General features: G+C 45.0%; 5 protein-coding genes across 11 annotated transcripts; 2 read left to right on the forward strand and 3 right to left on the reverse strand.

Moving 5' to 3' along the window:
• Nucleotides 1–2,459: 2,459 nt before the first annotated feature.
• On the reverse strand, nt 2,460–28,941 carry TBC1D2 (TBC1 domain family member 2). Of its 4 annotated transcripts, none has more exons than XM_058424082.1 (15): nt 28,872–28,941; nt 26,015–26,178; nt 23,859–24,346; nt 23,098–23,230; nt 22,067–22,208; nt 19,700–19,836; nt 18,895–19,079; nt 17,441–17,827; nt 16,492–16,602; nt 13,584–13,771; nt 12,162–12,632; nt 10,899–11,019; nt 8,746–8,931; nt 8,016–8,137; nt 2,475–7,342 (listed from the first exon to the last, which is right to left on the reverse strand). In XM_058424082.1, exons 3-15 carry the CDS (start codon nt 24,264–24,266, stop codon nt 7,141–7,143), a joined length of 2,793 nt encoding a protein of 930 aa, XP_058280065.1. In that variant the 5' UTR covers nt 24,267–24,346; nt 26,015–26,178; nt 28,872–28,941; the 3' UTR covers nt 2,475–7,140. The 4 variants fall into 4 exon arrangements, with proteins under 4 accessions (XP_039946043.1, XP_058280065.1, XP_039946044.1 ...); XM_040090110.2 differs by lacking the exon at nt 28,872–28,941 and adding an exon at nt 26,530–26,578; XM_040090111.2 differs by lacking the exon at nt 28,872–28,941 and adding an exon at nt 26,316–26,394.
• A 128-nt stretch (nt 28,942–29,069) lies between these two features.
• Nucleotides 29,070–63,589, forward strand: ELP1 (elongator acetyltransferase complex subunit 1). The gene is made up of 36 exons (XM_040089375.2): nt 29,070–29,310; nt 30,383–30,535; nt 32,149–32,230; nt 34,094–34,174; nt 34,528–34,613; nt 35,178–35,277; nt 36,156–36,246; nt 36,729–36,852; nt 37,475–37,565; nt 38,606–38,836; nt 39,106–39,276; nt 39,875–39,974; nt 40,584–40,766; nt 41,567–41,673; nt 42,171–42,274; nt 43,102–43,155; nt 43,252–43,357; nt 44,053–44,168; nt 44,886–44,959; nt 45,555–45,633; nt 46,298–46,377; nt 47,290–47,430; nt 48,553–48,638; nt 49,713–49,861; nt 50,690–50,813; nt 51,207–51,304; nt 52,434–52,635; nt 53,561–53,622; nt 54,148–54,210; nt 54,324–54,384; nt 54,941–55,054; nt 55,704–55,815; nt 57,723–57,850; nt 58,251–58,405; nt 59,398–59,476; nt 60,490–63,589. The coding sequence occupies exons 1-36, from the start codon at nt 29,161–29,163 to the stop codon at nt 60,555–60,557; spliced, it is 4,005 nt and encodes a 1,334-aa protein (XP_039945309.1). The 5' UTR covers nt 29,070–29,160; the 3' UTR covers nt 60,558–63,589.
• A 4,142-nt stretch (nt 63,590–67,731) lies between these two features.
• APTX (aprataxin) lies at nt 67,732–77,638 on the reverse strand. 4 transcript variants are annotated; one of them, XM_040091110.1, is made up of 8 exons: nt 77,625–77,638; nt 76,448–76,584; nt 75,680–75,726; nt 73,704–74,015; nt 72,236–72,295; nt 69,317–69,543; nt 68,414–68,517; nt 67,732–68,111 (listed from the first exon to the last, which is right to left on the reverse strand). In XM_040091110.1, exons 2-8 carry the CDS (start codon nt 76,575–76,577, stop codon nt 67,957–67,959), a joined length of 1,035 nt encoding a protein of 344 aa, XP_039947044.1. In that variant the 5' UTR covers nt 76,578–76,584; nt 77,625–77,638; the 3' UTR covers nt 67,732–67,956. The 4 variants fall into 4 exon arrangements, with proteins under 4 accessions (XP_039947044.1, XP_039947042.1, XP_039947041.1 ...); XM_040091108.2 differs by lacking the exon at nt 77,625–77,638 and adding an exon at nt 77,367–77,508; XM_040091107.2 differs by lacking the exon at nt 77,625–77,638 and adding an exon at nt 77,347–77,468.
• Nucleotides 77,639–77,822: 184 nt separating this feature from the next.
• On the forward strand, nt 77,823–85,285 carry DNAJA1 (DnaJ heat shock protein family (Hsp40) member A1). Its single transcript, XM_040089712.2, has 8 exons — nt 77,823–78,135; nt 78,243–78,420; nt 79,470–79,574; nt 79,670–79,897; nt 81,278–81,392; nt 83,354–83,469; nt 84,039–84,139; nt 84,911–85,285. The coding sequence occupies exons 1-8, from the start codon at nt 78,004–78,006 to the stop codon at nt 85,127–85,129; spliced, it is 1,194 nt and encodes a 397-aa protein (XP_039945646.1). The 5' UTR covers nt 77,823–78,003; the 3' UTR covers nt 85,130–85,285.
• Nucleotides 85,286–92,995: 7,710 nt separating this feature from the next.
• On the reverse strand, nt 92,996–100,818 carry SMU1 (SMU1 DNA replication regulator and spliceosomal factor). Its single transcript, XM_040090859.2, has 12 exons — nt 100,679–100,818; nt 100,217–100,427; nt 99,957–100,109; nt 99,232–99,342; nt 98,745–98,873; nt 97,645–97,764; nt 97,148–97,264; nt 96,824–96,951; nt 95,972–96,098; nt 95,419–95,586; nt 94,987–95,139; nt 92,996–94,358 (listed from the first exon to the last, which is right to left on the reverse strand). The coding sequence occupies exons 1-12, from the start codon at nt 100,702–100,704 to the stop codon at nt 94,260–94,262; spliced, it is 1,542 nt and encodes a 513-aa protein (XP_039946793.1). The 5' UTR covers nt 100,705–100,818; the 3' UTR covers nt 92,996–94,259.
• Between the last annotated feature and the right edge of the window lie 32,310 nt (nt 100,819–133,128).

Consider the following 133,128-nt stretch of genomic DNA (forward strand, 5'->3'; position numbering starts at 1 on the left):
GGTAAGTAGACAGCAGCACCTAAGATGAAATAGCAGAGGAGGTTTCTTTGGCCAGGTCACCCCCTCAGCTAACACCGCTTTGGTCCTGTCTGATTAATCAGTCTGAGTCAGCTAGCTCATCTGCATACCTTAGTCCCACCACTCACTGGGTAGCAGAGGCAGCTCTGGGTTAGGCTAGCAGCTGTGACAAGACCGTGAGAGTCCTTCACAAGTGAGATGCCGCAGACCAGTGTAAGGGACCAAACAGAAAACCATGCCCAAACAATAGCTTGGATGCTGTTCCCAATTATTAACTCCTCAAGGCAAAGTACTATTTATCAAGAAGCTGTGTATCAGCCTTAGTAGACGTAGGCAAAGATGGAAGGGGTAGAGGCCCCATGAGCCCTTCCAAAAACTGTCTCAAACATTCTCAACCAAAGCAACAACAGGCAACATAGCAGGGATTGAAATCACTGGAACACTAAGAACTGCTGACAGTGCCAAGAGAGAGAGGCAAGAAAGTGTGTCCTTAGCTGAAAGGTAATTCCATCAATGGGAGATCGCAACCAACACAGTGACCACTTCCTCACTTACAGACCCCAACTCCAGTAAAAGAGGAGGCTGCACATCTGGTGTCATTAGCATGCCTGTCAGGACACCTCAAGTCCTTTTGGAGAAAAAAAAATTATGCCTGTAAAAAGACCAGATACACTGAATTCTTCAAGGGTGTTGAGCAGAATTTCAGAACCAACCAGTAACCCCTAAGAGTGATCTTCATCCTTCGCTACTAGGTGCCAGCCCAGGACACCCCAGGAGACTGAAGCACTTCAGCAGATACACCACCAGACAAGTGCTGAGAACCAGTGTCCATGGATGGAGCACAGGAATTCCTGTGGACACGAATTGTGGATGCTAGTGCAGTAGCTGTCCTGGGCCTGCCCTGCCTACAGGAATTGAGATGACTTCTAGTACCCCTCAGGATCCTCGCAGTGTGTGCTCACATGTTCCCTATGGAAAAGTAAAAGACAGGTCAGGTATTGATGATTTCCAGTGCTTCTTTTAACTCATGTTGTGCTCCAGCCCTGATTAAGCTGTAGACGATTGAATTCAGGACTGACAGGGAGATAAAGATGTCTTTGTTTAGGGTTACTGGGCAGAAGGATTTCTACCTACAGCCCTGTCCACTGTAGGCATGTGGCTGTGCTACTCATGTGCAAGTGCCATTCCTGAGAGCTGTTTTAGATGCCGACAAAGTGAATGGGTTTGCTCCCTGGTCCCCTTTGCGGTCTTAAACTGGGTGGCTGGGATTGGGGTGTCCTTGGTGATTGGAATGAATACTACTCTCTCTTCTTCCTTGAAATATCTCAACTGGTCATCCAGCAGCAAGAGCTTGGCTGAGCAACCACTGCTGACAGCCTGTGTCCACAGAAAGTGGCTCATGGGAAAGAACACTCCCACACAATACTTCTGCTATGTAAAGGGCCTCCAGTAGCTAACATGTTAGTGCTTTCTGAGATCCAGCAGCAGAAGTTGGACTGTAACTCTGCCATCCTACACCATTAGGTGCCAGAAATCACGCCAAGAGGCAGGCTGGTGTCCCACCCATCTCTTTCTGGCCTATACAAAATAATGAGAAGTGGAAAGCTACCACTCCAGCAGAGTTGGTTATGAACGGGAGCCTGACAGCAGTGCAAGAGAACAGCACTGTTAGCCAGAAACCATGTGCAGCATCTCAACCTGTGGCAAGCCACTGGAAGAGCAGAGCTGGTACCTGTTATGGCTGGTCTGCATTGCAAAATCTACATCAGCATGGGCACATTTGTGGTGTCTGCGCAACAATGATGAAGCACTTCATCTAGCTGGGCACAGCTCCCTGGAGCAGGATCCTGACTGGCATGGAGCATTTGCAGAAGCAGATGAGAGGAAACAGAAGAAAACCAGCTTTCTGCATGGTGATATGCCTTTCAACCCTAGGAAAGGCATGACCGGTTTGCAGACATGATATCCTCAGGTATATTTAATTCAAGGCTAAGTTATACCAGCACACAGCCCAGTACATCTGCACTGAAGGGGAGATGCTGCAGCAAGCACTTAACTCTGCTTTATCTCTGCCTGCAGAGGACAAGGGGCCTGACATGTCTCTGGTAGTTCTGGATGGAGACACAGGGAGGAAAATGCTAACTAGCTTCATAATTGGTTATGACCAATTAGCTTCATCTTTAACAAAAACTTCACTGGTTCCCATTTTTCCTACTGTAATTATTTCCAGCCCCACGCAGTTCAGTATCACTAACTGTGCCACATGTCTGGGGGCGGGTGGCATCGAGGGCACAACACCAACCAGCTTTGGGACTGATTTAAAGCACCATTGCAATGGTACTGTCAAAACTGGAAGCCTTTTCAGAGTTTGTGGCATTGACATTTCCCATCAATGTGCAATAGCTTTTATGGTGTTGAAAAACGTTCTTGGAAAATGCAGCAAAAAAACATCAATTGGTTTTAATTTTGCTTTGGAACTTTTCCCCCCTGCAAAATGATGCCCATAGACAGTACTCTTCTGCTAACAAAATGACATTGTAACAACAAAAAAAAAAGAAAATAGGCATTATTTTCAGCGTGGAATTGTGATGTTGGGCTGAGTACTTTTTTTTTCCCAAATGATAAGGACAATAGAACAGAACAAATTTTTTCTCTTATCAAATAAAGGGAACAATGTAGTTTTAGGGAAGTATACAAAACAAGTCATGCAAAATACAACAGGATGCCAGCTTAGCTTTGCAAGGTTGACAAAGCAGAAATTATGCAAAGCAATGATACTGCGCTTACTCAGAATGGGGGTTGAGGAACAGGCACCTAAAAAGGACACTGGACATTGAAGACAAACCCCAAAGAATTTTCAATAAAGTTTGCAATTATGTAAAATGAACTAATACACATATATCAAGTAAGCAGGGATAGCCAATGAGTATGTCATCAATGTGTATGATAAAAACTTGCAGTTTTGAGCATTTACCCAACACTCAGGGCACTCAGTTATAGGGAGGATTCTCCAAGTGACCAGCATACTGCAATAAAGAATGCTGCTTCCTAATACCCAAAACTGTGTTAGAAAGTTTTTATCTGGCCAATGTTGGTATTACAAGGGGGCTTGAAATTTAATTCTCTTTACCCTGGATATTGCTGCAAGTCTCCAAGCTTCCAACAGCTTGATCCCAGCATGTGCCAGAGGTTGAAAATTGAGCTCAAAACTTAATTAAGCACAAAACCAGAGCAAATACTGATCCAACAGCTGGAGTCTCAAAGGCACACTTTGCACTTCACAGGAAGTTGTCATTTAATAACAAGGAGAAATAGGGATTTTGTCTCAAAGGTAGTGGGACCATGTAACCAAAGCAAACATCTGGCTGCAGCAGAGCAGGGGACCTTTCACCCCAAATGTGTCATGGCCACTGACTAACCTGGTGTGCTCTTTTCCCCTCTGGAGAGCTCCTGAGGTTGCACAGAAAGCACTCATAATTTAGCATCTCTGTGCAGCCCACAGCCTCTCACTGAACTCTAGGAAAGAGGTTAAATTATCTCAGATGGTATTATACCAGCTCCAGCACCGTGGCTTGGTCATGGGAAAGTGGTTTGTCTTCTTGCACTTGGCATGCCCCTAGACCAAACAGAGCTAATGTTTCATTAAGGAGATCTTAGCACTGGGAGATGGCTGGAGAAGTCTCAGCATTTTCTCAGGCCACAGGTGAGCTCTTAAATGGGAAGAGAGCACGCCCCAGGCCTTGTGTCTGTGATGGGGACAGGAGGTCGCCCAGCCTGCAGACTGGAAGAGAAACGCAGCACTGTGCTATAGCTCCTGCTACAGGGTGTTGTTGCTATCCACCCACGGAAAATGCCTTGCCCCTTAGCTCTCACCTTCACCCTGGATGAGAAGCTCAAGCTTAAGCTAAACATTAACCCAGAAACAACTTTCCCAGTAGTGCCTCTTACCACAGCAGCATGCCAGAATTCCGACTTTAGCCACAGCATAGGAAGGTACAGATCCTGGCAGCTCAACACCACCCAGGCCAAAAAGGGGTAAAGAAGGGAAGGTTCACGACTTCCTCTTGTTGGCAGCTCAGGGACTTACTGAGCTAGCAGTGGCTTTGTTTGTGTTTGGCACCACTCCACCAATTTATCCTCTTAAACACTATGAACTTTTGGTAGCTACAAGATCCTTCAACAAATTGAACTACAAGTTAATGGCACATCATAGGGAGGAGGGTGGGTGTGGAAATCAAAACCATCCTTTTTAGGGTTGGAGCTGGTATCCAAGGTTTAGGTTAATGCAGAGACAGAAAGCTTAATTTCACAAGTGATGTTATGCATACAGCAAAGCTCAGCAAAGACTGGCTCTGGGTGGAAAGCACACGCAGAAGGAGCTGTTGGGCTGTATAACCAGGTCAAATTGTTTCCCAGCCACAACAGTTGGCAGTGGCAGCACAAATCACTCTTGAGCACTTCAGGCAGAGGTAACCAAGAGGTTCAAAACACCCATAGCACTTACTGATACTCAGTACAGGTCTTGCAAGGGCCTGAGGGATTTGCATCTGGCCCAACAGCCATTTTGTGACCTGAATTCGGTGCTTTTCAGTACCACTGAAGTTTGTGAAGCAGAAGGAAAGTAGATGAGGGCCCATGAGGACATGTGAGTTTTGCTCCAAGGTGCAGGTCTGTATAGGCCTTGCAGATATTCCTGCATCCACTACACCTTAATAAAGAATGAGCACATGTGATTGGTTATCAATATGACCAGAGGAACTGGTCCTCAGCAAATACATGTAGACCAAAACCAAGAGCTGAGGAAGACACAAAAGAAAAGAAAGCTATAACAATCCTCACATGTCCTTCCCTTCCAATTTCAATTTAAAATTATTTTCAGAATTACCCATCGGGATTAATACCTTGATCCTTACGCCTACTTCAGAGGAGTTTATGTATCATATAGACCAATGTTTATTATATACTGTAGACATGTCAGGCTGTGTTTTAGTCTACTAATACATGTTTCAAATGCCTTTATTAATAAACATAAGGGCAAGTCAGGAGGAAAGATTTTTAAGCTTTTGCAGAAAGCTCTAGGAAATAAAATGGTAAGTAAACATCTAATTTTCATGGTCTTGATTTAGAAGATAATATCTGTAACAACAGCAAAAGTCTGTGCACCCATGAACATAAAGAGTATAAATAAATTAGATTAGCAATATCATCTGTGAAGAAAAGCCGCCTGCCTTTTAGACTTCCCTATTTAGGTGACATAATTTGAAAATTAGTTAATTTTTTTGAGATAGTGTAGTGGGCTTCCAGTAACTTTTTCTTCTCATCTCACACTTTCTATGTGAGCAGCTCTCAGTGATATTCAGGGAATCTATCCACTCTTCCTAAAACTTCACTTCCATTTTGATTACTTCTCTGCTATGTGGTTGGCCTCCCCAGGTCTCTCCCACCTCAGTCCTCTATAATTCAAACTGTCTGACTGGTCCAGTGAAGCAGACCATATGTCTCAAGTGAATAGGCACTGTTTCCCCTAGAGCTTGTTATCATGGATACAGCCCACAGGGCTGAGAACACTGTGGGCTATGAATGCCTCCATTTCCTTCCTCTGCAAGCACTGACAACTTGAAGGGTTGGGTTATCAAGCAGAAGATATTTAAAGAAGGCATAATCCACTTGGGGTTCAAGGTCAGTCTAAAAACATAGAGCAGAGCCCCCGTTATAACAGGGTCTGCTGCATGCTGTCAGAGCCAGCACTGCAGGCACACCTGGAGTAATGCACCAGTCAGCAGGAAAGTGGAGCAGCGGGATCTGGCATCCTGTTAAGGAAAAGAAGCTGTATTTATCTAAATACTTGACTCATCCTGGGTCTGTGGAGGGCTGAGCTGCACAGGCAGGGTATCTGGCCCAGGGGATGGGCAAGCCAGGGAGTGAGGCAGAAGGCTATCAGACCCCATTTCCAGAGGCAGATAGGGCATCTCTGTGTGCTAGACCCATTGAGGCCAGCTCCTTGGTTCAGGGGACATGAATGTGTTTTTTTCTAAAGACTATCAAGTAATTTTTTGTGACTTTGTTCCCAGGGTTTTCATGTTCACTACCAGCCATATTCCCTGGATAAAACACCTTAAATATCATAAACTCCTAAAGAAAAGCCCTTGTCCCTCCCATAATGAATGGGAGTCAGAGACAGGGATACCAATTTAAAAACCCAGCACAGGAGGACTGTAACTGTGGGGCAGAGAGTAAGGCTATTAGAAAATCAAGTCATCCCCAGGAAAAGTCCACACAACAGCAGGCCCTGCCTGCACGCAGGCTGTGGTTGGTTTCATACAGAGATGAGAGTCCCTCTATGGAGCAAACTCACCAGCACAGAGTGATGCCAGGGCCTCAAGTTAAACAATGAGGAGAGAAAGCTCCCAACATTTCCCAGCCAAGCAGGAGACACACCTTGTGCTCCCATGAACTTCCTACAGGAATCAAACTGGAGAAGCAACTCTGCTCTCCCATGATATCTTTCCTTTTCCCAGCCTGAGTCCCATGGGATGATGTCCTCCAGTTTTCAGAATCTCCACAGACCTAACACTCATCTGCACAGAGCGTCTTGATCAGTAACAATGTTAAACACACAGTCTCCTGGCAGGCTAGACCCTGAAGGCACCATGCCCTCTATGAGAAGGTTTTTTCCTGACCAATTCAGAAGCTTTAGGTAACAATGAGGGAGTGTTCTTGGTTCATTATTTCTGGAGATTTTACTTGTAGATAAAGATCTCATTCAAGTCTCCATCAGAAAATGCATAAAAGAGCTGCTTGGCTGGGTCTTTTGCACCATGTCAGTCTCTGTCATGACACCACAACTGATATTTCCTCTGTGCCCTCAGCTGTAATCCTGAACTGCACAGGACAGGATGGGCTAAATGGGGAGAAGGACAGAAGAGGATAAAACTCCTCTGACACCTTCCAATCCATTATAAAGTCTGACTTGGTCTCCAAATGGTCCCATAACTACAGCCTTGTTTACTGGGGCAGATGACCTCCTGTGATCACACTTCCCCATCTGGTCCATTTCTTACTGACAGTTGCTACTGATGACCTTCTACAAGAAGGGAGGGAAGTGCTCACAAACTCTTTTTGTTAGCTCTCTTCTTCCTCTTCACTAACAACCTCCTTCAGATCCTGAGGTCCCTGCTCTGCTCTCTCTTTCACATAGGCTGCCTTGATCTGTTCAAGTTCACACAGCTCTGCCTCCAGCTCTTCCCTGTGCATTGACCGACGGTTCCTCAGCAGTTTCATGGGGAAGGGATTTAAGTCATTGAAGGCAATGTTCATCAGCTTCCTACAATAGAAAGGACAGCTCTGGTCAACTTATTTACTGGCTAGTAACACATAGTAACAGATACACCAAGAGCATTCTGGAGTGTTAAAGAGTAGGGCCTCAGACTTCAGCTCTCTGAGCTTAGAAGCCACCCAACAGCAGAGTCTTAAAGGAATTCTTTCCCACACAAACACCAACGCAAGCAGTACTTCAGATACACTTATACTATCCTACCTTTTAAGGTACCAGTGTACCGCCATCATTTAGGAGACAATGGATCAGATGCCAACTCTAATGGCCTGTCAGGAAGGAATATTCCTGATGCTGAGCTCTTCTGATCACAGAAATCTTCATCTCAGACACGTTGCCATTCAAGGTCATGGGTTGTGCTGTGTTGCCAAACACCCCAACTACAGCTGAGAGAAAACCAGCAATCTGTGGCACAAGTACCAGCTGCTACAAGGAGGCTGACTTTATGGCTTGCTCTGCTGTAGTGTGCCTTTGCCCAACCCAAGAAGATCTTACGTAATGCCATGAAGGGAATCAGAAAGAGACAAATGGATCCATGTCTCACAGACCTATCAATACATATGCATCTCTCTTAACAAACTAGTCACAACTGTTGTTGAGCTAATCTAACAGACAAGCAAGTACAAATACACAATGGAAGCTTGTCTACAACTCAGAATCCTACCTGCCGTCTGTGATCATCCTTGTGAAAAAGCGTAGGTACTGGTATATCTCCAAACTGTCACGAATTCTTAGGATTTCCTCCTCATTGTACTTAAAAATTGCAAGAGCATAGCGGAAAATGACCTGGAGGGTTAAAAGATATTTGAGTGGATAAAATGTTAAGGAACTGAAGGTCCAGGCCATCCTAGCATAAAAGATGGTAACAGGCACACAACACTGCAGGACAGACTAGATCCAGGGTTACTCCTGCTCTCAATAGTCTGTACTATGGCAGGCCTGAAGGAGTACAGAGTTAATCCCAAGGGAATGACTATCCATTAACTAATTTGCAATCCCAGAGAATACCAGGCTATACAAAAGGACCCCACAGGGATTTTACAAGGTTCTCCCTATGCACAGGGACAATGCAGGACTCACATTTTCAGATACTGCCTATCTTATGCTCCCTTTATCTGTAATACTCTCAGTTGTGTCACAGAGCAGTAGACACCATGGCCTATCTGAGAGATGTTTTATAGCACAGCTAACCACTAAAAAACTACCAAGTGCACAGAATCAGGGACTAGGTCGGCCTGCTAGCAGCAAATACATAGAAAATGGGCTTGGACACAGGCAGGATAGGACAAGCGGTTCAACCTCACATATCTTTGATAGATGTGTATGCCCAGCACCCTGTCACTATGCCACAGAGGTGGTACAGATGGGAGGAAGGCCTAGACTGAGAGCTGCACCTTAGTTCCCTCATACAAGAAGGCATCCCACACTCGCAGAAGGATGTCGCTGACCAGGCTGTCCACAAAGGCCACCAGAAACCAGTTGAAGGTGATGAGTGAGACATCAATCCGATACTGTTCAAAATGAGCCATAAGGCGAGGCAGCTTCTCGGACAGGAAGTCTTTGAAGACTCTCTGATCTACCTAAAATTGACAAAAAAGAAAACAATGAAGTCAAGAGCAGTTGTGCTGCTGGAGGAGAGGAGCAGTGCAACGGGACAATGGCCCTTGCATGTCAGGGTCGCCACTAGTGCTGTCTTCTGGTGAACCACACCCTAGGAAGAGCAGAGCATCCTTTGTCTCCCAAACCTTCAAACACACTGAGCAGTGTACTTGTACGTGGCATCCAGTGCAAGGCGTGGCGCTGAAACAAGGCCAAGATACAAGCAGGGAAACATACATTCTTCTTACTCAAAGAATCATATTCCTTCCCAATCTCAAAGTCAAGAGAGAAAATCTGACACATCTTCCTTCATTGGTCTTACCAGGATTTTCTATGATACTTGCCTAGGTCTGAATGACTCTACGTGGCCCAACAGACTGAACACCTCAAATACCTCTGATTTTGCAGGCGAAACCCGATCTTCTCACTTAAGCTTATCTTTGTGGTCTGAGCACTTCTGTGCTTTGCTTCTGGTTGTATGAGCCAAAACACAGAAATGCAATCAGTCAGATCCTTGATCCAGGTTTATAAAGGTTTCACCTCAGCAGACTTGTGCTTTCTGGAGGGTAAGTGCTAAAGAGCAGGATCATGTTTAGGGCTTCCCTCTGCCATATCATATTAATGCGCCAGCTGTGTCAGCCCATTTAGCTGTGGCACAGGGGTACAAACCATACGTGTAATATGCTTTGTCATTAAAATCTGCAATTTTTAGTTTTCCAGCCAACTCACTTTATCAAGCCAGCCCACAAAGCATCACTTTATATGTTCCTCTTTACATGGGTCTTGGCTAGACTTTCAGATACCAAACATGAGGTCAGAAATTCTTTCTAAAGAACATTTTCAGCTGACAGTGTTTTCTCACCAAATGTAGGCGAGCCCCTTCAGTCTGTCATATTTTCACTGTCAGTCTCTACTTGAGTATTGAGTGCTGTCTATTAAATCCCACAGCTAACACAACCTTCTCTGGAGGTTGCTATCTTCAAAGTGATTTGACTGTTTCCCCAGTCTGAGAGTTGGTCTCTCCACCACCATACCACTGTCCCAGTAAATGTTAGTCAACAAATTCAGTGGCATCATCAGTCACTCTCAGCTACTGACCCTTGAAGCCTCCTCTACTTTGAGCCCACAGATAAAACCAACCCTCTTCTCTCTGAAAGAGCCACACACAACAGAGACACTAAGGTCACAGCCAGGCTTACCACACTGAGCACTGATGGGTGTGGATGGTATGGGCACATAATTACAATTTCATTAAACTATATGGGAGTTGGCTTATATATTTGTCTGCCTGGGAGGACATAATGTATCTGACACAAGACATACTGAAAACCTTGAAATGCAATGATTTTGAATCAGGTGGGTAAATTATTTGCAGCGCAACATTTGACATCAAAAGGCCAGAATCTTTTCTGATGTGCAGAGAGTCCCAGAGTGAGAACTAACACCATGCTTTATCATTAACTGAGGCAAGTACAGTGAATATAAAAATTTCAGCATTTTCATCTATATGTACATGGCACTCCAAAGATAGAGTGCAGCTTCAAAAACATCATCTGAAGAGCTGAAGAATGGTGCCCTCCTCATAGTCAGTCTACACATACCAGAATTTGCTGCTTTCCCTCTATTAAGACTTCTTTATAAATAACTGTGCAATTAATGGGCACTTTCCTTCTGACTAACCTGACGTTCATGTTATTAATCGGGAGTAGTAACTGTACCACATTTCCTAGAGCTGGTGACCAGTTTTGCTGCTCTGTGTGCGCTGCTGCTGTGAGTGTAACAATTTTGTACTTTCAAGTCTCCAAAACCTCTGCAATGGAAGGGACTGCAAGATGGTATCATTATCCTGTGAGAAATCAAACACACTGCAGTTTGAGTACTCACTTTTAAATCTTTACTGTAAATCACTGTATGAGAATCCAAGCAGATGTGAGGGTGCTCAGCTCACCTGTGATGTTATTAGTGTTTCACTGTAGTAGTCTGCCGGCATTAGGTTCTCCACAATATAGACTAGACACCAGAAAGCACTTTCCTCATCTTCTAGGACCAGGAGAGCAACAGCTGCCAATCTGTGATTGACAAAACATGGTAAGGGAATTCAATACTGCAGGAGGAGTCATCAACACAGGAACTGAAGAATACAAGACTTCTTTTTGCATGTCTCCAGCTCCACTGGCATCCAAAATATCAAATATGGCAGGACAGACAGAGGCAAGTGATCTGTTTTTGAGGCAACCACAGGGATGTGATTTTCTTTCCCATGTGGCTCTGTCAGAACCTGTGGAACAGGTGTGACAAAGTCAGATTTCCCAGATAATGGAATGTTCTGTAGATCTGCTGAAGTTAGTAGTGTGCTGATTTGCACTATTTCAATATAGGAATGAGATCACACAGAGGTACTCCATATTATGTGATATTGTTCCTCTCTCCATACATTCTTTTACAGCCCCGACCTCCTTCAGCTCTGACTTACCGCCTTTTAGACAGACTAGAAAGAAGATACCTTATATTAAAAGGACTCTCTGGAGGAAAGCTTCTATCATCTTTCTGAAGACCATCCAAAGATCATTAGGAATAAATAGCTTACACAGACCTTCCTCATATCAAAAGGACCAGCTAGAAAGTCCCTTCTTATAGCAAATGCCTAGTGCCTTTTCCACTTGCCAGCACAATTCTAAGAAATTTAGGTCTTTCCTATAGCTTTCTTTGGGAAGTGAAAAGAAGTTTTTATATTCTCTGAATCTTCTCTTTTCCAGACGGAATAACCATGATTTCCTCAGTCTCTCTTTGTGTCATTTGCTGCAACTCCCTCCCATGTTAACACTTCCCAACATTTCCTCCAACTGTTCTCTGTGAAAAAGGGAATCACCAGGGTGCTCTGCTTTACTACTTTACATTACTGCGTAAAAATTCAGCCCTAGCCTTGTGATGTTACTCTGGGACTGCTTCACTCTTCATCCTACAGCTGCTCTTTCCTATTCTGTAACTATAGAGATGTCACACAAGTGCATCCTGCTGCTTGCTGGATCCCAGTAACAACACTGGATGAAAAATAAATCACCAAATGCAGAATTCTGCAAGTAAATAACCTACAGCTAGGACAGAACTGTAGAGAGGCAAGAGCCTGAGGCTGATTGAATTACAGCCTAGAGTATGTGTCTACACATTTTCAATGCCATCTCATGAAGAAGGAGCATACCTGACTCCTCACCTGTTCAATCCCTGGCAGTATCCAATGGCAGGATTGTGCCAGGAGAACGCCAATAGCACCCTCCGGAGCATGGGGATGTGCTGGGAGGTGGGAGAGGAAAAATGCTTGTTGCTGGTCAGTGTGCGGGGCAGGTCAAGCTCAATCTGCCGGCAGGCAGGGTGCTCGGTGCTCCGGCTCTGCTCCAGCAGTCGCTGGTAGTGGCCAGGCACAGGGCTGCAGTGCCGGCTGACCATCCACCTCCACACCCGCTGCCGGTGCTCCACTGGAATGCCACTTCGGATCAGACTCTTCAGCTCTGCAGAGGGGTTCAGCTCTCCAATACTGTTCCATCTGTCACGGAGGGGCTTCTCCACTATCTCCTGGCTCCGCAGTTTGTTGGACTTTATCTCAAGGGCTTGGATTTTGGCTAGGAGTTTCCAGTCCTCAATTTCATAGTCAGGTACAGTCATAAACCCATACTCATCATACTCACTGGAAGGACACAAGATAGTGTTTAGTTCAAAAGACAGTGCTGGTACCTGTGTCAAGGACACTCACTGCTTGGGGTCATGCCAGCTACAAGCCTGCCAGCCTCATGTCACCCATACCAGAGCACAAGTACTTGTGGGCATGCACAGCCCACTCCCCTCCCTTTCCAGGCTGCACTGAGACCTGAGAAATGCTCATTAGGCCTCAACTTCACTGTGTTGTGTCGTCACTTAATATTAAATCTGTGGTTTGCTGATACCCTTGCTAGTAGTTTTTTAAGCGATCTCCAACACTCATTTGTAACAGTACTCCTCCTTCACTTCTCTGGCACAGCCTACCTCAGAGCCCTGAAAACAAACAAGAGCCTGCAGCATTGACATACACACACCAGCTCAAGTGTAACTTTGCTCTGAGCTGCAGGCCAACCTCATCAGAGCCCCTCATCAACACTAAAGAAATACTGAGCTCACCCTCTGTACCTTCTCCCTACCCTGTCCCAGTGCAGAGAGTTTTGGGGGAGTGAACTGGAAAGGCTTTGGGGCATCAGATCAAAGAACAGGGATCCACACTCCCTTCTGATATCTACTTGTACACAATGCAAATCTCTTACTTATCAGAACACACCAAGAGTACAGACAGTACAGCTTGTCAAGGGTTTGTGCACCATCTGTCCATAGGGTGGAAAACTTGTAAGATATCAAGGTATTCTTGGCAAAAGAGACCAGGCCTGGCCTCGGGGGCCACATCTCCAAAGCTACCTGGAGAACCTGCAAGACTGACCAAACACATAAAATGGGAACTGCTACAGAACAGGGGCCTTGACTGTGCAGGAAGGCATAATCATAAATGTAGGCTCCTGCTATAAAACATTCTTAGATGTATCTCGCCTGCACACTTTCCTTTGCAGACAGGCTTCTACAAAGCTGTGAATATCCCCATGCTCTCAACTCTTACCTTACAGGGTTCAAGTTAAAGCCTTCTTCTGCTTCTTCCTTCACATTCCACTGGAGAGCTTCTTGAATGAGGTTCTTCACCAATTCACCATGTGAGCTGGGCAGGCCAGGCACAGCCTCCTGCAGCTTTCTCAAGACTGTCAGGTATTTGCTCTCCATCTGGCAGTTTCTTGCTTGCAGGCAGGCACACTGATGAGGAAACAAGAAGGAAAGAGCTCACAGAGTGGTAGTCCTGCATTGCCACTGCTCTCTACTGGTTGGTCTGCATATAAAGACTTCTGAAGAGCAAAGCCCCAGGAAACACATTTAGTAGTTTTCCGCAATCAGTGGAACTGCAGCCATGAAATGAATCACCACAGTTTATGAACAAGCATAAGCTGCAGTAGCTAGCATGCAACAGAAGTTGCTTATTGAGTGGGAAACCTACTACGTCATCACCTACTTTAACTACTGTATTGCATCAGTGGATGGCCACACTCCACTAGCTCAACTAAGGACACAGTCAAAGAGCCAGCACTGCATCTGAGTTCTCTGCAGTCTTTTCCCCTCATCCTCAGACAAGTTCTCTACACCACATTGTGCTGTATCCTGATAAAACACACCGCTCCAGAGACTGAGCTGTAAGTATACCATTTTCAGGATACATGGTAGCACCACAGACTAGGTCACCACATGCCCCTCAGCATCCCCAGTCCCATGGCACTGGTACACATAGTTTCTCATGCACAGGAAGCCCAACTGAGCTCAAAGAGCAGGACAGTACCTGCCACCACCTTAGTCCTGGGCAGAGACAGCAGAAAAAATGAGTGAGGATTATTAGTGCACTCCACAAGTGGGGAACTAAGGCCACACAGGTGGCAAGACTCACCCAGTCTCACAGAAAGCTCACAGTGAAGACTCCTGTTCAGTGGGAAACAGAAGTTGAAACAGAAACCACAGAGAGAATTAGGTTGCATATAGAGGGGACAGAAAGGAGTATGGTTTCTTTCATGTAACCACTTTAATCAGCATTTTGCCTCACACTGAGCATGCTGGGCTTGTGTGATTACTTCCTTTTTGAAGGTTATGGAAGTCTCAGGATGAGAGGGCAGTAAGTTAGGAGGAAGGCAGGGTTTCAAAGAACTAGAAAGTAAACAGATGTAAGAATGGTAATAACACTCCAGAAGCAGCTCTTTGCCCTGTCCCAGAATCCATGACTGTGAAGACATACCTGTGGGGGTACATTCCCCCACCTAAGGCAATCAGTTTCTCCCATCAGAAATGCTTGTTAGGCCTCAGTCTTGATGAACAGCACCTGAACTAACCGCTTGTGCTTATCCAGAAACACTGTCTGCTCCCAGGAATTGGTGCTAATTGGTTTAATGAGTTTCTGTTTTTAACAAACACCATTGGAAACCTATTTTTCTTGAAAACACAAGTGGAAAAACCTTTTTGTCATCAAATTTCAAAGAAAGTTACCAATTGAAGCCAGGATGTTAAATTACTATGACTAAAGCCAATTCTCTTGTGAACTTATAAACAGTGGTCCTATGTGAGACCCTTTGAGCTCTCCTGGACCACACTGGGCTGTAACCAGCAACCTCCCTTTGACAGGGGCCTCTCAGAGCCAGAGAACTCTCAGATTTGCCATACTTGAGGGACCACTGCCAAACAAGGACGACAAAGCCTGGGCCAACACCCCCACTCCTTGAGGCTCAAACCTTTGCCTGTTGAGAAGATGCAGACACCTGACATAAGTACTTCACTGAGCTCAAGGGAGAATTTTCACAGGTACCTTGTATGTACCCTAGATCTATGTGAATTTGCTACAGAAAATGTACCTGGAATGTTAGATTCTTAAGTATTTTATGCTGGTAAGTAAGTTGGGCCTATAAGTGAGTTACTGTTGTGAGTGCAGTAAATTCCATAGAATCTTTTGTAAATTGTTTAAGTTCAGTCATTGCTTAAGTGCTGTTAAGTTTAAGTGCTGTTAAAATCTTTGGGCCCAAACTATTGTTCAAGTCGAGAGCTAAGTTTTGCACATGAGTCCATACTGAACCCTGTGTCTCGATGGGAGGGCCTACCTTATTCCTTTTATGCTAAAGCTTTCCCATCCTTAACCTTTTCCATCCCCAGCTTCCACATAGATTTTTAATTAATTTTAGTTTTAGATGGACTGATTATAGGTTTTAGTACTAATTTATCTTTGTGTGCTTTAGCCATCTAGTAAGTAGTAGAGTGAACTTTGGCAATGAGCTTTGCCGTGCTTTCACTTCAGTATTGAACCTGCATTGCCTAACCTTTGCCAGTGGTTCCTAAAGCAGCCTAAGACACTCATTCACATCAATACCTTAAAACCCAGGGAAGGAAATCCTAGACAAAACCCACAGAACAAATGTCAGCACATACCTCCAGCCTTAAAAGTGGTTCAGAACCAGAAAACAGGATTAGACAAGTCTGAGAGTAACCAGGTTTTTCACACTTACACAGCTAGAGATAAAAATATAACTTAGGAAAACGTAAGAACTCTGATCTAACTGCAGGACCTCAAGTGTGCTGCCACCTGGCCGTGCCAAGTCCAGCAGAGAAACCATGACTAGATGGAGCCAGGACTCGGTCTGTCAGCTCTCAGGAAACTTTTCAGATTGCCTACACAGTGTTGCGCTTTTTTTTTGCATAGCTGAAATGCAAAAATCTGGGTTAAGTTTCAGCACCTTCAAGACTGATCTTCGTGAGTATTTTACTTTTGTCGAGGAATTAAAATGATCATGTCTAATCTGGGAACAACGCAAAGCAGTAAGAAGGTCATACTAAAAAAAAAAAAAAAACAAGACAGCTTATTCCTTGTAGATCAAAATCTATTCAGGTACCAATATTGAAAATAAAATAGTAATAGTTTGCACCAAAGAAAAAAGTTCATTTGGTCTTACCTTCATCAGAAGAGCTTTTTCATTCTCAGCAACACTTGTCCAGAGTCGAGTGACCTGGTGGATCTCTGAATTGAGAAACTGGTTCTGGGTTTTGTATGCATCAATATCATCCTGCAATGAAACAAAACAGTCATACAAGGAGAGTTCTTGAGGGGCTTGAAATCCCTCCCATTTCAGGGACATCAGATTATGTTAAGGACAATAAAATATCTGAAAAATTCTGTGTTCTGAGGAGCAGACAGGACTCCCCAGTACAAATATCGCCTACAAAGGAAATCAAGACACATTGTCATGCATCAACAAGACATTTGAAAATGTTAAATGCATATATATACTTAAACACATAGAGAGATATAGATCATACAAAGCCAGGGTTGCACTTAAATAAGTGTAAGACTATACACTTTTGGAGTGGGGTTTTTTGGTTAAATTTTGGTTGGTCTCTCTCTTTTTTTTTTTTTTTTTTTTTTTTAATGAAACAAATAATTCAAAAATGGCTGGCAGGAAAAATAAACACACTCCACAGAAAGTGGCTCTTTTGGCTATTCTCCATCTCACACTAACACATAATTACAGCTGTGCACATACAACAGCCCGCATCAGAAAGAACCAGGATATATTAGGAAACTGTTTGCAAGACAGAAACATAGAGCAACTTAGTAAGTGAAGGCAGCAAGTCAGACTGCAGCTGTGAAACAAAGAAAACAAAGTGGCAGACACTGAGAGATGACAGGAAGTCAAACAAAACAGGCTCTACACTGAAGCTGACCCAGATGCTCTTCAGTACTCCACTGGCATCAGGCGAGCTCCTTCTTAGCCTTCCTCTCACTGGGAGATGGATGGAGCAACCAACAGAAGTATATTCTGTGTTTACTGCAAAGAACACCCTCCCACTGAACCTGAGTGCATAAAAATGGGCCCAAAAGACCTATGCCATCTCACCACACACCTTCAGATGCTCAATCTCCTCCTGCTGCTTATATAATGTCTCTACAGTGATAGTGTTGGCTTCTTGCAGGGGATCAGAGAGCTCTCGGGCCATCTGCTCTGTCAAGGTCATGATGACTTCCTGTTTGGCATGGTTCTTCTCCATCAGAAGCTGCACGTGCTCTTTGAGCTCCTGGATATGGCTGTCTCTCAAAGTCAGTATCTGTTCCAGTTCCTTCTTTTCTTGTTCAAGAGCTTCCAGTCGACTTGTCAGATCTGCAATCTGTCTCACTTTGTGGCGCACCAGCTCCAGCCTGTCCTTATCTTCTGCTGCAGTGAGATACATGCTAGATACTCGCTTCTCCTGCTGGGCTGCCTCCAGAGCTTTGTGGAGAAGTTTGACCAGTTCCTGGAAAGGGAATACGAAACCATCATATCACTGTGCTGTCCGGGGCAATGGCTGTATGGACAGTACAGACACAACAGTGAAATATCTTGAAATTTACTCCTTTCAGAAGGAAAACAATGCAGAAATCTTGAAATCACAGTTGCATTACAGTGAGAAGTTCTGCTCTCAGAGCTGGGCCTGAAAGGTCTCTGCAGCAGTTAATAGATGACTTGACATGGATTGCTAGCAGAAAAGTTGCTGCCCACACTGTCTGAACTCTGGCTTTCCTACAGTCATTCTTGGGAAGCTGAGCAGAGAACATGGAGATCTGGTGTGGTAAAATGGGAGGGAAATAACGTAGTCTTCAACTACCTGTGTTACCAGAAGGAAACTACATATCCATTTTAACCTTCCTTCTGCCAGAGCCCTCCCCCACTCTGTCCTGCGTGAAGGCATGGAACCTTGCTCCACAACATGTTGCTGATTCAGGCTCTGGCATCTCAGACACTTAAGAAATCAAATTAAGGATGCAACTGACTGCCCAACATGGGACTTGGCTCTCCTGCCTCTTCTGCTGGAAGAGCTACGAGTATCATTAGCAGAGAACCTGGCATTGCTTCATGCTTTGAATAACAGAATCATTCATGAGAGACAGCCCTTGCAGTGACCCATGCCCTGACTTCCACAGTCAAATCACACCTTAAAGGTGGGTCATTGTTCAAAAGGAATGGCCTGCAGTTAACACCATGACTCCACCTGGTGGTTCTCACCAGGGTCACAGTACACATTCAGGACTGTACTTAGTGAGCAATAAAGGTGCACAAGCAAGACAACAGCAGAGTACACTTGGCTTTGTTTTACCTCTCTCTTACACCTAGCTGCACTTCCTAGAAAAGGCCGAAGGCCTTCTTTTGTGCTGGGCACACTAGGCACACACAAGGTCGTAACACCAGGAGCTTCAAGTGGTCTCCAGTTACTGCCTGCTGAGCACTTCTCAGTGCTTCTGTCATACTAGTGTGTAAGGGAGTCCCTGTGACCAGCCTCAGGACCCTGACCCTTAGAAACAGCAGTCTCTTCAACACACTCACCTTCTGTGACTTGACTTCCTCTGTGAGCGTCAGAATCTGTTGCTGAAGGACACTCACTTTATCCACTGAGTTCTTCTCCCTCGACCATTCTTCAGATCCTGGGAAGCCACTGTTCATCCATCTGGCTTTCCTAATCCAGTTCAGCTTGGGGCCCATCTTCCCATCTTCCAGGGTCCCCTCCTTAACTGAGGGGAGATAGATTTAATTTACACAGAATTGCTTTGCTACTATGGACTCCCAAGTCTTGCTGGGGGGACTCGCAACAGTTCCACAGAGAAGGCTGACATACAGGACTTGGAAAATTGACCCACAGAATTGGAGTAGGGACCCACAAGACAGAGGGATCAGACATTGATATGCCCACAATAAACAAAGTTGTGATGGTTTTTGGTATCTGTTAACCCACCTTGCACCCTGCTCATCAGTCTGGACCACAGCAAATGGAAGTTACCACCATGGAAAGGTATGCATTCAGTGGAGCTGCCATACTGAGCCTGTGACTGTGCAGCAATTACACTTTTACCTCAAAGAAATAAATCTGGCGGATATTTATTTATTTATTTGCCTCTGCAGAAGATTCCAGAGGTAGAAGATAGACACAGATGGAGCCGGAAGCAGAGCCAAAAAGTCAGGCTTGTGGCAACAATACAGAGAAGACGACTTACAGTCTTACAATACAGGATGAGATTTGCTACAATGTAACAATTTCCATATCCTTTCAAAACTTGCCACCATCTCCTTCCCATTCCAGCTAATCCCTGCTAGAAGGCATCCCACTCAGCTCACACAGGTCAGTAAAAATCACCTGCACATCCTGCCTCCACTTCTGTCTCTTGCTTCTCATCCACATTCTCAGGATGCTCTTGGAATTCTTCAAAGTTAAAGACATTCCCGTTGCTCCCCCAGAGTTGCTTGGAGCCACAAATATTGTAGACAGTGTTTCTGAAACAAGAAGAGATCAAGACAGCCTAGTGAACAGAAGTCATGATCACTGCAGCCAACCAGTGCATATTCAAACAATTCAACACCTTACCTCCCCTTACTTTCCACCCCTCCTCCCAAAACTTACCTCCTTCATGTGCTGAGAAAATGAACTCTTTACAGAATTAATAGATTTGAGGAGAGCAAGGTTGTACGTGGTGTAAACCAGGAAGATGCCACAAAATCAGTATAGCAATGTAAAATCAGATGATCTTTCTCCATGTGCTTGAGCCTTATACATAAACATATCAGATCAAAGAGAGGTATCAAAGGTAACAGTAGACCAACCACATCCTTCCCTCTCCCTCTCTCCTTCGCTTCCTTCATCCATCCCTATCCTTAGTTCACTGCAAAAATCCCCAGGTGCCAAGAAAAGCTGCCTAGAGAAGATTAGTTATCTACAACACAGCCAAAACTGGGACAAATGATCACATTTGAAGCAGCCACAGATCCTATGCTCTGAAACATTTAATAAATAACCTTTCCAAAGGTTATTTACAAAATCATAAACAAAAAAGTAGTAAAGAGTTTCAGGAACAAAACTGCAGTCAAACCCAGTCAAACCCAGTTTCTTACAACTGTTGCTATGGCCAGAAGCACTAAGAGATTACTTTATAGAATCATGGGGAACTACAAATGCACAAGTAGTTTGTGTAAAACCTGTACCATATGTAAAGTACGCGTACAAGTCTTTTTCTTCTCCTCCTGTGCTGTCCTTCAGCTAAAACAAAACAAGGCCCTTGTTCTGAGATCTACAAAAGACTCAGGGTTCACTGCTTTCCTAACTGTAAATGAAGCTGCCATTTAGATACTATTATCCTTTTGCCTTGCTACTGTAAGGCTCCAGAGCAGAGGAGCAGACATTGCTGACCTTGGAGAACATACTGGTGTGTAAGGCTAGGAGACCTTCAGTCCCTGTAGTCTGCAGTTAGTACTCATCTAATGCAATTTTCCTACTTTTGCCTATGTAATGCTGCACTGTTTTCCCCATGAGACTATAGCAGTGCAGGGATCCAGATGTGCTACATTCATGAAGACCCAGCCAGACAGTGATAGAGCTTGGAGAACAAGGGGAGAAATACAACTTGAAAGAGACAATTGTTACTCAAGCTCACAAAAGCAAAGCACAGGAGCAGGGGCCAAAGTCATGTTTGTGCTATTTTTAATCAACGTGAGTAGAAGAGAATGTATAGCCTGAAAAATAGAGCAGCTGACTTTGAGGAACTGTACAAGTAATTTGTGTAAAACCTGCACCAGGAAGTACGCATACAGGTTTTTTCCTTCTCCTCCTGTGTTGTCCATCAGCTAAAACAAAACAAAGTCCCTTGTTTTGAGGTCTATGAAAGACAGCATCTGCTGCTTTCCTAACTGTAAATGAAGCTGCTAACATAAAACTCTGGTCTCATGGGGGATCTTTCTTCATATAAGCATCAGACTGTAGCTGCTGCAGTGGTGGTAAAAAAACTACAGGCAACTTCCACACCAACAGTATTTGGCAGGTGCCTGGCTGCCTACCACACCTATGGCCACTTACTCGTTTTTCATTATGTGTAAATAAGTGACTAGGAAACACTGAGACACTGATGAGGTTGTCTTTGTGAAACTGTAACTGCCCAAGACTTGTACCTTTTAACCTGATGGGGGTACCCATTGCAACAGCAGACAGAAGCAGGCAGTAGGAATATTAAGACCCTTGAAACTCAGCAAAGCAAGAGCGAGCTGTGCAGTTGGCCACATTACAGACTCAAGCTCCTTTTCTCTGGAGTTCCTGCTTTGGAGAATAGACTACACTCAAGGTCCTTTGAAACCACTGGAAAGAGCTAATGGGCTTCTATGACTACCTACTGAGTACAGCTGAACCTCACCACGTGCTCTTCCGAGACTGCTGTGCAGATGCATCACACTGGGCTTGCAAAGCACTGACTACACTGAAGAGAGCTTAACCAAGTCCTAGGTCTGCTACCAGGATCTTTGCTATGACAGCTAGATTATGTGAAATGCATCAGAACAGGAGGATGTGAAAGACCCACTTGCAGAAGTGTACTTTGGACTGGACTAGCCTCCAAAAAAGTGCTTCACTGGTCCCCCACCTAGGCAAGAGTCCCATTTCACACAATACATGACAGGCAAGGAAAGCACACAGTGGCAGGCCAGCATGTCAACCACACTGAAGTTCTCTTCATGCACTTACTGTATCTCTGTCCAAGGGTGCTTAAGGGAGATGTTCTGCAAAGCAATAGATGTTTGGGGTGCAGGCAAAGATGCTGCCTTTAAACCCACTGCTTCTGTTGGTGTTTTCACAGGAGGCAGAAAGTCTTCATTGTCAACTACATCTACAAATATAAAAACAAAATAGGACACAAAAGCAAATGAGCAAGACAGAATTCCATTGGATTTTGGGTCCTTTATGTAACTTGACAGCCACAACAGTTTACTACAGGTATACATTACATGTTCAAGTGGTCAGATGGAACAAGGACAGTAGAGTAGGCTTCCTTAATTTTAGGTCAAATTACATGAGTTTCCATGTGCAAACAGAATGATCTAATCAAGGACAATCAAGTGATTTCAACCATATATATGAGAATGACTAACCTTACACAATCAAATTTTAACTGCCCAAAGATACAAGGAAGGAGAATTTTGCTGTTCTCTTCCCACATTACAAAACACATTTGATAGTTTTAATGTGTGGATAACACTCTGCAAGCACAGTTTGTTACCAAAATTTTGTGTGCCACAGCAAGCTGCCAGAACCTTTCAGAGCAGACACTTGCTAGGCAGGAGATTCTTTGTTTCAAAGAAAATGTACACCTAGTCATTACTAAACAGGTGGATGCCTGGATGCCTGGTTGTGCCTCCTCTGATCCACTGACATGTCTACTACCACTTCTAGGAAAAGACATCCTAAGCCCACTGAAAGAAAAACATATTTGCTCTAAATTTCAGAGGCCTTACAAGAGTGACATACCAAATGTGCACATTTCACATGCGTAAGGAAAATCAAGATGATCACAAGACACCTGAAAATCTCCAAACATATGCTGTAGATTAGGAGGCAGCTTACTCACTTTCATACATAATAAGGCAGAAGCATCAAACATTGGCCAAGCACTGGCACCTGCATTTAAAAGCCTGGCCAAAACTTCTACTCACTTCCAGATGAGAAATACCATTCATCACCAGGAAAGCAAAAGGAAGGCTGACATGTCCAACACCTACTTGTTTTTCCAGCCAGAGGTTCATTCACAAGCTGGGAGCTGCCCACAGGAAATCTGCTTTGAGTGTTGCAAAATTCCCAGCGTCTCATTTGCAGCTGCTGCAGCCAATACATCATTGCCTGTTTGCTGATTGCCTAACAGAACACAAAAGAGGAAAGGGAGGGGAATCATCTCATCAACTTAAGACACATCCTGAGGAGATGACCACCACTCTCCAGCACAAGTCAGCAGGAAAAAAGGTCAGCTGTATCCAGTGTATTCTGTATCTGTATCCTAACACTGATTTGGGAGGACAGAGGAAGTCTTCAGTATGGCCTAAGAGGTAGAATCTCAGTGGACCACTGATCTAATTTTAAACGTGTTTTGGTTTATTATGGTCCAAGACTAAGCAGAAATGTCACAATTATTTTAGACAGGAAGCATCCCTAGAGCTTTTTAACAATGACTAACACAGAAATAAAAGTCTAGCAAAGAACCCTCCTGGAACAACCATTTTAAACAGAGGAGTTCATTTCTGTTCAGTAAATTACATTTGGACTGCAGGACTCTTTAATTACTTTAATTTGGCACACAGTTCAGCTTTTATTTCTATTCTGTTAAACAACAGTCATCTCACAGGTAAGGATTCCCAGACTTGCCAAAGCAATGCAAGTAATTTAGGTCCCAGTGGTAGCAATCCAAGCGAGGAGGACTTAAATGAAACTCAAGCTAAGAGATACCTTAGTACAAATGTGTCTGTCCTGACTGGGAATTTTCCATTACCTTCAAAGTAAAAGCTCTGCTTGGTATTCTGATCTCAAAAACTCCTTCTCCATTTTCTATTTTGCAGTCAAAGCTGGCGCTGGAGAGATCAATAGACCCCAAAGGATTAATGTCCTGGGCAGTTCTGTAGTATAGTAAGCGACATTTGTTTTCATCATAAAAGAACCAGCGAGACTTCCAGGTCTTGATTGGCCCCTTGATGCCCAGCTTATTTAAATAGCCACAGAGTTTTTTTCTGGGTGTTTCTGTGCTGGTTTTCAGTGGCACATTTTCCAGTTCTCCAGCAGAAGGAAGTACGTTCTTCTCTCTTGCTGACGTTCCATTACTACTGTTAGTGTCTGGATCTGGCTCCACTACATTGCCTGGACCAGCAAGGGTACATGCTCCACTTTCTGGTCCTTTCTTCATCTCTTTAAGGAAATGGATTGAAACAGGAAATTCTCTAGGTAAATAAGCTAATCCCAATTATATCATCACTCTTACAGAACCTGCAGACAACAAAAAAGGAAGGAAGAAGCTCAGATCTGCTATATGACAGAAAATACTTCCTAGCTTTCAAACTACCCAGCCAAGGTCTCCAACTCTACTTTTGGTCATTGCTCCCTGCCCTCCTCTGCTCAGATGACCTCTAACACCCATTTTCTGCCTTTTTGATTCCTAAATTAGGCTGGACTAGCAGCCAAGAAACAGTACCATAATCTCTTGTGTGAAAAATAAGTACAGCCAATGGGCATACCAAATCAATAGCAATAACCAGGGCATTCAGTCCTTCATTATAAGGAACAGCTGCAGAAACACAGCAAGATAACAAGCTCTGGGGGTAGGCACATAGTCAGGGATTGCAAGTAAGTGTGTCCTGGTATTTGCACTGAATGTTCAACTAGTATTTTAAACCATGGCATCTGGAGAAAAATACAGCACTATTCAGCATCCTTATGAATAATTTGTGTCAGTTGACTATTGTTATTAAAATGCCTGCATGTTATCCAGTAGGATGGATTCATATGATGGATTATGTACCAGAGAAAGTAACTCTGTGGTTGTTGCAAAGGAGACTTGGTTGCCTTAGTGACCGAAGTAACCACTTGGGTCCCAGAAGTGTAAAAGGAAAAGATAAAACTCAGAGTGGAAGGGATCTTTGTAAATCTCAAGTTCAACTTCTCTCTCAGATGTAAAAGCTGTAGCTGGCTAAGCAGGCTCACATTCAGGTAAATTTTTCCTTATGCAGGATGGCAATTTTGCCATGTTTCTGAGCACTTTTTCAAGTGTTTAACCTTATAACAGGTGATTTTTTTCTCAGAGCTGCAGATACTCACAGATCCTGTATAAGAAAGTTAACAACACTCCAGAAAAGTATACGTAAATAATTCCTTGCATTTTTTGAAACTTCACTTCCAGGTAGTAACACAGCTGAAGCAAATATGTGAGCAAATAAATTGCTGCGGTGTTAAGTTAGCGTGAATCCAACTGCAGACACAAAACTATTCAACACAACATCCAGCTGTATGACAACATGTCAATGAAATAATACAATGAAGCACACTGAGATGTTTCCAAGTTGATCTTTTTCCTCTGCTCTTAGGAACAACTTGTCCTCATGACTGAAAGAAGGTTTATCCATCATAGTGCTGGCTAAGCCCCATCATGTTTATTGCTGCCCCCTCTTGTTTCCACATTAGCTTTACCGACAACTATCAATAATGTTCACCCCGTGTGAAAAGCTACTTAAATTCTTTTAGTTCACTCCCTTAACACCACGTATCATGGTGCTGAACACATTCACAAATGTCAACAACAAGCACTCCTGGAGAAGATGTTGCCTCAACTAAGTTCCTGGAACACACAAAAACCCCCTTCATTTCCAACCTCATTTTGCTTGTCACAAAGAAAATATCATCAGGAGGAACAAACACTTTCAACTTTCCAAAAGAGATGTTGGGGCTTTTATGACAGTATAAGTATTTTCTGTACCCTCTGAAGATTCCATCACACTTCTACTTCTTTCCAGAGTGACGGTCCGTGGGTCCACAGCATAAGCAGGACCAAGCAAGCATTTCAGGTAATTTAACTTAGGTTATTTAGTAAGCAGTACGTTCAAGAACCAAGTTATAGGGAATCACGTCAGGGCATTCAAAGACCTCTAGATAAGACCTCACCTCCTTAAGGTAAGTAGAGAGGAGCTCCTGGAAGTCACCGCCTCCTGGCATAGAGCTATTGCTGTAAGCACCACCAAGCAGGTACGCACAGCCTCCAATAAATCCAACAGAAAAGCACAGTCTGTATCAGGTTTTCTTGGATCCAGTCGCTGCCGGGGAGTCGTCTGAAAGATATATTTAGCAGAAAGCTGCCCTGACACTGATTCACCAATGAAAACGGATCGGGGTGGACCCTGCATAAACCTTTCCGGAGCTGCTGGTGCGATCCGCACAAGGAAGCCCCCACCGCCCCTCCCCGTACCTCCCGCAGCGCCGCACAAGCGCCTCCCAGCCCAGCTGCACCGGGCGGGTACCAGCGACGGCGGCCGGAGCCTGGCACGGGGCTGGCCTGCGCCTGGCACCGCTTGAAGCCGCACTCGGCTGCGCCGCGAGGCGTCCGAGCCGCTCGCCGGTCGGGGATATTGGGAGGGGGGCGGAGTGGGGGCGCGGGAACCCGCAGCCCCCGCCGGGAATACCTGCGGTGGCCACCGCCCCGCGCTTCCTGCCGGGCCGGTTTGCGGCTGTGCCGGCGGGGCGGGGCCCGGGGACAGCGGCGGGGACGGGGCGGCGGAGCAAGAGGGCAGGGGGGCGGGGGACGGCAGCTGGAGCAGCGGGAAAATAACAACAACAATAATATAGGGCATTTCAGGCGGCATTCGGGAAGAACGTGATTCATCGGGGTGATGCGTCCCACGGAAGGCAAGCAAGCAGAGTGGGACAGCTCGTAGAGCAGACAGGACCAGCAAGTGCCATCTGCCGTGAGGGGACTTATCTCCGGAGCTGCTTATCTCCGGAGCTGCAAAACCACCGGGTGGTGGATGCAGACGTGCTGCGAGAGCCACGGCTGTGCAGTCAGCTGGAGCAACTCAGCTCAGTCAAACACATTTCACAGGGTAAGCGCAGTGGTAACATTCTGTCACTTGGCACATTGGAGGCTGATAGGATCAAGCTATTCCAAAGGAAAAACCTCTGGAAAAGATACTGCAAAGAATAGAGCTGTCAGGCCACCACAATGAAGCAGTGCAGGTCCTGGGGGTACAGGGGACAAGGTACACAGCACGGCCAGGTTCACATGTTCTCTGACAGCTGCCTTTTTGCCTACCAGTGCAGCCAGGCACTGCTGGCTTTGGCAGGTACTGTACTGGCCTGGGAAAGCTTTTCTTAAGCCTTTATCCCAAGAATAAGGAGTCTGGATGGCTTTGATTTTCCTTGTGTGCAGTGAAGTGATAGCTGTGCCTTTTCTACTGGTCTCAAAAAAGCCCTCTCTGAGTTTAGCAAGTTTTACTGAGTTTAATCACTGACTTTTGCCCAGTTTAGTACCAGAACATCAAAAAGCAAACCTGTGCAAGTGTCTAATGGCCCATCTTTCCTAAACTGTCCTAAACTGCCAAACTGTAGAGCACCTTAAACTGATTACAGCATGCAAAACTTACAGATTGCCATAGACAAAAACAATTTCTCTCAAATTTGTCTTGGTATTTGGCCATTAGACTGGATCACAGACAATCACAGAATCGTAAGGATTTGAAGGGATCTCTGGAGCCATTCTAGTCCAACCCTCCCTGTCAAGGCAGGGTCACCTGGAGCAGAATGTGTTGAGGTAGGATTTTAATGTCTCCGGAGAGGGAAACTCCACAACCTCCGTGGGCAGCCTGTTCTAGTGCTCTGTCAACTTCAACATAAAGAAGTTCTCCCTCATGCTGAGGTGAAAGTTCTTGTGTTTTAGTTTATGGCCATTGCTCCTCATCCTGTCACTGGGCACTACTGAAAAGAATCGGGCACCATCCTCTTAGGCACCTGTCTTTGAAATATTTGTATGAATTGATGAGATCCCCTCTCAGTCTTCTCTGGACTAAACAGGCCCAGCTCCCACAGTCTCTCCTCATAAGAGAGAAGCTCCAGACCTCAAATCATCTTTGTCACGTCCACTGGACGTTCTCCAATAGCTCCTTGTCTTTCTTAAACATCATCAATACTGTCTGAGTCTAGCTCCACTAGGAAAAGGGAGAAGTGTGAAGGGTATAGCTGTGATTGCACGAAGTCCTTCTTCCCGCTGAAGGCTGAAGTAATTACCTTCTCCCCCTCAGCCACACCTGGAGGGAGGTGGCAGAGTGTGCCGGAAGCAGTGGCATCAGGGCAGCACTAACCTGTGCGAAGTCTGGCCTGTAAGTGCCTTAGAAGTCGCAGCCAGAGTTCTTCAGCTGGTTAGTGCCTGAACGGCTCCAAAAGACTCATCCTGCTCTCACTGTCATCTTATACACTAAGCACTGGCAAGGCTGCACATCAAGTGCTGTGTCTAGTTCTGGGCCCCTCACTTTAAAAAGGACATTAATATGCTGGAGTTTGTCCAAAGAAGGGAACAAGGATCACAAAAGGACGAGAAAACACGTCTTCTAAGAAATGGCTGAGGGAACTGGGGTTAGTCTCCAGAAGAGGAGGCTCAGGGGCGACCCCATCGCCCTCTAAAACTCCTTGAAAGGAGGGTGTGGGGTCAGTCTGAAAGGATGTGGGGGTCAGTCTCTCCTGCCGTGCCTGCAGTGAGACAAGAGGAAATGGCCTTAATCTGAGACACGGGAGATTCAGATCAGATATTAGAAAAAAGTCACTGTCAGGGTGGTCAGATATTAGAAAATAAATATCACCGTCACCGTGGTCAGACACTGGAAGAGGTTTCCCTGGAAGGCGGTGGAATCCCCCATCCCTTGTGTTTAAGCATCTGGATGTGGAGATGTGGTTTAAGGCTTACAGTGGCAGTGCTGGATGGATAGTTGGACTGGATGACCGTAAAGCTCTGCTCCAGACTCGGTGATTCTGTTACCTGTGCAGGCTCTCGGGGAGCTCCCGAGGACTCCCAGCGCTGGATTCGCCGCCTCAGCCGCGGCCGCTGGCAGCTCCGGGCGCGGCGCCCCCGCACGGCTCCGGCAGGGGAAGGGGAGGCCGCGCTCCGCCCCGCGAGAGCGACACCGGCGCACGGCGCCTGCGCCCGCCCTCCCGCCCCCGCTGCGCGACATGGCGGCGCCGTGAGGCGGTGGTGTGGTCCGGCCTCCGCCACTGTCCGGCTTCTGTCGCTCGTTCGCTGGCTCCCTCCCTCCCTCCTTCCCTCGGCCATGAGGAACCTGCGGCTGCTCCGGGCCGGCGGGTGCCGCTCCGCTGCCGCCACGGGCACCCCGCAGTGCTTCTGCCTCGGCGCCGAGCCCGGCGCGGTTCTCGTGGGCTCCCAGTACGGGCTGGTGGAGCTGCGCCCCGCCGGGGACTCGGTGAGAGCCGCGGCTGCGGGGCAGGGTTCTGGTGCTTGCCGGCGTGTTGGGGTCGGCTTTAGTTGCAAAGCTGAACTGGAGCGTTTGCCCCTCCGCCAGCGGGAGCTCGCCAGTCTCCTGGTGCGGCTCCCGTTTCGCGGCGGTGTTTGCGGGTTCTTGGACCCTGCCGCTGTTCCTCGCCGCCGCTTGCTTCTCTCTCACGTTGCCGTGGGAGCCGCTGCACTGTGATCTTGGTGACTGAAGGGACTTCGTGCTTCTAACGTATTAATTCTGGCTTTTAAAGAGCGTGGCTGTGTTAGGCGCGCGTCATTCGCGTGGTTTAGTCTTAAGCACAACCTAGCGAACAGTTGCATCTGGACGGGTTCACAAAATAGAACCAAGCAGGCAAAGAGATAGTGAAGGGTACAAGAGGAAGCTTTTGAAGCTTTACACTAGGAGGGAAAAAACCCCCAACATACCGCTAAAGTAATAAAATGCTATTGAGTCATGAATTCCTGGGTTAGAGCTGGGTTGCTTTCTTCTCACTGTGCAACTCTGAGACATCTAATTCTTTCAGTACATTCAGTTCTGAAATTAACTGTCAAAAGACCTTTGGGCCTTTCCGGGGATTTAATTTTCCGTGATTGCTGTACCTTAACCATCCAAATTATTATCCTCAGAAATTCTTTTACGCTGTGTCTACAAGTCTGCATGCCCCCTTAAGAGTAGTGGGACACTTAAGGCAGCGGCCCCTGCACCTCTTAATGTTGATACTGTAGTGAAGTATGAAAAGGGTGTTGGAAGATGATTAGCAGGGCAAATTGGAAGTTGTGTGTTGTTTGCTTCCATATATGTGTTTTCTCATTTTCTTCTCTCACTTTTTCCATAAGAGGGTCTTCACGGTTTCCTCTGGATAAGTGAAGATAAGTACTTGCAAGTTGTCTTTTTTTTTTGACACCATTCACACATTCTCTTCTACTGTGTAATGCTTTGTGTTACTGCAGTTGGATGAAATATACCTATGGCTTTTACTCTGCAAAAATCCCAGTGAGGTGATGTGTCATTAGTAAGCCGTTGGCCTTTCTGTATCAAGGTGTCACGAGAAGTTTCCCTGACTGTGGATGGGTTCTTGCCTGAAGATGGAAGTGGCTGCATCGTGGGTATTGAAGATCTTCCAGAACAGGAGAGTGTGTGTGTTGCTACAGCAGCTGGAGACATCCTGCTGTGCAATTTGAGTACAAAACAGGTAACATGGCAGGAAAGACTCAACAGTACTGAGGAAATTCAGAGGAAAGACTAACACACTTCTTTAGGGGTCAGTTGTACTCATTGCATGCTCATCTGTGGCTGGTCTCCATTCTCTGGACAGACAAGCTGATTTTTGTGGTAGATTTGAGAATGATTAAAAACAGTATATGTGCTCTATAAAAGAACTGGAATTGAAATGATGGCTTGCCTGTCCACAGCTTGGGTTCTCTAAGTTTGCTCAGTGCGCTCCTAGCAGCAAAGGATCTGCTGGAGAGTCTTACAGAAACAGGATATTGCTGAGACTAGATAAAAAATAAAGTAATCCATTCATAATTCACAGTGTACTTTTGTTTTCAATTGATAAGTGTTGACATAACTTAGGATATAGCAGAATCTGAGATACTTGCTTTCTGTTCCTTCCTCAGTGTCAGATTTGTGTCATCCTTGACAAGACACTGAAACACCACACCACCACCCTCTGAAATCTGAATCAGCTCCAACAATACCAGTCCCAACAGTGCAGATTTAAGTGGGCATGAGATAATAGTGGTCTGTCTGGGTTAGCTGTAAAATTGTGGTTATTTGCAGCTTGTCTGTTTCGGTTCATGTTTACACTTGATTTGCAGATACCACTTAAATATGGAGTTAGCCATATCTGAAAAATGTGCCTTGTATTGCAACTTACAACATGTCATAAGGGAATAGAAATTAACAAAGCTTGTGATACAAGAGACTTTTTTTGCAGTGATAGATGCATTAGAGAACAGGTTTAACTTCAGATTCTTTATTTTGAAGGGTTTGGGCTTGCTTTTCCCAGTTTTTTGCTTTACCTCCCAGTCTTCTTTTGGTGCAGTCTGGGCACCAGGAAAGAGGTCTAGAAGATTCCTTGCCTGTTCTGAAACCCTCTCTAGATGAGTAATAGTTACTCTGTTGACTGGTGCCCAGTCTCACTTTTCTTACCTGAAAAGATTGTGATACCCGCGCCTAATTCCTTGAATGGCATCATCTTGCTGTTTATCACAGCGAGTGGTTTATTTGTTGTTCTGTTCCATGCCTTTTGCAGATCAGGGTAACCATGCATAACAACAGTTCTATGCCTACTGCTGTTACTTGCTCATGACGGCCCAGTAAAACTAGTCCAGTTTTCCATAAACTTTGACACTGGTGCAGCTATATACAGCTGTCAAGTTCAGCATACACAGGCTGGTCAGAGTTTAAGTTTACCTGTTGGAATTCTATAGGTAAGAATCATTATGTCTGTGTTTTGTTAGTAAAGAATATTTACCAATATAATCATAGGCCCTATCAGGCCATATTAGTATTGACACAATATGTGCTGACATAAGACTGGGAGTTACAGCATAAAGCTGTTTCTAAAACAGTGTATGGAAGAATGTGCTAGACTCTACGTTACCTGGGCTCTCATTCATAAGCATTCTGGAACCATTTTTAGTCAGAGATGTTTCTTTTGTTCTGTTGAACACAAAGTGGGAAGTTAGACTTTTGACTTATTTAAATAGGAGGCTGTTTTCTTTTGCCTTGGTGACTGTTTGCTTTTGTGCTGGGATAGTGCTGCACTCATGTTCCTGTAATCTTACTTTGGTCCTGCAGGTGGAATGTGTTGGAGGTGTGGACAGCGGTCTGAGTGTCATGAGCTGGAGTCCTGACCAAGAGCTTGTTTTGCTTGCAACAGGTATCAACAACAGCCTGTAAGCTTTCTGCCTGTAGGAGTGAAACTCTATGGCCAAAGCATAAAACATAACTAAGATTGAGAGAGAGGAAGAAGAAGTTATGAAGTTGGGACTAGGACTTAAAATGGAAAAAAATTCTTCCAGATCCTATACGCTAGATTTCATTTCATCTTCATAGGGTGCTTCGGAGATCCAAGCAGAAATTGTTTTGGCCAAAAAAACCTGCTTTGTGGAAGAGCTTTTAGTCCTTAAAATCTTCCCAGGGAGAAGATTTGATCTTGCTTCAAAAACAAAGTTTCTTTATATTTCCTTTGACTTCTTTGTAACAAAAAATGTTTCTCGGCCTTTGGTAGGAAATATATGTGTCAGAGGCCCTAGTTAACTACAGGTGTCACTCACCTAGAAAATAAAATTAGCCTCAGGGAAAACAGAATCATAGAGTGCTTGAGACTGAAAGGAAACTCTGGAGATCACCTATTCCTACCACATTGCTCGAAGTGTGTTACATAGAGCAAGTTGTTGGGGGTTTGTGCCCAGGTAGGTTTGAAACCCCACAATCCCTGTGGGCATCCTGTTTCTATCTGTAACCGCCCTCAGAGTGAAAAAACCCACTTTTCTTAGGTTTAAATTTTTCTGTATTTTAGTTTGTGCCCATTGTCTCTTGTGCTGTCCCTCAGCACTACAAACAACATGGTTGTGTCTTCTTTACTGCACCCCACCTCCCACATAATATATTTACACACACTGATTTCCCCTGGAGCCTTCTCTCCAGAGCAGTCTGGCTTGTCTCAGCCTCCACTCATGTGACAGATTTTTCAAGCCTTTAATCATCATTTTGACCCTTTACAAGACTGATTCCAGTATGTCCTTATCTTGTACTAGGAAGCCCAAAAATTGGGTCAGCATTCCATGTGTCTCACCAGCACTGAGTAGAGGAGCAAGATCACCTCCTGCAGTCTGCTGGCAGCAGTCCTAATGCAGCCAGGATGCTCTTGTCCACCTGTGCAGCAGGGCATACTGCTAGCTAGTTCAACTTGGTGTCTCAGGAAGCATAGTTTGTTCTTTTTGCCAAGCTGCTCTCCAGCCACTTGGTACCTAGTCTGTCTTAGTGTCTGAGATTATTTTCCGTATGCAAGACGACTTTTTTTTGGTTGAACTTTATGAAGTTCTGACAGCCCATTTTGTGTATATGACAGGGTCCCTGTGGACAGCAGCACAAACTTCTTCTGTACCTGCTGCTTCTCCCAGTTCTGTGTCATCTACAAACTTGGTGAGGGTCTCATGCTCCAGGTCATTAAGGAGGATGTTAATCATTGCCCCTAGTGTCCAGGGGCGTGCCAGTCACTGACCTCGAGCTGCACTTATTGACAGTGCTAGCAAGCTTTTGGGCTTGGCAGTTCAGCTGGTTTTCACTCTCCTTTTATCTGTCCCGTGCTCTGTGATGCTGCTGTGGCACACAGCATCAAAAACCTTTATTAGAGTCAAGATAAATGAAATCCGCTGTTCTCCCCATATCCACAAGCTGGTCACCTCATTGTAGGAGGTTATCGGGATGGTATGGTTTCCTCTTCATAAATCTATCGTGACTGTTCCCAGTCACCTTCTTGTCCTTCATATCTCAAGAGAAAAGGAACCAGGTACTTGTTTGGAAGGTGAAAAAAAACTTAAGGCTAGGCCAGGGGGAGAAAATCCTGGAACTGTACTGTTCCAGTTTGAGGCTTGATGCTTTGAAGGATATGTTCTCTCTAGTATCATATTTTCTATATTTAGGTCCATGACAGAACATTAGGAGCACACAGGAGAACTTGAGTTTTTATTTGCTGCAGATACCATTACCAGTATTGTGTTTAATATCTGCCTTGCAGGTCAGCAGACACTCATCATGATGACAAGGGATTTTGAACCAATTACGGAGAAGCAAATCCACCAAGATGAGTTTGGAGAAGGTAAGAGGTACACTGAAATGAAGTTGCGCTAGCTGATGTAATTGATATGTTGTAAGCATGTGGAAAGTAAGGAAATGGAGCTGAGCACTTTGAGGCCCCAGGAGACATTGTATTTAGACTGTAATGCTGCTGGTCAGCTGAAGGGTAGAGTCGATATTGTTACTTGTCAGCATAAATTCAAGTAAGTTCCATGTACCAAAGTACTTTCTAGAATACATAACTTCCCAGCAGGTTTTTAGAATAAAATTTGGGGAGAAAATGTGGGTTGCTTGAAGCTGTGGTTGAGTACATAGTGCACAGTAGTTAAGGTATTATCTGTTCATCTTCCACAACAAGGATTATTTCTTCTTCAGGAAAGTTTGTTGCTCTTGGCTGGGGTAAAAAGGAGACACAGTTCCACGGATCAGAAGGGAAACAGGCAGCACATCGCAAACAGATGGTATTATACTACTTTTTTTTTTTGTATCAAGCTGATGCTTTCTCAGAGAAAATATGCATAAAGAGAGTTTCTCTTGTTCTGGTGGTGCCAGTTTGCTACCACCTTTCAGGTAGCTCTCTTCATAGGCTGCTTCTGTCTTTTTTTGTGTTATCTGAAATAATGCATTTTTATCTTCCTTTGAATTCAAGAAAGCATACTTTTCAAACAAAGCTCAAAGTAAGATTTGCAGCATTCCAGCATCAGTCCTGAACAAATCTCAATTCACCGTGTGTCCGGCTTTTGCATGGCTGTCTATAAGTAGAGACCCTGGTGGATGGCAAGGATAGTGTGTGACCATGTGAAGAGACAGTCATACGTGCATGGGGAGGGAGCAAATTGAATTAAATGGTTTTGATTCTAGTGTTTCCTAAAACACCATTTTGAATAATGAGTTTTTAACTTACTAGTCTTGACACTTTTTAATGGATGGATTTCATCCTATGGCTCTTAAAAGACCAGTCTGTTTAGACAAAGACAGCATATGCCTTTCCCAGCTTTGATGAACATTCTTTTGTGTGACTTCAGGAAGTGTTACCGGCATCAGCCTGGGATGATGGCAGGCCTCGGGTGACGTGGAGAGGAGACGGGCAGTTTGTTGCAGTGAGTGCTATCTGTCCAGAGACAGGTATGGCACCAAACTTCTTTGAAATACCAGTGTGTGTAATGGGCTTCTTAAGCAGAGTTTAGGTAAGGCAAGAACTGTTTGTGAACTGTTGGCCGCCTAAAGTACGGGTGAGTTGAGATATTTAATTGCCCTTTTCTCTCCTCTGATGTTCTCAGAGACATTTTATAGATACGATATTTTGAATACTTTCTTTGTGGTTTGGTTTTCAGTTCAGTCAGATGCCAGGAGGGAGTTCTACTTTGTAGATACTATCTGAACTGTTTCTTTCACCTGCTCAAGCTTTAAGCAATACCTGATAGGCTCTCAGTGCCAAAGGCATGAATCTGTTTGGGTTTGTACACCCACTGTCCCTCATACTAGAGTTTAGCCTTGCACACTTTTTTTTAAATACTGGTGATACTTTTCCCTTGGTTTTGCCCTGGAGTCGAAGATGTGATGAGCATATACATTACTTCTAAGACTGTAACTGATGTTTTCCATGATAAATACTACTTTCTGAGCAGTTTAAATGTATTGGTCAACATACCGAACTGCATCAAACCACACTCTTCCACACGTTTGTTTTTACCTTCAGTAGTTCAGATTAGGGAAGATCATAAATTTATAGCAAGATTTTAACATTACTATGGTGGAAGCTGGAGAGGGAAATGATTACGTCTAAAGTAAATCAGACTGAAATTCCTAACACAGTTCTTTTAGTCACTTGGTTACTATGGGAGAACTCCGTGACACAGAATAAGTTCTTAGCCCTAAAGATGTACAAGAGAAATCTTTTTACACATGTGCATCAAAATTTGCTCTTCTACACTCATAAAATTAGAGAAGTCTTTTCCCAGTGTTTTCTTAGACCTTTGTCTCATTGTTCTCTCAACCTGTAGGTGCTCGGAAGGTCCGGGTGTGGAGCAGAGAGCTTGTGCTACAGTCAACGAGTGAGCCTGTCTCAGGATTAGAACAAGCACTGTCCTGGAAGTGAGTAGTACCACAATCTGCATGCTGACAGCAGTATTGCTTGTTATTCCCTGGTCACAGTCTTTGATCAACATAATTTTCATTTCTTCAGCGTTTTGTTGATTTTTCCTAAAACTTGAAGAAAGTTGCCTTCTGATTCAGCATGAGGAAGAGTAGCCCTATAAACCCTGAAAATCCTAATGCTTGCATCACAAGTGGGAAGGGATAGATTCTCTGCATACAGTTGGTGTCAAGTAGGTTTGGGCTCAACTGTATGAAAAGAAATACTACAGGTTCCTTTCCTAGTTCTGAGATTTATTTGGTCACCTGTGGATGTCATAAGCTCTGATCTGTGCTGGGCCTATGACTGTCTGAACGCTAAGGAAAACACATCCTCTGCTGTCTTTTTCTTTGTGTCACTGGAAAAAATGTGAGATGACTGGAGTTTAAAATGACAGTTAATGATTGTGTGAGCAATGAATTTCATTTGGCTCTTGTTTAAGGCCCTCAGGAAACCTGATAGCATCTACACAAGAAAAGCCCAACAGACATGATGTGGTTTTTTTGGAAAAGAATGGCCTTCTTCATGGAGAGTTCACCCTCCCTTTCCAAAAAGGGCAGGTCAAAGTAAGTTCTTTGTCTGGGCTTCTTTGATAAGAGGGTGATGGAGAGGAGGACTAGATCTCTTTCAGATTCTAGGAAGATATTTTTAAACTAATAATTTGTGCTTATCCTAATAAGGATAATAAGGAAGAAGTGATCTGAAAAGTGAACGATGAAGAGGCCTGTGGAGAAGATGCGAGGCCCTCTGCAAGCCTGTACTACAAAGACACGTAGTAAAGGCAGATTGTAGCCGTGGGATACTTCTGGGCTCTTGGTTTACTTTATACTGGGCAAATTATTTAAAAGTACTTTTGAAGCATGTCAGCCATTGCAGGAGTGAGGTTGTATACTCACATCCCAAATAAGTGAGAAGCTATTGCTAGGGCATTACTTCAGCTTCTATTCTTGGATGCTGAGAGGTCATTTCGAAGATGCTTCCTCAGTGTCAAGGAAAGTAAAGAGAATGCTGCTGTCATTTTTGTGGCCTCTTCATCTGCGGTCTTCTCAGGATGTCTTGTCAGAGGAGCTTTGCGTTACATGAAGGCTCTGTTTGTATATTAACCAATGCACCTTTTGTTGTTGGAACACATCCTTGTAGACTCTGTGGGAGCAAGAATATCAGTAAGAGCCGTATTTGTTTCTGCAGGTTAATGAAATGCTTTGGAATGCAGATTCTACAATCCTGGCTATATGGCTGGAGGACCTGAAGATGGAAAAGTCCAACCCAAACACTTACGGTGAGAGCACTCCATGAGGCTCTGGCTCTTAACGCTTGCCAGCAAATGTCATTAGCAGTGGGTACTTATCCGCAGGGTAGGAGACACTGTCGAGGCTTACCAGTGGCTTTGAGACCACTGTGCTGATGTCACAGACAGCAGCCAAGCCCACAGAGTCACTTGACCACTTGTCCACCAACACCATCAGGTAGAGAATCGGGGGAAAAAAAGGGAAAAGCTGGAAAACGCATAGGTTGAGATAATAAAGTTTACTATGAAAAAACAAAAGCCACACATGCCATAAAAAGCACAGGGATTAATTCACTGCTTCCCATGGACAGGCAGGTGCCTGCCATCACCCAGGACAGCAGGGCCCCATCATGTGTAATTGTTACTTGGGAAGAAAAATGCCATCACTCCAAATATCCCCTTCTTCCTCCTTCTTCCTCACACTTCATATATGAACATGATGTTGTATGGTCTGAAATATCCCAGTAGTGAGCTGGGGTTGCCTGTCCTGGCTGTGTCCCCTCCTGACTTCCTATGCATCCCCAACTTCCTTGCCAACTTGGCAGTACAAAAAGTAGAAAAGGCCTTGGCTCTCTGTAAGCCGTGCTCAGCAATAACTAAAACATCACTTATCTGTGCTGTATTCAGCGCAAATACAAATCATAGTCCCATACTTGACACAGAAGAAAATTAACTACCCCAGCAAAAACCAGCGCAGCTGGTGAGGAAGAACTGTTAGTTCAGTCCGAGTTCAAAGCATCTTCCAGGCTGCTGTAACGGAAGTGATACAAACGGAATACTAAAGGCCTGAGCTCTTCATTAAACAAGGGTACCGTCTCACAAGGGTAGCTCAGTGAATTTTAGGACTGATTTTTGCAGTGTGTTGTTTTCGTGTGCTGTATGTTGTATGACAGCTCGTCTGTAGGACTGAAGATTAGAACTGTTATTTTAATTGCACTTAACCCACCCCTAGAAGGGCAGTGGTTGTTGGGAGGGAGGGTTTGAGCTGGGTCTCAAGTACTAGTCTGTGGTAACCATGTGTTTTGCTACAGTTCAGCTGTGGACCACAGGGAACTATCACTGGTACCTGAAGCAAAGTCTACACTTCGGTAGCTTGGAGGAAAATCAGTTGGTGTCACTGCTATGGGACCGAGAGAACCTATATAGACTACATATACTCTGCCAGGGCTGGCATTACCTCTTCTATGACTGGCATTGGACCACAGACCATGGGCTGGGGGAGAATAGTCAACACATGGCAAATGTGGCTGTTATAGATGGAGGTAAGCAGTGGGACATCTTTCCAGCTCTAGGCTCAGAAAAGGTGGGGTAGCCTTTTCAGTTCTTCTTTTAGTTGGTTCTACAAAGCTTTTAGGGAGGGGTCCATGTAATTGATAGACGCTTCATGGGTAGCTCAATGAAGGTAACCACTAAGAGCACAGAAACCATTTTCCTCTAACAGTATTTCTGCTTCCAATAAAGAATCCAGAAAAAGCTCCACTGACATTTGGATTGCGGCGCATCTTGGATTTTTTTCTCTTTTCTTCCACAGATAAAGTGCTTGTCACAGCCTTCCAACATGCTGTGGTGCCTCCACCCATGTGTACCTATGAGATCCAGCTCCAGCAGGCAGTAAATCAGGTTGCGTTTCACACAGATCCCAAACGTAGTGGTGACATGGCTGTCCTGGATGCTAATAACAGGATTTCTGTGTACAGATATGGTAAGACCATGTCGTGACCTCATTAGAAGAAACCTTGTGTTCTTGAGAACAGCACCTTGAGAGATTAGTGAGACGGTGGTCACTTAAATCTTTACATAAGACACACTTAGTTTAAGTGCAAGTTCAAGCTGTGCTCTCATTTCCAGTAGTTTAAGTGACACAGAAGCATTTTAGTGGTGCATTGACTTTGTGAGAAGACAGTGTTGGCATTTGACTATGTAATTGTGCTGGTAATATTCCCCTGCCTAGCTTCAGCTTGAGTGCAGCACATGGTATCTTTTGTAAGCTGCTCTGATGGCATGATGCTGACTGTCACTGGGAATTGTCTGAGAATCTGTCTGGGGCACCCAGCACTTCCCAAAGCAGTTCCACATGCAGTATGCCATGAGGAAACAGCTGTTTTGTACTGTGATGTTGGAAGGTGACTGTCTTCCTCAAAGTGGGTGTTAATGAGAATTACATTTTGGCTGTACAAGTAGAGATTTTCTGACTTTTTTAATGCTTTCATGTAGCATCTACTTTTTGATGAGATTGAAGATGGAAGAGGCTCTGTTGGGTGGATCCCTAAACTCTGCTTTGTTCTGCTTAATGTTGCTAGGACAGAGAACAGTGAATGACCCTTCTGTCAAGTTTGGAGCTGTGGAAGGAAATGGTTTTAAAGCAACTGTGGAAACACCATACTTGGATAAAACCTACAGGTAATATAGAACTACTACAGCTGTAGAGGGGAGAAGAGTGTTGTACCTGACTAGATGCTTTAGAGGTCACAGCTCTGACCACGTCTCTCAAGATTTTTAAGAGGCCTTCAGATAACGTGGTTTCATTTTGTTGACACTGTCTGCAGCTAGTGCTGAGAAATGCCCTTTACTGAGGTCTCAATCTAGCAGAACATGTGACTGTTAGTGACAACACTGAGATATCCCTTCCTGTGCCTGGTGTACAAAGGAATGGTGGTGCAGTGCCCAGGCCCATGATCACAACACACAGAGCAACAGAGCTGCTTGCATGGCAGAGACAGTGATGAGGTTAAAAATCCCACTGTGCTTTCTGTTTGTTCCTAGAGGTAGTTGGCATGGAAGCAGTACTACCTAGGGAAGACAGATGGAGCTTCCTAGGTCTCATCCTTCATCTTCAGCTCAGCCTGTGGCAGGATTCATGCTTTGGGTGTCTGTGTTTCTGCACTGGAGCCCACCCAGCCAGGCTGTGTATTTGCCAGGCTGTGCTTAGGAAGTCCTCTGCCTTTCCAGTGAAGTGGCCTGCTGAAATCAGGTTCTCTTTGTGTCCTGACCTCTCTTATTTTGTGACAGAGTCGATGTGAGCAGCAGCAGCAATGAAGTGATGAATCCTCTGGGGCTCCGATTTCTCACCTGGCTGCCAGATGACAGCTTCCTGGTTGTTGGTCAGGGTCAACATGCTACTCTGTCTGTCCTTCACCATCTGACTGCATTGCCTCACATGGCTGGGGCTGAAGAAGAGTGCCTGAATTTACGGTAGGAGAGATCTGTCAATTGTGGCTGAAGTCTGAGAACGCTTCCGGACAGTGCCTAGAAAGAATTAAGTCTCTTATTAGACCTGCAGACTGGGGGCCAAAGGTTAAGGAATTTGGCTCCCTTCCGGTGGGAGAACCAAACAGCTCATGAAGCTGCCTACTGGTCAGCACCGAATGCCTATACCCAGCCTGGCAAGGGTGCACGCTAAGCATGCCTGTATCAGTACAGGATAGCTCTGTTCCTTAGAATTCCAGGCCCCTGGGGAGAGGGGATGGCACATGACACTGAATTTCTCCATTCTACCCTTTGCCCACTGTTATCAAGGTCCAAAAGGGGACCAATAGCCATCACAACTGCTACTCCTTCACCTCCTCCTCACCTTCTGATCTTTGTGGGGCCAGTTGAGCTAAAACCAGACCAAAGAAAGCCACCTGGGGCACAGAAATGTGGTTGCCAAAGAGATCAGGAGTGCTCTTTTTTGCAGCACTCACCCAGCAAAGACAAAATGATTTGCAAGTGAACTGTAGAACGGAAAAAGAGGGGTGTATTTGCAGAGTGCTGCAGTGCAGTGACCAGCACAGTTAGGCAGATGCCTGTTGGCTGGAGTTGCTTGTGCTCTGTGGTGCCACTATCAGCTGACAGATGTGAGAAGACTGCAAAAGATCCTTACATGAGCAAAGTATGTCCATGCTGGAGATGTGCCTCTTTTCATCTGCCTTCAAGAAAGGCAGGAAGGAGGTATCTGCTCATAAGTGTATCTGCTGTGACTGATGTTTTGTGTTTTCTCTGTCTTGCATCAGGTTGTCAGTGCCTGTAGATGGAGAAGTGATCAGCCTGTACTGCAGCCCAGTGACCAAAACTGTAGCTCTGCAGCTGACTGATAGGCGGATCCTAAAATACCTGTGGGGTAAGCTGGGCCCTGTTAAAGTGCCTGGTCTTAAGTGTTGTTGTTAGATACTTCTTAAAAGGTTTAATGAAATTATTTGACTCTCAGGGACTTGAGTGACTCTTGAGTGTAGCTGGTGCTGCTTTTTTATTTCCTTTGCTCCCAGAAATGGGCTCAAAGTGATTTGTGTTAGAATTCAGTTAAAGGTAATTGAAGAGGGAGAGAATGCATATGTTAAGACAAATATACACACACACACAAAGTTCAGTGCTGACTGACTGCCACATCCGTATATCTTCTCTCTCATTCCACAGTGGAATAAAGGCACTACTGAGCCCCTGGAAGTTACCACCTTCTTGTCCGCTTTGTCCTGGACTTCTGTGCCAGCATTCCTCCCCTCTGTCAGATAGTGTAGCTTATTTCCAGTTCTGGTTTTCTTAAGAAGATAATGTGTCATGTGGTTTAATGTCTGAATTTTTGATTGGCTGGAAAACAATTAGATCTTCTTTCCTCCTTAGAAGCTTCTACTCCAGTCCTTGAGCCCTGGCGGAGTAGCAGTGGCTCTGCTGTTCAGTTCCCCCACCGTTGTGTGCAGACTTCCGTCACGAGGATCAGTGGTGAAGTAAGTGAGACTGTGAGCAGAATAAATTCCCTACGCAGTTGTTCCCTTTGCCAGAAGTACACCATGTCTTCTGCCCAGGGCCCAGTGATACTTGTTCATGATGTTCTTCATAAGGCTCTTTGCAGAGCTGAGAGCTTGTCTTCTCTTGCCTTCTAGAGTATTTCTGGTGGATTGCATGCAGTTAACACCCCATCACCCCATTCTATGAATACAATGAGTAGTTTCATTAGAGAGTGAGAAAATTCAGATTGGAAATTTGTAGTAGTTACTAGCACACTCTTTATGAAATAACCGTTTGTTTTGTTTTATTTGAACTTAACCTATTAGCGAATATGGCTGCACTGAGTTACTGCAGATCTCCTACTACTGTTTTTTCCTGTTGGAGATGGTTTCTTGATAGTTACAACAGCTTGAAGAGTGACTAGCTGTTTTGCTGGTATTTCAGGGGTTTCCTTCCTTCAGTCTGCATCCAGCTCTAGGACACTGCTCTACTCTGCTCTTCAGTGGTACTTTTCCTCTGGTTTCTTAGACCAAGTTCTACTGAATAGAAAAGCCTAGACTTCTAGCATGGTTTCAGCTGCCATTTTGTGACTGTGCAGTTACAGAGTAGGCCAAGCTGGATTTTCAGCCAGCAGTGTTTAAGAATGTTTGAGTTTAAATCCTCCTGGAAGAGAGGTTGGATGACCTGCTGTCTGGTTTCTCTAAGTAATTCACATGAGGCACTTGTTATCTAATTGTAAGGTACTTCAATCCAGTGCTTGTCAGTGTTGTGAAAGACTGGAGGTTGTGATACTGATAGCTCATAGTTGTCATTATTTCAATTACAGGAGGTGATTTTGGGCCTCACGGATCGATGCCGGTTTTTTGTTAATGATATTGAGGTACAAAGCTTTTGCCCCTCATTAAATCCCCTTTCCTTCTGCAAAAGGCAGCTTCCATATTCTGGTCTAAACTGTGATAAACTTCATATTTTACAGGTTGCTTCTAACATCACATCATTCGCAACATACAATGAGTTTTTGTTGGTGACAACCAACTCGCATACCTGTCAGTGCTTCTGCTTGAAAAACTTAACAGTGAAAGGTAAATATCAGCACTGACTGCCTGCTGCGGCTAACTCATAGCATTTGGCTTGGAAACACAGGATCTCCCAATTTTTTCACATCCAAACCTGTTGTATTTGGGTTTCTCAAAGGAAGTGTTTAAGAGATGAGAGTAAGAGAGCTACTTTCAGAAATCTGCCAGAGAGCAAGGAGCTCAGGGAGCTGAACACATATCACGTGCTTCTCACAGGAAAGAGAATTTGTGCTGTAGTTTGTGCTGTAGACCCTTACACGGTTTCCAACAGCCTAGCCCTGCATTCTCTCCCTTCCCTCTATGTCCAAAAGAAGAAGTCTGTGTGCTATTTGAGGGTGTGTGGTAGAGAGGGGATCACTGCAGAAAAAGTTTCTGGTGGTGTTTGGCTATGAGAAGTGTGATGACCTTGGTAAAGGCAGGACAACAACTTACTGGTCCTTTACACCCTTCAGTGCTATTCTTACCTGGTCTGTTGAGCTTTGCCATCCTGTTGTGCAGAGGACACACCTCTGCTTTGTGTACAGATACAGCAATGGTTAGCACTCAGCAAGTTCTCATCCTGTCAGGAATAGCTGAAGATTGCTGCTGTACTGGTGGCTTGGTTTGTCCAGTATGACCTTGCCTGGCTCCTACAACATAGGAGGTCCTTAGTGGGGCTGGGTGCTGCATGTGCTGTTCGTGCTGATAAATGTTATCTTCAGCCCTCCAGGCTGGCCTGAGCAGTACTGCTGCGCCCAACAGTGAGACCCTGCGCAAGGTGGAGCGAGGTTCACGCATTGTCACCATTGTTCCCCAGGACACAAAGGTGGTGCTGCAGGTCAGTGCTCTGCCTGTGTCTGCTGATGTGTGCAATCAGGGTGTGCAGGGGCCTGTCACACTGGGCACCTGGCCAACCTGCAAACGGTATGTGCAGTGCTGCAAAGCTGGTGCCCTCCAGTGCTGCAGCACCTCACAAATCAAGCTTCCTGTCTGGATACAGAGGGATTTTGAGCATGCCTTTGGGAGGTTCAGTACAAGTTCAGGCAGATAGGTGTGTGCAGAACTGGGAAGGGCTATTCAAGTTCGTAATGGCTGAGGTACTGTAGTGCTACATATTGTGGCCTCTCATCTCAAGACTCACTTCCTGGTACTTACTAGCAACCCTCCATTAGCCTTGGCACTTAGTTTTTTGCTAAGCTCGCTCTTCAGAACCACCAGAGAATAACAGAATGGAGAAGGATGTAATTTGAGAGGCACTTTAGGAGGTGTGGAGCCCGACGTCCTCATCAGAGCAGGGCTGACATGAAAACTTGATGGGATTGCTCTGGGTCATGCCTGGTTGGGTAGAGTCCGGCCTTCTGAGGAAGGAATGTTTCTGAACAGAGAGAATGTTCAGGTATTTTTCTACAGTTTCTGAAATTTCATGTGAAGTGAGCAAAGAGGCCCATTCACTCGCAAGTAGCAGACAGGCCTAAGAAATTAGCTAGTCCTCACTTTTCCCACAATGTAGGCAGGGTAACTACAAGTAAGTAATTGTGTGGATCTTGTGTTATAGATGCCAAGAGGAAATCTGGAGACCATTCACCACCGTGCTCTGGTTCTTGCCCAAATTCGGAAGTGGCTAGACAGGTAAATGGCACTGGTGTATTCTTGTCTTCCCTCCCCCACTCTGAGCTGTTAGAGGCTGTCTGACCTGGAAAAGAGAGGGAGGCTAAACTCAGAGGAATCGACCTTGTTAGAGGGAACAAAACTGTTTGTAGGGAGACCACCTGGAAGTCTAGCTGTCAGGTGTGCCAGGTACTTCTCGCTTCACCACTTATTACATATGCTGAAATTGCATGGGTGGGAGAACTCTTTATCTGCTCCATTCTCCAGACATCTCAATCACTTCAGGATTAAGCTGGCTGTTTTCCATTTTTTACTGAATTCATTTACACTGAAATTTCCTGAAAGGGAAATGGATGCAAAATGTAGCACTCTCTTTTAATGGAAATAAAAATAATCTAAGTTCTGTATTGCTTCATCAGCCTTGCAAGCTGGTGTGCCCCACTGCAAGGATCAGCAATGAACAGTATTGACCTTGCACATTTTTCTGGAAGGCTGTCTACATAGCTTATGGTGTAGGCTGTTCTCTTCCCACCGGTTCTGTGCTTAGCTCTAGTCAGTTACCTTTATTTGCATCTTGTCCACTGTGTAAACTGTCCCGCTTGACTCATTCCTCCAGGCTTATGTTCAGGGAAGCTTTTCAGTGTATGAGGAAGCTGCGAATCAACCTCAATCTTCTCTATGACCACAATCCCAAGGCAAGTCTGCCCAGTTCTCTGTGTTGTTTGCCATACTAACCTACCCTGGAATCCACTGAACAGTGCACTGTTACCCTGTTTTTTCTGAGTTTTTTATAGCCTTTTGAATTTTCATAAATGAAGTCAGATCTTTTTAATTACTGTACAATATTAAAAGCAGTTCTGTCTTTTTCCCACAGATGTAACATAAACAAATCCTTTGTTTTTCATTCTCTGTCCTTTGTTTGCATATTTCTAACCTGAAAACAATTGTAACTGACAGCTGGTCTGGCCAGTTGGCTTGAGAGGTGAAAACTCCAGAAGCCAATCTTCTGCTAGACCCACAAATGTATATAAAGTAAGAAATAAAACAAAGAGGCTCTCTCTCGGCCTGGACTCAGCTTTGAGCCGGATTGGAGGAACCTCTGCTCTGCGAAACCTCTGGTCTGCATGTGGCTGCTTTGTGTGTCTCGGTGACAACGCACTCAAGAGTGTAGGTGGTGCTGTCGTTTCTGCTTTCAGCAGTGATGGCTGTTCTGCACTGCAACGTCATCTTACAGACAGATCCAATTTAGCAGTTCCTTCATCCTGTACTTTCAGACAAGGTCTCTGAATTTATTCTTGTACTTGATGTACATTTTCTTAGTGTTCAGAGTAACAGTGCTAATATTCTCGTTCATTTCAGGTATTTCTGGAAAACGCAGAAACCTTTATCAGGCAAATAGATTCTGTGAACTATATCAACTTGTTTTTCACAGAATTGAAGTAAGTATAAGTCTGCAAATGGAAGCATGCGTGTAATTAGTGGTGGTACATTATTGTGTCAAAATATTGGCAACTCTTCAGTGTGGGTGCAAAGCACGACTCATCATGTTGAGTCATAAAGGCTTGAGTAGGCTCAGTAGTTTCAGGAATAATGTGTCTTGTTGGGAATTCCAGTTTGCAGGCAGCCATTAGATTTTTGCAGCAAGTAATTATTATCTGAGTGCTTTGACTTCTCTGCTGGTTTGCTGTAGAGCAGTAATTGAGAACAGAGAAAGTTCTGTTCCCTCATAAAGAGGAGCAAGATGGAAGTGCATATCTAGTCTGAGGCGAAGATACTTCCTTGGATCCTCAAACAAGTCCCCTGACTTCTTTATTAAAGGGTCGGGGATGAGGGTTTATGGTGATGGTAGTTTCAGGACTTCTCAAGCTTGCTGAAGTCATTAATAGTGTAAGAACTAGTGCTATAACTTAGGTGTTTGGTTTGATTTTTAGTTTTGACCTGACCAGAAATAGTAGCAAATGGCTTATTTTTCTGAATTGTTCAATGGATAAATCCATATAGTGGGTTTATAGCTGTATCTTGTAAATCCATATAGTGGATTTTTTATAGCTGTATCTTGTAAATCCATATAGTGGATTTTTTATAGTTGTATCTTGTAAATCTTGCCTTCTGATGTTTTTGTGCTACTGAAGTAGTTGTTTAGCCAGTTTTAGGGGGTTTTTTTAATGCCTCTCTTGGCTGACAATCAGAATAACAGACTAATTGGACTGACAGACATTTTTGGAAAGCTTAACGAGGCAGTTAATGAGTAGTTATTTTCTGCCTGCATTTGAGTTCCTTAACCTTATTGTCTTTGTTTTGGGCTGTGTGGTGGGCAGTGCTCTTAGGTCACATTACCTGTTTTTATCTAGGGAAGAAGATTTCACAAAGAGTATGTACCCATCTCTGAATGGCAGCAGTAACAGCCAGCCACACCAGCATCCTGATCAGAAAAAAGTAAACCTCATATGTGATGTGATGAGAGTTGCCATGGAACACATTGACCCTCAAAAGTGAGCACTTTCTTTCTGCAGGTGAAAAACCCAGTAGAGATAAGTCTGTCTCTCGAGACAGAGATAGACTTACTTCTAGTAAGTCATTGACAGGAAGCAAAGTTGTCCTTGACATCAGTTGTTTGGCCCTAGGTTCTCTGAGGTAAGCTTGTGCTCCACAAAATTAACTATACCTTGTCTTGCTTCTGCTGAGGATGCTACCCTGAACACATCTAATAATTCCACAGATTGCATACCAACATCTTACTACTAGATTTAAAATAATAGATGCAGGATTCTTATAAAAGTTTAGAATATACACTCAAATTTAGAATCCATCTGTGTGGGAATAGAGACATGAACAAGATTTTCATCTTGGTGAGTTGATGACTGTTTGAAACAGCTGGCCCTTTGTAAAGGTATCAGCTGTTCCATTTGACACTGAAATACTTCGTAAATGATCAGCTCCATGTTCCTGATTGATTACCTTTTTGGTAACCATCCTCCTTAGACGAATCAACACCAGACAAAGATTACAGCTGAGAAAATAGAATGATAAGTGCCTGGTGAAATGGTGCTAAACTATTGGCAGCTTAGTGTTAAACAATGGAGACAGGAGTGACAGGTGGTGGGTAGCTGCTGAGCCTTGAGAATTTAGACACTTTCCAACAAACTGTTTTAGAAAATCAAGCATCTGCTTGGCTGGGATAGCTATTTGGAAACAGTAAATGTGAGATGTGTTGAAGTATAAAAACACCCTAGAAAGCTTTCCTTTTATATAAAAAAGGTTATTTTCATGCCAGACTTCATTTGGAAAACAGTGTCCAGCTATCTGAACTTTCAGAGGGAGGTAGGTCCTCTTCATCATGCTGGCTGGCATGGTAAGGAAGCTCATTCTACTTAAAACACACCTCCAGCTTTGTGACATGTTTGGGAAGACATGCTGAGTAGAAGAACCTTTCTGGCATATTCTCTTCTTTTCCCATGTTTGCTGTCTTCCTCTAGGGGGATCAAAGTGCCTGAAGAGTTGTATTTTTTTTTTACTAAGACGTAAACTAGAACTTGCACAAACTGTGCTAAAAAGGGAATAAGCTGTGTTTCTGCCTTCTCACCTTTTTTATTCACTACTTCTCTTTTCTTCAGATACTGCCTATCGATACTGACAGCACATGTAAAGAAAAGTCCTCCAGAACTAGAAATTGCTCTCCAGAAGGTTCACGATCTTCGAGGTCTTGTATCAGGAACTCAAAAGTTTTGAAAGTGGGTGGTTTGCAGGAGCTTTGTGTTAAGGAAACTGCCGTCCAGCCAAAACTGTTAAGGAGGAAACTTCCCCATCTGACCATCCAGGAACCACTCTGACAGTCACATTTGTACCACCTGAGCTGGGTCCACCCCTTACAGCTATACCTCCCACACTCACAATCAAACCAGGATTCCTTACCTGTTCAACCTCAGGTTTCCCATAGCTGAGTCTCAGACATAACTGATCCTTAAAATAATTTAGTCTCAATGCAATAACCAAGTAACAAAATAGCAGCTCCAGCTGGTGCTTCTGAGGAGGGACCCTGAACAAAGAAATCCCTGAGCCTGTTGGAACTTTTACACCTTCAGTCTATCTCTGCAAAAATCTGGATGTCTTCAGCTCTGCTGTGTCTCAGTGTCTCACAGGTCTCTGTCCCCTTTGTTACACAAGTTCTCACTGGAGCTGTCACCAACCAGAGTTCAACCTGCAGCTCCCAGTGCAGCTGCAACTTGAGATACTGTACTAAATTGTTCCTTCAACACTTCGATAGTTAGGATGATTCACCAAAAAAATTATTTTAACGTGACTCTTTATGCAGCAAGCCAGAAACCAGATACGTACTTGAAACCATCTGTATGTTTAGGTACAGCAGCATGTCACCTAAGATAGGTTGCTGTACATGCCCTCAGCTCACCGTTTTACTTAGGTTTGCTGGTAGATACCCCAGAGTTGGACCTGTTTTCACTTTCCAGTTGGAACTCTAGTTCTTCCAACATGGAAGTTCCTATTCTGGATTCTGGTATCTCAAACTAGCAAACTTTGCCTTTATTCTGTGCTGATGCATCAAGCTCATCACAGTTGCACCCTCAGTGCTGTGTTTGGGATAGTCCTTGAAGTGGCCCAGTAATGGCAGAGTAACCCTTCTGCAAGATAGAACAAGCTCTTAATCTGATGGTCCCTCCCTGATGTCAAGGTTGTGCTTGATGATGCATCTTTTCCTCACACCAGGGTTCCACTGCTGGTAGTCTAACAGATCATGTGCTGCTTTATTTTGTTGTAGAAAGCATTACTCCAGATGTCCAAGCTGTGAGTGCAGAAGAAGCACTAAAGTACCTGCTTTTCCTTGTGGATGTCAATGAACTGTATGATTATTCCTTGGGGACATACGACTTTGATTTAGTCGTCATGGTGGCAGAAAAGTCTCAAAAGGTCTTGGCTTATAGTTCCAGCTAAGGAACTTATTTTTTTACTTTCTCAAAGGTTGTTTGTAGTTTGCAGATCAGCCCCCGTGTTTTCTTAGCAATGGCTCTCTACCCAGGCAGGATTCCAGTTGCTCAGAAGCCCTATGTGTGCTTGGACTGATGCTGGGAAAGTGTTGTGTCTCTGCATCCTTTGGTACTTCTTGAGCACAGCTTTAGAAATTTACTTGTGTTCAATGTGAAACAGTGCTCTTCTGGAGCAGCAGGGCAAAGTAGTTCTGGGGAAGGGAGGGATTGGTATCTGAAGTTTTGTGACTTCATGTCTTCCATTCTTGCTTATTTAGTGGTTTTGATAATAGAAGCATGTCTTCACATGGGTTTAATGTGAAATCTCTGAATTGAAATGCCCATCTGCATCTTCAGAGTTTCTTACTGTCACAGCAAGTTCTGCTGCCTATCAGTTAAAACACCTGATTCATTTTAACAGGTTTTACGACCTTTGGTGTGGAAAAGTTGATAAACTTTATGGCTGCAAATTTATACATAATCATAGAAAACAACATTTGATATGACACATAGGCTTGAACTTTAAGTATTATCAGCCTTTAGATATTGCTGTAGTCTGTGTGTTAGCATAGTAATTCAAGTTAGTAATTTCTGGCAAGAGTATATGCACAAATTGATTCTTTAGGATGGCTTACATTTGGAGGGAAAAAAAGAGCCTCTCTTAGTGTATTATGATATGTTTTCAAATATGGGACTCTCTGTCGATGAAGATGGGGACAGACAAGGATTTTAGCAGATTAGCTCAACTGCAGTTCTTAATTGTTCTTTGCAGGACCCAAAGGAATACTTGCCCTTCTTAAATACCCTCCGGAAAATGGAAACTAATTATCAGCGATACACAATAGACAGACACTTGAAGAGATACACAAAAGCTCTTGGCCACCTCAGCAAATGTGGTAGGTGTCCTAAGGAGGATTTCTGCAGTGTAACGTTTCCGTTTTGGAGAGCCGTTGGGGGGAAGTAGCTAAAGAAGGAGAAAGATTGCACAGGATCATCTTCCTGTCTGCTACTTGCTTTTTGCACTGTAGCTTGGTGTAGGAAGAAAAATGTTTACTCCTCTGTGGTCATGAAGCACATGAAGTCTTGTTTTGTTCCTATTCATGTGAATTGTGCCTGGTTAATATCTCTGGCAAAATTCAAGGAAGTGAATGCCTTGATTTTTTGGTAGTAGAGTGGGTGCTCTTCCACCCTGGCACCTCTAGTTGCTTCTTCATGTTGTGAACCCAGGCTCTCATGGGAGGACCATGTATTTCTCTTTTGTTTTTACAAAAAGTAAACTATTTCTGTAGGTCCTGAACACTTCTCTGAATTTCTGAACTTGGTGAAGGATCAGAATCTGTATTCTGAGGCCTTGAAGCTGTACCCCTCTAGCACTCAGGAGTACAAGGTATGTGACAGTGCACTGTCAAAGCTTTATATTCCCTTATGCATGTGTTTGGATCTCCTCAACACCTTGCGTAAGGTGGATGGAATGGTGAATGGAACTGCAGCTGCTTGTGTTCAAATTCTGTAGGTCATTGCTATTCCAGTGTTGTCTGAGACCCTCTTCTAAGATAAAACCTGGAATGACTCTCAGCACTAATCCTGTGGGGCCTGCTCATGGATGGTTGTTATTCCTTTGATCCTGTGACTCAGAGAGCACCTCAAAGTCCTGTTTCTTCTGCTGCGCTATCTTGCTGAATAACTTCCATAACCTCAGGAAAACTTCTCTCCATTTTGACCTCTTTGTGGCTTGCTGATTGTGCGGGGACAATTCATTATCCTTAAACTATTCTGAAAAATGCTGGAGAACTTGGACACTTTTAGATGTGCTGTTTCCTAGTACATAGTGTTCCTTATTGGTTTTGGTGTTAATGAAGAACTTTAGCTTGTCCAAGGCTGAGATAAAATGTAAGCGCGTTTAATGTTATCTAATGTAGGTACACAACACACAAGTACAAGGAGGAGTTGAGTGAGAGGGAAAACAGAGAAAAACGGTCTATTTAAAAGAATGAAAGCAGAAAAGAGTCTTTATTCATGATGGAGGTCTGTTTCTGAATTACTCATTGGGAGTGTTTTATTATTCCCCCTGGATCCATCCAGTCAAATCCACTTGCCCCTTCTTTGTGGAGATACTGAGCTTTGAGTAGCCTGTGCCTATAGGGCTACATGGCTTGTGTGTTCCCTTGTGCCAGTATGTTTTTCCTAAAGCAGGTTTGTTCAGAGGGACATTCTAACAAAAACTGCTCATGTGGGTGGAGAGGAAAGGTCTGGATTCCTGCAGTATCTGGTTTACCCAGCATTTGGTTTGGAGAGTCAGGTGCCTCCCTGTGTCACTTGCTGTAGCACTGTGAAGTGTGTCCCTCTGCTGATCATTAGCCCTTGGCTTGATATAGTTTGAAACGGGGTAGAAGCTTCATGCCTAGGAGCTCCTTGGAGAAGCTGGGTAAGAGGCTTTTGTAGCTGGGTCCTTAAGTTTAGTAATGGAGGGCTGCTACTGACCTTACTAACTTTTTTTTAATGTCCCTTTCTTTCAGGATATCAGTGATGCATATGGAGAGTACTTGATTCAGAAGCAGCTGTATGAACAGGCTGCATTGATGTTTGCTCGTGCTGGAATCTTTGCAAAAGCACTTGAAGCTTTTCAGAGCAGTGGCAGCTGGCAGCAAGCCTTGTGCATGGCATCACGGCTTGGTTACACAAAGGATAAGCTGTCCAGCCTGGCACGGAGCATGGCAGGTAGGCCTTGAAGAGATGGGAATGTGCAGAGCAGAAATGGGTGCTGTTATTTATGGTTCACTTCAGTTTTTCCCAAAATTTAATTAAAACCTCAGCCGCTCTCTTCTTAAATGAGAACAAAGATCCCATGTTTCCCAAGGGTTTGTGCATTTGTACATGACCTTCGTTTCTCAAAGGAACCAAAAGAAGTTGAAGCTAAACTGGTAGGCAACCCAGGAGCTGCCAAGCAAGCTGTGGCCTTGGCTGCGCAGTGCTGACTGCTTATTGTATTGTTCTCTTGCAGCTGGTTGCCAGACTGCTCTTCCAAATTGCCTCATTAGTTAACGTCAAGGAATGGACATGCACTGAAGTGTCTAACATTACTGAGGGCTCTAGACATTAACTGGTGCAAGTGCTGTGCCTATTCACCAACCTTAAGGCTGTTGGATAATTTGGAGCGGCATCTTGTTTTCTCCTTGAGGCCAGCTAGCAGCTAGGACCATCTGGTACTTAAAGCTGTGTGTTGTTCTAAGGAGAAGAAGGTAGCTGGTCACAGAATTTGTGCTTACTAGCGCATGTCAGCCATGAGGTGTGTTGTGGACATGGTGTGCATTTCAGCAAGAGAATGGAGCATCATCCTCAATTCAGCCTTGCTCAGAGGGAGAGTTTATGAAGGTCCACTTAACACAGAGGGAATATGGCTTCTGGGAGTCTAGTCTTCCAGAGCTGGATACTCCAGTATTTGCTTTTTCCATCACTTAATGTGATTTAAATCCTTCATGCCTTTAATGCTTTTTCGTAGTGCCCTTTTTAAATTACAGCTCTAATTTAGCAGTTGAATACGTGTGTGAGCGGATAGAAAGTGTCTCAGTGAGTAGGGTTTTCCTCTGCTTTGGGGAGGAATCCAGCTCTCTATGAAAAGCTGAAACTCCACTTTTTCTTGTAGGAAAACTAGTTGAACAGAGAAAGTATGCAGAGGCAGCCGTACTCCTGGAGCAGTACACTCAGGTAATGTAATCACCCTCCTGCCTGTGTCCCAGTAATGCCCAGCATCTATCAGTCAGACACACGTGTTTTCTCTGTTCTCCTGCACCATGTGTGACTCTGTGCATGCTGACAGCAAAAGTCTGTGCCATGGGGCCCCTTGGGAAGGGCAGAAAAGGCCTGGGTGATGCAGTGAGCAGGGTGGGATAAATGCCGTGTTCTGAGTTTTCCCACTCATGAACTCACCCATGCTTTGGTATGAAAAGCTTTTGTCTCAGAGAACTGAAACATGAGGGCTGAAATAAGGAAGACAGAGTTCCAGAGAGATTTCCCCTTAGTGTCAGAGAAGTAACATAGTTTTGTTGAGTTGGTTTGTGGGTTTTGTTTGTTTGTTTGGGTTTTTATGTCAACACCTCAGAGTAGCTGGTATAGTAGTGCTTTCCTGTCTTGACTGGGATACTGCTGCATAGAAATAACCATCTGAATATCTTCTACCTGAGTATGTATTACTGACAGCAGCAGCAGCCCATGGTTGCTCTTCCCTTCCAGGACTATGAAGAGGCTGTTCTCCTACTCTTAGAAGGGGCTCTTTGGGAAGAAGCTTTGAGACTGGTAAGACATTTCAAACCACAACAGAAGTGGAAATACATCTTCAGAGTGGAAAAACAGGGATGTGATCTGGGTAAGATCCTTAAAAGATACCTTCTCTTCTTTTCCTGGTCCAGATTCACAGGTATGGTAGACTGGATATCTTGGAGACCAACTTGAAACCTGCTATTTTGGAAGGTGAGTCTGTGCAAGATTCTGAGGCTAAAGAAGATCTTTGCTGGGACTGTGGGAAGTCACAGCATACTAGTACCGGAAGGCGTATGGAAGGGTACTTTGCTTCCATCTAATTGGTGCCGATCAGTTAGCTGCACTTGGCTCTCCTCAGTGCGTCTTGAAGCCCTGCAGTGTCATGGGATGTTTTTAGCTTAGTCAGGCACCTTTGGAGCTTTTCGAGACCTCAGTCGAAAGGTTCAAAGGGGTCTATGTCTGCATGTCCATGAACAAGCAGGACAGTCCTTGTCCCAGAGCACATGTGGCAGCAGAGGTATGGACCAGGAAAATGGCTATCTGTCCTGTAAGCTGAGTAGTTTTTGGAAATAAAAAATTATTTGATAGCTTTATTCTCCCTTCCACATAGAAAGAATGTTTTGTCACTATTCCTTGTTCTTCCTATTCATGCTTTATGGGTTGCGGGATTTTTTTGATGAGCTTGTTGAAGGACTGTGCTTGTGTAAAAAATGCTTTTCTGTTTCTCTTGCACGTATGTTTATGTTTTGATTTTCTTAATGATCAGCTCAGAAAAGTCAGCTGATCTTCCTAGATTCCCAGAAAACAGCATTTCTTCGCCATAAGAGTCGCCTGCAAATGGTGCGAGAGCTGAAGGAGAAGGCCTGTGAGAACCCACAGGGTTAGTGTTGAAGTGCATATGACTTTCTCCTGCATAAAAAAAACTGTGATCATGTTTTTGTTTGTAGTTGCTGTTTGCTCAGATGGAGCTGTGCTCTCCTTTAGCTCAATGGGATCTACAGCAGTAGAACAGCACCCTTCTCAACCCCTCCTCACTCCATACTTGGAGTGTGGTTACTCTGTATTTTCTACTCTTCGTTGGGTCACAGCTTTTGTGCAGTGAAAATGCACCTGAAAGCTCTCCAAAATGACGTGGCATTGTCTCCACAGTACCATCCTGGCTGGGTGAGACAGTGTTCAGTTATGTCCTTTGTGCCAAGTACATATAGGCATATTCACCTGCCAGCTCATATGGGCTCAGGGAATTTCTCTGAAAGCAGAATGCTGTGTCTTAATTCAGATCTGCTGCACTGAGATTGTTGTCCCTCTGATTGTGCTGTTCAATATCACAGTCCCCACCAGGGCGGAGGAGCAGTGTTGTTCTCATAATTGCTGTTTCTTCTTGTGTGCTGGCTCAGTGGGGAGCCATAAGGCTACGGAACACCAGCAGGTAGTATGAATCTGCCCAGCAGGCTACACAGATCAGTCAGAAAGCTTGAAATAATTCTGACCTTTTTTCATGCTGTGACAGCTGTTACCGTGTTTTGCAGATTATGAAGTGCCAAATTGCCCAGAATTGGAGCTTTTCTCTGAAACCAGCAGCGTTGTGACAGCCAGTGACATGAACAGCAAATACTCACACAGCAATTCAAGAATATCAGCGTAGGTATCTGCCTTCAAATCAGGTAGTCACTGTTCTGGCATCAGCATTCAGCTTAGCTTGTTGATGCTTGACATGCTCTTCCTTGCAGCTGTGTGTGCCTTGGAGCTGCTTTAATTACAGGCATTCCATGGTTATCTTAATTCTCATTGGAAGGGAAAGAGCAGAAAAAGCCAGAAACTACTAATGCAACAGGAACTGGGTGCCTGGCAGAAGAGCTGAGAACACAGACTCTGAGTGGGTTCTGGCTCTGTGGGTGTTGGGCATGTGGCCAGAATAGCTGGCTGTAGAAAGCTAGACAAAGAATACAAGCAGAGCCTCTCAAACATTACCAGCTTGTGCGCATGTCTTGTGCTCTTTGGCCCAGGTTTCACGCTTGGTGCATGGGATTTGCTACTAAAACTCATACCAATGTCTTACCACAGTGGTTGTATGCTTTGTTTTGAGTGCTGTCAATAATATGAGCTACAGTGTGGGGTGAGGTGTGAAACAGGCTGATGTAATTAGTGGGACCACTGCTGAATTCCCTGGCTGAATTGTGGAAGAATACAGTTGTAGGGAAAATGTGGACTTTTTAGACACTTACTTTTGTGGGTGAGATGTAAACAGGAGAGTGCAGCCTTAGTATTCAGTGTCAGAGTGTGCAGATCACTTGGGAACATAATGCAGGTAGGTCAGGTCTATGAATTAAGTTGCTTTCCTGTGATCATGGGTAGGAGCTGCGCAGGCTCTGGAGATGGCAGAAATTAAAATGTTCATAGCCAGGCACAGACCCTGGCCACCCGTGTTTTAAGTGGACCTCAGCTTTGCATGATAGTGACTACAGCTGTCTTGGTTTGAAAAGACAGGTGTCTGGTAGGGAAAATGGGAGCTTCCCTTTGAATGGAGAATGTAAAGGCACCCCACCCCCCGACCTCCAAAATTATTATAACTTTGCAATTAGGGGCTTTCAGGCAAAGATATGGGAATAGTAATAGCAGTTCTTTACTAGGAATATTAAAAATACAAATGCAGTAGTACAAAAAAAAAAAAAAAAAAAAAAAAACAAGGCAAAGCAAACAAACAAAAATCCTAGAAACACTGACAGAGTCAGATTATAACCTTAACACCCTGTTGGTCAGGGTGTTGGAAGCAGCCCAAATAAGTCCTCCTTATCTCAGTGTGGAGTGTGGAGTGACATATGTAGTTCTGTTAGAGCAGAGATGATCCTGTAGAAAGGGTCCAGTGGTGGCGAGATGCGTCTGGTCTTCCTCTGGGAGATCCAGTGGAAAAACTGGCTGTCCTGCTATGCTGAATTTCAGCTTTTATCATATTTCAGCTATTCCAAGTAGGAATTCTTGGCTGCTTCCACTGGCTGGAGCATCTCACAATGGGATGATGTGTCAGGCATGTGGTGAGCCTTAATGGCCCATTAACAGAAGATATTCCCTGGAGAAAGGATGGGTCATGGAAAAGATAAGGAACAAAGCTCAACCTGGTTTTAACAGCTGGCCCATTAACAGAAGGCATCTTTGCCCTCCCCCCAGAGTTAAAAGAAAAAACACCTCTTCAATTGGTTTCAACAGATTAGAAATAGAATACATACTTTTGGTTACATATCGCAACCCAAGACACTTGCTTTGTGCTTGGAGCAGCTCCTGCTTTGTGCTGTAGACATGCTATAACCTTGATGGAACATGGAGCAGAGAAACAGCCTGAGCCCTGTCTTTGTTTCGAACCACTAAGTATATTGGTTGAGTAGCACTGAAAACTTTGTCACAGCACCTAAGGTTACACGCAGTCCTCTGTCACTGGAGAAAACAAGGACTTGAGTGAAAAGTTTCATGCACGCCGTTGATGTTAATTCAGACTCAACTCTGCTAACAGCTACTCCTCTAGTGCACCCTGTAACTGAACATGCTCTTCTCAGGCGATCCTCAAAGAACCGACGCAAGGCGGAGCGTAAGAGATACAGCCTGAAGGAGGGGAGTCCTTTTGAGGATATTGCCCTTCTGGAAGTACTGGGAGAGAGTGTTCGTGCTGTTGAGACTGTGAAAGGTAAGACAGTTGGTGGTCTTAATCCATTGTGCAGCTTGTGAGGATGAGGACAGCTAAGGTAGTGTGCCCCTCTTGTTCTTACTGTGTATGCTGGGGAGAAAAGCTGCCTGGTCCATACAGCCATCTGTGTTGGAGCTTGGTTTAGTTAATCTGCCTCTGTGCTCGGAAGAACATGTGAGCTCTCTGCATTTGAAGTTGGGAGCAGCAAAAAGAAGCTTTCTCAGTGCCACTACAGATTTGTGTTCTTTTTGTTCTTGGGCACTGTAGAGGCTCGTTAGGAGCAGAACCAGTTCTAAGTTGCTGCTGCTCTCTTTCCTGCAGGCTGACAGTAAAGAAATGCAGCTGTTCATTTAGTATACCTATGTTGATTGCTATTTATTGCTTCTGTTGCCTCCTGCAGGAGAGATACACATCCTTTTGAAGCAACTTGTGCTCTTTGGTTATGATGAGCAAGCTGGGGCGCTGCAGCAAGTCCTAGAAGAGGTTTTGCAGTTGATGGAGACCTCCATCCCAGAAATCTGGACTCCAGACTTGCAACAGAGCTCTGTCAGCCTGGTCTGTGCTCATCCACAATACCTTTCACTACTGTCACTAGACAGTATCAAGTGTTTAGCAGTATTTTGCATTCTCCAGCAAAGAGCATAGAATCATTCCATGGCTTTCAAAATCTGTTGGTTTTTTTTTTTTCTCTTAGAGGGTCAGTAGACATTCTGGGCAGGACCTGCTGAGTCAGTACACTCTAGATGGGTACAACATATATAGCCTACTGTGTTCCCTGCACTGCATGCCACAATGGATGGGATGAGGTCTGCTCAGGCTTGTGTTGCCTTGTCCTAGTGGTGACTTGTTTTTGTAAGCTCCATCTTAAGCAATTTGTAGAATATGGGAACACTCCCTTCTTTCCTGGGCCTAATGGTAGACGTGTACTAGAGTAGTTGTTGCCCAGCCAGGTTTTGTGAAGTGATAAGCTACTGGATTGGTCAATTTAGTCTGAACCATATATCATAAGGAGTAAATTTAAAAAAAAGAAGGTTTCTGTCAGGCTTCTAAGCTTCAGCGTAATGCAAAATAAGGATATCACAATACCCCCTTCCAGAGTAAAAAAGTCTTTATTTCTAATAAGTGGTTTCTGAGCGTTTATGGTGAACCCAGTACCTTCTCCCTAACTGCTGATTAGCAGAACTCTTAAAGACAGATTAAATTTGTTCTGACAGGGAACAGAGACTCACAGATGAACTTTAAATATTGATGGTGCTGTAATGAAATCAGTCCTGCTGAATCATGATGTTTATGGTACTGTGAGGAAGTACATGCTGGGATAAGAGTTCTGTGTCCTGAAAAGCTGTGTGAAAGCAGTTCTCTCTGCCTCTGTTTTAACCTTTCTGAGACATCACTGAGCTTTGACCACACTGATTATACTTTGATCCTGTTCACTTTTCACTATGAGGTCTCAGGGTTTTGGACAATAATAGCAGAATTTCCTTTAAGAGTATCCCTGCTTGTGCCTTGCTTTGTTCAGGTTGGAACATGGCTATTTCTTCTTACAGGTCTTGGGACCCAATTCAACTGCTAACAGCATTATGACTGCCTATCAGCAAAAGAGGATGATGCCTCCTGTTGTACAAGGTTAGCTGAGGCTCTGAGTTAAGTTTGGGTGTGAAATGTCAGGAAGGTTAATGGCCTTAGAGGCTCTGCAAGCACTGCTACCTGCCAAGAGTTGTACCAGTTACTCAGCTGTGGTGGTTCCTTGCTTTTCTTTGTGTGCTTTTTTTCTTATGCTGCCTTGTGGCAAGTGAGCAACTTTCTTAACAAAGTTTATTTTGTTCTGAATTTGTGTGCAAAAGTATCTCAGTTTAAAACTGTCTACTGTGCTAAAATGTGTCAACTGCTTCTGGGTTCCTGTGTAGGTAATGTCAGTCTGTTGTGAGGGAATCAAAAATCTGACTTCTTAAGGAATGTGTTAGATAATTCTTCATGTAACTTACCTGATGAATTTTTCTCTCTGGCTTTGGCAGTCAGGCTGGGTTCTTGACCAGACCAGGCTGCAATCTGTTGTATCACTTTGCCATGTCAAAGTCTTTGCAATGAATACAAAATTAGGGCTGAGAGACCGACCAGAGCATGGTCTCAACTCCCCAGTCTTCCATCTTCCCCCTAGTCCTACATCCTCTTTCCCTGCTAGTCCTGAAATTGTCTGTGGCAATCCTCTGTTGAATCTACAGATGCAGCCTGTCTATTGCCACTTTCCAGGGCTGACTTCAGAAAAAGCCTTGTGCCTCTTACTCCAAAAGGAGCCAGCTCACTGTGGTGCATGATGTGCCAGTGACAGGTGAATGAATGGAGTTTTGCTTTGTGCCACTAATGGTTTTGACTTTGTGCCTGTGCCTCCTTGTTCTGAATAGTTAACACTTAACTATTGAGAGGGGACTTGATGTGCCCAGAGGTTGCCTGGTGAAAGCAGGTCTTCTGAAGACACTCCTTTGTGCAAGCTGATGATCAGTCACTACAGGGAAATTATAGATGTCGAGATTTCTTGGCATTGTTTGACGTAAGGAAAGTGAACAAAGTAGTTCACAGCTCTTCAAGAAACTGTATTGCTGTTATCCCCTGTTCTGACACTTGTTCCATTTGCCTTTCAGATCCAGAAGTACTGGCTCCACCAAAATTAAATAAAAATCTACAATGGAAACTGCATCTTCTGCAGTAACCAGAAGCCAAGGAATCCCTGTGGACTCTGAACTCTAAATTTTCATACCATTTAATTATATCTTTGCAGAAGCCGTTGCTGTTCTCGTGTTTCTGATACACTGTTCTTGGGGCTGTGCAAGTGAAGGGTCCCTCCACCTTGTGCAGCTGTGACGGTGACCCATGTGGTGTCACATTTATGGACACAGCCACTCGCACCCACTGCAGAGGCTTGTGAGGCTGGGGAACAAAAAGATATGCAGCTCTGATATGAAAACTGATATGAAAACTGCCACTGTTCCCCTCTTCTGGATGAAGCAATCCCACCAGTATCGGATGGGTTATCTTCTCTGCCATCCCTCCCTTCCAGAGTTGGTACCTGCCATGATGACAGGCCACATTTTAAGCACAGCCTGCTTTAGAGAACTCGCCTGTAAGACTGTACCAATAGCAAATTGCTGTAGTTGCTAAATGAATTTTGTGTTTTCTCTGCTGAATCTGGGTGTTGCTGATACTAGATTTTCATCATTGCTTTGTTGTATCAGAGTGAATCCTGCAGTGCCAACAACCATTGCTGTATTGACACTGGGCCCATTCACACCGGAGAGGTCTTGGAAAACAAGAATAAAAGCAGGGTGGAGGTGTTGGTGTCAGTCTGCTGGGTAATACTACCCTAATTATCTGAGTTCAGAGAAGATAGACTAATGCCACTTTATGGCACTGACAGATCAGCAGCTGTACCCTGATAATGCTCTGCACTATTGCAGAACTTGTCATCTGGAAACTGGTCTTGTATTGACAATTAGGTTTTACCCCTGCAATCTGATGGGAGAAGTAACAGCAGCAGTTCTGGGAGCAGAGGAAGGAGACAAGGCTGGAAATCCTTTCAGTGGTAGCATCCCCTTAGTTAGTTTTGGCCAGGCAGCTGCAGTGTTCAGGCTGTTTCTGTTGGGTGCTGCAGAAAAACACTGCACAAACAAGGTGCTTTACTGTTGGTTGGAGGTGTTTAACAGCACAGCAGCGAGCTGTGTTCTGACTGCACAACATGAGCACGTCCAGTGCTGCAGGTCATTCTCTTTGTGTGGGAAGAACTCCATCAGATTGGGGCCATTTGGTCTTGCACCATGTTATAAATAAAATCGACCAGATTCGATTTATCAAAAATTTAGAATTTTATTGTGAGACAAAATATCAGTCTCAGAAAGCCACAATTAAAAGGACAGCGTCGAGCCCGGGATCAGCGCCGGGTGAACACAGATATCAAGCTCTGCCAGCCTGGTATCCCCCCAAGTTCACAACTTCGGTCTCCAGCCGCCCCTTTTTATACACTAGATCGCGGAGTGAAGTCCGGGATTCTGACGTTCTTCTCTCCGAGGCGTCTTCATTAATCATGCAAGTCCCGGTATCGGGAGTCTGAATGGACCGGTAGGGTGGAACAATGCAGCTGATGGCTGAGCCCGGGTGTGTCGTGGATATGTTAATTTCGGCGGAGACGAGTAGAGATATCCATCTGAAGTGATTATCTTGGTCTCCGGACTTGTATCTCCGTTTTCCGTTGTCCTTTGTATCCTTTCAGGGATTCCCAGCAGCGATAGTTTCTAGGCCCCCTTTCTGGTAATTCCAATCATACTTTCCTCGTGTCCCTCCCGTGCTTCCCAAGCTGAGGAAATTCTTTCATTTTGGTTTCTCCATTTTACCTTTACCCATATTAGTTTGAACACATCTTTAACACTCATATTTATACAGTGAACATTTACCCTTTATAATTTGATAACACGAATTAACTTTAGCACATATATCACACACCATATGTGGTGCTGTCTTGGGCTTGCTGGAGGGCAGTGGTAAAAAGTCTTTTGTCAGTGTGAAGCATTGGAGCACATCTCGTTTCCAGTTGTTCTGAGTTTCATGGCCTGTTCTGGATTGTGTGAGGATGACTTAAGCCTGTTGTCAAATATTGATTACATGTTGGAGTCCAGGGCATTCCTTTGGCTGCCCTGGAGGGTCAGAGACCTGGACAGGAGGGTCTGGGACCCTGGCCCAGAGCCCAGAGGGACATTGGCTTTGATCTCAGTCCATGGGAAAGGCTTCCTGCACTGCGGGAAGGATTGCAAGCCACAAGAGCATGAAAGATAGTAGTTTAGCTTATCACAGGGTGAGAAATAGTAGATTTGGGTTTTTAGTATGGAAGTGAATGGGGGCAAGATGGAGGATTTGGGGGGTTGTGTCCTGCTGCTTCTTTCTTCTTCCCTCACTCCATTTTCTGCAGTGACGGCAGCACAAAGTAGTTGTTGAGGGTTAAGTTTCCTGTAGAATTTTTCCCCCCCATAAGTTGCTAGGGGACTAAATACTGATAGTTAAAGGGTGCTCACCCCGGACAAAGGAAGTTGATCACTTAGTTTTGGGGGAGGGAAAAAAGCTCCCGGGAGCAGAGGGTGGAGGGCTCACTGCTCTTGGTTTTCCGGGGAGGACGGTTGGGCTACTGGTAGCTGCCTGGAGTCCACGGCTAACGGAGGAGTCTGGTCCTGGGAATTCTACCATCTGTTGGAGTGCCCAGGAATTCGGAGTTTCTCTGCTGCCCTGCTGGATTTTGGGTCAGCCCGGGTCCAGCCGCAGCATCTTCTCCAGCACTGCTCACTTTGCCTGCCAGGACACCCCCTGCCTGCCGAGGACAATCTACCGCTTCCAGCCATCAGCACCGGAGCTTCCACCATTTGCCCCCGGGGTTCTTGGTTCTGTTTTACTATTATTATAATTGCTGCTGTTGTTTGTCTGTCCTGTTATATTTACTAGTAAAGGACTGTTATTCCTTTTCCCCATAGCTCTGACAGAAAAGTTTTTTTTTAGTCTTCCAGATTATAATAACATGGAGGGAAGGATTTAATTCCTCATTCCTAGAGAGGCCTGCCTCTCCTTAGCAGACACCTGTCTTTTAAAACCGAGACAGTAGTTTAAAGAGATTGGGTCAAAGTAGAGATGACCTGTTCAGTATAAGTGATAGGTATTGGCAAATAATGATAAATAAAGAATACATAGCAATTAGTATAAAAGATAGCGACAGCCCCATGCGGGAGGAGTCGAGGAGTCACCAGATGCCTGAGCAGCTGCACAGACCTTTGTTGGGCACCGAGAAATTTATAAGATAAGAAACAATAAACAAAGCATGCAACCTTGAAAAATCAGAACCTGAAGACTCCGTCTTTTTCTTGAGTTTGGCTCAGAGCTTTGCAGAGGGCAAAAAGACTCTAAAACGACCTGAATCTCGGAGAAAAAACCTGAGAATTACACTGGATGCTCCAAGAGTAAAAAAAAACCTTTTGAGATGGCAAAACGTGAAAGACTTAACAGGGCAAGACGGTTTCACAGGATCTGCGTCTTCAAAATGGTAGCAGAGCACAGTCCATGCTGAAATACAGAAGCCAGTTACCAGATCTGGAGAAAGGGTCGACGAGGGAGTCTGTGCTCCTCTGCAGAGCACTCTGGCCCTACAACTGAAATGTGACACTGGCACCAGTAATTCCTGACATTCCTAAATCTGATGCCGAGAAATGCTGAGGTCTTGCACAACCTAATCTATTGTCTAGAAAGAGAACACAAGAAAAGGGAAAATTGCCATTGGCTTCCTGAGGATTTGTGCTTGTGACTAAGTATGTGTATGATTTCTTTTGCTTTTCCATCATGGTGATGGTGGAAGCCAAAGACAGTTTTGGGTTAGGTGTGCTTTCTTGCACTCCCATCAAGGCAAAACCCCTTTAAACCTGCCATCCAAGTGAAAGACCAGTCTTCTAAATTATTCATCACTGAATTCCTATTGTCTTCCTGACACCCTTCCCTCCTGAGTGAGGAGCAGTAGAGCTGGGAGCAGCACCTAGTGTTGATGAGGCTTGAGGTGGGATGTTCTGCTTCTGCAACTCCTTCTGCAGTTGCTGAACCTTAGTTTCTTCTCAGCAAGCAGCCAGGAGTGAGCTTTCCCTTAATTTCTGCTGGCATGGTTTTTTTTTTTTTGCTGCCTTGGTGATGCATGTAATCTTGAAATATACTCAGCTTTAGTTCTTGTCATTACAGACACACCGATTTTGCTCTTACAAATTCTGTGGAGGCTCCTACAGTTACCAGGAATGGAAGTAAGCCATTAATGCAGAAACAATAAAAATATCTCAACCCCTGAGCAAATGTGGCTGTATGGAAGCCTGTTTCTCTTGTTAGGTATTTTTCATGTTTGCTGATTAGCTTCATTAAACAAAAGGAAAATAAATCCATCAAGTTCAGTAGGAACTTTCATGAACAGATCCACAAACAGTGTGGTTCATTGGACCAACAGACTGTATCTTGTTAGATTGCCAGTGATAAACGCACCTGCAAGATACAAGTGTATAGTGCTGTGTCCAGGTGTTCCCAGGTGTACTCCAATAGAGTCAGAGTCACAGATCTTTCCAAGGAGGCATCCCTGCTCTGGGGAAGAGACAAGACCCTAGACTTGTCTGCAAGGTAGTCATGTTCTCATTCTCTTGTCTTGGAGGCGTTCAAAGAATTAACTTTTTTCTTTTTGGGAGAAGCAAAGATGAGACTATAGTCAAATATTCTGTAGCTGCAATTGCAAATGGAGAGGAGGGGGAGAGAACGACTTTCTGTGTAAACAGGTATTGAGAATAGCAAAAGATTACAGAGGCAGTGGCATTTTCATAAGGGTGGAACAGATCTCTTGCACCACTCTCTTTTCCAGCTGGATGGCTGCAGGGGCAAGGGTCATCTGACCCTCCACCGCACATCTCATGGAAAGTCCTTTACCACATCTTCCTTGGCTTTATTACAGAAGATAACACAGCTCCAAAAGAGATTTAATTACAGCCAGGGGTGGAAGGGAGATGTTATATCATCACTGGCTGATGAGTGTTAAGGTTATACTGCTATTCTGAGGCTCTCTTCCAACAAAGATGTCATATTGGTTGCTCACGGTCTCCTGTATGGACTTAGCAGCTGTAGATGAAAGACTGGAGGAAGGCTGTGGATCCTCTGCAAAGCCACATGCGAAGTAACTTGTGGCAATGTCTACGTTTTCTGCCTTAGTTTCCTTCATGGCCTTGAGGCTACCTCTATAGGCAGCTGCCCCTTGTTGGCTTCAGAGCGCTTGTGCCCACTGCTGCCTTCCTGCAGACCTTCCCATACAGTGGTGACCTCACAGCGAGTGCTGGACATGCTGCTGTCCCTCCCTCTGGGGCCGCTGTTTTATATCATCATACACAGGCTGTCCCTCTGAATCGTGCTCTGCATTTGAGTGTGTGGCAACTGACTCAGCTGCACTCTGTCCCCATAGAGATGGATTGCAGGGGTTTATGCTTCACTCTGACCTGCTCTGAGAGGTACTAAAACCATGACTCCCATCCAGATATGATGGTCCATAGGCAGTGCATTTCACTGTGAAGAAGCATGGCTTCCCTTTCTGGCCTGTGTCTGCCATGAGGAAGACCACAGCTCTTCAGAATTCACAGATGCCCATGGTCCAAATTAATTCCTTTTGCAAATCATTAGCACTTCACCGCTGGAGCAAGCTGAAGCCCTAGTTTGTGTCAAGAATGAATTCACAGTGTGGCTGTGCTTTTGTCATTGTTCCTCACTCTCTAAGCTTTATTTTGTAATTTAAGGCATATTATTACTGATGTCAGCAAAAGCTGAACTGACTAGTGTTTTAAATTAGGCCATGGCCAACCCTTCACCTCAGTATACCCTATTCTGCTGAAAGATTAATGGTTTCAGAAAAGATTTTGAACAGTAATAGGAGAAAAATAAATACTTTAAAGACCCAGAAAAGTGGGAAATGGCAAGGTCTTGCAGAACAGTTTTGAAACAAGTAGAATACAAACAGAAATCTTGAATCAGACACTGAATCCTGCCTTTGGCAATGTTCCATGTTTTACTGACATTAATTAAATCAGCTAAAAAAACAACCTTTAGATAATGTGAAAACCACTTCTCTACAGCTTAGATTACTCCCCTCCAAATAAATCCTACCAAATGAATACACACAGTAAATTCGAAATGCATTGTACCTTTAAACTGAGGCAGGCAAAAGATTGTCAAATAGCTATTGAGTAGGTAGGGATTTAGACATCAGGTAAGTGCAGACTTAGATATTTTGAAAACATCTTTGCTACACTGCTTGGCTAGAACAGTGTGCTGGCTCTGTGGATTCACCACCCAGCATCCATCTCTGCACAAGCGTGAAATAAACATGACCCTCTGTGTGGATTGGCTTCTTGCATACCAGGTTGAAAGAACACATTTTTGCGGACAACTTTATGACAGGAACACCTTTATTCTTTTCCAGCAACATCAACTTACTATTTGCCCCATTTGAGTGGGTACAGCAACACGCTGCTGCATGGGGGAAGGACACCTTCGCTCCATGGAATGTGTTATTGCTAGGAGTAGCATTTTGCTTGTATAGCAAAAGCTCTGTGCACTCTCAAAGTCATTTCACCCAGAAATGAAAGCTGGGCTTACGATGAAGTTCAACTGTACAAATCAGATCAGGACTCAAGAGATTTTTATTGTACTGTTCTGCTGCTTCTGGAAGTTCACATCTTGACAACAATCAAATTATTAGAGGCTCACTAAAATCCTGATTGGGGAAACAGGGTAGGATTAAAACACAGAATTTCTGTACCAACCTCAATATATGCAGACAAGCAACTGCAAACCTTGATAGTTCTATGACTGAGGAGCAGTCATACACATGTATTTAATATAAAAATGGTTAAATACATCCTTGTACACAAAAGAGATTGTTTGCCCCACTTAGAGCCTGAGCAGCGGTTGTCCTAGTACCCTGGTGAGGGGCAAAGCCCACTCCACAGCTGACAAGGCAGCTCAGCAGCACTGAACTGTCAGGCCTTTCAGTGCCACAGCAAAGTGGGGATGATCAGGTGCTCCTCCTTTCTCTCCACTTGATGGTAAATTCTGTCAGCCACATCAGTGCTTGCAACATTAACACATAGGAGGAACTTGAGTGGTAGGCAGAAAACATCAAAAGAAAGACCTCTAAATCATTGTTTCTTTCTCAGTAGAAACCCAGATCTGGGCTCAGCTGAACTTCTGAATTAAAATAAATCTTTTATCCAAACAAAGCCCTTCTCCCAGACTTGAGTTCACTTACAGATAAGTGTGACTGTACCACAATAAAGCTGCAACCAAAAAGCTCCCATTTCAGAAGTCACTTCATTTATATTTTTAGTAAGGAGGAAGAAGAGGGCTTGGATTTTTGTTGAAGCTATTACTAAATTAGTATGTCGTTGTTTCCAGGCTACTTTCCCCCACATTACGTTTGTCATTCCAGTTAATAAACATACATTACCATTAACATTTTGTGGTATTTGTGTTGGCTTGAAATCTGAAGACAGATTGAAAGATAATTTTTTGCAAAATCATTTTGGCCAATGTTTCCTAAGATGTTCCTTTAACTGTGGGATTGTGGACTGCTGCTGTTTACAGCAATGGCACCTGAGGGGAAGTTTGAGAAGTTCAGAGGTATCGTCTTTCACCATCACTTTTCCCATGCTTCTTACCATCTCTATCACATCTGTGGATAAAAATAAGAAAGACCATAGGTATCGAGACCATATAGCATCATGAAACACATGACACTGCAACTCTCTGTGCACTGTTTTGCATGCACAGTGTGTCCTTGCTGCATTCTAATTTAAACCAGCCACAAAATTTGTCGAGTTTTACTCAGTGCTACTCCCCAATATCTTTAATTAAATAAAACCTTTCACTCACTGCAATAAAATGTATACCTTGCACATTTGTTTGGAAAAAAATCCAAAAGCCACAACCTGCAAGCAGGATTATATGTTATGAAATACCTTCCCTCATCATTACCTTGAGAGTTTAAGAAGTAGTCTGTAGTAAAAGAATTCCAGTGCTTTTTGGTTTTCAGGGCCGGAGAATCAAAATCCTGGCTGATTACATGCAAATGTAACTGACTGAAAAAATATATAACATAGATAGAAGAAGGTTAATGCTCAAAGCTGTTTTGCAGTTGCATCAGTTGCAAACATGATTCAACAGAATGCCAGCCTTGTGGGTCAGTCCTGACCCTGTGACAGAAGAAGCAGAGTCTGTTCTGGAACACCATCTCTTGCCAACCATTTCACTTATAAAGAGTCAGGGTCACTAGTCTGCATACTCCATTGGCCCCTCACTGCAGTTTATATTCCTGCTAATTTCCAAAAAGGTGGAGACAGTGTTAGCAAACCAAAGGTTTATTAAAGGTTTAATAATAAACCAAAGTTTTATTATTTGTAGAGTAATTGAATGGGACTTCATCAGTGCTCAAAAGCTTCATTCAAGAACTGAAGAACAACTGACCGCAGTATCAACAGGCACTTGGACACTCCAAGGTCTGGACTTAGACTCAAGTCCTTGCTCAGTATTAGGCAAGGCTTGACAGGTCTAGGAGTCAGTCTCTAATCCCACACCGGTGCCCTGGGAGTGGGATGGACTAGCATTGGCAGTACTTCTGTCACTAGGGCTGGACCACAGGCATCCCAGAGCCCCAGACACCAACCTCTGCTAGAGAAGCCCAACAGGCATTTCCCACCATGCCAAAGACACCTGTGCATCGGGATCTATACAGCATTGTGGGGCAAAGGACTGCACACCAAGCTGTCTGTGGTGTTGAGGAGGATTCTTTAGCAATGCCAAATCTCCTCAGAGATTTAGCCCCAAATCTGTGTAACTGGAAGAACAGCACGTCCACCACATGACTCGTCTAGGTCTTACCTCATACTGGGGATAGCATGGTAACCCAGTCTGAACTCCAAGCTCTCTCTGGCAGGGCACTGTTCGATCATTTTTTGCCCAATGGCATGCATATGTTCCAAGAGTTCAAGGTGGTCCCTGGTGACTGACTTCAGGCTTGAAATGGGGTCCCACGGTAAGATAAGCCAGTGGTAACGTGCTTTGGGATATTTATCCTTGATGACTACAGTCTTCTCATCTTTGTAAACCTTGGAAAAACAAAATAACTAGATTACTTTCTTATTGAAAGTTAAATATATTATTCCTATAAGCACTATATTTAGTGGAGAGATGCTATCCAGTGAGAACTTTTGCTGGAATTAAGTTGTTCCAGGACAAGCACCCTCTTCCATGACATATGCTAGCAATGGAGAAGTGTTCCAGCATCCTTTTTCACAGGAAAAGGAAAAAGCCTTCTAGTCTTACTTTGCAGTAATTTAACCATAGCTGCAGGTATATATGAACAGTTGAAATTAACATGGATTGAGATACCAGTGTGGCCCAGGGAACTCTACTTCCATCAGGCTACATTCAAGCTCTGCAGTCACAAACAATACCACAAAACCACTGTGCTCAATACAGATCATGTAAGAATGCACTGGGCTGCAGATTTCTGGAGTGAAGCACAAATCTCAGACGTGCTACCAGCAGTGTGCTGCAGACCTCCACCAGCATTACAAAGACAAAAATATTCAAGTCTGGGCTATTTTGGTTCATGCTACCCAGTGTTCTGCTTTGTAAGATCACTCACAAGAAGGAGAAGAGATTCCTGTCTATGATGATTTTCTTCCTGTTTTCATTTTGATTTGCCTTCTGCAACAGTTCAGTGCAACTGAGGAAGAGAAATGGTTGGGAAGCTTGCGGACAACAGTGGGGAGAGCCCAGCAATAAAAAGTTGCCAGGTTGTGACACATCTAATATTTAATTAAAAAGAAAATATAGGAGTTCTATTGTTTGTGTGTTCATATTTAAACTACAACTAATAAAGTTAACCTTCATTCATAAACAGTTATTTGTGTCTAACGTTAAAAGTACAGTTTTAAAACCTGCTTGGGTCATTTTGGGTCAATAAAGCTCTGTTTTGCTAAGTATATAGAATTCTGCTTCAGGGACAAAAATTAAGCTTCATGTTTAAAGTAAGGAAGAATTCCCATAGTCTTATCATCCCCTATATATAGAGTCATTTCAAAGTGCTGGCAATTCTAGGACAATGGGCACCCAGTTCTCCTGTAAATATATATAGTTCAACACTTCATGCTCGAAGTTAAAAAAAAAAAAAAAAAAAAAAAAAAAAAAAAAAAAAAAAATTTTAAAAATAAAGAAATAGGGGCCGTCTGTTTAGTTATCAGCTAAGTGAGGAACTGGCTCACAGGTTGGGCACAAAGGGCTACAGTGAATGGGGCGACATCAGATTGGAGACCTGTCACTGATGGGGTTCCACAGGGCTCCTCAGCCCTGTGTTCTTCAACATCTTCACGAATGACCTGGATGTGGGACTGGAAGGAATAGAAAACAAGTTTGCCAATGACATTAAATTGGGAGGAACTGTCAACTCCCTTGAAGGCAGGAAGACCCTGCAGGGAGATCTGGACAAAACAGAGGGCTTGGGCAGAAGTTTAACAGTGGAAAGTGCCAGATTCTGCACCTGGGACAGGGCAACCCTGGGCATACAGAGAGAGCGGGGAGCAAGAGGCTGAAGAGCAGCTCCATGGAGTGGGACGTGGGGGTCCTGGTCAGTGGCAAGATGAACATGAGCCAGCAATGCCCTGGCAGCCAGGAGGGCCACCTGTGTGCTGGGGTGCATCAGGCACAGCATCATGGCCAGGCAAGGGAGAGGACTGTCCTGCTCTGCTCTGCACTGGGGTGGCCTCACCTCAAGTGCTGGGGGCAGTTCTGGGTACCACAATAGAAGACATAAAGCTCTTAGAAAGTGTCCAAAAGAGATCTAAGAAAATGTTGAAGGGCCTTGAAAGGAAGCTATATGAAGAACAGTGAGGTCACTTGGTCTGTTCAGCCTGGAGGAGACTGAAGGGACACCTCACTGCAGTTACAACTTACTTTTGAGGGGACAAGAAACGGCAGGCATTGATCTCTTCACCCTTATGACCAGTGACAGAACCTGAGGAAATGGCCTGAAGCTGAGTCAGGGGAGGTTTAGGCTGGATATCAGGAAAAGCTTCTTCACCCAGAGGGTGGCTGGGCACTGGAACAGACTCCCCAGGGAAGTCACCATGGTATCAGGTCTGTCAGAGTTCAAGAAGCGCTCTCGGTTAGATGGTGTGATTTCTGGGGATGTCCTGTGCATGGCTAAGATCCTGACAAGTGCATCATTGTGCATTCAATGATCCTGACAGGTCCCTTCCAATTCAACATACACTATGACTCTATATTATTTTCAGCCTGACAGTGATCATCACCTGAAGGGGTCCAGTGAGACCAGGGGTCAGATCCTGTCAGCTGACATAAAGGTGTGAAAGTTAAGAATTTGCTGGAAACCAGGAAACTGCACTAAGAAACAAGACAGTGCTGACTGTTGGAGAATGGGAACCTCTGTGGCTTGCTCAGCGTCAAATGATAATCCCATTTTAGTTGGTTTCCCTGAGGAAACAAAGCAACTGCACAGCTCGCCTGCTCCCCCGTCAACCTCTTAGAAATCTGTTAGCCAAATCTCACAGTACAGAGTGCTCAAAGATAATTAAGACAATGACTGTCAGCAAAATCAGTACAGTAGAGACTCTCAAGTTAATGTTACTACAGAAAGAGATGCAAGTACATTTAAGCCCTTATGCAGGACTCCACTGATTAATCAGATTGTTAAAGCAAATTGCAGAAGGAAGAAAGCAAGCTCATTTAGCTTTGCCAGACAGGATCTACTGTAAAGTACAAGTACACAGCTCTCACCTGCATTTTTGGATCTTGCATGGAGCTCTTTAGACCCTGACTCCAGTGTCCTAAATGTTCCTATAGCACAGAATGGGGAAAATAATTATAAGACAATTAAGCGTTCAATTATATATTTTAAAGGATTCAGTTAAGAACATTCAGTATAGTATACAGGTGTACAGTAACATCTGAATGACAATTAGAAGAATATATAACTATAGAAGCTCAATTATTTCCCTTCTATAAAATGCCAACACCTGCTCCAGCTGTCCCCAAAAAGCTACTTTTGAAAACTTTGAACAAGACACTGTGAAGCTGGAAAGTTCAATCTTCCAAACACTGAAAATTTAACAACGGTGAGCTATAAATGTGTTTAAATTTAATAAATTGCCTGCACATGTCATGGCACAAGGCCCTCTGCTTCAGGGATCGCAAGAACCCAAGATCAAAGATCTCTCTTACCTGTCCTATCCCATACTGCTTTGCACAGAACAGTCATTGCACTTGTAGCCTTACCCTTAGATGTATTGATTTTTTTGTATTGTGCAGTGGCTTGTACAGAAAACAAGAAAGGCACAGGAAGATCAAGCCAAGACAAGCTACTTCTTAACTTGGCTACTGAATAAGCACCTAATAGAAGGTGCTTTGAGTGCACCTTTTTCAAAAAAGATGTTTTAACTATTCTGATCAGCAATGATATTCATCATATTCTTATAAAGGAAGACGTTCCAATATTATTACAGTGCTGGCAGGGAAACAATGAGAGTCGTCAGCTCTCTGCTCATTCCACCACAAATCTGGTCCTAATATAACTAGCTCAAGTCCACCAATTAAGTAAGTGGTTAACTCACAGCAACCTGAGACTAAAATTTTGTCTTAAGGAGTTTCATTTCTGTGCCTTCTCCTCCAGCATTGCACTAGTTCCAAATGCATTAAGATCTTTTATTCTGTCCATGTCACAGGGCTAAAAATTCCCTTTCAAAGATTCTGGCTGGTAACATTCATTAATGTAAAAATGGTTCTGCCATATGGAATGAACAAAGCAGAAGGAATAAAAAAAGCCATTAGAAACAAACTAGCTAAAAAACAAAAAGGCTCAGGTTGTTCTGTTCTCTGTGCACTTGCTTTTAGACAACCATTCAAGAGTCAGGACAGTGTCCTGGGGTGACTCCAGCTAAATGGAGCTCATGTGGACTGTCCTAGAAGAAACTGCAGCAGAAACCAGAGATTAAATCCTCATTTGCTACAGGGAAGCCCACTCACACACACCTAACCCTCAGGTCAGGTTAGAATCGATCCCAAGTAACTTTTCAAGGGTCTGTGTGATATCAGAAGCACATAACACCTCTCATGCTCTGTATACTTTGAGGATCTGTGTTCACCTGAGAAGCCTGCCACCAGCAGAATCCGTAAAAAAGACCATGTCTCCCCATGGAAGAGACAACCCCAGGAGCAACAGCACAAGTATTAATACCAACACACTTGCCTTTTTGCTCGAAGTTCCTTCATGTGTAGATACACTGGGACTGCTTAGCTTGGGATTTGTAGAATTGCCTTGTGTATCCACCCCCTCCAACTTCATTGTTTTTCTGGGAACAAGCTCTCTATCATCATTCTCACAGAGGTCCTCATGTGGCATTTTGTCTGCTTTTGGAACAGTTTTCCCAGATTCTTCGGTAAATTGCACCGTGTAGGGGTAAAGGTTATTCACAATATGCAGAACTTGGCCTGGCTTCATTTTCACCACTGCATCCTTACCAATATTCACAAGATCAATACTAGTTGGGTTGACCCCTATCTTTGGTAGACAGAAAAAAGAAAAAATAGTACAAAATTATGTTGTAAGTGGAATCACCAGCTTCTGCTCATTGTCCTGGAATACCAGGACAGTATCCTGGAAGGCAAATGCCTTTTGTATTCACTCCGCACCCTGCCCACATCAACCCGCTTTAGCAGACCAGGCAGTGCAGCCCCATGGATATCTGTTTCCGTCCCAGTCCCGCAGTAACAACTGTCAGCAGACAACCTCAGGGCCTGGAGTCACAAGGAGCCTGGGTCTGCAGCAGCTACAGGGTTACAGCATAACTTGCACTGCACTTCGCTCACAAGTTAGTAACCTATTAAACCACTAGTAACAGCAGCAACTATTTCTGAGGAGTAACAGCAGTTTTAGTGAATTATCTTAGCTGCACACACACCGTGGTGTAGGCAACCTACGGTGATTGCTTGATAGATGGATTTTGTCTCATCATGTGGGTGACCCTACAAAAATCAGGAGCCCTCAGCAAAGTGCTTTTGGTTAATGTTTATGCACGAAACTGGCTTAAGGAAATCAGCTCTCTCCTGTGACTGATGAACTTGGCCAGAGTATTTCATTAGCTTTGTTGCTGCCACACCTGCATGCTTCACAAGACGGTACTCTACCTCTCACTTGGTATTCACTGCAATGAAGCATACACCTGATTCCAATCAGGATCTCTTTAGTCTACAGCTCTGCAGTCTCACTCAGGCCAAGGATGCTTCCCATCAGCGAATAAAGCATCAAACAACTGATCACTGGAACTTTGTGCCACACACCTCTCACCTGGGGAGCAACTCTTCAACAGGCAGTGAAAACATGCTAGCACCCACCACCAGAAAGTATTCCCAGTTTAGAGATTCCAGTAACACAATATTCAAATCATGACTGATTTCTGTGAAAAACTGCCTGAGATATATCTGCCAGATTCATTAGATACCACTGCAGTGCCTGTGCTTAGTGGGCTCTGGAGGCATTTTGAGAGAAGATGTTACTCCGCAGTAGGTAGAACATGTTGTTTTGTTGTCTGCAAAGGCCGATGCTGTGGGCACACACATACACAAACAGCAGCACCAGGGACCTTTCCCTTCATATTATCTCAGAGATACTAGGTCTCATAAGTGTGAGGGAGTACGACTGCCTCCATCCATCTGGCAACATGAGCATCCCTGCAGTGCTTTCTCACATCCCATCCCTTCCTAAAGGTAACCACATCTCTGGAACTTTTAGCCCACCAACAAAAATCTTCTACAACTGTGTAGTCTCATTAACACAAGAACTTCAACCTTAAACAAAGGCTGCCTCAGCTTATGAAGTTTAAGGTTCAGAAGAAAGGTAAGCAAGTTTAGTAGAAGTCCAAAGTATCTCAAATGCAGCACCTAACAGAACTGATTGAGGACTGACAACAGCATTCCCTGATGCTCCAAGTCTGGCTGTCTTAGACTGGAGTGTATCTGGAAGGAATAGTGCAGTCTTTCATTGAGGTGCACAAAGAAAAAAAAGTTCACTCTGAGGGTGACTTGCTGTAACCTCCCTTGGTGATAAGAAAGCTTCAGATCTCTCAGACCCAGCAATCAGAATCATCACTTGGAGCATTTATGGAGTTAAATGCAACTGTCCCAGAAAGTATCAGAAATACTATAAATCCATACATAAAAACATACCTGTTTAACTGTGACATACCCCTTGTTACAGTCTGCTTTTAACTGAACTGGAAAAGAAAGAACAAAGTGTCACAAAACAATGTAAATAAAAAGAACTCTGTTGAAGCACCCACTGCAGAAAACACTCCTCTTTTCAAGGATCTGTTTCTTTCTGGAGCTGATCTTTGTGATGTATGCCAACAATATTTCTGTCTTGTCTCTTTTTTCTAGGACCACAAGTAAAAACAGAGCCAACCCACATACTGAGTGAAGGGTGCAATTACTTCAAAACAAAGGTGGATTCTGCTGGTGTCTTATACATATTCTTGACATTCTTGCCCGCCCTCTGTGACAATAAGGCATAGAGCAAGACTGGGTCCTGAGGCATAGAAGGCAAGGAAAATGTGCAGTATTGTATAGGTGACAGGTATTTTCATATATTCTCCATGACTGTGTTATTTTATGTATAAAGTAAAAGTCATGCTAAAAATCAGCTAGTTGCTGGAATACTAGGGAGAAGAAATGCTTCTCACGAAGCAGGGATGCAGGCAGTGAAACGCAACAGAGGGCCTGGGAACTCACATTAAGGTTTAATGCTTTCGTTTATGGAGGTGGACATCCTGTCGTTGAGTGTCTCTGACTCTTTAGGTCCCAGAGAACTCTGTAAGTGCTCATTAAAAAGGCTTGGTGACTTCAAGTACCAGGCAACACTGCAGACCACACAAAGGAACGTGGAAAGTTCAGCTGCTGCTGCACATAGAAAGCAGGATTTGAGCTAAATAACCTTACCTTGCTGACGTGAACACTTCTTATCCGTTATCCCAGTCTCAGGGCCACGCCCAATTACCACAGCTTCCAAGTGTGGCAGTTTTACTCGCTGAGTGCGTTTCTCTTCTGCCACGAGCCAACACACAGGCATCTCTGTACTACATAGCAAAATAAACAGCGTGTAACCAACACACCACGTGCTAATGGACCAGCTTCCTGTGGAACAGGGTCCCTGAATTCTGCCAACCCATGAACTGGTGCCAGCCCATCCACTAGCTGAGCCAATGCTGATAACTTGGTTCATGTTTCTGAAATTCAAGGCGAAACACATAACCAGCACTTGCATAATCTAAGAGAAGGTTGCTGTTCAAAGGACAATCCTGTTTTCCTTCCTAAACTACCATACGTTCTCATATCCACGAAGCATATATAAGAAAAAACGATTGGATTGATAGTTCCATCTGACAGAGGAGCCTAGCCACAAAATAGCTCAATTTGTTTCCCACTGAATCAGAGTTCACTCGAGAGATTAATTTAACCACCAAAACATGAGAGAGTAGCAGAAGACAAGAGATGACAAGAGAGCCGGGATAGCTTCATACAGAACAGTCAGCACACGGAGCATGCTAAGAAACCTTCAAGTCTGCATTGCTTTGATCCTGGACAGCAAAGATCCCGCACCCTGCCCGGTGCTCGGCGCTGTTCCTCCCAGCTCTCTAGCGGCGAGCTCAGAGGGGCTCCGTGCTCAGTGTAGCACCGTCACACACCCAACCCCACGGCACACCATCCCCAGGAGCCCTGTTCCCACGGCACACCATCCCCAGGAGCCCCACGGCACACCATCCCCAGGAGCCCCACGGCACACCATCCCCAGGAGCCCTGTTCCCACGGCAACGCCGCCACGGACCCATCCCCCTCACCGCGCGCGCCACGTTCGCACCGCCGTCGCCGCAGCCAATCGCAGCGCGCCTCCCACGTGACCAGCAACGACTCCCCCGGCGGCCCGTGACCCGGCGCAGGCGCACTGGGCCCGCGCACACAAGGTTGGGCGCTGGGTCCTGGCACAGTCGCAGCAGCGTGGAGCGAACCGGGCCGCCGGCCGGCCTATCTGGCGGCGGAGCCAAGCCCGCGTAGACCAAGGCGGGGGGAAGGCGCGGAGTGCTGCCGGGAAGGCGGCGGCCGGGCCGACGACCCGTACCCAGTGCAGCTCGGTATCTCTGGGGGCGGGAGCCGCGCGGTGCGCAGGCGCGAGGCGAGGCAAACTCTGGGCAGGGCGGGAGCTACCGCCCGCCCGCGCGAAGCGGGGCGGGGCCCGGCCCGCGCTCATTGCGGGCCGCGGAGGCGGACGCTGATTGGCCAAGTCCCCTCCCCTCCCGAACAACCATTGGCGGGCCGCTCGCCCGGGCCCGGCCTGCGGCGGGGCAGGACTTCCGGGGTGGGACCGGCTGTAGAGCGGCGGGGCTGCAGGACCGGCTCGAACTTTCCAGAAGAGTCGGGATCGGAACAGCAGGGAGTGGGATCTGCGCCCGCCGCCCCGGGGGCCTCCTGCCACTGCCGCCGCCGCCACCGCCACCGCCATGGTGAAAGAGACCACCTACTACGACGTGCTGGGCGTGAAGCCCAACGCGTCCGCCGAGGAGCTGAAGAAGGCCTACCGCAAGCTCGCGCTCAAGTACCACCCGGACAAGAACCCCAATGAAGGGGAGAAGGTCGGCGGGATGGGCCGGGGCGGTGGGGCCGGGCGGAAAGGGGCCGGGCGGGGGTCCCGCTAGGGGTGCCGCAGGTGCCTGAGTGCTGGTGACTGTCCTTCTTGCAGTTCAAGCAGATCTCCCAAGCTTACGAAGTGCTGTCGGACCCGAAGAAGAGGGACCTGTACGACAAAGGAGGGGAGCAAGCTATCAAGGAGGGTGGCTCCGGCGGCGGCTTCGGGTCACCCATGGACATATTCGATATGTTCTTCGGCGGCGGAGGGAGGATGCAGAGGGAGAGGCGAGGTAACGTGTCGGGGGGGGTGTCAGATTCTCTGAGGAAAATGCCGTAGGTGTAGGAATTTAAATAGAGTTAAACTGAAGTTAAGCCTTAATCTAAAAATTGGAGAATAGTGTCGTTTGGTTGGTATGGTGGTAGTTTGGTCTCCTGGGCATTGTCTCCTGTTAATCACAAACCAGATGGGTTTGAAGAACCTTTCGCTGAATGTAAGCTCGGCTGCTAATAGATAGAATAGGAAAGGGAAGGGTAAAGTAGCTTAAAATGGTTTGTTAACTAAGCTGCCGTACGTGTAGCATCTAAAAGCAACTATCTAAACAAGAGACCAAGATCCAGTCTGTGAAGCTTTTCTGTGTTCCTGCGCTGTGGAGTGTAGTTAAGTTGAAGCTGCAATAGAATACTACCCAGAAGTTAAGTTCCAGTTTAATCATGCCGGGGAAAACTTTAAACTTGTTAAGAGCAGTGCTGACCCCATCACCTCTTAATGCGGCTCCGGTGAAAAAGGGAAGAAAAAATGTTTTGCATCAAAGTGTTGAAGAGTATCATGTTAAAGTACTTGTAACAACCTAGAGCTCAGCATCCCTTACAAAACGAAGCTTATAGCAGTTGAAGTGCTAAGGAGGAACCGAGCATAAAAATGTAATTGCTCATTTCTGGTTCCAAAAGGTCACATATTGAGAGGAAGAAAGTGCTGAGGTGGCAGTTCCAAACAGAGTCTCTCACCTGTTTGTAGGGGATCTGTTCCGTGACTTTGTTAAAACAAGAGTCTTGCATTACAAAAGTTAAACTTGTGAGGGTCTATATGTTCTGTTGGTCTTACCGTTCTTACTTTTCCAGAAGGTCTCTTCTGAGTTTAACTGAGTCAAAGTCAAAACAACTGTTACCTAATGGGACAGCAGCTGGGAAGTACAAGTAGTTTTGACCAGTACAAGCGAAACAAGACGAAGCTCTGTTGAGACAAGATATAAAAGCCCAGAGACTTGGTTCATCATGGCTTGGCAGGGAGATGTGCAGACCAAGCTTCTAAATTGAAGTAAATATCTGAATTCTTTTACAGGTAAAAATGTGGTCCATCAGTTGTCAGTAAGTTTAGAAGATATGTACAATGGTGCAATGAGGAAACTTGCACTGCAGAAAAATGTCATATGTGACAAATGTGAAGGTAATGTTGAAACTAAAACTAAACAGATGTTTCTAAAACTTCTGTTGTTGTTTTCTGGTAGCACATAACCACTTCTTTCCAATTTTTGTTGTCAGGTCGTGGTGGTAAGAAAGGTGCAGTAGAATGCTGCCCTAATTGCAGGGGAACAGGCATGCAGATCAGAATTCACCAGATCGGGCCAGGAATGGTGCAGCAGATCCAGTCTGTGTGTATGGAGTGTCAGGGGTATGGGGAGCGTATCAGCCCCAAGGACCGATGTAAGAGCTGCAATGGCAGAAAAATTGTTAGAGAAAAGAAGATCCTAGAAGTTCACATTGACAAAGGTGAGGTGTCTTACTAAGGTGAAATATTGAACTTGGATGTACTGACTGACTTTGCAGCCTTAAAGCAGAAGGTTTAGCAAATACTTGGGCTTGATTCAATGAGTAACAGTGCTGAATGCATACACAGCAATATTGCTTGTTAACTGCCTTGCAAAAAGTAGCCTTGTTTCTAGGGGAGATTGACTCTTATGTTCACTTCTAAAGCCTGGTATATAACTAAGGATGAATTCTGAAACGTGCATTATTGTAAGCAGTGAACTATTTTTCATGTTCAAGCCCAGTTTGTGATCAGGTAGACTAATCAGTTTTCACCGCCTGCAGCAAAACCCTGCAGACTCCGACCACTTCTTCTGTGTTTCAGTGTGAAGGGGAACCAGGTCTGATACAGTGACAGGGTGCAAAGACAGTGCTAAGACTCTTATGCTTAGAGCTCTGTTGGCTACACAACCCTGACAGTGCTGCTCGTCCCAGGTACTACTTCCTTGCCCGGCAAAATGCAACTCAATACACAAACGCACAGCAGGATGGGTGAATGTAATGGTATTGAGTGACAAATGCATCTCTGTTCAGGGGGCTGCCCAAAAGCTGGTGGGAGAAGTCTCTCAAGTAGTGCAGCCTGTAAGACAGAATAAGCTTGCAAGTACCTGACTTTTACAGTCTTGCTCATGATTATGATCGGCAACTGTTATATGTGTAAGCAGAGCCTATGCTTTGCCTGAATTTGTAGGGGAAATCCTACAGTAATAGTAAATATGAGAACTAGAAGGGATATATTACTGATAATTTGAACAGGGGAAGTCTCATGAGAAGAGTGTTTTCCTAGAAAGAAAGGAAAAGTAACTGATACAGCATAAGAGAGCTAGTATTTTTGTTAGAAAGACTTCTTGTGTGGGTGAAACAAGTTTCTTACATGAGGTTTTCCGTCCGTAGGGAATGCTTCTTGAACTTGGCAGGCACCAAGATGATGTTTCATAAGGACATGTGCCGTGTATTTATAAAACTGAAGAAGCTGACTGGTCAATTGCTCTTGAAATGCAGTTTGTACACAGTGTTTCTGACTTCTTTTTGTATTTGTGTATATAATGAAAACTGTTTTGATGATATTTCTCTTCAGGACTTTATCTTGATGGTTCTTTTGGCAGTACAGTTAAAATTGATGGTCTTGAGACATAACACTGAATTCAAGTTAGCACCATTAAGATCTGTTGAACAAGTGATTAAATTTAAAAAAAATAATAGAAATGAGTGCTTCAAGGGAAGATCCTGATGTTCTTGCTTAAAGATCCAGAGATATTTTGATACTAGTTCATGCCTATAGAAGTGTTCGGTGGTGCTTTTATCTTTAAAATAAGAAAAATGTTTATTTGTTTTCTGCAATAGGAATGAAGGATGGTCAGAAAATAACATTCCATGGTGAAGGGGACCAAGAGCCAGGTCTGGAGCCAGGGGACATTATTATTGTCTTGGATCAGAAAGACCACTCTGTATTTACAAGGTAAAAATGCTTGAAATTCTCTTATGTTATCTCCTGTGACGTTTTTCCACATGCTTCCGTGATTATCACTCATCTTGTACTATTGGAGTGTCAGGAGATAGGATCACGTGACTGTCAGTCAGCTGTGAGTTTGTCTGGGTGGTCAGAGGAGTGCTGAGGTGGGGGAATTCTGCTAGTCAGGCCACTTTTGTTCTAATAGCATGAGGCAATCTCCTGTGAGCTTCGGCTGCAGAAGGGGATAGAAGGCAAACTAAAGCAGTTACAGTTGAGAGTTTATAAACCTTTCATTTTAAGAATCTGTTGAAATTTTTTTGTAGTTTTGAATATTTGTGACTGTTTCCTTGGTCTCAGTTGCTTAGCTCAGAAAACTGACATTTAGTGTAGTCAGCTGTTGTCCACTTTTCCTCAAGGCACAGAAAACTTTGAGTGTGTGCACATGTGTTTGTGTAGCTTACTTAGGACAAACTTACCAAGTATAGCATGCACCCTTGTGATCAAACGTTTTCCCACACTTCATTTTCTGCCCAAGTGCTATGGGCAGGATAATAGGTCCTGTCTGATTTTTATTGTGAAAGCAAAGGTGACTCAAGTAGCACTGACCACGTCTCAACTCTTCTGTGTTCCCAGGCAATGCTGCTCAGTGTTGCATGCCTCCCTCCTTCATGTTACTGTTTGTGGAGTTAGTCTGTCCGGTATATTTTGGTCCAGTTAAAACCACCACCGATCTCGCACAAGTGCATTGCATTTGTTGTCTCGCTGCTGCTGTTCAGAGCAGTTAGGAGCAAATCGCTGGGTTTAGAGAAAGCCCATTTCTACACAAGCCACTGACCTTGTGCTTGTAAATAGGAATGGTGAGCCAAAGGTTCTTGGGAAACCTGCAGCTGGTCTGCCCGACTATCATGTATGGTGTTGAGCTCTTGAAGCTGGTGCCAGAATTCTGTGCCAAGGAACACTGAGCTCACAGGTTAAGAATCACTTCTGTTTGATTTGGATGAGCTTACTCAGCTGATTTTTCTTAACTTCCAGTGAAACCAGACACTGATTCAGATATGCCAAACTGTTCTCATGGTTTGTTTCCTAGGACTCGAAGTCACAGTTCTGTTAGATTATTTTTGTCTATCCTTCTGCCCACTGCCTTTGGTTCTAGTGTCCTTTGATAACCCTTGATATTACTGGTCTTGTGGGGTTATGCTGAGGTCATGCTCTCGCACAAGTGGCATGTTCCTCCTGTCCTGTCAGAGTCTAAAACTAGCTTTTTGTTCAAGTCTCCTACCAGAGACTTTTTAAAAACAGGGTGAGTGCTCTACATTCTTTGAATAAGATGAGGGATTTTGTAGCCTTTGAATATGTAGACAATCACTAGCATTGCCATACTGAAGTCAGAACACAATTAAAGTAATTAACACTATCTATTCCAGCTACTTCTTGGTACTTTCTAAAAGGTACTTGTATCATTACCCAGAGTGCCATCACCTGTTCAAACTTCCCTGGTAATAAACCTTCAGAGTGTAACAAATTACCGTAGTGCAAGCTCATGCAATTAAGAAGGTATTTATCTATGCAAAGAAAATAATTAATTGTTCCAGTTTCAGTATTTATGAGGCTGAGAGGTTGTTTTGTTGTTGTTTTGTTGTTGTTTTGTTTTGTTTTAGCTTTTTTTTTTTTTTAATAGGGAAGGAGCAGTGAAGTGAGACTAGAGAGGCAAGTGGGCCTTGTATTTATGTATTGTCAATAAACATTTCTAACACTTTAGATAGCTTGACATGATCATAGTGGCTCTCAGAGTGGGTATCATTCTAGTAATTGAGGAGCTAAATTAATATTTGGTATTCTTTGTTTAATTGCCTGGGCTTCTGTTATAATTACAGCTTATTGTAATTTCCAAGTTAAATATTGAAGTTGGGTATGATCCTTTACTGTTTCTCTCTCACTGTGACTGTTACTGATTGGTTCTGCCTTAGACGAGATGAAGATCTGTTTCTGTTTATGGATATTCAACTGGTTGAAGCACTCTGTGGCTTTCAAAAACCTATCACGACGCTGGATAACAGAACTATTATTATTACCTCCCATCCTGGTAAGAGATGGTTTGCTTTCTGTTGGAAGTTCTAGCATACACTGAATGCAAGCTGGAAATCTTAAAGGGACAGAAGCTACCCCATCTTGATGTAAAAGGGATGTGTGCTGGTATCAAATTCTTTGCCCTCGTCTTTGCAGTACAATCTTAAAAAAGGATTATGCATAGCAGTAAGCAGTAACTTTCTCTTTGTATGACACAGTAACAGACCTTATCTCATGGACATACTTGCATCCTGAGGATATCTCATGAGAATTGAAACCTGTTGGTCTCTGAAAACCACTTTTTCAAGCAATTTTTTTTTTCTTGGAAGCGATGGAGCACTTAATAAATTTGTAAGTATGCTTCCTTTGGGAAGCATAACAGGGTTGCAGGAATGTAATGTAGACATCAGTCTGCTTTCCTACTCAGATGTTACCAGGCAGTACTACATGTTGGTGTTGCTGCCTAACCACAATGTAGAAAGCTACATAAATATTGAAGGTAATTAACTAGTTAACTAAAGCTGCTTCTGTTGCCTGCATGGATCCCTTCCTTTTTTGGTAATTTTTTTGTTGTTGTTTTTTTAGGCCAGGTTGTTGAGCATGCGGCTATTAAGTGTGTGTTGAATGAAGGTATGCCAATTTATCGCAGGCCACATGAAAAAGGACGTCTGATCATAGAATTCAGGGTATGTGAATCATCTAATTTCCATGGCATTTCAGGACTGAACTTCCATCCAGAATTTAACCAATAAGCACTGCCTGAGTCAAGAAGCGATACCAATAATCAGATATCCTGTTTTGGTATTTGTTCTTTACAATGGTGGGAAGCTGTCAGAATTACAGTTCAGAACAAAGAGAAAACTGCAAGAACACTATGTGCTCAAAGTACATCAGGTGCCAGAGGAGTTTCTTCAGCAGCCTTGTGAATTTCCATTTGCGTGACATATTCTTTATTGTCCTGTAGGAAGGATGCATGAGCAACTTCTGCACTGGAGCAGAGGAGTAGGTTGGAAAACACTGATTTTCTTCTCGGGGGAGAAGCTAGGGCTGGAAGCTATAGCATCATGCCCTGTCTGCTACAGCTTAGAATATATTTAACCATATCTCTAATGCTGACATTTTGTTTTTATATATATTTAAATATGTAGCTGTATATGCTGTTATAAATACATAGTTGTATGTGCTATTATATTACATATATAATGTTTTTGTGGGTAATTCCAGAGGGCAGCCTGAGGCAGAAGAAAGGTGTTGATTGAGTTGCCAGAATTAGAAGCTAACTTCGTACAGACATTAAAAAACAGCTTAGTGATGCTGGCAATTTTTTTAAGCTCTGAATTTAAGTCATCTACAACAACAAAGCTGACTATGGCAGATATTTCACCTGTAGGTCGATTTGATTTAGGAAATAAACAGTTCAGATAGACTTGAGTAATCTTAGTTCTTGATGATTTCAGGTTATCTTCCCAGAGAGTGGCTTCCTGTCCTCGGATAAGCTGTCTTTACTTGAAAAACTGCTACCTACAAGGCAGGAGATAGAAGAAACTGAGGAAATGGAACAGGTGGAATTAGTGGACTTTGATCCATCTCAGAAGCGAAAACACCACTATAATGGAGAAGTGTATGAAGATGATGAGCATCAGCCTAGAGGTGGTGTTCAGTGCCAGACATCATAAATGGGCCAGTGAATAACTTGTCATGCTTGTTTTGTATGCAGTAGTGGATGAGTGAAGGACTACAAGCAGTTTGCCCTCACCTCCTGCTCTTTGTTGTTCTATCCAGCCATAGTTATTTCTAAAAGCATAAAGAAATAAACTAAGTAATTAAACTGACTTTTCAATTTGTATAAAGCTCCAGGATGCAAGCTGAAATGAAGTTGACTGCACTTCACCCCTGCCTCTTGGTCCAGAAAACTCCCTTACCTGCTTGTCTTTTATTCCAAACCTTGTAATTCCTGTATGTGCACAATTACCCAGGCTTAAACTTAAGATTCTGTGGTGTGCTTTTTAGGACTTCTAGATCTTACACTCTGTGAATAAAGTATGCACAAATACTTACAATCCATGGTAAGATGTAGTTAAGTTTTGTACCAGTTAGGGTAATAATGTTTGGGCTTGTACTGGTGTTTGTTAAATAGGGACTGGCTCTAAAGTGCCCACATGGTAGATGAGGCTGACACAGATGTGGTCCATCTTCACAGGCCCGTTAAAGTCACATGACTCCCCACGCTCTCCATGCTATCCGCATGAGGTCAGATAGTCCTTTCTTGTGCCAGCACTGGTTCAGACCCCAGAGCTACATGTGGAGCTTGCTTTCTTTCTTTGGTGAATCCCATTTGGCCGCTGTCCTGGGTCTCACTGCCTGTGGAGCCACGGGTTGCTTGGAGCTGCCTTGGCTGCTGCACATTAGTAAAATCGTCTGGGCTTTCTCAGCATACAGGTGGCTTGGAGCATCAGACTGCTGCAAGGGGAAGCTTGATTTCCACCTTGATTACTGAAATCAGATACCCCTCAGTGTGTTAAAGAAAGCAGTACCAGTCCTCTTAGTGGGTACGTGTGATCCTGCAGAGGTGAGAAGGCTGGTGAATACAACCAACCAATGAATCTAGGATGTTCTGAAATTAATGTATTGTGTTCATTATTTCCAGCTGACTCTTAAATTTCTGTATGAATGTTCTAATTATTGTAGATGAAGTGTTTCCAATATAATTACAAAATTGTTCATTGCCTCTTTTCTTAGACCAGATGTTGGTATAGAAACACCACCCCCTTCTTTTTAGACAGCTATTCATAGAAGAATCTTAAAAACCTTTTTTCAGAAAATGTGCTGAGAAGACAGGTCCAGGTTTAACCTCTAGTGTTATAGTTTAGTCTTGCTCAACCATCTGGCTTGAGATAGAGCTTACGCTTTTCATACTGCTTTGAAGAAAAAGTACCATGAGGCATATTCGTCTAAGTAGCTGTTGTGTGGCAATATATGTGTTGCAACTTGAATATCTGGAAGCTCTTAGGAAAAAAAAACGCATCTCTAGCTTGCCTAAGCATTACAAGTTTCATTGTATAAAGACAGCTGCTCTACCATGGATTTTGTACCTCAAATGTAGTCCCTTTCAGAAACCTATAGAACTGTGATCTTTCACCTGCATGTTTCACCTACTTTTTTGTTTTCTTTCTCAACAGAAATAAAATTCTGTAGGCCAAGTGTTTTTCCAAATTCTGCTTGAGTGAGCTCCTCAGTGAGCTAAAAAATGTGACCTGCAGGTGCCTGTGCTCTACTAGTAGGATGGTTTCTCCAAGCTGAGAGGAGAACAGAAAGTAATCTTCCTCGGGCTAGGGCTAACTCCTGCACAGATGGCTTGAGACTTAAATCGCAGCAAAATAAGCTACTTTTTTTCTGCTCAATAAGCCCCTTTATTTTTTTCCTTAACCACTAGATCAAAACAGCAAGGACAAACAACATTCCATTCACAGCCTTGAGCATGACAGTGGAACGTGATTTTGCTTCAGATGCCTGTGTATTTAAAAAAAAAAAAAATCCATAGGCTTACTTTCTCAGGAGTAGTAGTTTCCCTTTCACCGCACCCATAGTGTATTGGCATAGTTGAAGTCATAGTCTTGACTTACTCTGGAGGCCATGGACAATTCTGCTTCATAACTGATGACCCCCAGCAGATGGAGTAAGTTGATTCCAGGAGGAGGGTGTCTGACCAGGAGCTTCCTCTAGAAGCCTTAGCAGAGTAGTCCACAGAAGGATGCTCTGCTAGTGCAAGAAGGGCAACAGGAACATCACCAGGTTAGTATTCTGTTTTGACATTGGCTAGTTACTGATACAAAATCTGCACCCCAAGCAAATACTGGCAGCAGTGCAATAAGCTTTTGGCAAAAAGCACTGGATGGCAAGAGCTAGTAGGACTTTGTTCTCCCATGTTGTTCTGGGTAGCACACAGAGCAAACAGCTAGATATGTTCTCTGCTGCTGAAAAATTACTTTTTTCCTAACTTTTTACTTTATTTGGGATACAATTTCTAATTTGGGGAAATGAACAGAATGGACAGCTGTAGAAATGGAGGGTACAGTAGCACAAAATAGCTGTTTCTGTAACTATCAATACAGTAACATGACATATTGTAATCTGAGTTTGTAATTACTTCCAGTGTTTCAGTGCCACCTAATTCATAAGATCGAGCTTATATTTTAGTCTATTACAATTATTCTTTTCACTGTGCACCAGACATCTAGGACTTCATTTTTTTCTCCATAAAACTAACAGCTCCACTATTGCACAACTTGGCTGTAATACAGAACACCCACTGCAGGCTCATTTAAGTCTACTATCATTTTTGCTTCTGCTTTCAGAGCCCTTAGACTACAGGTCCTCTCCTTCCCATAGTTTTTAATACCTTACCCAGCAGCAGTGGAAGAGGTCGGCTCAGCCCAGGGGTGTAAACTCAAACTCAGTCATCCCAAATCTGCTCTGAAATTGCAGTGTGGTGCAAGATCAAGCAAGCAAGCAACTTGTCCTATGATTTTTCATTAGCAGCTTCACCTGGGAAGACATACATGTTCATGACTGATTCCTACTCAAAGCATTAGGAAAGCACGCTTTAAAAAAATGAGGTTTTATTTAAGCCACTCTTTTTGCAAACCACACATAAAGAAATGCCAAGCTTATTATTTTCTTAGGGGATAAAATGAGCACTGTTACAGTGCCCAAAGAATGGGATGTCGACTGCCCTGTTAAGTGCTGTAAAAGTAGATCCACATCTCTGATAAGTGCTAAGTGCTTTAGGTCTCTGCCATAATGGTCGACATGCCAGAGCCAAAGCCAGTGTGTCTACTGAGACAGCCCCTGAGAAGCCTGATGCTTCCACACAGACAAAACTGGTGAGGAACGCGGTGTCAGTACAGGTGGTACGTTTCAATGGATGCCCAGATACTTCTGAAGAAAAGGCTGGTATCTGCACAAAGTGTGCACAAGTGGATGACCAGCTGTGACAGGTGGCTGAATGACAAGAGACGGTCAGTTGGCTGCGCAGTATTAGAGTGGCTGAAGCAGAGGTAGGTAATTGGTTCCAGAACCACATACCTACAATGGATACCACTGAGCCTGAGGCACCTTGCACCCTGGTCACCCCCAAAAGCAGGGCTCCAATTCAATCTCCACCCTCCAATTTGCAGACCAAAAATGCAATCTGATGCTTTAAAGTCTTTAGATACTCATGAGCAAAGCCAACAAAGAACCTCACCCGCAGTGCATTGTGATTACTGTCAAAAGAAACATCAAGTGGTTGTAATGGGCACGGAGCTGTCCATTTAATAGCCTGACAGTCACAAGGGGCATCCTGCCCTCCAGGAGCTGGGATCCGTGGTGTTGACAAGAGGGTAACTTAGCCTGTTGTAGACCATCACCCCCTTTTTCATTTGGGTACAGATGATAACACAAGCCAAAAAATAGGATCAAGGAAGACTACAGAGTCCTGGCAAAGCAGCTGAAAACCATCCCAAGTCATCCCCATGCCCAAGTCATCTCATCTGTCCTCCCTGTTAGAGAAATGAGGACAGCCAGAGGCAGACACATTGTGCAGATCAGTGTCTGGCTTCATGGCTGGTGCCATCAATGTCTTGGTTTTAAAAGACAGTTGTCTGCCAGGGAAAGCTGGAGCCTCCCTTGGAATGGAGACTGTAAACCCCCTTCCCTCCAAATTATGATAATTTTGCAATTAGGGGCTTTCAGGCAAAGATATGGGAATAGGAGTAATAGTTCTTTACTAGGAATATTTTTTTAAAAAAGGAAATTACAAATGTAGCAGTACAAAAAAACAAGCAAGGAAGCAAACAAAGATTCTGGAAAAAACCCTGACTCTGTCAGGGATATGACCTGGCACCTTGGTGGTCAGGGTGTTGGAAGCAGTCCAAGTAAGTCCTCCTGGAGTAACAGATGTGGTTCTGTGGAGAAGAGATGGTCTTGTAGAAAGTCCAGTGGTGACGAGATGGGTCCAGTCTCCCTCCAGGAATCCAGTGGAAAAACCGGATACCCTGTGTCCCTCAGTCCCAGTTTCTATCTAGCTGGGAACAGTTAGCTCCTCCACCACTGTGGAGCATCTCACAATGGGATGATGGAATGTGTCATGTCATTGGTGGGCCCTAATGGCCCATTATCAGAAGATGTCCCCCTGGAGGTGTGATGAAAGAGATAAGAAACACTGCCCCACCTGGTTTTAATGGCTGGGCCATTATCAGTAGGCCTCTGCCCCCCCTCCCCCCTGGAGTAAGAAGGATAAAACATCTCCCAAAAACCAGCTTTCAACAGATGAAATAGAATACACATATTTTTAGGTTACATAATCCAAGACAATCAAGAAGGTTTTGGCTTTTATAACAGTGGGTTGTGGTTTTATGATTTTTGCCTGTGACAGGGGAATGTGATCCCCCTGGCTAAAACAGGCATGAAAATCATTGGCATCAGTCTGGCCAGTTTGGTGAGATGGGCTTTAAAACTGAAGAACTGGGGAGGCAGGGTCCAAATGGCAATGATTGTGCCATTGTTTCCTCCGGGGGAGCAGGTCATAACAACTAGTGCAGAGACAGATGTTCCTTGGCTGCCCCTGGAGTGGAGGATCAAGGCACAAAATACATTGTGGGTCCTTAAGGGTATGGTGAATCCTCTCACATCCCTTCTAGGAAACCCCATTCTTTAATTATCCCCTAAGTGTCTGTATACAAACAGATGCAGCACAGGAAATAAAAAAGAACTAGAAATACATGTGCATTCACAGGGCCATGATCTCACTGCAATGCTGAGACATGGTGGGATAGCTCACCCATGGTGGAATATTGTCATGGAAGGGTATGTACTTTTCAGAAAGGACAGAGAAACGTCAGAGAAGCAAGGTGGTGGAGTTTCTCTTTATGTGAGAGAATGGAACTGGAATGTAGCAAGCTCTACCCAGGGACAAATGAACAAGCTGACATTTTACAGATGAGAATTGCCTGGTGTGCCCTGGCAGCCAGGAGGGTTAACTATGTCTTGGGGTGCATCAGGCACTTCATCAGGCATCATACCCAGCCGGGCAAGGGAGGGGATTTTTCGTGTTCTGACCTCCAGTCCTCTCTGCAGTTTTGGGTGCCACAGTGTAAGAAAGATATTAAGCCAATCCAGAGCATCCAAATGAAAGCAATGAAGATGATGAAGGGCCTTGAGGGGAAGCTGTGTGAGGGGTGGCTGAGGTCACCTCTACATGAGGAAGAACTTCTTTCAAGGGTGGCAAAGCACTGGAGATATTATCTCCAGAGGGGATATATATCCCTTCTGAAGATACTCAAAAGCCACCTACCCAAAGTGACCTGGCCTTTGCATGGGGATTGATTAGATGATCTCCAGCAGTTCCTTCCAACTCTAACAATTCTGTGATAATCAATCCAGGGGGCTCATGGTGCATCAATGAGAACTTCCTGACACAATTCATAGGGGAAACAAGAAGGACAGGTGCTCTGCTGGATCTTGTACTCAAAACCAAAGAGCTTGTTGGGAGTGTCAAGGTCAAAGACAGCCTTGGCTGCAGTGATCATGAGATGGTGAAGTTCAGGATACTGAGAGGACGGACCACGATGAAAAGCCAGTTCTCAACTCTGGACTTCAGAAAAGCAGACTAGTCTCTTCAAAGATCTGCTTAGAGGCACTCCCAGGGATAAGGCTCTGGAATGAAGAGCCCAAGAAAGCTAGTTAATATTCAAGGCCCACCACCCCCAGGCTCAAGAGCAGTCCATCCCAGTGAACAGGAAGTCAGGTAAAAATGGCCAGGAGGTCTGTGGGGATGCAGAAGGCTAAACTAGAATGCAAAAAGGAGTCATCTGTAACCAAGGCTGGGTATATTGGGAGTAACACAGATGTGATGTGTGGGCATCCAGGGATGAAGTAATGGAGCTAAAGCTTAATGAAGTAATGGAGCTAAAGCTTAACTGGTTAACAATGGCCTGTCTAAGTACAAAAGCAGGAAAGGGCAGGGAAAATGTGGGGCTGTTACAGAATTAGATGGGGCATCTGTTTCCATGGCATGCCATGGAAAGGTTGAAGCGCTGAGTACCTTCTTTGCTTTAGTCTTACTTAGTGACAACATGAGCTCTCAGAATTTCAGAGTTCAAGGGGAAAGTCTGGAGCAAGGAGGATGTACCCTTGCTATAAGGATGATGAGGTCAGGGAAGACTTAGGCAAACTGAACATACACAGAACCATGGGCCCCAGGAGGATGCATCCACAAGTGCTCTGGGAGTTAACAGATGTCATTGCAAGGCCCCTCTTGACAATCTTTGACTGATCTGGGTAACTGGGTAAAGTGCCTAAAAACTGGAGGAAAGTAAATGTCACATCTGTCTTTAAGAAGGGCAAGGCAAGGGGAGCCAAGGAAATAATCTGTCAACCTCACCTCAATCCCCTGGAAGGTAATGGGTGCAGCTAAACACAGAAACCATTTGCAGACACATCAAGAACAAGAAAACCATCAGAAGTTGTCAGGAGGGATTCACCAAAGGGAAGTCATGCTTAACCAACCCAATAAATTTCACAGTGCAGTGACTGACCTGGTGCATGACAAGAGAGAAGTTGGTATTTTGTCCCTGGACGTCTTAAGGCACTGTCTTCCGTAAGATCCATGCAGAGAAGGTGTTGAGGTATGGGGTGGATGAAAAGTGAAGTGGATTGAAAACAGGCTGAATGGCAGGCCCAGAGGGTGGCAATGAGTGAAACGAAGTCCAGTTGGGAGGCAGGGCCCCAGGGTCAGCACTGCCTCAGGCCTCAGCAAGTTTGCAGATGGGACTGAAGAGGGAGAAGTAGCTGATAAAACACAGGGGTTTGTTGCCATCCAGAGGGACCTAGAGAGGCTGGAGAAATGAGCTGACAAGAACCACCTGAAATTCAAGGGGAAGTGAAAAGTCCTGGACCCAGGGAGGAACACCCCAATGCAACAGAACATCCTGGGAGGGAACACAGCTGGGAAACAGCCAAGAAGGAACCCGGGGGTCCTGGTGGACACCGAGCTCAACAGCAGCCATTGTTTTGCAAAGAAGGCAAATGGTGTCCTGGTTGCTAGCAGTGGAAGTAGGCAATTCTTCCCAGCTTCTCAGCAAGAGCAAGGACACACCTGGAATACTGTCTGGTTTTGGGGTCTTTCCATACAAGAGACACAGTTGTACTGAGACCAGTAAAGGGTCACAAAGATGCTGAAGGGATGACAGCATCTCTTCTATAAGAAAAGCACTATTAAAAATATTTTGTAAAGCTCTTCCACCTTAACAGAGCTTGTCAGATATCACTGACAGTATTGCTGTCAGAGACTTCTGTTTTTTCAGGCAGGAAAAATAATCACTATTTACTATCTAAAACCCCCCTCTTGTTAGCATATCTAAGGAAGTAAAAAACAACCCAGGATTTCAGACATCATAGCTCAACAGAGAGCTGAACTCAACACTCATAGCAAAATGCTGTGTGAGAATTCCAGCTGAACATTTTCTACATTTCCCCACACCACTGAAGACACAGACAAAATATTTAAAGTGGAACTACTTTATTAAGTTGAAGACAAGTTATTACTGTCTGAAAGACTGCTGCAGTAGGAAAGCATTCTACAAGAGATAAGAACAGAACACAGTGTAGCAGATTCAAATCTACACGCATTTGATTCATCATTACAGGAAAAACCTAATTTTTCTGCATCTTGGAAAAGACAGTCAGACTTTAGAAGATTCTGGTGTACATTCAGAACAGTGTACATTAGTCAGAATCTCTCAACAAAAAAAATTATGTGCTTCAAATTGAAGAGCCTGCAAGTATCTTTTATCATCTTGTGGGACCTAAGTATAACCCTTAGCTAGGTCCACAGGCATATGAAATTAAAAGAAAAAAATCTTAAAAATAATTATTTAAAGCATTATCACAGCACTAGGAACTCAGCCCATGTAAACCAAGTTTTTCATGTTTTAAAATATTGATCCCCTGGAGCCTGTTTCAATTCTAGCTGGTCTGAAAACATTTAGCACTTACAGGAAGACCACCCTGGTAATAGCTTTGTTTAGTTTGGAAGTGAAGTAAAACAAAAAACCCAAACAAACAAACAAACAAAAAAAACAAAAACAAAAACAAAAAAAAAAAAAAAAAAAAAAAAAAAAAAAATCCCCAATCAATCAACTGTATCCCAGTGCCACATTAGGCATGTTTACAGTCTATAGTACGAAGTGCTGGCAGATGGGGAAGGATAGTTTCATTCTGAGGCAGCTGTGTGATACTACTTCCCAATATAACTGGAAAAATGATAATGAAAATTGAACACAGCAAAACCTACTGGCCTAGAAACTACCCCATCTTCAAGCTGATGATACTGTATCCTCATCTGCATTTCAGGAAACTATTCCTGTTTCAGCAGTAGGGAAGAAACAGCTTTTCATTACATATTTCACTAAAAAAAAAAAGCGCATTTTACTATATCCTAGGAAGTCAGCAACCACTCATAAGCGTGTACAGCTGCTGGTTCACTGAACTTTTAAAAACACTGTAGGAAGAGTACAGACTTCAGGAGGCAGAAAAAGCATTCTCACCGAAGTTGCTTCAACTACTCTACTAAAAATAAGTATATGAAATTAACTGATGCTATATGTATGCATCGATTCACTCTAGGCAGGTACAAATGTAATTCTCTGGACACCTGAACTGAAAATTGAGCAAGTATTACACTCTGCATATTTAGACCTTGTTAAAGCAAAAACACTAGTAACCTGCAACTAACAGGCATGCTTCAGAGCTTGCTGCAAAATCAATCTATGGCTTCCAGAGCTTGAGGAGGCCGTCTTCACTGTAAGTGGCAATCAGGTTCTGGTGGGGGTGATGAGCAATACCAATGACATCTTTTTCGTGGACCTAGAGAGTAAGCAGAAAGCCGCATTAGGAGAGTATTCCTTTAGCAGATTCAAGACAAATATTCTCTTCAAGAAACAACTGGAGGAAAGCTGGACTGAGGGTAAGATGCTTTGTGCATAGAGCAAAAGCAGGGGTACATAACCCCCAATATTCAGATCCAGTCACAACAATTTTTGTGACACAGCAGTTACTTTTTGTTGGATAAGGGAAGGTTCAGTGAAGTTTTACATCCACTAAAATCCACAATATCTAAGTGTTCCCCGTTAAATTTAGACATTCAAGCTGGTATTCGTCTAAGTTCAATCTAAAGCAAATTTAAACCTTATAACTTTAAATCTAACAGCTTTTTCAGATTCTCCCCCAGCTGGAGCCCACATCAAGACATTCAAGACATGCTCTCATTCAAGGAAATCTGAACAAATTCAGTCCCTAACTTTGATAATTACACAGTTCTAAAAAACCCAAAAACATTCTATGGCCAAATGTCCTGAAATTCATTTGTTACCAATAATGTCTGCTAGAGAGGAAAGGTTCTTTTGTCTGAGATTCTTCCTTATGGACTTCATAATTAACATTTACATCATCCCTGTGTTTAAAAGCCTGGAAAAGCTCAGAGCTGAAAACTTACAGTCAGAGTTCTCTCCAGTTTGCCCGTCACTGTGCTGAAGCAGTACAGCACAAAATCTTCACCAACACAGTAGATCCATTCACCACGAGGTGAAAGTGCACAGCAAACAAAGTCACCACCTTCTCTCTTACCAGAGCTAAAACTTCTTACAATCTGTAAAGACACACCCCAAAAACATTCGTCAGGGTTAAACAGCACCATACCAACACCATGTTTAGGACAAAAATATTTAAGTACAAGGTCTGTTCAGAACACAGATCTCTCCATAGCTTTAAGAGCTTTCTGGGTTCTATAAACTTGGGTTCAGAGGCATGCAAGCAAACCAGGGAAATCATGTTTAAGCCTGTTAGGTTAGGGCTAGGTTATTAACGAGGTTTTCTGCATTTTTGAAATGACAGAGAGACCTCAAAGGATACCAGTAAGATCACATACTTGTCCTTGCATATTCATGATGACAACTGTATTTGATCTGTTGCAGACAACGAAGTGTTCTGGGTTTTTAGGCAGCAGAATGACACTGTTCACAGTAATGTCTGTCCCAGCAGTGCTACCAAGAGACTTGAAGGTGTTGGAGCATTCTGTTGTCTTCACATTCCAAACCTAGTATAAAAAACAAAATAAAACCAGTTAGTTTTAAAAATTAAAGAGCTGATATGCTGAATTATTTCGGACAAGAGAATCCCCACATTGTAGGAAAAGGGGTGTCACAGTCAGTTCTGTGTCTAGAAGAAAGTAGAACAGGCAGTAAGCACTGCACTCATGTCCCCATTTCAAAAATGCAGTAGAGAGAGGCTCTGCAAGAGACTGTAAGCAGAGTAACAAATTCCATCAGTTCTCACACAGATCTACAGCAAAGTCACAAGTAGACTCATTACTGAAGATACCCCGGAGCCCTTCTTCAATGACTGCAACAATTGTAGCAAAGGAGTGGTAAGATAGCAAGAGTCTGAAGGTGTTCTTCACAAAGGGTACAAAGCCTTCTTACCTTCACTGTGCCATCGGAGGATGCACTGATAATGTAGTGGCCATCCTGGGTAAAAGTAGCTTCATTGACAAAGGAAGAATGACCACGGAATTCCTTTAGGGTTTTCCCGGATTTTAAACCATGAATCCTGTCAGACAACATAGATGAAAATGAGTAAAAAAAATCCACTCAGTAACCACTCAAGTAGATGCAGGACGAGAATTACTGCATTACACAAACAATAATCAACACTTTCCAGATACTAAGAGGTGCAGAAAAATGAGTTTGGTAAGGATCCTCTGCCTGTTATGTCTAAACAGTATTTGAGTATTTTTCTGAGTATAATTATTATTGTTTCTAAGATCCTTAGATCCTCACCTGCAATGATGAAGGGGAGAAAAGAGAATAGAGTAGGAAAAGAGAATATATTCACTGAAATAATTTTAACACCTAAAAAATTTTAACTATTGGGTTAATGTCACTACCCAACATGTCTTTACAGAATAATCAGAGTTAGACTCCGTCAAAAGGTGTACAGCTGAAGTACAAAAGGCAAGGGATAATTAAAAAAATCCCACACCACCAAAAAGACACCAAAAAATTCCAACCATACCAAGCCAACCCAAAATATCTTTCCCTATGTCCATACAGGATTTTCCCCAAGAGAAGCAGTGGGATCTGGAACTCTGGAGATTTTGAAGACTCAGCTGGACAAGGCCCTGAACAGGCTGTCCTAACCAAAAGGCTGGCTGTGCTTTGAGAAGCATAGTGGACTAGGAGACCTCTACAAGTACCTTCTAAATTACACTATTTTATAGTTAAAACTGCTTAATGAGAAAAATCTGTTTTCTCCCACATTCTCAGTCTATTTACCTGATTGTCTGATCAAAAGAAGCACTAAGAATTTGGCTGCTGTCTTTAGAGAAACTGAGGCATGTAACACCTTTACTGTGAGCTCTTTCAAATCTTCTCAGACATTGACCACTCTGGATTTTCCACACCTGAAAAAGAAAAAAGCACAAATAAGTGATTACCTTGTTACGAGATCACATGAGCTTAATCAGAGCCAATGCATAGCTGTTTCTGAGCCATGTCAAACTTCCTTTGAGTTTATACAGAATGGAAACATTACTGCTATTGCAAACTAATCTTTTTGGTCACCACCGCTCCCAACATACCATATAAAAAGATTTGTACCTTGATCTTTCCATCTTGTGCTCCAGTTGCTAGCATTTCTGTATCTCTGCTGAAGCACATACACAGCACTGCATCATCCATCATCATGAAGTTATCTTGTGCCTGATATTTCAGATCCTACCCAGAAGCAGAAGATTCATCAGTCAAAGTAGTGAAATCAATGAAATCTATTTTAAGGCAAAGTGCAAAACTACTAACAGTTTAAACTTCAGTTATGTTTTATAACTCATTGTAAATCAGACTTTGTTGCCTTGTAATACAGGGTACTACCACTGCCACCATTTTAAAGGCAGTAACTGTGTGGGAAGGTAAAGAAGTTATCTCAAAGAGAAATCTATGACAAACCAAACAACTACACCCACATGAATATTCCATGACATTTGAATGACCTAAACAATCTTCTCAGGTTCACAGTCCCTAAGAAATTAAACAAAGAATATAAACCCAGGCACTCTGAAAAATCAAAGTCATTCTGTGTGAAATACGGAGTAACTTACCTTCCTAATCTTTCCAGTAGTGAAGTTCCATACTTCAATGAAGCCATCAACTGAGCCAGTAACCAGATACTGTCCATCTGGAGAAAATCGAGCACACTCCACATGTGACTTCTGCCCAAACTGTTTAAAAAAAAGAATATAAGCAATATAAAAGACCCAACTCATTAAAACAAAACTGCAGTGTCATTATGATGATAAAAATACAGTACCTGCTGGAGGTATGTATTCACAAATTTAATGCTCAGCTACCAAAAAAAATCTGTCAATACACACAGAGTTGCATTTTTAAAAAAAGGTAAAACACCCCCCCCCCTTTTGGTCTGGTAATGTCCATGAAACTTACAACAGATACTCCACAGTTACAGCAGGAGCTGAGCTGGTTGTCTTTCTATGTCTGTTTTTGCAGTGAATTATCTATTAACAAACACCTTTCTAATACCTAACATATATCACAGTCAGACTTCAGAACTTCATGAATTTCTGAAGTTGCTCCACTTGGAGTGATGTTTCCCCACTGTAATTTTTACAGAGAATGTTTGTGGGGTTTTTTTAATGTCCAATTTTTTGATTTCTGAATTTTTAAATACAAATGGCAAAAAAAAAACCAAAAAAACCCCACTTCAGTAGCCCAAATGAAAACACAGGATCAGCAATGACAAACAAAACAAGTTCTGACAAAGCATTTTTGGCAAGTTGTTACTGAACAAAAATAGATTTTACAAGCTGCAACTTCACAGCTTCTGAAAAAGAGTTTAGGACACAAGTACTTCCCTGCACAAATAAAGAAGGGGACTATGCAAATTCCTGTAAACTGATTGATTCTGAACTGTGAGGTCAAAGACACTATGCAGTTATCTTAATCACAAAAAACATAAGCACCCAATCTTGTTAAAAGACCTAATCTCACACTCCCATGAAGAAAAGCCTTCTGATAAGATAAAGCAGAGAAAAGGAATGAAAAAACACAGGTGTGGGGGCAGGGGAGATGGGGAACTACTTACAACAAGGAAAAAATAAGCATTCAGAGGATATCTCCTTATCTCCCACCATAAAACACAGGAAGGAAAAAAGCGGCAGAAACACACAAAAGCAAACGTTACCTTAATATGCCTGCTCAGCTGCGTGGGGAACTTTTCTTCCTCGACATCTTTCACAGCTGCCTTGCCTCTGAACAAGTCAATTGTCATGCCGGGAGGAAGCAGGCCCTGGTGCTGCTGCCATTTCAATGCCTTTTCGGGAGATGAAAGCCACACCATTAGCTACCAGTTAACAAAGATCTGCAACACGTGAAACACTGTCTGTACCAATGAATACCCTCCGAGAAGCAGGAAGGGCTGAAAACACAGCAGAAAACGTGTGTTACAGAATGGGATTCTCAAAGTGCATACTGTGTCGTATATTTTATTCTACTGGAAGAAATCCACTGCTAAAGTGATGACTTCTTCTAAAACTGCTAAATCCTTGCCACATAGGAAGATTTTCTTAAACTATACCACGTTTAAGCTTTATTTTTATACAGTTGGAGACTCAACTATACCATAACTAGTTTTAAAAAACATAACTACTAAAATGTTTTTCAAGACTCACCTGCCCCAACAACGCCATAAGACGAGATGGAGGCACCACACTGACCTCTCCAGCCAAAGCTTGTGCAATAGCAGCTCTCCGCTTCTCTTTGCTACTCCCATCTGGGTATGCCTACGGAAAAGTTATTTTTGTGAAGTTATTATTCCAAATAACATTTTTTTCTCCAAAAAGACCTCTGTTGTTCTGAAACTGAAACCCCCTCCATATAAATTTTCTGTCCGGCCCCCAAATGAGCTCTTCTCTTTTGTGCCAATCTTAAAAACAAAGTATCATCAGGGTTGGAAAATATCTTTAAAATTAGTCCCTTAACTAAGTTAACTATTAACCTAACATGCTCTCAGAAAAACTGTCAGACTGATGTAACCCGTCAGAAAAAATGCCTTGTTTTTACTGTTACTACCTAGCACTGATTCTGTTCACACAACTTGTATTTCCTTCTGCTGCCCACATAACACTGAAAAAGCAAGCTGCACATGTGATCCTGTGGCAGGACACACGGCCAAATCCCCAAACTCCCAACCGCAGCACAATTCAAACCCACTGCCCTGCTGCCTCACGATGGAGCGTCACACACTACTTTCCCAAACACAAAAAGGTGTAAAATCATCAAACTGCACATTCCTGCTCCCCAAGACAAGAAAAATTCCAAAGCCGTGGGGCATCAGCAGCTTGCAGTGATGCTGAGGGTCACGCAAGAGAGGTCTCTACAGAAAGACATAGCATACCTCACGAGGATCAAAGTAAGATCTGGCCAGAAGGTTTTCGAGGTGGATGTAGCGCTCTGGCTGAGTTTGTTTCAGCATGATCATAGGATCCGTTTGTCTCAGCAGAGACCTGGCAGCACCCAGTTCTCGGAGCTCGATCAACTCCAGCACAACCTGCACCCAGAGACAAACGTCAGCATCATCAAAGAGTTAGCGGAAAACTCCACACAGAGGCTTCCAGACGGACCAGAAGAGTCCATAGGAACCCCGCGCTTACTCACCTGCTCATAGAGATCAATAAGAGTCTTGTCGGGCAGCTTCAGAGACTGTATGGCCTGCAGCACCGTGTCCCAGTGCCCACTGTTGATGTCCGCCACGAAGCTCTCAATGCTGTCCACGGTGTTGAGAGACACGGTGGTCTCTTCCTGAAGGGTGGCGAGCGCCCGGTGGAGGCTGTTTTCCTTCAGGTACTGCATGATGAGCCGGATCACGCTGCGGAAGAGGCACAGCGCACGGTCAGCCGGACCCCAGACACACGGGCCGCGGCGATCATCGCCCGCGGCCCTCGGTCCCCGCCACGGCCCCGGGGCCGCCGAGACCGCCGGGTCTCGCCTCCCTTCCCCTGCGCCGCTGGGGCCTGGCTCAGGGCCAGGGCCGGGGCCGCCAAACCGCTCCCTCCCCGCTCCCCCGGGGACGCCTGGTCCTCCGCCGCCGCCGCCGCCCCGCGCCACCGATACACTTACTCAGAGGACTCGATTTCGATCGACATCTTGAGCCGCCGCTGGTGCAGGAGCCGCCGCTAGCAGTAGTAGTGGTGGTGGTGTCGCCGCCGCAGCCAGGCCTTCCGCCAGCCCTTCCGCCGCGACTTCGACCGCGACTTCCTCTTCCCGTCCCGCCGTCCCGCATAAATAGCGCGCGCGCCTGGCCCCGCCCCGCGCCGGCGTGGATGACGCCACCCGGCCGGGAGAGCTCCGCCCAGCGGCTGCGGTGCTCGCGCGCCCCCCGGCGGCGGAGCGGGGGCGGCGCAGGGGCCGCCGGCGGAAGGCGGATGGCGGATCGCGGGCGTTCCCTGCAGAGCCGCAGCACCGCTCCGGCCGGCCAGAAAGGCCAGTGCTGGCCTGGCCTGTATCAGCAATAGTGTGACGGGCAGGACCAGGGCACTGATTGTGCCCCTGTGCTCGGCGCTGGTGAGGCCACACCTTGAGTGCCGTGTCCAGTTCTGGGCCTCCAAATGCAGGAAGGACGTTGAGATGCCAGAGAGCAATAGAGCTGCGGAAGGGTGTGAGCACAAACCCTTGGAGCAGTGGCTGAGGGAGGCTTAGCCTGGAGAAAAGGAGGCTCAGGGATGACCTTATCGCTGTCTACAGCTCCCTGAAAGGAGGGTATAGCCAGGTGGGGATTGGCCTCTTCTTCAAGCAACCAAGTGGCAGGTCAAGAGGACATAGTGCCTCAAACTACAGCAGGGAATATTCATCAGGAAGAATTTCTTTACGGGAAGGGTGATTAGGCATTGGAATGGACTGCCCAAGGAGGTGGTGGAGTCACCGTCCCTGGAGGTGTTTAAGGGAAGATAGGACTTGGCTCTTAGTGCTGTGCTCTGGTTGACAAGGTGGTGTTCAATGATCTCAGAGTTTTTTCCCAACCTAATTGATTATGAGATTCCACCCACTGCCGTTCATTCATAGGGTTCTCAGAAGATTCCCTGTGGTGACACAGGCATGGCAGGCTGCAGGTCAGGCATTCTAACAAGGACACACGATAGTTCCTTGGGCGCCTGTTTCTTTGCACATGCAGATTTGCAGGTGCAAGTCCAGGGTGTTAACTTGCAGATTGCAAGCCTTAAAAAGCCATTGTGAACTCTGCATCTCAAGAGCGTGGTCATGTCTGAAAGAATGACAGTGCACAAAGCAATATGAGTAGGGAAATTAATAGTATGTCTGGGTTGCTCTAATTATGGACTAAGAATGGGAAAAATGATGCTCTACTGGACAGAGCCCTTCAGTGGAGCCTGGATGAGCATGAGAAGACAACTCACCTTGAAACACACTTAAGGTGGTGTCTGAGTTTGGAACACAGGTATCTGCTAGGGAGGGGGGGGCCTCTAGGAACGGGGAATTCCAATCCCTTCCCTCCAAGTTATTACAATTCAGAAGATTAAAGAGGCTTTTCTGTCAGGGCTATGGGGAAAGGAATAACAGTTCTTTACTAGTAAGTATAACAAGGCAAACCAACAACAACTACAGCATTAATAACAAACAGAACCAGGAACCTCGAGGGGCTTTGTTTCACAAAGCCTGGGGCAGTCTGATCCCCTGAGAGCACCAAGCTGGAACGGTGGAAACTCCCGGGCTGGTGGCTGGAATGGCAGGGTGTCCCCGGCAGGCAGGGGGGTGTCCTGGCAAAGTGAGCAGTGCTGAAGGAGCTGCGACGGCTGGACAGGGCTGGCCCAGCTCCAGCAGGGCAGGAGAAGGGGCTCAGAATTGCTGGGCACTCCAGCCTCCGGCAGATGACGGATGGTGGTAGAATTCCCTGGACCGGACTCTCCGTTAACAGCGGACTCCTCACATAGTAAACAGCCGCCCGACCGTCCTCTCCCATGCCCAGAGCAGGAAAATGGAAGCGCAGCTCCCCCCAGCCCTGTCCTTTTCGCTCCCTGTCTTTTGTGTTAGTCAAGTACCCTCTAAGTATCAGCACTTTGTTTCCTAATAATTTATGGGGAAAAATTCTTTAAGACAAAAAGGAACAAATCTAATCCCCAACAGGTGGCTCTGGCAGTCCATCCGTCCTGCTTGGACTCTGACTGAGGCCAAAAGTCTTGTAGCCCTGGTTAATGCTGCAAGATGAGTAAAACTCACTGTGACCCTCCTGGCTGCACATAAGCTTCTTTGCCAGGAAGAGAGGCTCCTTGTTCCCTGGGCAGCACCAAGATCATGCTAGCTGCTCATGGCTTTCTGGCATGCAGCACTTCCCACCTGCACCCAATGATCCAGTGATATCACCCAGCCTGATACCAGTGCTAGACTGCCAGTGCATGGGGATTTGGAATCCACGGTATCGGCCCCTCCTGGATGGACTTCTTTTTGCTGTTTTTTCAGGCAAGTGCACTTTGCTGGATGAGCCATGGAAAATACAGCCATGTGTGAGAAACTTCCTCCCTTTGCCAAGGAAAGCTGTTCTTTGCTGTCTGTGTCCCCAGAGTACATAAGAAACTAATCAGATAGCATGAAGTTGAAAAAACAGTGAGCAAGGTACATGGCTAACATTCTGCATTCTGTTGTTTCCTCTCTGTGATCCCAACTAATTTTTTTTAACTGCTTTTCCAGAGGTCCAGGGTTTGCTTCAGGGAAGTATTGTTTAATTGTTGCAGGCTTGTTTTCAATGACAGGTGTATTTATGTTGTTTGAAGGCTGTTTTGAAAATAAGTCTGATCCAGACTCTAACAAAGAAAAGCCATAAAATCGAAAGATGTCAGCTATTTTTGTGCTGGCAGCACATAGGAATCTGGCTCAATTCCTCAGTAAATTCAACTGGTGCTCTCTTGCTGTTCTCCCTCCAGTGCTAATGGCCTCTAGCAGGAAAAACCCAACAGGCAGGCTACCCGGTCCTGAACTGTCCCAGTCCTCAGGATGGCATTTTTCTGAGAGGTGAATTCAGCACAGGAGCCTGCTAACAGAGTGGATGCATGCTGGTTTGCCTAGCCCTTCTGGCCCTCCTTCCCTCATAGATGGAGAGGGAGGTGGACACCCCAAGTAAACCTTCTTGTACCCTGCATGAAGTCAATCTGAGGAAGGGGTCCCAATGCTCCAAGTGCTGTGCAAGCGCACAAGAATCAGACTTAGACTTTGTGGCTAGACACAGCTACAGCCAATCTGATCTGGTGCCGGCTGAAGTCCAGTGTCTGGAGACCTCCAGGGATCCTTCCAGCCAGCACTCACAGGATGCCAGCTCTGGCAGAGCATTACATAAGGGAAGGAGAGGTTTCCATTTTATATTTTGGCTCCATTGGGGAGTGGATGCAAAGGGAAACAGTCTTGATGCAACTAGGCAGCACAGTTATCTGTAGTACACTGGAGCTGCCTCCAGTCCTCACTGGTCCCAGGCCCATTCTTTAAATGGAAGGTGAGCAAGCACCTTGGAATCAAAAATTTTAAGGCAAGATGTTTACCTTTCTTTCTGGCAGAAAATTTGATAAAACAGTTCTTTATTTTTTACTCCTGGTTCAAAAGTAGTCAGTTTCCTGCTTTCCCCTCCTTCAAGTATTCTGTTCTCTTGCTTCTCTGGGAGAGCAGCTCAAGCACCCAGCCAGGAGTGAGGTGTGCCTTATGCCAACCAGGTCACCAGTCTGCACTGGCTGTGGAGCAGGATCCATGAAGCAGATGGGTGCAGAATCACAGCCCACCCCACGTCCATGAGGACATCACATTCCCCACCAGTCAGATTTCACGTGCAGCTGTCTGCTGCCTCACAAGCTGCAAGGCTTGTTTCCTATGCTCCAGAGCTGTCCTATGGCACCAAGAGGCCACATATGCTTACAGTGACAATGAAGACCTTTCCCTGCTCTCTGAATGACTCTGGTGAAGTTTGGCTTTTCTCAGCTTTCAGGCCACAAGTCCAGAAATTAGTCCTTCCATCAAAAGGCATTTACTGTAGTCTCAAAATAAGATGCACCCCTCTGAGGCCAGCCTCTTGAGAGAGGCTGTGCTTGGGAAACAGCCTGCGTGGTTCCTGCTTCTCAGTTCTTGAGAATACTTTTTGTGGATCCGTGAAGAAAAACCCCACCCAAAGACCAGTGTGTCTCACAGGGAGAGACCTGTGAATGGAGACTGATGTGTGGTTGCAGGGAGTTGTCAAACCTGTGTGCAAAACCAAGTTTTATTTGTCATTGCTGGTGAGGCAGACCACATGCTGGGCCACGTGAGGAGACACAGATAAAACATCCCTTCTTCTGGGTATCCAGTAGGGAAGGATGTGGAGAAGCTACAGGGGGAGCAGCAAATAGCTGCAAGGCAGGAAAGAGTGTGGACCACATGGTCTGCTGGCAGGAGCTGGTCTTGGCTTGCCTGGATGAGGTGAGGCAGGAGGGATTTAACATCAGCTTGTAATTGTTGGAAGGGTAATTCCAAATGGCTGAAGGTTCACTGATAGCCTCAGCTGACCCAAAGAGGGGCAGCAGACACCTAGCTCTGGGACTGTTAGTCAGCTGCAGTCACCAGCAGCTCTGGGGCAAGCACCAGGGAGGTAGAGACACTGGAGAGAGGGGGTTTTAGTTGTGGAAACATTCTGTCCTGTGAAACAGTCCTGAAGAGGGGATTATGGTTGCGGCCACAGAAAGCCTGGAGAGGGCTGGGAGAGCCTTGTGTCAGTGGGGCTTGAATTGACACATTTCCCCCTCCCCCCAAGAGCTCTGGTGATGCTGGGGCCCCTCACACTGTGGACCACACTCTGTTCATCCGACCCTCAGCAGCACAGCAGGGAAGGTTGGTAATTTAGGCCAGTCTCTGAAAGATACCCAATGAAATGTATCTTGGACTAATTAGGCCGTAGGGCTCAGGAATTCAGTTCTAGTTTCCGGGCCTCTGTTTTGACCCCTCTTTCCTTTGAAGTTCATAGAGGAGAGGGGAAAGGAAATGAGAGGAGAGGCCCTACTTTTCCTGTAAAATGCCTCATTCCTTATAAAATCGTTTGGCAAAAATCTCTTTCAGCTGGACAAGCTGAATACTTTAATACATGCCTGCAGTCATTTTCCACCCTTGTCTCAATTATCCTGGATGCTCCGTCACTGTTCTGCATCAGTAAAACTGCAGACGCACAAATACTTCTCACAGAGGTAGCAGAGATCTGCAAAGGCATGTTAAGAGGGCTCCGAGTTGCAGCATTGTGTTATTTCCTGGGCCTACTGGAAGTGCACAGCACTATGCAGTACAGTGGTGCCTGGACCAGCTCAGGTCTAGGTTTTGAGACCTTTCTTCCAGGCTAGCCTGCTGGGACACAGCTTCCAGCTTTTCCCAGGCTGTGAGGAAACCACACTGAAAAACCTTGCTTCCATGTTAGCTTTGCACAAGGAGGAAAGCAGCCCAGGGATGGTGAGGGAGAGGCACATAGTGTCTCAGATATGTCCTAGGCACTAGGGGTGTTTCAGAGCAGGGGGGAGCCCAAAGCTCCAAAGGAAGGCAGCTCTATTCCCTCTAATACCAAATTTCCAGGAGGTCTTGGTAGGAAGGCATCTCTGGAGGTCTGCAGTTCAACTCTCCAGTCCAAAGCTAGATCAGATTGTGTTTGGCCATGTTGAGTTCTGCGTACTTCCGAGGAGACAGACCTAATCTCCAAGTCGTACCACCCTCAGTGGAGGAATTTTTTCATGCCCAGTTGGAATGTCCCATCCTGCAGCATGTTATCTATTTCCCCATGTCCTGTCCTTGCCTGCCTCTGGAAGATTCTGTCTCTGGTTTTTCCATGACCACCATTCAGGATGTAGATGACCCCTGTGAGAATTCCCCAGTAGTCTCTTCTCCAGGCTGGAGAGGCCCACTTCCCTCAATATCTCATTATGCAACCTGTGCTGCAGCCTCATCACCACTCTGGTGGTCACTGCTGGACTCTTTCCAGTTTCTCAGTGTTGCCCTTGTAGGTCCAAACTGCAGGATGCAGTAGTGAGATGAGTCTTCAGCAGCACAAAGTGCTGAGCAAGAATCACTTCTTCTGTGCAGAAACTGATGAGTTTGCTTCTGGCCCATTCCTCCACCTACTGAAATCCTATTTCCTCCTGAAACACAGCAACCAGTTGATATTAGTTATGGGCTTTTTCTTATCTTTCCTTGTGATGGGCTGAAATCCCCTTTCCACCAGATGCCTGTGCAGTGGGTTGGCACAGGTTCTGAGAACTGCCCAGAGTTTCCATCTCTCATGGCCAGGAATCCAGAGAGAGCAGTAGGAACTACTGTTTCCCTGCAAAGTGGCTTTGCTGCAAAAGGTAACTGATAGAGAGTGTATTTAGAGCTGAGAGTGTATTTAGAGCTGGAATCATTCTTGCTTCTTTTGAGAGGCAAAAGGATGGCCCAAGTGTGGTCAGAGATTTCCTACACCTACATTTAGTGCCCACCTGCAGTTCTTATGCTGGGAGTTTTCATATCCTGTTTCATACCAAGCCTTCCCTACAGCTGCAGGGAAGAGGACCGAATCCAGTCGCAGCAGGAGCTGAGCTCTGGTATAGGTGAACAGCTAGCTGGTGGTTTGGAGTCTCCCGCTTGCCTCTTCACATTTGCATACATGGAGATCTGCAGTGTCGGAAATGATCAGGACAGGAGATAGATTTTACTCCTTTCAGTGCCTTTATTGTTCAGCCCTTTGAAAGGGATGGCTCGGGGGAACGCCTACACCACCATTGCTCCTCATGGGCACCGCTGAGGAGATCTTTGCCGAATCTGCGCAAGTGCAGAGTCGGGAGCCCTGCCGCGCAGGAGTTCCTTATGTCTCACTCCCAGTGTGGTTTGGGCCAGGGGATGTCTCCCAGTAGGTGCCTCTTAAGTCAGAGTGGGAACTTGGAGATTCGTCCGACTGGGTCTATAGATGCTTGAAGGTCTCCCTCACCCGGTAATACCTCTCATTTCGTTGGAATTTGTGTCGGCTCATTATTATTAGGGGTTGTTGGTATTTACCACCCTTCCGGCTGAGAGGTGCACCTTGGGAGTCCCCCTTATTTCCATATTGGGTGGTGTCAAATGGAGAGTAGTCGACCTCTGGGCGGTGCTTTCAGGTTGAGGGACAGATGAGGAGGAGCTGATGGAAGGCAGGCGGTGTCAGTGCTTTGATGGACGTGGTGGCAAATGCGGCACACGTGGCGTTGATGGCTCAGCGGGCTAATCGGGGAGCAGCGGATGCCTAACTTGGAACACGGTAAGGGGGAACTGGGAAGGAACTATGAAGTTTAGGGGCCTAACTTGGAATAAGGTAAGGGGAATGCACAACATTAGGTACAAAACTGGGGTCTGGGGTACACAGAACAGGAGTCTGGGGTACACAGAACAGATAACAAAGATAGATAACATTGATACATAAAACTGGTAACAAATATAACATTAATACAGACAACTGTTTAACTTATTACAAACTCCTAGTACTCTGCGCCCTTTTGATTTTATTCCTCACATGCAGCAGCTTATAAAGGGCCTTGCTCAGACTGCCCACTGGCTTCATCTGAGTTCATCTACCCAGCTGACTCCTGGCTTGAGCATCTTGGAGGCACTGGCACCTTCCCCAGGCTGCGAGGTGCAGCTAGCTGACCTGAGGCTGGTCAGGCACTGCTTTGTGCAGGCAGATTTTCTGCTGTTTGTTTGCAGTGAGGGGTGGGGGAGATCTAACACAGCTTTAAGATGGTAGGCAGTCACCGGAGTTCCCAGAGAGGCTTCCAGGTAGTGTTTCCACATGCAATTAGCAAACAATGTCTGCAGAAGCCACGTATGCAGCTATGCACCGGTGCAGGGGCACTGGATACATTAAACCAATAGAGCCACAGGCACCCCTGCATAGTTTTCACAGAGGTGGCTGCTGTGTTTCTAATCTGCATGATTTTGAAGTCCTAAACCAGCCTATGATGCGAGGACAGACTGGTATTGATTTGGGTGCATACAGAGCACAGGAGGCCTCATGAAAGCAAACTGTGGCATGGTGCACTTTGGCTGTATCGTCTTGGAACGGGAGACCATACTACAGACTTACATTAGAAGCTGGATTTTCCAGCCCATTTGAGTGACTTTAATGTGTGAGTCATGTCAAAACTGCTTCGAGGTTAGAAGTGAAATTAAAAATTGGGCTGAAAAGCTGTTATTCACAGGCAAAAACTGATTCAAGACATTTATCTTTCATTTTTAAGGACAGCAGGCAAGGGAGAACTGTGAGAAAACCAATTTCTGTTTAAATGTAGACTAATCATGAGTAACGACACTCCCTGGTGATGTTTGATAGGATTGAATATGTTTAACTTGCAGGCTGTGTTACAGTCCAAGCTGTAATCTTGGGCAAGGCCCTTGGATGCTTTTACAAATGAAGCAAGAGGCAATAAAATGAGCAGTAGAAGTAAGGAAGGGACAGAGAATGGTGTTTGTGGCTTGGCAGGCAGCAGCATTCTTCAGGATTAGCCCCAGTCCCAGTCCTTGCCTTGAGATCATCAGCACCAGCAGGACAGTCTGCTCTCCAGGAGCAGTGGTCTCACTGCTCTGTGAAATACTTTTTGCCTCTGATGGGGCTTGGCTTTGGAGAAAACCAAACTGTCTGACAGCATGGTGAGGCCAAATCTACGCCCAGTTTGCAGGCTTGGAGGGCTGGGCTTTGATAGCACACCCTGGCCACCACGCTGCCCTGTGCACCATGGCAAGAGACATTCCATCCAGGTAGCTGGAATTTCTTGTTCTTGCAAGAGCTCTCCCTTCAGGCTGTTCCTCCCTGGTACTCCAAACAAAAGCAGTCTCAGTGCCTCAAAATGTCCAAGCAGCTTGCCCTTCATTTGGCCATGTCTCCACCTCTGGGTGTTTCTTGCGGGGTTCAGTGCGGGAGACCAGCTGCTGTCCCTTAGGATGGGCAGTGTCCAGCTGGAGAAGGGTGCTTTCCCCCAGATTTAGGGAGTCCACAACGACCACTGCTCCTCTCACCCATTTGTGTAGAAGCCTGGGCCAGGGAGGAAACTCACTAGGCATTTTTTCCCACATGGCAAGAGAGGGATGGGCTAACAGGAGGGACTGGTGCCGGGACAGAGACACCCGAGCAGCCTGTGCTGCTGCTTGGCTGTGGAGGTGGCATGGGAGCTGGTTGTCCTTCCTGTTGTTTTGTGTGTAGCCTGGCCATAACAAACCGTAGAGTGGGCAAGGCACAGGTGGTTGACTAGCATAACCCTTCAACTACAAGTGGCTTGTTTAGTTTTTAATCAATACCTGTAATATCATCATGCAGCAGGATGGCTGGATGAGATCCCTGAGTATTCTGTCCCTGTCACTGGGTAGCACGCACACACACACACACACACACACACACCGCCCCCCCTACCTCACAAGGGGCTGAAGTCAAAAACCTGAGATTCTTGGAAATATCTGCTGGCACCCTCCTCTTACTGTTTTCATAGTCAGAACCCCAAGCCGAGTGGTGGAAACCCAGCTCCTCCTGGAAAAGGGAGGAAAGCCAGCTATTTGACTGCAGGGGGGAAAAAAAAAACCCCCAAAAAAACCAAAAAACCAAAAAACCCAAAAAAACCCCAACAGAAACAACAAAAACAAACAAACAAAAAAACCCGCACAAAACAAAACAAAAAAACCCCCAAACAAACAAAAAACCAACCAAACAACAACCAAAAAAACCCACCAAACCAACAGCACACACCAGTTGCCTGTAGAATCCCTTCTAAGCCAAGGTGGGAATGCACAGCTGCCAGGGTGGGTCAGTTTGCACTCAGAACACAGACGAACTTTGCAGATATTTGCACCTAGGTAGGATTTTCTTTTATCTGTGCAACATGAGAAGCTGTAGGTAATAGCTGGTGTTTTAATCTCAGTTGTGTACCGCGGGCCGTGTTTTACGCTTCATGGAGTAACTTTGTAAAGCACCCTCACCACTGCTTTTATGACCCGTTTGTTTCACCTGAAGGGTGTCATACCCGCAGTAGTGCTGGTGGTGGTGAAGCCTCTGTGTGGTCTCGAGTTCACACGCCTCCATTCAAATCAGGGATGAGCAATCTGAAGCAGCTCAGTTTAGAGGCGACTGGGGTTGCAAGCGTCCCGGAGGTAGTGGAAGCATACACAGCCAGGGCAGCCCGTGGTGCCCCTCTGTGTGCACAGAACTCCTCCTGCTCTCACCTGCACAGATTACCCAGGGGCTGCAGCTGAGCATGTAAGGTCGAATGAGACGCAGCAGCACAAAAACAAGCAGGGCCTTCTGAAGGTCTCCTGCCCTGGCATACGACAGGTCTCTTCCCAGAATGGCATCAGGACAGCTGTGGCATTGTGTGGCCATGTCCAGGAACCACTTCCCAGGGGTGAAGACCTCCCTCCCTGGTGCACCGAACCTTCGCCTATTCAAGTTGTGCCAGCTTTGGTGGTGGATTCCTGTGGTTGCTAAAATGGCAATAAGCACACCCACAATGCCTCCCTATGTCTGAGGAGGCACACCACGCAATGAGTGCTGGCTGTGAGTTTGATGTTTGCACTACAAGGAAAGGAGACCTACTGGAGGCCTTTGAGACTTCCCAGCTTGGCCGTGCAAGCCCCTTGAAGCTGTCCTTGCTAATGGACACGGGTTTGGAGCTGGGCACCTCCAGAGATTCCATTCCTACCTAAATTTTCACAGGATTCTGCTGTAACGGCGGGTGTACTTAGGTTTTATTTATTTTCCTCTAAACAAGAACTTGTTGAGAAAAAAATTTGCCACAGCGGGACCACTGTTAGGGTGGGAGGGTATTGGGGGTTAGATTTGTTTCTTTTTTACTTATAGATTTTTTCCCATAAGTTGCTAGGAAACGAACTGCTGGGTACTTATAGGTACTCAAGCAGAACAAAGGGGCCAAAGGAGAGGAGTTGTAGCACCTGGCTACACTTCTTTTCTCTCCGGGAGTTTTTCTCAGAGGGGGGAGATACCACGAGGTTTGGGGGAGGTAAAAGACGGGGCTGGGAGCAGATTTGCTCTCTTGCTCTCAGTATCAGAGGACAGCCATGCTGCTGCTTGCTGTGGGAGGAGTTCACTGTCACCACCGGGTCTGGACCAGAGAAAATCTACCATCATCTGCTCGTGTGCTCCGGAACTCTGGGCTCGCCTCCTCCTTCCCTGCTGGGCTGGCCCTGTCCCACCACTTCTTTGGCACTGCTTTGAGGCTTTTTTGCTGCTCTGTGGCCCCGCATTGCCCTGCCCTGCTGGGACATCTCTGCTGTTCCAAATACCACCGGCAGAGCTTCCGATGTATCTCATTCACCAGCCCAGGATTTTCCACTGTTCCAGCTTGGTGCTCTCGAAGTCCCACAGGGGCACCCGGGATCAGATTGCCCTGGGCTTTGTGAAACAAAGCCTCTCGAGGTTCCTGGTTCTGTTTATTATTAATGCTGTAGTTGTTGTTGGTTTGCCTTGTCATACTTACTAGTAAAGAACTGTTATTCATATCTGTGATTTGTAATATAAAGTTAATTCGCGTTCGGTCTGAATTAAACTTTGTGAAATATAAAATGTACTTAGGGTTTGAAAGCAGAATGTGAGAGGGGACACGAGGGTTGAGAAACAGGGAGGGTCTCTGCTGGGAAACCATCAGAACACTCGTTCACTCAGTGAATGGAAGGAGTGACCAGATAAGACGTGTTTCCCCCGGAGATGAACCTGCTAACGACACAGCGATCAACACCAGATGGGTATCTTATCTGCTCCAGCCGAGTTTAACATCTCTAAACACCACTCCAGAGAAAGCAATCACGACATTATTCTACCTCAGGAACCTATTCAACTGACTGGAGACATGGACATGAATACTTGATGAAGCAGAAAAGGGACAAGAGTAACATGGTAGCTCTCCACTCTCAGCGGAGGACTGTATAAAAGCCGGTGGCTCTGGACACACTTCCTGAACAGGGGAGATTCAGAGCCATCAGAGTCCGTTTCTGCGTTCACCCAGTGCCAAAACCCGGGGTTCGATGCTGTTCCTTTTAATTGTTAGAGACTGAGTTTAAGTCTCGAAATAAAATTCTATATTATGATTTACAAAATTGGGCTTGACCATTTATTACACTATCCCCATAGCTCTGCCTGAAAAGCCCCTTTAATTTTCTAAATTATAATAACTAGGAGGGAGGGGATTTGAATTCTCCGTTCCGAGGGAGGCCCTGCCTCTCCTGTCTTTGAAAGACATTTGTTTTTCAAACCAAGACAGAGGGTTGTACAGCGCCTTCTTCTTTAATTGCCACCCCATAAGAGCTTTACCAAAAGGGCAGGTTGAGGCCTGGTATCAGTCCTTCGATCACCTGGGGCTTTTTGTGCTGTTGGTCAAGTCACAGCACCACTCCAACACACAGAGACCATGGAGTTGGCAGAGGATCCACTAAATATCCCAGATGATTACTGGCATTGACAGGTATGAACCTCAAGAAAACTTTGGCTCCTGTTTTTCACTCATTTTGTTAATTGAGTTATTTTATATTTACTGCTTTTAGTGGAAGTATTTCTTTGACAGCAAACATAAAACTCAGAAGTGGAACAGCACATGTCTGCAGAAAACCGAAATGTTTTATCTCTCTCTCTCTCTCTCTCTCTCTCTCTCTCTCTCTCACCCCACATACATATATATGCAGATGTATACTTACATTACTTACATATTCTTTTTCTGTGGGTTTTTTTTTTTCTTTTTTCTTTTTCTTTTTCTTTTTCTTTTTCTTTTTCTTTTTCTTTTTCTTTTTCTTTTTCTTTTTTTACAGTGCTGGAAATAATCATTATGAGGGAGAGGCTGACATGGTGAAAGGCAGAGCATCGGTCCAGAGGGATATCTCTAAATGGGGGGACTGGACCACCAGGACTTTTACACCGCTCAGCAGGCAGAAGTGTCAGTGGCATCTGGTATACAGGGGTGAGGGAGAAATAATCTGGAGCATTGGTTCAGACTGAGAAGTGACTGGTGGATAGGACTTGGAGGTAACTGTGAAAAGAGCTTGAACATGGGCCAAAAGTAATTATCATTGTGTATAATGAGAACTGCTTACTAAGCTGTACAAGGGGGACCACAGCCAGCCCAGTGGAGGGATGTTGGAGACTTGTATAGCTGCAACTCCAAAGAGCTTTTCAAGATGATACATTACAGTGAGGAGAAATGGATAATGATGCTGGCCAAGTTCAAGGTTCTTCCACAGCCCTCTGCAAAACTGCTGAGGTTACAGTCAGACCAGTGGAAACGTAAGTGTTTAAGCAGGGAGACAGAAGTGTCCAGGCGTGCTAGCAGAAAATAGCAGGCAAGATGTCTTGCTGTACATTGGGCACTGGAATGAGCAATACACAGCCTGCTGGCATGGCCTAAATAACTCATTACCTGGATGGGCCAGCCGTGCAAGCTGTGCCAGCCTGCAGTGTACCAGCTGCACTGTCCTTTTTGCTTCCTCCCAGGGCCATCACTTCCAGTATGCTGGTGAGGTAAAGGTTAGGGTGAGTCTTGCAACACGGCCCGTTGTTTTCTCAGTAAAAGTGGCAGTTTTTTGGCAGTGTCTGCTGTCCGTCAGCTTGTTCGTAGGTTTTGCTGCTGCTAGGTGGCATTGTCTCTGAAGGTGTGGGGTCCTTGGCCACAGCGTATTTCCAGTGTTGGTCTTTCCAGTACCACTGTGGTTCTTGCAGTGTGGGCTTCTTACTATCGTACTATCTCACGTTACATGAAGCAGGGTTTGCTAAAATGGCTGTAACAGTCTCTGCCCTAAACTGTTGGTGCAACAGCAGCCACTGCATTAAACACTAGCAGAATTAAACACAGCTTGTTTCCCCTGAAGGGGGATCTTTATAGCTCTGCCCTTATTCTCTCTTGTAGTCCCAGAAATACTGTAACTCTGATGGCAAGGGTTAGAAATTTGATTTGTTAAGACATTACAATGGCATTATGTCTTGGGCTTTTTCAGAGTTTCCTGGATTGTACTGAAGCAGGATAATCACTTACTTATGTGCAACCAACAACCACATGGATTCTTCTCACAAAAGAAGCAGCAGTTTCTTTGCTGACAAAGGAACTCCTTACTGCTTTATTTTTCCAACAAAAATTTCCCAAACATAGTAATTAAATTTATTCCTTTGTCCCAGTTTTTGTGTTTATTCTCACTTACAAGTAAGCCCAGTGAGGGGATGGAAGACAGGGTCCTTTGGTATTGTAATAAGAGCCTCGGTCTGAATTTTTTTCTGTGGGTAATTATTCTTAGCCCAGAAATGCCAGAATGGTGAAGATTTTTATTCTTTGGACTCTTTTGTCGAGTGTGTTCACATTACCATAGATGGAATACTTTGGAGAAGCTATAAGATTTCAGTTTAATCAGGTCCAGGCACAATTTTTGGTCCAACAGCTAATACAGCAGAACATCAGCAACATCTGTCTCCCCTCTGCACACAGATACAAGAGGACTCAAGAGCTAACCAGGCATTTAATGTCAGAAAGATTTGCTTATACAAGAACGATTTCCCCCCTTTTCCTCTTCAGTCTTCCTCATGTTCTCCCAAATGCAAATTGCTAACTTTTATTAACACCAGGTCTGAAAAACATTTCTATGTTTAAATGTGAAGACAGATGGGTGCTTGGTTTGGGGGATATTAGTCAATCAGGAATGCATGATTAGCATGAGTAATTAATATATTCAACACATCCAATGGCTTGGGCATCCCTGGGTCAGGATTCTTGGGATGGAGAGACCTGAGAAGGAATAGACCAGGGAGGAGTGAGCTTCCTGAGGAGACAGAAGCTCTAGTGAGCTCCAGGAGAGTGGTTTGTCCAGGGGCATGGCTGGAACTGAGAAAGCGTGGCAGGAAGAAATGGTGGTGCAGAGAGACATTACATGGCAGCTAAGCAGGTCTGGAAGACGGGAGAAGGGACTGGGTTGGGTCTCTGTCCCCATGTGGGTCTGATGCATGAGCTGGACCTGTGGTGGGGAACAGGTGTAGAGAGTGCTGCCCAGGGATGGCTCACCTTGGGTCACACCCATGGGGAGACCCCCCCACAAAGTGAAGAGCCAAAACCTGCTGGGGCCAGACTGCTTTCCTTCTACTGGCATTCTAGAAATGGAGCAGAAAAAACACATGTGGGGCTTCACCCAGAGTCGCCTCTGCACATCTCTTGTTTTCAGGCAGGACGCAGGACCTCCAAGAAGCCAATGCGAAGTGGTGAGGGTGGGAAAGGGGGTGGGATGGGTTCAGCCTTCTCTAAAGGCTGCACCTGAGCTTAACTGTATTTGGGAAGTGCCCAGGTTACTTTTTCACCGCCTCAACCCTTGGAGTGATGTTTATGTGTCCTTTTCTCTCTCCCTGCAACCTCACATTTGCAGATGATTCACCGGCCCCTTGCCAGAGGCAGTCAAGTCTAAATCAATCAGGTGTTAATGATCCATCTGCAGACTGGAATTTTGCAGCTGTTGTGAACTAATTCTCTTTCTTGGTCACATTCCCAAATGGTGAAATGGTGTTATGTCATCTGACATCAGCTGTTGTCCCTCATTTATCTCTCTGGGGAAAGCACCAGGCTGAATCATAAGACCCTCTCCCCTGGCAGGTTTGCTGTGGCTGGTACCTTCAGCCACCAGAGAACAGTAGGATTGTTAACCCTGCATCTTTGAAGGGCCGGGCCCAGAGAGTGGTGGCGAATGGTTCTGCATCCAGCTGGCAGCCAGGCACCAGTGGTGTCCCTCAGGGGTCTGTGCCGGGGCCAGTTTTGTTCAATGTTTTTATTGATGACATGGATGAGGGTATTGAATCTTTGATTAGTAAATTTGCAGATGACACTAAGCTGGGAGCATGTGTCGATCTGTTGGAAGGTAGGATGGCCCTGCAGAGAAATCTGGACCAGCTGGATGGATGGGCAGAGTCTAAGATGAAGTTTAATAAGTCCAAGTGCTGAGTCCTGCACTTTGGCCACAATAACCCCCTGCAGCGTTATAGGTTGGGGATGGTGTGGCTGGACAGTGCCCAGGAGGAAAGGGACCTGGGGGCACTGGTGCCAGCAGCTGAACATGAGCCAGCAGTGTGCCCAGGTGGCCAAGAGGGCCAATGGCATCCTGGCCTGGATCAGGAATGGTGTGGCCAGCAGGAGCAGGGAGGTCATTCTTCCCCTGTACTCGGCACTGGTGAGGCCACACCTCGAGTGCTGTGTCCAGTTCTGGGCCCCTCAGCTCAGGAAGGACGTTGAGATGCTTGAGCATGTCCAGAGAAGGGCAACGAGGCTGGTGAGGGGCTTGAAACACAACCCCTGTGAGGAACGACTGAGGGAACTGGGGTTGTTTAACCTGGAGAAAAGGAGACTCAGAGGTGACCTTATCACTCTCTACAACTCCCTGAAAGGTGGTTGTAGACAGCTAGGGGTTGGTCTCTTTCTCCAGGCAGCAACTGACAGAACGAGAGGACAGAGTCTCAGGCTGCACCAAGGGAAATACAAGCTGGATATTAGGAAAAAGTTTTTTACAGAAGGGGCGATAAAGTACTGGAATGGTCTGCTGGGGGAGTCACCATCTCTGGATGTTTAAAAAATGATTGGATGTAGCACTTTCCCATTCCTCATCACCTTCACAGTAAATAAATTTTTCCTAATATGTAATCTGAACTGGCCTTCTTTCAATTTAAAGCCATTTCCCCTTGTCCTATCATTATGTGTTCTTGTAAAAAAGTCCCTCTCCAACTCTCTTGTAGGCCCTTTAAGTACTGGAGGACTGCTACAAGGTTACCTCAGAGCTTCTTCTCTTTAGGTTAAACACTCCAACTCACTTGGATTGTCCTCATAGCAGAGGCATTCCATCCCTCTTCTTATCTTGGTGGCCTGCTAAGGAGTCAGTTCAACAATTCCATGTCCTTCCTGTGTTGGGACCCCAGAGTTGGATGCAGGGTTACAGGTGGGGCCTCACCACAGCAGAAGGGCAGAGTCCCCTTCCTCCCCAGCTGCCCACGCTGCTTTGGATGCAACTCAGGATTCATTTGGCTTTCTGGGCTGTGAATGCACATGGCAGGGTCCTGTTGAGCCTCTTGGCAACCAGCACCCCTGTCTTGGGTTGCAATGAAAGATGTAACCAAAAGTATGTATTCTATTTTCCATCTGTTGAAACCGTTTGGGGAGGTGTTTTCTTTATCTCTTCCATGACCCATTCCTCATAACTCCAGGAGGGAGGAGGCAAGTGCCTTCTGTTAATGGGCCAGCTGTTAAAACCAGGTGGGGCAGTGTTCTTTATCTCCTCCAGGACCCATCCTCCCTCCAGGGGATATCTTCTGTTAACGGGCCATTAAGGCTCACCACATGACTAATACAATTACATCATCCCATTGTGAGATGCTCCAGCCAGTGGGAGCAGCCAAGAATTCCTACTTGGATAAAACCTGAGATTTAGAACACCAGGACAGCCTCTTTCCACTGGATTCCCAGAGGAAAGACTGGACCCATCTCACCACCACTGGACCTTCAGAGAAAATGACACCCTTCTACAGGATCATCTCTGCTCCAACTGAACCACACCTGTCCTTCCAGGAGGACTTAACTGGACTGCTTCTAACACCCCGACCAACAGGGCATCAGGTTGCATTCTGACTCTCTCAGTGTTTTTCTTTTTTGTTTGTTTGCTTTTTTTGTACGGCTACGTTTTTATTTTTAATATTCTTAGTAAAGAACTGTTATTCCTATTCCCATATCTTTGCCTGAAAGCCCCTTAATTTCAAAATTATAGTAGTTCAGAGGGAGGGGGTTTACATTGTCCATTCCAAGAGAGGCTCCGTCTTTCCCTGGCAGACACCTGTCTTTCCAAACTGGGACAACCCCTAAGTCTTTTTGCTTGGCTTCAGGCATGGCAGTGGGAGGAAGGGTGCTGAGTCTTGTGCCAGTTACAGTCCTGAATTTAGGGAGTAGGGATCTCCCATGGAACACATTTTCCAGAAGCTTGGACAATCAGGCAGTCAGAAGAACAAACCAGAATGGAGGTCTGGAGTGCTCTTAACACATCCCCTGCTCAAAGCAGGCTAACCCAAATATCAGGTCCAGTTGTTCTGAGTCTTATCAATTTATGTTTGTGGTATCTCCAAGACCAGAGACCCTACCAGCCCTCCGGTACTTTTCTGCAGGGAAGCGGCTTTTTCTTGCATCCAGACAGCAGTTTCTCTGTGTCAAGTCTCTGCCCAAATCATGGTAAACACATGCATGCTCTTCCTTGGGCCCACAGGGACAGCAGTGAGAAGTGAGGCCACAAAGCACTGTGTGCCCACTGGGAAAGCGTCTTGGGGCAGGGAGGCATCTATGACTCAGACTGCATGGGGAAGTAACAAGGAAACCCAGTACTGGAGCCTGTAGTGAGGCTGGAGCTGAATCAGAAAAAGCATTTCCTGAAGCTGAGACTAGCCTCGTTTGCTCTCCTGCTGTGCAGCCCACACAGGGTCGGTAGGAGAGATGGTGGCAAGGACAGGGCTTTCTCACTGTCTCCCACAGGCAGCAGTGCCAGAGTGAGTCTCCCCCTGCAGTTTCAGCTGCTGCCAGTGGGTTGGAGCTATGCCTTCCAGGCAGGGGTTTGGCCCACAGCTGTCTTTTACGCTGTGTGTTAAGAGGTTGGTTTGCAGAAGGGAGTATGATGGCATTTCAGGCATGATGACTATGGTTTCCATAGCAGCTTGAAAGCCTGAGTCAGCACCTCCCTCCTGCTGTGGCTGGGATATTTGTTCCAGGCACGGTGCAGGAAAACAAAACACTGGGGCAGGCAAGGGTAATGTGTATAAGGTCTGAGCTACACTGTGGGCAGGAAACATATCAAAAAGAGGATTAAATCAGTTTTTCTCAGAGCTAAATGTGGGGATCCTTTTTGAAGAATAGGGGTTGCCTGTGCCTACCTGAAGGATAAGTGCTTTCTTTAGCATGAAGCTCCTTTCAGCTTCTTCCAAGCATATCTGCTTGTGCTCTTACCATGTGCTGACTGGGGCTGTGCAAGTGTGCAAAATGCTGTGTCCAGGTATGCACTGGTTCAAACTACTTGGATGGCAGTGATGCCTTAAGTTTTAGCTTTCATATTTTCCACATTCTGTACTGCATTAGTACATAGCTCTGAATTTCATATAAAGTGTTAGCAAGTTCTCCTCACAGTTTCCATAGACAAAACAATCCTTTTCCAGCCTGAGAAACAAGCTTCAGGCCCAAAAAGTATCAGCAACAGCGAATTGAGGAGAGCAGTCTGGGAGAATGGGATTTCATAACCTGAAGCTGTAATTGGACAATTAACCCCAATATGTAAATGGACCAAAGCAGGTAAAAGTGTGAAAACATGGTACCCGTTGTACATCTTGGGTGCAGCTTCGGCCAGGCTCTTGTACTGCCCAAGCGTATCCTTTGAAGGCCTTTTCAATAAATACCTACTTTATTCCTTTAACACTGTCTAGCCTCTGTTCTAGGTAGCCTCTCAAGGCATCAGCAGGAGAGCTGAAGCATGGTTTTCATGGTTCTCTCTTATCCCTTAGGCACAAAGATTACTGTGTTTGTCTTTGCAGCTGCAATTTGACAGCAGGAGTCACCAGTGTGAATGACTAGCAAGAACCACTCTGAGCTTTTTGCATCCCACTGCAACTGAGGCCAATACACTGACCAGGGATATGCAAATTAGCACCAGCAATGCAAACTCTGCCTTCTGCATCCACGGCAGTCAGAGGGCATACAACTTTCAGGCAGTTCACCATAAGCCCTGGCCTCTGATTATCTGCTTTTAGTGAGAACCATCAGGGAAAAGTCTTTCTGGAAAGGCAAGATTTTATCCATCATGCACCCATTCCTGTTGGGCCCCTGGCCAGGGTATGCACCCAGTTTATATTCTCAGCAGTCACTGTGCGGAGTTTGGGAGTAAGAAATGATTCAGTGTCTCTGCTCAGGGTGGCTGAAAGCAAGCCAATTAGAAATGGAGAGACAATTCCCCCTCCCTGGACTGGGAAAAGACATAACTAGTCATTTGAGCACTGTCAACCTTTCTGGCATTCAAGATAAGGTTCAATCTTACAGGTGCAGCAAAATATATTTTCTTCTGATGAATGCATGAACAGATTCAAATTACCAGCTCAGTGTGTCCCCCTGTAAATCTCAAACAGTGATAAATGGCACTGTAAGGATGTGGGAAAACCCCCCAGTATTTCTTTAAGTGCTCTATTTTGAGACCAGTAAGCACTGTGTAAACACTGGTGTACTGGGAGCAAGCTGTGCTTGAAACGTGAAACTCCTCTGAGAAAGGTCATTTGCTTCCTCTGGGTGCATCACAGGATTGCTAGCAGGAACCAGCTCAAGTTAAGCACAATGTGGAAAAACCTGTCCCATGTCCATCCCTCAGGGCTCATGTTCATCCCCAACCCCCTGCCGCCCTTCTTGGCTGTGTGTTCCCTGTCCCCCTCTGCTGTGAAAAAGTTGGCACCTCCTTCTAACAGACTCTTGCCTGATTTCACACCTCCTCATGTCCAAAGGTGTGTCTAGACATTGAACTCCCCTAACCTGCAAGCAGTCTTCTTGCCCCACCTGCCACCAAAATGTCTGTCAGAAGCAGTAACAGAACCTGCCCTTGGGTCCAGAACAGCCCAAGTTCCTCTCCTTAATACAGCCACAGCCCCCAGGACACATCAGCTGTCTCACAATGCATTTGCAAATATCTGTGTGTGCAGTGAAGTGAATTAGCATTAGTGAAGCTAATTTATTTCTTGGAGGTTGCCAAAACAAGTGTCGCAACTCAGGCTTTCTCAGCCATAGGATTTTGGCGTGCAGAATTGTATTGGTTCTCTTCTATGCATTGACTCACAGGACTGACACTCCTATAATGGGGTTTTGACCTCTAAAATGACCCAGATTTGCCTGGAGCTGTGGCACCTCTGTAGCCCAGAAGCCTTATTCTTTGTCCTATGCACCAGTGCTAGATGTCTCCACTGCGTTTTTATATACAAGGACCTTGCAGAACCACATGTATGAACAGAGACATACATGATCCTCAGGATGATGTTTTGGCAGGTACAGTAGACCTAGGGTAGGATACACAGAGATATTGTTCTGTACACAGTGTGGACCCACAGCACAATGCAGTGTCTGGGCAGGAGAGAGAGAGTGTGGGTATGGCCAAAGGTTTTCAGCCTCTGATCCCACTCCATGCTACCTGGGTTTTGGGTGCTCTGCAAGCTGTTTCCCTTCTCTTTTTGCCCACCCATTTGGGTCAGTCTGCAGTTCAAAGACTTTCTTTCTTAGTTTAAGGATCTTTTATGGGGATGAAGTGCCTCTTTATGGCTGAAACAGAAGTCCACAGCCTGCTGGAAGCAGTACAGCTTTGTAGCAGGCAGATTTAGGGGTCCTGACAGCAGTGCCTCAGGGGGTCTGGCCTGTAGACATCTGCATGATCTTTGTTGGCATGAGGTGTTCATTCATTGTGTGTGCATAGCAACAGACCTTGGTGTCCTTTCTTCAGCCTGTCCAGGATCTCACAAGTGGGGATGAGTTCTGTATGTGCTGCAGCATGGTGCTGTCCTGTGCATCACCACATTCTGTGCCTTCTGCTCCTCAGAAACATGTCAGACAAGCCCCTGATCTGTGACACTGACCTGCCTACTAGTCATGTGAGCTATTTGTGATACCAGGCTAAGGTTAAGAGCACATCTGCTCAGTTCAGTGCCAACAGCCCTCTTCCCTACTGAGTCCTTTTTGGGTCAGGATGTTCCCTGTGTGCTTGGTTTGCAGTTCTCTTGAGGGCACCAGGACACCAAACAGCTGTCCAGAGTTGAAAAGCATACAACTATGCCACAGCTCCTTTCCCTCCCTTGATTTTTGAATTCCCAGAATATGGTTTTCAGCCCAAAGACTACTCTTCCTGCCAGCATACTCAAACACAGGCCAGGAGCTCTCCCCTAATCATTGGCTGTTCCCTGAAACACCCATGCTCAGACTCACCTGTCATAGCATGTCTCCTCTCAACCAGTACAGATATGAATGTATTACAGGGCAAAACATGAAATACGGTATAGTGGTCACCAGAGAGAGCAACACATGCCAAAAGGCTTGGCAGCACTACTGCCAGATCCCCTCTGCTGAGCTGCAGTACTTTGGCCATAGGAGTATGGTTCTCCTTTGGTTTGCAAAGTCCTGAAGCCAAGGCAGAGGTTGGGAGTTGGAGCAGCAGGCTTGGAATGAATGAGCTGCTTTGCTGTGCTGCCACTGCTGTGCAGGAAGGTGCTGAATTACAGAGGGCCTGTAAGTGCTGGGATAACAAAACCAAAAACTATGTACTCAGCAGCTGCCAGACTGGGGCATTGCTTCCGCCAGGCACCCCCTTGGGTCCACATGGGCAGGACAGACTGTCACACAAATCGAGGGCAAGCGCAACTTCTGACACCAGACTGCAGCTCTATCTTCAAAGATTTCCAGCCTGAAACTGTTGGGGAGAGGAATTTCCGAAACAAGTATTGCTATTCAAGGAATGCAGCAGGGGGAGGAAGTAATCACAACAGAGATAAGAAGAAGTTGGTTGATTTGACAACTGCAAGTTCCTCTGTCTCTGGGCTTGTTTGGGATCAATCTTCAGCCCACCCCCTCTGCCCCAGGTGACATAGTGCTACCTTATCAGCTCTGCTGCTGGGGCTGGGGAGGCAGCTCTGAGGCAGTTGTAAGGGAAGATGAAATACAACTAGAAAAGTCAGGGTGGTAGAGAGGCATCTGTTCCCACTCTGATCTGCAAATGAACCAGCCAAGCTCCTCTCCTTTGCAGCCATCCATTGGGCTTCCTCTGGCTTTTTGGTCACAAGGCTCTTTAAGTAAGAGCACGTGCAGGTTTCAGTCATTTGTGTGGAAAGCCAAGTAGCTGTACTGCACTACTGCAGAGATTTGGGGGGCTTATCTGCTTTTCTTCCTGTCCTGGGCTGTGTTGCTCTCAGCTGCCAAGATTCCCTCACCACCAGTTGGTCTCACCACCAATCCCCTCAGGGTGCAGCTCTGTTTAACATTTCGCTGGACATGTGGTACTCCTCTGGCAGACTGCTGAAGGCTTTGTATAATTGTTCTGCTGGAAAACATCTGGGGCTTGTCCCCTCCTCCCAGGGACAAAGAAAAAGCTGCATTGCTCTTGGCTTGGAGTTCAGGAAGAATTTGTTTGCTAAAACCAGATGTCTGCATCCCCTTTTGCTGACCCCACGCTGGGGCTTTTACACCTGACACTTGCAGAGGGGTTGTTCTCTCACTGACAGGCGGCAAGGGATTTGTCAGAGCTGAGGTTGATATCCCAGGACTGTGCACATCTGTAGCTTGGAAAATAAGTGATATGGAAAAATAGGTCCACTGGCTGGACAACCTGCAGAGGGAAAGATGGACAGACCGTGCTTGGGCAGGTGGATGCAAAGCATTCACCTGGCTGTCCCCAACACACTCAAGTGATGGGGCTCATACTGTGCACACAGAAACTAAGGAAATGCCCTGAGTAATGAGACAACACTAGGAATTAACAATTCCAGACCTTTAAGGTGAAATTATCCATCCAAAGGAATGGCTTCAGACCTGCATTTCCATCTCGGCTCAGAGGTGTGCTGTTTTGCTTGTCCACCCTGTGCCATTTGACCATACTGCTCATATTGGCCATTTTTACAGAATCACAGAATGTCTGGGTTGGAAGAGACGTTCAAGATCATCAAGTCCAACCCGTGCCCTAACACCTCAACTAAACCATGGCACCGAGTGCCACATCCAGTCTTTTTTTAAACACATCCACAAGGACAGTGACTCCACCACTTCCCAGGCAGGCCATTTTAACTCACTGCTTTTCCAAACTTGCTCAGCACTTTCATCTCTTACAAAATGCTTGTGAGGACCTAAAATATAAAATACAGTTGACATGGAGTAATTCTTCCTGCCTCCTGACAGCATCCAGCTCTGTAGCCTGAGCCCTGGCGTGTAGTCTTGTTGCAACATAGAGACACAGGAGTTTCCTGCAGAGTTGTCAATGCCTCCTCTGGGACATACCCAGTGTGAGGGAGGAGCACAGCATAGACTTTATCAACCTAAGGCTAGGGGGGAATATTACAGCCTTCTCCCTTTTGCTGTACTGTACCTCTGAACAGGACTCAGAGACAATCTTTTCCTCTTGGTTGTGCAGCACTAGGTTAATTTTTGTAGCACTCCTTGCTCATTTCTGCAGTTCTTTGAATATGCATGTGTCCTTGGTCTTCTGGAAATACAGAGAGCAACCGAGTGCTTTGCCTACCAGGGCTGTGCACAGAAGCAAAAGCTGTCTGATTCTAATGCTGTTACCTACTTTCTTACAGCTGGGGCATTATCCTTGTTAACTGCAGCTCAAAGAGGTGCAGATACACTTCAATCTCTATCTGCAACACTGCTTTCTGCAACACTGTGAGATCCAAGGTAGATCTCACATCTGACATTATTTGCCTCCAGTTACGTTTCTCTAATTTATTAAAGTTCATTTCACCAAACTGTACTGATTTGGTTAGATCCAGAGCCTCCTGGAACATTATTTGCCATGCCACCATGCTTCTGCCATCTGCAAACTTCTTAGAGGTTTTGTAACAGCTACTTTTTGAAAGGTCACCAGACCATTTTTAAACTCTTGTTTCTTTTGTATAAGGCATGGGTCTTACTGAAGCATCATGTGATATTAAGTGAAAAAATGCTTTGAGGAAATCCGATTATATAACAGAAACACCATTCCCTCTATTGGGTTGAAGCAGTAGTCCTGTACTGCTTGCTTTTTATTCTTTTATGTTGTTTTTATTTGGTGTGGCTTGGGGTTTTTTTGTTTTAAGGAAGAAAAATAGAAGAAAATAAGTTTATCTGACAGTACTGTACTGCATGGGTGACTGTGGTAGCAATCTTCAGCCTCTTTGTTGATTCTGAGTGTCAAACCAACATTTGTATAAGGCACGAACTGTTCCCTTAGTTCTCCTATCTTCATGGAAATCCTATGCCGGCCTTTGTTATTCTGGAAGGAGAACATTGACTGGATGGAGAGTATGTGGGTGCAGGAGCACCGGCAGGAACAAGTGGCAAGAGCAGCCACAGGACAGGGAGTCATGGATGGCAACTGCATTAGCTGACTACGGGTTCCAACTGCTTTCCAGACCACTCCAACCCCCAGGATGTCTCAAATATTTGCCAGCCTAAAGCAGGAGATACTGAAGCCATTAAAAATAGTGTTTGGAAGATGAGACCTAAAGCATCCTGATAAAGAGACAAAGAGCAATGAGTATTTCTTAATGGTTCCCATAAAAGGAGAAGAGATTAAGAAAATGGAGAGACAAGAGACCACAACCACCATCAGCTCCTAACAGGTACCAAAAGTCAGGACTCAAAAGCAGCACATATTTCCTGAGGTAACAACACAGGAGACATCATAAGACCTCAGTAGGGAGTGTCCCTTAAACTCTGCATCAGCATTTAGTGTCCTTGGACGGACTGCTTGCATTTTGGTGCTTTCATCCTGGACAGACCGCTCAGATACTCTCAGCTTGAATATCCTTGTGAATAAGAGCCAGCTGGCTTAGTTTCAAGATAAGTACTACTCCCTCTTCCCATAGGGTACCACAGCAAGCTTTGCTGTGTTGTTGCAAGATGAGCAGTTGCTCTGAGATTTCTGATCTGCTTTTTTGCCATCTGCCACTGTGATCTGGGGCCCAATGAAGAAGGACATTGCTACTGCTGGTAACAGTCCCAGCCTTTACACTAGAACAGTGAATGCTCAGCATACTGAGACCCTGTTGTGGCCTGTTATACATGTTGCCAGCTCCCCATGGGTGCCTGGTGTGTGAACTGGCCTGTGGTGCCAGGTGTCTCTTGCTATTAATGTGTGATGTAAGCATGATAGCAGCAGGGACCTTGAAAGTTTTGGAACAGCCCAGAAGCAGAGGCTCCAGGACTATAAATATTTCACTGGCAGTGGGTTAGGTGTGCAGCTTCAAAAGCTGGGCAAAGCCTGTGTTAAGTGTTCCAAAGAAGAGCAGTGGCAGCTGAGCAATGAGAAACACATCCGAGCAACAGGGTCAGGCACCTGGGGCAGTGTGGGAAAGCAGCACCTGCCAGTGCTGCACAGGAAAGGGGGTGGAGGACAAGGGCTAAGAGCTGTCTAGAAGCTCAGACACCTTGAAGAAGTGCCAGGATGCCCAATGTGGAGTGATTCTCGGGGATTCTGTACCACAGCTGTGCAGCTGTGGACAACTTTGCTCCACATAGCTCTACTCTTCTGGGGACCACATGCAGCTGAGGTTGGAAGAGAACTTCGGATATCATCGCTCACACAGGGCCACACAGAGCCAATCACCCAGGACATGTCCAGATGGCATTTGAACATCTCTATGGATGGATATTCTCATCATCTGCCTGGTTGCAAAGCCTTTTTGAGCTGGCAATAGCTGGTGCATGGTGCCATCAGTGTGTCTGAGCATAGCTTTTTGTGCCCATCTAACGCTCTAGTTCTCAGTGGGTTTAATAAGCATGTGTCAATGTGTCTAATCATGATTTTGGCCAGTATTATAATTAACACATGGGGGACAGAGCACTCCCTAGCAAAATGCTTCGAAGGTGGGCTAGTGGCAATGGTTTTGGCATGCTGATTTTCAAAGCAGCTAATTTTGCAGGGAGCAGACTTTCAGGCAGAGCACCACCTCAGCCAGTCACAGCCCTGCTGCTTGCAGTAGTCAACACTGACTTTGATATTCAGCAGCCAGTTACAAGTTAAAGGCCCTCATAACCTCTGCAATCAGATGGCATCCATAAATTCTCATTGCAGTCAGATCACAACTTGGAGGGCTGCTAAACAGATCCTTCTGAGAAATCCCAGTTTCCATTCCTGTTCTCCATGTTGTCTGGGCAATCGTTGTTACATCAACAAGGTGTGCCTGAGACTTTTTTTCTCCAGGATTCCTCCTGAGAAGTACCACAATGTTCATGTAAGTTAGAGGTAACCAAAACACAATGAATTTCTGCCTCTGTAAAATTGTGTTTTCTAAGGGTATGATGGTGGTTTAAAATGATTATGGCAGGCAAGGATCCCTCAAGGGCTCTTGCTCAATCCCTTTACTCAAAGCTAGAGTTAATCTGAATTCACACTTAGTTTTGTGCTCTCTTGTAGGACTCCTGCTTAGACCTAAGTTTGGAAAACCACCTAGGCCTGGTAAATATGTGAGGCAGATTTCTAGTAGCTGGGTGAGAAAGCAAGTTTTAGAGACACAGGCAGAAAGTCAGTGTTTTCCACCTGAAATGAGCAAAACTTGGCCATTCTTCAGAGCATCAGATGTTATCTACCTGAACTTGTGCAAAGAGTTTGACACTGTCTCGTGTGACATCTCTAAAAATTGGAGAGATATGGATGCCCCAGTCCTGGAAGTGTTTGGAGTCAGGTTGGATGGGGCTTTGAGCAATCTGGTCTAGGGGAAGGTGACCTTCATAGCAGGGAAGTTAGAACTAGATGGTCTTTAAAGGTCTCTTTCAACCCCAGCCATTCTATGCTTCTGTGACATTCTGAGGCTGCCTCTGTGGACTTGTTTTACCACACATCCCACCTCACCTATGCCACTGATGTCTTTACACAGCCTTTGTACTTCCTTGCCTCAAGCACATCCCCAGGCATTGATGATTGGTGAGTGGATGCATTAAATTCATAAAGACCCCAGTCCTGGGGATGACCATACTACTGCCCCCTCTGTAAGAACACATCCGTTCTGGTCATACTGCAGTCAGAAAGACAAAGAAATTTGGACCACGAACAGAAGAATAATGTCTTTTCCTTTCAATACAGACTTTTTCCAGTCCTGGTCTCTTCTCTGGAATGTCTCACTCTTCCTTTGGCCTACGTATCTCCGGCAGTATTTCTGGAAGTGGGGAGAATAGTTATGCTGCAGAGACATCTTCTCACACATTGCTGGAACACATGCTGCGCTGGAGTTTTGTGACCCCAGACCACCTTCATCAGTTCTGCTCTTCCCTGTGAACACTTGTCAGCACATTTCCCTTAGAGGGGTTACTAAATCCCATCCGAAAGAGGTAACAGTGGCTCTGATTTTTTTTTTTTTTTTAATTTTGTTTCTGTTCCAGATTGTATTTTTGGAAAGAAAACAGAGGCATTTGCTAGGTGGGATGCTGCTGGAGGGAGGACTTTTCAAACTCTTTTTCACATGGGAATCTACTGATGTTTTGCATTTTTTGACTAAGTTGTTTCTCTCCCTCTTGAGAGAAAGTTGGAGGATGTAAAAAAAAAAAAAAAAACCCAAACAAAAAACCCCCACCAGTCAGTGAGCTCTTAATGTGATTTCCTATGTGCCAATAGTCAGCAGCACTTCCACATGCTCCCAGACATGGACTTAGCAGGTTTGCCAGCTCTGGATGAATTGGACACAACCTTGGAAAACTTCATAGTTCCCCCCTTTCTCCCTTGCAGCACAGCAGATGGTCACAGTGTAAACACCATGCCAAGTTCTGTTTAGTAAGATATAGTGTAAGGCAGGTTTGGAAAGCATAAGCAACCAGGCAACTACTCCTTCTTTTCTTGGAAGTGCCCTGCAGCTTCTCCAGGCTTGTTGGCATTGTCCATGACTTTAGTGCAGCAGTGTCCCTTCACACAGAGACTGCACTCCTGCTGCTCTACTGGCTCTGGCTTGCAGCTCCTGAGGGGCTGGTTTATTGCTGTGTCACTCACACAGCCCAGGAGCCACTGACAAACCCTTGAAACTTCCCAAGGTGTCAGCACCCCCAGGACTTCAGTATGCTGTCACAGGAGTGCATCACACTCCTTGGGAAGGGTTTTTTCAGTGTTCATCTTGAGTATCAGTCTTGGATTGCAATGGAAGATGTAACCAAAAGTATGTATTCTATTTTCCATCTGTTGAAACCGTTTGGGGAGGTGTTTTCTTTATCTCTTCCATGACCCATTCCTCATAACTCCAGGAGGGAGGAGGCAAGTGCCTTCTGTTAATGGGCCAGCTGTTAAAACCAGGTGGGGCAGTGTTCTTTATCTCCTCCAGGACCCATCCTCCCTCCAGGGGATATCTTCTGTTAATGGGTCATTAAGGCTCACCACATGCCTGATACAATTACATCATCCCATTGTGAGATGCTCCAGCCAGTGGGAGCAGCCAAGAATTCCTACTTGGATAAAACCTGAGATTTAGAACACCAGGACAGCCTCTTTCCACTGGATTCCCAGAGGAAAGACTGGACCCATCTCACCACCACTGGATTGCCAGAGAAAGCTACACCCTTCTACAGGATCATCTCTGCTCCAACTGAACCACACCTGTCCTTCCAGGAGGACTTAACTGGACTGCTTCTAACACCCCGACCAACAGGGCATCAGGTTGCATTCTGACTCTCTCAGTGTTTTTCTTTTTTGTTTGTTTGCTTTTTTTTGTACGGCTACGTTTTTATTTTTAATATTCTTAGTAAAGAACTGTTATTCCTATTCCCATATCTTTGCCTGAAAGCCCCTTAATTTCAAAATTATAGTAGTTCAGAGGGAGGGGGTTTACATTCTCCATTCCCAGGGAGGCTCTGGTTTTCCCAGGCAGACATCTTTCTTTCCAAACCAAGACAATACCCCAAGCCTTCCCTTAGGCAGGAAGATTGGGAATTCCACTAGAAGTTCCACTTGACCAAAAAGGGCAGCAAAATAATAAATAAAAACCAAAACAAAACATAAAAAAACCCCAACACAACAACAAAGCAGCATGTTAGAATGGGAAATATGATAGACAGCAAAAGAATGTAATAAACATTGCTTGCTTAGGTACTTACTTAGAGGTGGTATTGAGCATGGCCAAGTTCCACCTACAATTCAGACTAGAAAGGATCATTAAAGGTAGTACAACAGGACCCTTATAGGCATTCCAGAAGCTAAGGAAAATGCACATCCACTTACACATGGAGGAAACACTGTTACTGGACAACATGGAAAAAACCCACAATGATCAATGGATTTTTGTAGCAACTTCAGAGGCAAAGCCTGCTCCCAGATCTCTGCATTCACCACCCTGGTTTTGGAAGCAGGTGGGAAGGCCAAATGTGAGGTTTAAGGACTACTCAGAGAATAGATGACACTAATCCAGATGAGTTGTCAGTTCATGTCAATGAAGCTGCTGTCAGATATGGTGGAATATCATGGCAAATGGGAAAAGGGTTAGTAAAAAACCTAGTATGATCCCCAGCTTTAGGGAGGGCAAGGAGAAAGATGTGAAACAGCAGTAGTGTGATATATGTCCTAAAGTTAATTTGTGTTAAGCAATATTATATATAATTAATTCACTGCAGAATGTAATATACACCATGTAAAATTGATCTACTTTAAGTTTAGTTTAAGGGCAGTAAACCTACAGGTGTGTATAGGGTTAACTGAGACAAAAACTGCATGGAGGGACACGAGAGGAATTCCTGCCGGGAATCGTTTTGGAAAGACACAAAGGAATGGAAAAGGGAGATGGGTGCCCTGACAACCGAATGATTAAATCAGATCGATATCTTATCTGTTCCAGCCGATGTTAACATTTCCAAACCTTCTCCAGACACGGCAATCATGACATTGTTCTGCTTTGAGAATCCATTCCATGGACCCGGACATGAACATGAATATCTAATAAAGCTACCACAAAGCAAGAGTCTTACGGTCTCGGTCCGCTCTCAGCGGAAGACTGTATAAAAACCAGAGGTATTGGACCCAATTTGTGAACAGAGTGGGTGACAGGCTGACAGAGTCGATTACCGTGTTCACCCAGTGCCAAAATCCTGGGATTCAACGCTGTCTCTTTTAATTGTGGCTACCGGAGACTGTTTTTAAGTCTCAAAATAAAATTCTAAATTTTGATTTACTGAATTTGGCTTGGCGATTTATTACAAGTAGTTACTCCATCTTTATGTAGTAATTACAAAATTATTAGGAGCAATGCCTCCATCCTTGGAAAAATCATGGAGCAAGAATTCTTGGAAATAATTTTCATCCATGTGAAAGGCAGGAAGGTAGTCAGGAAAAAGTTCATTGGTCCAGCCTTTGGACTCAACCAAACCCCTCATTTTCCCCACTCATGCAAGGTCCAGTGCAGACTTGGGAAGTCAGCTCACCACTGACTCTACAGAGATCTTTGTCCACACATCTGCATTGCTGGTAGTTACATTTAGAACAGTGGATGGATAAGGAAAACAGGCTTCAGGAGTGGGGTTGCTGCCTTGCATTGACAGAAAACAGAGGTCTCATGTAAGTGCATTGTCCCAGAGTATACAGACATTCGGCACATTGGATCCAGTCAAATAAGAACAGATTCAGCAATCAGCAGTGCTGTGCTAAGACACAAAGCAAGAACAAAGGACAAGGATGCCTACTTTAGACTCCTTCCAAGAGGGTGAAAAGGTTTAGCAAACTCCAGCTTAGAATTTTTCTTCTTTTTAACAACAGCTGCTTTTTTTGGTTGTGGTTTTTTTGGCTCGTTTCCCTCTGTGGGCTGGAGAAGAGGAAAGTGTAGCAGGGTAAATTTATGTGGGATAAATGTAAGAAACCTCTACTCCCTTATCCTGGCTCTTGGCAGGCAGGTGGAGTAGGAGTTGGAGAAGGGTCTGCTAGAGCAAATACGGTCTCACAGCAAAAGTCAAGAGACCCTTTACCAGCCACATGCTGATCTGGTCCAGGGAAGCCCTGGTAACTAGTGGGGAAAAGGGTGAAATCCTGGTGACACTACTCAGCTTCTGCTTTCAGCAAGGGACAAAATTTCCACACATGGTTTCTTCCAGCCACCGAGCCTTACCCACTCAGGGTGTAGAGAGGAGGAATAGCTCAGAAGCATTTTGCCCACAGAATACTCCCCCCCTCTGCAGGAGGAACTGGAGGGTTGCTCTCAGACTATTTTTCTGCCTGTAGATGCCAAACATGGAAGCATGGAAACAAAACATTCATGATTCCTGTGCAATATTTTAGGGTCTGAGAGTCAAAATAAGATGCAACAGGGACCACCAAGCCTGGAGCAGCACCCCAGTTGGCTGGCAACTTCTTTATAGTAATGATCCTGCATTGTCCCCAAAGCCCTTGGAGGCAGTTGGGAAGGGACAAAGCAGGCAGTGGCCACTGCCCTTTTCCAGAGCCCTCAATCAATATGGTCATCAGAGCATGCCCGCAAGCAATTGCAGGAGCTTGGTGATGCCCTGCCCGCTGTGCCAGCCTGGGCCCAAAGGCTGGTAGTTGGTCTCAGCTGGAAACAAGCCCACCTTTCCCTGGAGAGCACTAGGGAGCTCATGCCTAGGCTTAGCCACAGTCTGGCCAGGAAGATCTCTTCCACAGAAACTGGTTTTTTTTGTGAGAAATTGCCAAGGAACACAGGCAAATATTTACTTCAGTTTCCCAGAAATTACTTCCCCATTTTCACACTCTAGCCAAACCCACAAGCACTCACAGAGCAAGCAGTGGCCTGTTCCCCAAGCAGTCACAGTCTGAGTGAGAGTTTGCATCCCCTGCCTGGTTTCAGGATGGATTGCGTGCTGCCCCCCTACTCACAGATAAAGGAACCA

This window comes from Hirundo rustica, chromosome Z (assembly GCF_015227805.2).
Source record: "Hirundo rustica isolate bHirRus1 chromosome Z, bHirRus1.pri.v3, whole genome shotgun sequence".
In the NCBI taxonomy this organism is placed as follows: Eukaryota; Metazoa; Chordata; class Aves; order Passeriformes; family Hirundinidae; genus Hirundo; species Hirundo rustica.

What these genes read in the sequence shown, in the direction of transcription:
- TBC1D2 (XM_040090109.2), bottom strand. Translation starts at nt 24,266, where the DNA reads ATGAAGAAAGGACCAGAAAGTGGAGCATGTACCCTTGCTGGTCCAGGC. An exon ending in AGGAAGTCAAGTCACAGAAG is followed by an intron (nt 17,828 to 18,894) that starts GTGAGTGTGTTG and finishes TTCCCTTTCCAG; the next exon opens with GAACTGGTCAAACTTCTCCA. An exon ending in TTTAACTTGAACCCTGTAAG is followed by an intron (nt 12,633 to 13,583) that starts GTAAGAGTTGAG and finishes GTGTCCTTCCAG; the next exon opens with TGAGTATGATGAGTATGGGT.
- ELP1 (XM_040089375.2), top strand. Translation starts at nt 29,161, where the DNA reads ATGAGGAACCTGCGGCTGCTCCGGGCCGGCGGGTGCCGCTCCGCTGCC. An exon ending in TTGTTTTTCACAGAATTGAA is followed by an intron (nt 46,378 to 47,289) that starts GTAAGTATAAGT and finishes GTTTTTATCTAG; the next exon opens with GGAAGAAGATTTCACAAAGA. An exon ending in TGGCCACCTCAGCAAATGTG is followed by an intron (nt 50,814 to 51,206) that starts GTAGGTGTCCTA and finishes CTATTTCTGTAG; the next exon opens with GTCCTGAACACTTCTCTGAA.
- APTX (XM_040091110.1), bottom strand. Translation starts at nt 76,577, where the DNA reads ATGCCTGTGTGTTGGCTCGTGGCAGAAGAGAAACGCACTCAGCGAGTA. An exon ending in AAGGAACTTCGAGCAAAAAG is followed by an intron (nt 72,296 to 73,703) that starts GCAAGTGTGTTG and finishes TCTGTGCTATAG; the next exon opens with GAACATTTAGGACACTGGAG. An exon ending in CATGCTATCCCCAGTATGAG is followed by an intron (nt 68,518 to 69,316) that starts GTAAGACCTAGA and finishes ATATTTTTTCAG; the next exon opens with TCAGTTACATTTGCATGTAA.
- DNAJA1 (XM_040089712.2), top strand. Translation starts at nt 78,004, where the DNA reads ATGGTGAAAGAGACCACCTACTACGACGTGCTGGGCGTGAAGCCCAAC. An exon ending in ACCCCAATGAAGGGGAGAAG is followed by an intron (nt 78,136 to 78,242) that starts GTCGGCGGGATG and finishes TCCTTCTTGCAG; the next exon opens with TTCAAGCAGATCTCCCAAGC. An exon ending in CATATGTGACAAATGTGAAG is followed by an intron (nt 79,575 to 79,669) that starts GTAATGTTGAAA and finishes TTTTGTTGTCAG; the next exon opens with GTCGTGGTGGTAAGAAAGGT.
- SMU1 (XM_040090859.2), bottom strand. Translation starts at nt 100,704, where the DNA reads ATGTCGATCGAAATCGAGTCCTCTGA. An exon ending in CACAAGATGGAAAGATCAAG is followed by an intron (nt 96,952 to 97,147) that starts GTACAAATCTTT and finishes TTTCTTTTTCAG; the next exon opens with GTGTGGAAAATCCAGAGTGG. An exon ending in AACTGGAGAGAACTCTGACT is followed by an intron (nt 94,359 to 94,986) that starts GTAAGTTTTCAG and finishes CTTACTCTCTAG; the next exon opens with GTCCACGAAAAAGATGTCAT.